The sequence below is a fragment of the Glycine soja genome, chromosome 3 (genome assembly GCF_004193775.1).
Source record: "Glycine soja cultivar W05 chromosome 3, ASM419377v2, whole genome shotgun sequence".
Taxonomy (NCBI): Eukaryota; Viridiplantae; Streptophyta; class Magnoliopsida; order Fabales; family Fabaceae; genus Glycine; species Glycine soja.
The window spans coordinates 7,781,430-7,925,608 of record NC_041004.1 but is presented as its reverse complement, the minus strand read 5'-3'; the positions used below and the strand labels follow the sequence as shown (position 1 = coordinate 7,925,608).

Genomic DNA, 144,179 nt, shown 5'->3' with positions numbered 1-144,179 from the left:
AAGATTCCTAAGCATGTTCTAGGAATCTTTCTTCTATGGCTTTCAGGAAATCCATACAAACTAGTAAATCTCCACTTTTTATTATTATCATCAACAACCATTACATTGATAATATTCATAGAATAATTCACAATTTGACAGTTGACCTTATTATTCCAAAACAAAGCAAGACCCCCACTCGTACCCTCTCTATCAATTGCTAAGCAATTATTAGACTCGACTGTCTTTTTTATTTCCTCCACTTTATTTGCATGAACCAATGTTTTTTTATAAGAACATAACATTTGGTTTATGGCTCCGAATGAGGTCCCTAATAACTAGAATAGCACGCAAAAATGATCATTAACCCTTGATAGTTCCAACTCAAAATGATCATTAACCCTTGATAGTTCCAACTCAAAATGATCATTAGTCCAGGAAGGACTGGCTACCAAGCTCTGCCATTAAAAAAATGCATGGGAACAACTTCATGATTTTGCACTCTTCATCTTATCCTTCAATGAACTCCTCATCTTCCTTCCACTCTCACATAACCCTCACAGATGTTTCGCTCACACAATTTCACTCAGTCTCAGCAGCCAAACTCTCAATGACGAAGAGAAAACACGACTCTTAACAAAAGAGAGAAAAAACTAAAAATGACAGAAAAAATAACACTCTTAACGGAGGAGAGAAAACCCTAAAAACCCTAATGTTGAATTGTTTTTCATAGCCCTTATTATTGTTCACATTATTGTTTTAAACTTAAAAACTGAAAAGGTTGCATAAATTTTATTTTTAAAGTGAAAAGGTTTAATTTTAGAATATAAAGAGTTTAATTTATATACTTCCCAGTTTAAAATATTCTTATGCAAATATCTAATAGGATTTCACTTTATTATTACATCACATTAACAAATAAGATAATAGAATAAAATAGTCAAATTTTATTGAATATTAATGAAGTGTATATAAATTAAACTAATCTAAAAATAATATATTTCTTACATTATTTTTTAAATACTTTCTTTATTTCTTGGGGGGAGGCAGGAGAGTGAGTGCTACATAGCTGGGAATGGTGGTGGGGTACTCGTGTAAGACAAACACAAAAGGGGTGGATTATTGTGTGTCGTTTTCATTATCCATACAATTGCAAAACATGCCAAAATGACTCCACAGTGCACACCACATGTTCATGGACGGATTTTTTCATTTTCATTAATCTAATATATCTAATAACAATACTAATATGCATGGGACCATTGTATACTCAGTACGAACGCTGATCGAATACGAGACACATCAAAAGACATCGATAAGATGATGACCTGCTAATGTTTGATGTATTCATGCATATTTTGGAGTGTCACTTTACATCTAACATTTAATACTCAATATACTACAAATACAGGACAACAACTCAACATCGTTCTTGCGTACCGTGTATTTTTTTATGCCATCGTGATTCATGAGGGGAATTTGGGTTAAGGAGTAATTCTCATAAATAGGTGTTATTAGATAGGGTTTGATTCCTAAAAAAAAGGATAGGGTTTGATTTCAACAACAAAAACAAAAAGAGAAGATAGGGTTTGAATTGCCTCAAACAAAATTGTTTTAATATGATATTTTAATCAAAATTGTTTTTTTGATCTATTAACAGATTTAATCAATGTAAATCGTGTCAGGTGATGATATAAAAAGGGGATAATATAAAAAAAATTATATATTTCCAATTTTTCATTCTAAAGTATTTTATTGGATGGTGTTTGATTTAAAAGAGAGATAAGAAGATAGGGTTTGATTTGCCTCAATCAAAATAGTTTTAATATCATATTTCAATCAAAATTGTTTTTGTGATCTATTAAAAGATTGAATCAATTTAAATCAATCAAGGAGGTCTAGTTTAATTGATCAAGTAACATGTGTAAATTATGTTAAATTTCCTGACATTATTTTTTATTACTATGGATAAAAAAAAACAATCTAAATCACGTCGGGTGATATATAGAAATTGTCATAAACTTATTTGTTACAAAGTGTTTTAATAATAAAATAAATAAATTTGTTTTTTATGTGTTTGTTTCAACTGTTTTTTTTTTCTAAAAAGTATTTTTTAAGAAGAGTATTCTGTGTCATTTATTTAAGGTTTCTTATTGAAAAAAAAAACTTATTATAATAAAACAAGCAATTTTATGTTTTTTAGTTTGGTTGTCTAAATTATCATATCTGTTCTTTTTTAAAGAACATCATAGATGTAACGTAAACAATAATTAAGAGCAAAACAAGTAATTTATATGAACTAAAAAAAATACAAGGATTAAAAAATTATAAGGAAGGAAAATAAAATAATGACATATTTGTAAAACGAAAAATATAAACTTAAATTAAGTATTAATATAAAATAATTACTTAAATATGTAATAACATATTTTTGTAACTATAAAAGTTTAATTTGGTCTATTTTCCTGCTGTAGGTTAATTTTTAAGGTTCGATTTATCTTGTTTAAAGGTCTAACTTATTCTAGAAGATCTTGTATGAACATGAACCATGATATGTTTTACATAACCACAATATTGATTCAATTTGATAGTAGAAATTGTTTTAAAGGTTTGACATATCCTAAAAGCCAACTTACATGTTCAGTTTGAAGGTTCTATGATGGTGATATCATGATTTGTTGTTTTTCTAAATTCTCATTGTAGAGTTATACATGGCGTAATTCTTAAAGCATCATCCCACAATCACTAATGACTATCACAAAAAAATCACAGCATCAAGACCATATTATCTTTCATCTAGCTGCACTTGATTTAAATAAGTTTGACTTGTTTAAAAAGTTTTTTAACAAAATTGTCTAGTATGTGTCATGGACCACTTTCTAGGGCTTGATTTGGTCATATTCAAAGTCTAGCTTAGTTTATCGGCCAGACTTGCTAAGGATCACAACTTCAAATAGGACAAGATGCATAAATAGTCTTTCAAACTAACTAGACCTTCAAATACATGAGACAAAGTCTTAACTTAAGACTTATATATTTTTTTTGTCTTCCTAAATATATTTTTTAGTCCATATAAATTATATTTTTTAATTTATAGTCCGTATGAATTATATACTTTTTTGTGTTTTTATCCTTTTAAGTTATTTAGTTTTTGTTTTTAGTTCCCATATATATATATATATATATATATATATATATATATATATATATATATATATATATATATATATATTTTGCTTCTAGCCCATGACAATTTTTTTGCTTACATGCCACTGGGTGATATTTTTGGGTGAATTTGTTTAAACCTTAAAAAAATAATTTTAAAATAAATGTTTTTAAATAAGAATTTTTTAATAGACAGATATAATTTTTTTAAAATAAAAAACTATTTTTTTAAAATAGAGACAGATTAGAGAAACACACCAAGAAAATAAAAAATATTTATTTAGTGTGTTTTTTTAAATTCTCATAGTAGAGTTATCCATGGTGTAATCCTTCAACCAATCTATGTACAAATAGTGTTTCTACAAACAGTGTTTCTAACGGTAATTTGTTGGCATTTTATGTAATGAAGCGTACATCTTAAATTGTCTGACAAGGAGATATAATTCAACATGATGCGTTGAATTATTATAACTTTTTATATTATCTTCTATTATTACAATTACCAAAAAAAATACATCTTAAATTGTCTGTCAACCTTAAACGACCTACAACATCATGATTAACAGCATATATTTCCGGTATGACAAGAATTGTTCTCGGTCACTACTCACTATATCCTTGTTGGTTTCTCGAGTTTGAAAGCAACTGAAAATATACTGTAAGATAATGATATTCTTTTATTTGAATTTTATTTTAACTTTTATTATACACTAATTAAAGATCAATTTCCATTTGAGAAAATGAAGAATTCATGTTTTCGGAGGTTTAACAGCAAAAGTTTTATCGGCATGTTCATATAGCAAATTCCACCTATTCTTTTGCCAAACGCATTTTGGTGCCTTTGAAGAATTAACAGTCAAAATTAGATTGGTAAAAAAAACAGTAAAAATTAGAGTATGTTAATAAAAAGCACTAAAAGACATGAGAGATTTCTGAATTAGCTATTAACTATTAAAGTATTAATTAAGAGTAAAAAAAAAGTAAATCGATTCAATAAAATATAAGATTTAGACTTTAACTTTTGGGTTTAAGGGGTGTATTGGATTAGGATTTCAAACCATTTTAAAAAACTTTTTTATAAATAAAAAATTATATGGTATTCAATCAAGATTTTTAAATAGTATAAATAAGTTTTGTGGTATTAAATTAAGAATTTTAAGATTTTTTAAAGAAGACAACAAAATATGATGGTATTCATCTATGATTTTTTTATAATTTATAAAAGATATTTTGGTATTCAAAAATATACAAATTTTAATGAATTATTTTTAAGAAGGATTTTGATAACATCTATCAAAGAATCTCATCCAAATCCTCGAGATTTTACTGAATTTTTTTCTTTATTTTTTCATTGATTATGTGAGTTCCTTTTCTCATATTAAATTAATATTTGTTTTATGTGCTAAAACTAAATAATGTTTTTCTCATATGGACCATATTGATCAACTGTTTACCTGATATTTTCATCCTAATATTTTCATGATTGTTACCTTTGATTTCGTTATGCAATCCTCCTATTAATTCCCCCTCCCCCCCCCCCCACTAATATCTTTTAGTATATGTTTATTATTGTATCCATTTTAATTTGTTATTAAATATCATGAAATAACTATAGTAATTAAAATAAATCAGAAAACTAACATGTAATTTTAAATATATTGTTCAAATCCAAAAGTAAAAATAAGAAGATAATATTACAAGAAAGGTTAATATAGAAAGGCATAAAGCTAAAATCAATATAATTATTAAAAAATTAAAAAAATTATATTGATTTTACTTTTTTTATCCAAACCTCATCATTTGTTACTTTTTTTTCACTAACTCTTATAATTTATTAATTTTGAATGCACTTTTAAAAATTCACATAATTCTTTCAAACTTTATTAATTTATAAATTTCTTTTAAATCCTTTAAATTCTTACCATATAAATTCATTAAAATTCAAACTATTATAAAAAATTTATAAAAAATTCTAATAAGTCATAATATTTCTACATAAAATCTTTAAAATTCAGAAAACTTTTTTATGCTAAAATAATCTATTAAAATGCTAATCCAATACATTCCCTAAAGTTGATTTTTTTTCCTTCCATCCAATATGTATATAGCTCAATTTGAGCTTAACCGATGAAACTTATAAAAACAGAGTTTAAACACCATTATTAAACTCTCGAGAGATTAGTTGTTTGTACCGGACAAGAAAACACTCAGTTAATTTCACAAAAAAAAATATGTTTTAATTTTATGATAAATTAATAAATTTTGTTTTAGATTTTTAATAAATTTTTACATTGAAACGACATCCTTCAACGAAAACACCCTAAGATACATGATTCTACAGAAATACCTTAATCGATAACCAGCACACACTAATGCATAGAATAAAAAAGTTTTTAATAAAACACAAAATATTTTTTGATCATGATTATTTAATTTTGTTTTAGTCCTTTTTAGTATATCTATTTCTTTATTTTATTTTTTATAATATTTTATTCATTTTGTATTATTTCCTTTAAAAAATTGATAGTGACTAATAACAAATTATCTATATATTTTAGGGGAAAAAATTAGAAAAACTAAAACAAATTTTTATTTTATTAGAAACTCAACACAAAAAAATTATTAAAAATTTAAAATAAAATTCACTAATTTATCTTAAAACCATATTAAAACTGACACAAAATTTACTAATAACGTCTACAATGTTTTTATTTTATAATAATTTCATTTGAATGTATATATTGAATGTGTATATATAAAAAAAAAACTATACTTTCATTTTTTTTTAAATTAACGTACCCAATTAATATTTAACCAGAGCATGTATAAATATCTTTGGTTCATAATTCAACTCCAACAAGATATGGCCAGCAAGTTGATTTGAAGTATCGAATCCAACTGGGCATGTTTTCGTTGGATTCCATTTCATGGTGGTGGGGTTTACAAGTTTATCATAGATATTTGACTAACTGATAATTTTATTTTTTTTAAACCATATACATGCGTCGAAGGATAATATATATATATATATATATGAAAATTAAAGAAGCACTATATTAATTTGTGTGAAAATTTGTGAAGGCATTTCATTTGAATTTTCAGAAACAATTGACGCCATATTATAAAATATAATTTTAACGCTATTTTACATTCTATCACACTGAAAAGTGAAGCTATGCCGCCGAAAATAAGTTATGGGTTAGCAAGTTAATTAGCAATATACATATTCTCTTGACATAATTTTTTTACATATATTTTTCAATTATTAACAAATTTTACATGAGGCTTATGAAATAAAGAGTGAGAATCTGATTTGAATTTTCAGTTTTTTGGTATCTGAGACACTCACTTTTTAGTTGTTTGTAGTCCTTTTTTTCCAAACTTTAACTGAGTTTCATAGGTTGTATGTAAGTGTATGGCATATTTTACATCTTCAATCGGTCAAAAAATATTTAAATTTGTGTTCTAAAATTAAATACGAACATTATTTCAAAAAACAAACATTAACTCAAATTTAAGAGATAAAGAATCGGAACATATCTTTTAAAAGATAATAAATCAAAATAAATTTAATAAAAATATAAGAAACAAAAATATATTTTATTTTATTCTATTTTCTCATTACTATTATTAATTCATCTTGTTGTAATTTTTAATATAGAACATGTTTGTTTTTTCAGTGAGTTGTTGCAACGGATGAATACAAAAGGAAGGAAAGAGATGCTTTGACAACCTCCATTTTGTGCTTCGTTAATGGGCTGTCAAGCATGCACATAATGCATTTGCTTATTAGCAATGATTTGCAAAACATCTATCTATCTATTGAAAGTTAACACCTTGGGACAGGTCACAGGTGTCAACCTATGACAAAAAAATTTCCCCCCAAGCTTTTCTCTTTCTTTATTTTCTTTTCACCCAATGTTTTCTTTCTTATCTTCAGTTCCTTTGGTATTTTTTTCTTTATGTTTTCTTTCTTTTCTATTTTTTTATTCTCTCTCTTATTATTTTCTTCTTCTTTTTCTTTCTTTCTTTTCTTTTTACATTTTTATGCTTCTTTTTTATTTATGATTTTTTTATTCTGTAAATTTAATTAGTTGATATATTTATTATAAAATAATATTTTGACTCTGTATTTAATAATTTCATAAATGAAAATTTTGTTGATTCATTTTACATAATAATTACATTAAAATTAATCTAGTAAATGGAGTTTTATTAAAAAAAACTATTTTTCACTAATTCTTACAAAATATCATAAATTACATATATTTTATTATGCATAATTAAGACCACAAGTATCATGTATGATAAATAATTCTACTAGAGTCAAGCATCACTATTATGAACGACAAATATATTTATCTAGCTATTCAACACAGCTAAGTTAAATATTATTTTAAAACATTTCATTAATAATATCATAAATTAAATATTTTTATAATAGAGACCACAAATATGAAGACAATCCTGTCTCAGTTAAGTAGGATTATTATGGATTACAAATTTATTACTCCGAGAATTCAACACAACTTCATTCCTATGACTAAAAAATTCTTTTAAATTACTTCATCAATAATAGAAAAAATTAATATCTTATATTATTTATGGTAGAGATCACAAGTAACATACATGAGAGATAATTATGTTCGAGTTAGATAACATCATTCTAAATGTCAAATTCATTTGTTTGAGTATTTAACACAATTGCATATTTAAGACTCAACAATTTTTATTTTTTTTACTTCTAAATCCTATGAATTTATTTTACTTAAAAATGATATAAGAAAATTTTATAAAAAAAATAATTATTATAATATTTATATTATGATGTTGAAATGTTTATACTGAGTATTGATTTAAATTTGATTAGTTAATATATTTATTAAAAAAATGTTGACTCTATGTTTAATAACTTCATTTCATATATGAAAAAATTGTTAATTAATATTTATATAATAATGTTATTTTTTACATAAGCATATACTACAAAATTTAAAATTAATTTACTAAATATATTTTAATTACAAAGTAATTTTTAATTACTTCATTAATAATATCATAAATTAAATTAATTTTATTTTTTAATGGTGGAGATCTCAAGTATCCATCATGAGAGATAATCCTATTCAAGTCAAGTTGGATCAGTGTGGACAACAAATTTACTTATCTGAGTATTTAGTATAATTTCATATTGAAGACTCAACATTCTTTTTTACTTTTAAATCCTACGAAATAATTTTTACTTAGAAATAATATAAAACAATTTTATAAATAAATATTTTATTAAATAATATTTATTTTATAAGGTTTTTTTATCAATAATTAATTCAAATCTAATTAGTTAATATATTTATTATTATTTTTTACTATATGCTTAATAACTTATGTAAAAATTTTGTATTTTAAGCATATATGCGTCAAAGTGAAAGTGACGGCAGGTAAATAACTAGTATATATAAAACCACCACAGAACTCTATTGAATAGTCTAATAACTTAGGTCTCCTTTGGAGTGATTTTCTGTTTTCAATTTTAAAATTATTAAAAATTAAATTTAGTTTCAATTTTGGGTGTTGAGTTTTAATTTTGAAATTTTAAAAGCGATTGTAAGTTAAAAATAGATAAAATAAGCTCAATGTTCTATTTTTTCATGTTCCATTATGAAATTATGCAATTTAAAAAATAATTAAATAAAATAAAAATAATTAAAAAGTATTAAAAAAATCATTGTACAATTTTTTGTCTTAAAACTAAAAAAAAAATAATGACACAAACATAATACTAATAATAGTGTGTTGGGTTACATAACGCTACTAAGCAACAAATTACAAGTATAAAACAAAAAAGGTGGATAGGATTTATATAAAAAATATGATAATAATAACAATTAAGTATAATACAATTATGGTATTATATTAGTTGCATCTCATAATCGTCGAGTTAGTTGATCTAAAAAATTTATCATTTGATGGGTCTTAGTTGTAGTCACACATGGTGGCTTCAGTCATATTATTTTCATCTAATTCTTCAACTTCTACTTTAATATTTTCTTTGGCATATTGTCTAAACAAAGGATCATCTTGCATTTTCATTTTAATAAAATTATGAAGAACACAACATGCAAGCAATATATATTTTTTGTCTTTTCAAGACATATGATAACATTGATTTTTGAATGAAAAATGTGCTTTTAAATTCCCAAAGCATCTTTTAATGAAGAGTGCATATAATTAAATAACTCTAGTGGACTTTGGGGTGTTTGTTGGCTTCTATAATCACGCAAGTGATAGCGTTCTCCATGATATGATAAAAGAAAGCTAATGGGAAAATGGTTATCTAGGTTCTAAATCATTTCTATAAAGATTATTGAGTCATTCATACCCTCCGAACCAACCATGACACATGTAAACTTCATGACAAATGAGCAACAACATAACACATTGATAGTTGGTTCAAGTTTGCTTCTACGGGATAGAATTTGCAAATCTTTTGGAATGCATGCTAAAATATGTGTACCATCAATAGCTCCTACACAATCCTTTAACATAATAAATGAAGGTAAGATATACAAATATAAAATAATAATCATAATTACTATATAAAAAAAGAATAATGACTACCTTGAAAAATGACTATATATTGGGTTCAATTGTATTTTAGAAGCAACTTCATCAAAAGAAATATAAACAATTAAATCATAGGAAAGATAGCAAATGACTTCTAAAACATGCTTAACATGCCTATGAATAATGTCTATCGAATGTTGAAAATGACTCGTTGCTGATCTAGTAGTTGTCGTTTGATAAATAATAACAAAAAATATGGCAACATGCTCTTGAACAGTTAAAAATCTAGTGTCTTTAATTTTTTTCCTTTCTTTCAACAACTTGCATACACTACTACAATAATAGTTTTTTAAGTCACGCGATTTACGACGGTTGTGAAGAACCGCCTTAGTATAAGGCGCGGTGGCAATTTTGTAATTAGGGAGAGAAATTCTGTTTTTTAAGTCGCACGTTCTAAGGCGGTTACGAATAACCGTCTTAGAATGATGTATTATTGTAAGGCAACGACGGTCATACGGTAAACCCGTCTTTGTTCCTCCCCTGGCCCGTACACTTTCGAATTAAACTCCTGAAGCAAACACTTTTGTAGTTCCACCATTGTTGTGCCCTAACCCCTCTCCCTCAAACCTCACTGTATTGCCTCAAACCTCGCTCTCCCTCAAACCTCACTGTATTGCCTCAAACCTCGCTCTCCCTCAAACCTCGGTCTCCCTTAATCGCTCTCCCTCAAACCTCCCTCAATTGCTCTCCCTCAAACACCACTCCCTGAAGGTCCCTCGAAACGTCACTCTCTGGCCAACATTTTTGTGCAGTGGAGCTTACAATCGCGCCGTCAGTACGCATAGTGAGGTCGCCCCTGCCGTGACCTGTCTGCCATCTCGAAGAAGTGTATCTGCTGTGCGCCGTAGGTCATTGTACCAGTAAGTTTACAAATCTCGTAGCCTGTAACATGCTATGATGGAATGTTAAGTGTTTCTTCGCTGAGTATGGTGGAAAGTTTTGTCTGTTTGGAAAGGAATTACACTTGCTGAACTTTCCTTAAAAGTGGCATGTTTCCTTGGAGGCTTCATTTTTTCTTCTAATTCTTTTATATATTGGATGAAGGGATTCTATTGTTTGATTGTCTGCTGTAGCAGGGTTTTTTGATGTATGCTTTTGTGTGGTCTGAAGGGATTCTATTGTTTGACTTGTTTATGTTGGTGGTGATTTGTGTGGTCTGCATCACTTGTTTTGTCTCGGTCTTCAATTCATTTTAAACCTAGTCTGTGGATTGTATTGTCACCTCTAAGCTCTTGGTCTGGTATCTTTTCTATTGCTTGAGAAGTTGCTTGCTTCACAGTTTCATGCTATCTATTCAAAATGAGGAAAATGAAATTGTATTTGTACTAATTCGATTCATGTATGCTGCAGAATTTGAAATTAATAGTTGAAGATTCATGGTTTGCCTGTTTAATCCAATTCTATTTTGTTTGTTTTCTTATTTTAGTAAAAAGCACTAATTGTTATTTTTATGTCAGAATCAATGTTAGAAACCAATTAAACCTAGGGAGAATCAAGGAGGAAACTTCTAAATGTTTGCCATCAAGTTAAATGGGAATGAAGTTAGTGATGTGGTGCTTATATAACACTAAGAAACAATTTATTTTCCTTATCATTTCCATTCTCTACTTTATAAGACTCAATCTTTCTTCTTATTTCTAAGAAATCAAAGTATAGGCCATTTTCTGTTAATAAAAATGGGAAGTGCTAGAATAAGTGGTGCTCCTGCAGTGCAGAAAGTAAATACCATGATTTTTTCTTCTGTTCTACGCCAAAGCAATTCATTAATGATAAATATGAATATGGACCTATAATGTTTATGGAAAATAATTTCGAATAAAGTTGATAACAAAATCATTTACTATCTAAACAAGTGGAGCTCTTTTATTCAGTCTCAAAAAAGTCAAGCTCTTTTATTTGAAATACCAAGCAATAATTTCACACTAATTATTGGTTCTCTTATTTGACATAGCAAACACAATAAATTCCCACACTAACTGTTGGGTTCTTTGGAAGCATGTGAACCAACCAGAAAAATGATAATAAAAATAGATTATTCAAATATTGCTTATAAGGTATTAAAAGGTAGGCTTCTATTTAAAAAAAAAAAAAGGTAGGCTTCTAATCCAGAAGCCAAGCAAAAATCCATCCAGAAAACCAACAGCCAAGGCCTATTTTATTGGCTTTATGGTTTCTCTGTTTTTCTTTGTTTTGAATGAAACAGAAAGTGAAAACGAAAATATGTTCCTTTTGTTTTTTTCTCCATATAATCTTACCATCTAATTTATCTCAGAATCATTAATTATGTTAATATTCAAATTAAGGATAATAATATATCATCTAAGAAAAGAGAGAGAGTTAAAAGCACTTGTTATGACTGATGTTAGACCTTGTGGCCTCAATAATCTTAAGAGGGATAGGCTTAGAATACAGAAGAAGCAACAACAATCAATTTAACAATGTTCTTTAAACATGCAAGATACAATTGATTGCAACAAAATAAATAAGATAAGGGAAGAGAGAATGCAAACACAATTTTATACTGGTTCGGCCACAATCCGTGCCTACGTCCAGTACTCAAACAACCCACTTGAGATTTCCACTATCTTTGTAAAATCCTTTACAAAGTCTGAACCACACAGGGACAACCCATCCCTTGTGTTCAGATGCTTTACAACAAGAGACTCACAGTCTCTTAACCAATCTCATTGAATAAGAAGAATGGAAGAAGAATTCTCTCTTCAAGAGAAGAATATTACAATGAAGATCATGTAAGAATCCTTATAGATTTTGCAAGTGTTTGGTCAAGGATTTCTTTTTTGAGAGCATTTGACAATGAAGTTCTTTTGAAATCTCTCTCATTGTCTTTTGAGAGGATAAGACATTTTTGCCAAGCAAAACTCTGTCTAAAATTCGTGCCCAAGTCACCTATTTATAGGCCTTTGATGACCATTCACAAATCTAATGAAAAGATGTGACTGTTGGCAGATTTTCTGAAAACTTTCCACTGGTAATCGATTACAATGTTTGTGTAATCGATTACACAGTTATAATTTGAAGGGTTATGACTTTTGAATTTGAATTTCCAAAGTTTCGTTGCTGGTAATCGATTACAGACATATGGTAATCGATTACATGTTGAAAATTCAAATTCAAAACCTTTTTCAACAACTATTTCTCAACCCTGTCTTCTGGTAATCGATTACACTTCCTGGTAATCGATTACCAGAGCCTTGCATGTCTTGAAAGCACTTTGTTTTAAGGCAAGGCTTGGTCTTTAGTGAATCTTGAAACATGGCTTTGCTTGTTGAAGCACTCTTGAATTATTCTTGAAGCAAATGCTTATCATTTGAAGCAGCCTTGTTTGATTCTTCTTTGGCATCATCAAAATCATGTATACATACATTCACATTCTCCCCCTTTTTGATGATGACAAACATGTGATTTCTTCTCGACACCATCAAAGCTTGCATGATTTACATCTCCCCCTTTCTCAAGCAAATTCTTCTTGATATCATCAAAATCTTCATGATTTACATTCTCCCCCTTTTTGATGATGACAACCACCTGTAGGTTAGGAGCAACAACAAAGAAAATATCTATTTGCATATAGTTTACTCGCCCTTAGTTTTACATTGATTGCTTATATGAGACAATTGAAGATTTCATATTTTTCATATATAAAAAGTTGTCTCATAAAACAATAGATAATTTTTCTTACTATTTTATCTTTTATCTTTCTCTCCCCCTTTGTCAACATCAAAAACAAATCATGAATAGAGAGGAGAAAGATGTTACCACTTGTTGCAATGTATGAGAATCAAGTGATACCAAAAGGCATTAAAACAATCATTCAATATTAATCAAGCAAAAACAAGTACAATAACACATCAATCAAACACAATCAATCATCAAATATTTCAAATCAAATTAATTAAATTAACAATCATCAAGGACAATCTAAACTCAAGTAGCAAACAAGCATCAAAAGTAATTAAACAAAGACAAGTGACCTGTTGGTATCATTTGATATCACTTGTTGGGCTTGTTGATCAAGTGGCCTTTGTTGTCTCCATAAATCATATATTCACTTTTCTTGAGATTCACTTTTCTTGGGGAGAAATGTGAATAAACTTTGATGCATGCCATGTGTTTGGAGAAATTGCTATCAATGTATCGACTTTGTTCTTCTCCATTTTCATAGTCTTTCATCATGATACCCAAACTTATGATTTTCTTCTCTGAATCACTTGAATAATTTATGACATTATCTTCCCAAGTGATATATCCTTTCTTTTCTTTCTTCTCTTTGAAATTCATCTTGTCGGATTTTTCCATTCTTCTTTTAAACACAGGACAATTGAATCTCATGTGCCCAAGTTGATCGCACTTAGCATTTTGGGGCTAAAGAGGAATCTTCTTCTTTCTTCTTTCATCATCATCTTCTTTCTTCTCTAGTTTTTTTTATATAGTTGCATTTCTCTCTACCATTGTAGGAATAAAGGAATCAAATTCAATGGCTTCCCATATCTTTAGATCTATGGCTTCTATAAAGATCTGCATTCGGGTTTTCCAATAATGATAACCCTCACCATTGAACATAAGATCCTATTGATAGAATTTCCCTTAGAAAATGGAAATTTGGATGAGGCCATATCTATTCTTGAAGTTTTAAAACTTTATACAAGAATCCTGCTCTGATACCACTTGTTATTCTGAAAATCTCTCTGCAATTTCGTGTTTAAGTCACATATATATAGACCATTGGTGGTCATGAATAAAGCCTTTGAAAAGTTGTGACTCTTGAAATTATTTTTCTGAAAATCCTGTCTGGTAATCGATTACAGTAATTGTGTAATCGATTACAACTTTTAAAATTTGAATTAAAACGTTTACTAACTGCTGGTAATCGATTACCAAAATTGTGTAATCGATTATACAGTCTAAAATTTCGAATTCTAATTTTTGTAGCTGTTATAAAACGTATTTGGCCACTGGTAATCGATTACATCCTCTGGTAATCGATTACCAGAGAGTAAAACCTTTGAGAATCACTTTTTTAATTTAAATCACTTGGCCAAACCTTTGCTAATTCAATTAGGAATTCCCTTCCTGATATTCTAGTGATCATCTTGATGTTGTGACTTGTAATCTTGAAGTATTGTCTTGAATTTAATCTTGAAAAGCCCATTTGCATCAATTGCAACACATCATCATGATCATCATCAAAACATCAAAGGCAATTGCATCTACAATCTCCCCCTTTTTGATGATGACAATACAATACCTGAAATCAAGATTCAAGCAAGCAACAAACAATTGTATATAGATAAAATGTGCATGCGTTTACTCCCCCTATATTTCGGAATTCATGATCACTTGATTTCTAAGTTTGTTAAGCTTTTCTTAAGCTTTTTCTACAACTTTTTCTCCCCCTTTGGCAACATCAAAAAGCCAAAGAACTCGGAAATCAACACAGATATAACAATGGAGTAGAAAGATATAAATATCAGAGTATAAAACACAATAAGCCAAACTCACAAAGAAGAAGTAATCAAACCAGAATCCAAATAACTTAAATTGTCAACAACCACAAAACATCCAAGATTGAAATTTAAAAACCACAAGATAAATAAGCAAAGTACTTAGCATAATAGTGTAAATTCTAAGAAACTAAAAGCCAAAATACACGGCTTATAAAAGACATATAATCAGAAACTAAAATCTAAGAAGACGGAGGTGGTGGTGGAAGATCGAAACTCTGACGAATGTATCCGACATCCTCTTCAAGCTGTGTAAGGCGAATGTCCATACCGGCAAAGCGTGAATCTAACGAGTCGAAGCGGTCATCAACATAAGAACGAAGACCCCGTAATTCGGAGAGGACTTCATTCATGAGTGCGGAATATTCACGTTGAGGGGGAGGTGAAGGAGTACGTTCATCTTGAGGAGGGAGTGCATCCTTCTTCAGCGATTGTCCATTCCGATCTTTACGATACCCAAAGGAGGTCACTGCACCAGCACCAATTGCAAAAGAACGCTTGACTTGAACAAAGGGTTCATCATCAAGCGGAATTTGAAAATGACGCAAAAACAGAGTAATCAATTGTGGATAAGGAAGAGGTGCATTGGCCCGTAATGCCTTATGCATTCGGTACCGAACCAAATGGGCCCAGTCGATCTGACGACCGGTAAGAAAAGCCCACATAAGAATCAAATCCTCCTCAGAGGCTTGTGCTAAATTTGAAGACCGAGGAAGCAAAATTCTAACAATGATATAATGCATGATGCGATTATCAAATGTTAATGACCCGGCCAGCAATCTACCGGTCATTTCAGCTTGATCATTGCAGACCATGCGACGAGCATCATGACTCGAATAATCGAATTTCCAGTCATCAACAATGGTGCCCTCAAAAGGTGCACCTTGACTGGGTAAATGAGTCAAAGAAAAGAATAGTGACTGATCAATGACCATAGAAGTACCATGCACCTCAGACATAATGATACCATCCTGAATTTTTAAATTGCAGTAGAAGACTTTTACAAGTTTAGGATAATATGGCAATTTTAATGACATGAAATCAACAAGACCAGAATTTTGAAACACCTGATAGCAATCAAACGTTTCATCATTAAAGAACTCTACGTCTAGGTACTTAGGGTCTAAGATTATTCTAGAAGAAAACTGAGAAAGGTACCGTCGACGCTGATCATCGGATGAAAACAATGTTGATGATCTTGGAGATGACAAAGAAGGAGGAATAGGTGTTGTGGGTGCTCCGGATGGGCCGTGGCGGCGATGGGCAGCGGCGGTAGCGGTGGAGGATGATCCCTTTCTCTTCTTTGATGGCTCTGCCATTTGATGAAGTTTTTATAGATTTTGATTGGTGGAAGTGAAAGAGGAGTGAAAAAGAGGAAGATTGGGCATTACGGGACGTGATTTGGTGAAGAATTGAGTGAGAATCGAAGGTTTGAAGTTCTAGGTATGGAGGAAAACGTGGAGGAGGCTTTGGCTGCGCAGCAGCTCTGATTTCGTGAGTATTTATAGAAGATGACGTATTGTAATCGATTACAGGTATTGGTAATCGATTACAGGCCCAATAAGCCTTCTGGTAATCGATTACAGGATGTTGTAATCGATTACAGGCTGCCTGTTCATGTGTAATCGATTACACTGGGTGGTAATCGATTACCAGAGCCTATCCTAGGCTATTTTCTTAAGAGAATATCTATGTTTATGCTAAAATATATCCTATATGATTAATTATCACTCCTAATATACTAAATTCAATCATTCAATTATTATATATACAAGAAATCATAAATTCTATCATAAAAACAAGAATTCAAACAAGATCAAACAAAATAATCTACAATCAAAAGGTAAGAGTAAATCAACCAATCAATCAACCAATCAATCCCTATTTTTCTAAATCTCTTACATCTACGAGACCTAATTCTCTTCTAATAGAGAAGAACACTTCCTTGGGGAGAGGTTTAGTGAAAATATCAGCAAGTTGATTCTTAGTATCAACAAATTCTAATACACAATCTCCCTTTAGGACATGATCTCTAAGAAAGTGGTGTATAATCTCTATATGTTTAGTTCTAGAGTGTTGAACTGAGTTTTTGGATAGATTTATGGCACTAGTATTATCACACTTAATAGGTATGCGGTCAAGAATGATGCCATAGTCAGATAATTGTTGCTTCATCCATAAAATCTGTGCATAACAACTACCGGCAGATATATACTCCGCTTCAGTAGTAGATAAAGCAACACTGTTTTGTTTCTTACTATGCCATGAGACAAGAGCCGATCCAATAAATTGACAAGTTCCACTTGTACTTTTTCTATCAGTTTTAGATCCGGCAAAATCAGAATTAGAATATCCTATTAAGTTACATGTTGAATTCTTAGGATACCATAATCCTAAATTGATTGTTCCTAATAGATATCTCATGATTCTCTTTACTGCACTTAAATGTGATTGTTTGGGGTTGGATTGAAACCTAGCACACATGCATACACTGAACATAATATCAGGTCTACTAGCAGATAAATAAAGAAGAGATTCGATCATACCTCGATATTGTTTTATGTCTATAGACTGACCAGATTCATCTTTATCTAAGTAACAATTAGTGCTCATCGGTGTAGACATGTGTTTTGCACTATCCATCCCAAATCTTTTGATCAATTCCTTGCAGTATTTGGATTGATTGATGAATATACCTTCTTGAGTTTGCTTGATTTGTAATCCCAGAAAGTACTTTAGTTCTCCCATCATTGACATTTCAAATTCACTTTGCATATCAAGGGAAAACTCCTTGCACAATGAATCATTAGTGGATCCAAAAATTATATCATCAACATATATTTGAACCAACAAAATATCATTATGCTTTCTCTTTATGAACAATGTGGTATCCACTTTACCTCTGGAGAAATCTTTTTCTAGAAGAAAATTGCTTAAGCGTTCATACCACGCCCTAGGGGCTTGTTTCAAACCATAAAGAGCCTTTTGTAATTTATAAACATGGTTTGGTTTATCAGGAATTTCAAAACCAGGGGGTTGTTCAACATATACCTCTTCTTGAATTAAACCATTTAGAAAGGCACTTTTAACATCCATTTGATAAAGTTTAAAGTCCTTTATGGATGCATATGCCAAAAGCATTCTAATGGCTTCTAATCTTGCAACAGGAGCATATGTTTCTTCATAGTCTATTCCCTCTTCTTGATTATACCCTTTTGCTACTAACCTGACTTTATTTCTAATAATTATACCATGTTCATCTAATTTATTTCTAAAAACCCATTTTGTTCCTATGATTGGATAATTTTTAGGTTTCTCTACAAGTTCCCACACATTGTTTCTTTCAAATTGGTTTAGTTCTTCTTGCATGGCAATGATCCAATTATCATCTACTATGGCTTCTTTTATATTTTTAGCTTCAATCATGGATACAAAAGCCATATTATTGCATAAATATTTAAGAGAATGTCTAGTTGTTACCCCTTTTGAGATATCACCAATAATGTTGTCGAGGGGATGATCTCTTGAAGCTTTCCATTCTCTTGGAAGTTCATCATTGGATTTGACTTCTTCTGGAGGATCTTCATTGTTTCCTTTATCATTTCCTTTGGAATTTTGTTCATGAATGTTCATATGTTCTAAAGAATCTGCAATGTCATCTAGCATATTCTTTCTTGACAATATAGCATTAGATTCATCAAAGGTAACATGAATGGATTCCTCGATATTCATAGTTCTTTTATTATATATCCTATATGCTTTGCTTTGCAATGAATATCCAAGAAAAATGCCTTCATCAGATTTTGCATCGAATTTTCCTAGATTATCTTTACCATTATTAAGTACAAAGCACTTGCAACCAAAAACATGTAGATGAGAGATATTAGGTTTTCTACCATTAAATAACTCATATGGGGTTTTCCTTTAAAATAGGTCTTATCAAGGCCCTATTCATGATGTAACATGCAGTATTGACAGCTTCAGCCCAAAAATACTTTGGAAGAGAAGTATCATTTAATAATGTTCTTGCAATTTCTTCCAATGACCTATTTTTCCTCTCAACAACTCCATTTTGTTGAGGGGTTCTTGGTGCAGAAAAATTATGTTCAATACCATGTTCATCACAAAATAATTCAAAATCTTTATTTTCAAATTCACCCCCATGATCACTTCTAATGGATGCAATCTTGAGATTTTTCTTGTTTTGTATGACTTTAGCAAGTTTCCTAAATGCTTGGAATGAATCACTTTTATGTGTAATAAATAATGTCCAAGTATATCTAGAGAAATCATCAACTATAACTAGAGCATAGTAATTTCCTCCAAAACTCATAGTTCTAGATGGACCAAATAGATCCATATGCAATAACTGTAAGGGTCGAGTGGTTGAAACAACATTTTTAGGTTTGAATGAGACTCTTGTTTGTTTGCCCTTTTGACATGCATCACATAGTTTATCTTTTTCAAATTTCAATTTAGGCAAACCAACTACTAAATCTTTTGAAATTAATTTATTTAAGTGATCCATGTTTATGTGAGCAATTCTTTTATGCCATAACCATGGATCATCATCTTTACTAAGAAAGCAATGATTGTTTTCTTGTTTTATGCTTAAGTCTATCATGTAAACATTATTGACTCTATGTTCCACATGCTTTATATTAATGTCATGCTTATGTTCTATAAGACATTTCTGAGAATCAAATGATACTAGATAGCCTTTGTCGCATAATTGACTAACACTAAGCAGGCTGTGCTTAAGGCCTTCAACAAGTAGAACATTTTCAATGGAGTTTGAAGAATTTGTACCTATTTTACCCACTCCAAGGATTCTACCTTTGTTGTTGTCACCATATGTTACATGCCCGCTTTTCTTTGGAGAGATATGTGTAAAATTTGATGCATCTCCAGTCATATGTTTTGAGCATCCGCTATCTATGTACCACTTCTTTCTCAAAGATACCTCTTCATCACTTTCATAACTTTTAGCCATAAGGCAGAGATTTATCTCTTCATTTTCAGAATCTTCAGAGGATTCCATATCATTTTCATCCCATGTGATGTATGCTTTCTTCAGTTTCTTTTCACTATGATTTTTCTTTTCAGATTTTTCCATCTTTTTCTTGAAGATGGGACAATCAACCCTCAGATGTCCAGGTTGATTGCATTCAAAGCATTTTAGAGTAGAGGATGAAGTTTCTGTCCTTTTCTTTGATTTAAAATTAGGTCGCCTCTGATTTCCTCTTACTTTAAGAAATTTGTTGAACCTTTTCACAAAAAGACTTAGATCATCATCATCATCTGGATCATTATCCTGATCACTTTCTTCTTGAATTGAGGATGACGCTTTAAGAGCAATTCCTTTCTTTTTCTTGTCATTTTCTTCATTTTGGTGCAATCTCAGTAGTTCCATCTCGTGTTCCTGCAACTTTCCAAATAAAGTGGCAAGAGACATGTTAGACAAATCTCTTGATTCAGAAATAGCCGTTACTTTGGGTTGCCATTCTCTACTTAAACATCTTAACACTTTGTTTATAAGATCCTCATTTTGAAATTCTTTGCCTAAGGCTGCTAGATGATTTACTATATGTGTAAATCTCTTTTGCATGCTTTGAATGTTTTCATTTGCATTCATTCTAAATAATTCATACTCTTGAGTTAGTGCATTTATCCTAGATCTTTTAACATCTGTAGTTCCTTCATGTGTTAATCGAAGAGTGTCCCACATTTCCTTAGCACTCTTACAATTTGATACCCTGAAATATTCATCCATTCCCAGGGCAGATGTTATTATGTTTTTGGCTTTTAAGTTGTATTGTACTCGTTTTCTATCTTCTTCAGACCATCTATCTCTAGGTTTTTCTATGGTTATGCTTTCACTTGATGAACTACCATCTATTGAAACTCTTTCTACTGTGGTGGGTATATAAGGCCCTATTTCTATGGCTTCCCAGATATTTAGATCTATTGCCTCAATAAAAATTTGCATTCGGGTTTTCCAGTAGTGGTAACCCTCTCCATTGAAGATTGGAGGTCTATTTATAGAATTCCCTTCTGGAAATAAGGAATTTGCTGAGGCCATCTTTTTCTTGAAGCTTCTAAACTTTATACAAGAATGAAGCTCTGATACCACTTGTTAGACAAGTGGCCTCAGATATCTTAAGAAGGGGGGGGTTGAATTAAGATATTCCAAACTGCTTCCCCAATTAAAAATCTATTTCACTTTTTATTCAAGTTATGAATTCCCTTAATGACAATCTTCGTAAATATTAATTCAAATAAAACAATTTGAATATGAATATAAATCAATAATAAATAAAGGAGATTAAGGGAAGAGAGAATGCAAACTCAGTTTTATACTGGTTCGGCCACACCCTTGTGCCTACGTCCAGTCCCCAAGCAACCCGCTTGAGAGTTCCACTATCTTGTAAATTCCTTTTACAAGTTCTAAACACACAAGGACAATCCTTCCTTTGTGTTTAGAAATCCTTTACAACAAGAGACTCACAGTCTCTTAATCCCTTAGAGAATGAGAAGAAGAAGAAGAAGAAATCTCTCTAAAAAGAGATGGATTTTACAGATTGAGCACTCAAATAATTCCTTAATGAATTGCAATTGAATTGGCCAAGGAATTCTTAAGAGGATAAAATGAATTTGCTCTTTGAGAGGATAAACACTTGTTGTTCTGAAAATCTCTCTACAATTTCGTGTTTAAGTCACATATATATAGACCATTGGTGGTCATGAATAAAGCCTTTGAAAAGTTGTGACTCTTGAAATTATTTTTTTGAAAATCCTGTCTGGTAATCGATTACAGTAATTGTGTAATCGATTACAGCTTTTAAAATTTGAATTAAAACATTTACTAACTGCTGGTAATCGATTACCAAAATTGTGTAATCGATTACACAGTCTAAAATTTCGAATTCAAATTTTTGTAGCTGTTATAAAACGTATTTGGCCACTGGTAATCGATTACATCCTCTGGTAATCGATTACCAGAGAGTAAAACCTTTGAGAAACACTTTTTTAATTTAAATCACTTGGCCAAACCTTTGCTAATTCAATTAGGAATTCCCTTCCTAATATTCTAGTGATCATCTTGATGTTGTGACTTGTAATCTTGAAGTATTGTCTTGAATTTAATCTTGAAAAGCCCATTTGCATCAATTGCAACACATCATCATGATCATCATCAAAACATCAAAGGCAATTGCATCTACAATCTCCCCCTTTTTTATGATGACAATACAATACCTGAAATCAAGATTCAAGCAAACAACAAGCAATTGTATATAGATAAAAAATGCATGCGTTTACTCCCCCTATATTTCGGAATTCACGATCACTTGATTTCTAAGTTTGTTAAGCTTTTCTTAAGCTTTTTCTACAACCTTTTCTCCCCCTTTGGCAACATCAAAAAGCCAAAGAACTCGGAAATCAACACAGATATAACAATGGAGTAGAAAGATATAAATATCAGAGTATAAAACACAATAAGCCAAACTCACAAAGAAGAAATAATCAAACCAGAATCCAAATAACTTAAAATGTCAACAACCACAAAACATCCAAGACTGAAATTTAAAAACCACAAGATAAATAAGCAAAGTACTTAGCATAATAATTTAAATTCTAAGAAACTAAAAGCCAAAATACACGGCGTATAAAAGACATAATCAGAAACTAAAATCTAAGAAGACGGAGGTGGTGGTGGAAGATCGAAACTTTGACGAATGTATCTGACATCATCTTCAAGTTGTGTAAGGCGAATGTCCATACCGGCAAAGCGTGAATCTAACGAGTCGAAGCGGTCACCAACATAAGAACGAAGACCCCGTAATTCGGAGAGGACTTCATTCATGAGTGCGAAATCTTCACGTTGAGGGGGAGGTGAAGGAGTACGTTCATCTTGAGGAGGGAGTGCATCCTTCTTCAGCCATTGTCCATTCCGATCTTTACGATACCCAAAGGAGGTCACTGCACCAGCACCAATTGCAAAAGAACGCTTGACTTGAACAAAGGGTTCATCATCAAGCGGAATTTGAAAATGACGCAAAAACAGAGTAATCAATTGTGGATAAGGAAGAGGTGCATTGGCCCGTAATGCCTTATGCATTCGGTACCGAACCAAATGGGCCCAGTCGATCTGACGACCGGTAAGAAAAGCCCACATAAGAATCAAATCCTCCTCAGAGGCTTGTGCTAAATTTGAAGACCGAGGAAGCAAAATTCTAACAATGATATAATGCATGATGCGATTATCAAATGTTAATGACTCAGCCAGCATTCTACCGGTCATTTAAGCCTGATCATTGCAGACCATACGGCGAGCATCATGACTTGAATAATCAAATTTCCAGTCATCAACAATGGTGCCCTCAAAAGGTGCACCTTGACTGGGTAAATGAGTCAAAGAAAAAAACAGTGACTGATCAATGACCATAGAAATACCATGCACCTCAGAAACAATAATGCCATCCTGAATTTTTAAATTGCAGTAGAAGACCTTTACAAGTTCAGGATAATATGGCAATTTTAATGACATGAAATCAACAAGACCAGAATTTTGAAACACTTGATAGCAATCAAACGTTTCATCATTAAAGAATTCTACGTCTAGGTACTTAGGGTCTAAGATTATTCTAGAAGAAAACTGAGAAAGGTACCGTAGACGTTGATCATCGGATGAAAACAATGTTGATGATCTTGGAGATGACAAAGAAGGAGGAATAGGTGTTGTGGGTGCTCCGGGTGGGCCGTGGCGACGATGGGCAGCAGCAGCAGCGGTGTCGTGAATATTTATAGATGAGGACGAATTGTAATCGATTACAGGTATTGGTAATCGATTACAGGCCCAATAAGCCTTCTGGTAATCGATTACAGGATGTTGTAATCGATTACAGGCTGCCTGTTCATGTGTAATCGATTACACTGGGTGGTAATCGATTACCAGAGCCTATCCTAGGCTAGTTTCTTAAGAGAATATCTATGTTTATGCTAAATACATCTAACACTTATCAATCATCATCACTAATATGTATTTAATTCATTCAAACAAGTATTAATCAAACAATTAACACACACCAATCAAATATAATCAAATACTTACAATTAAACACAATCTAACAAAAGCAATCATCAAATCATAATCAAAAACAATAATCAACATAACTATCAATCAAAAACATTAATGACAATCAAATACTTAAGGAGTAAACAAGCATCAAAAACTCAATCAAAAGTTAACAATCATAGACAAAAATCATCAAAGTAATCAATCAATGACAAGTGACCTGTTGGTATCATTTGATATTACTTGTTGGGCTTGTTGATCAAGTGGCCTTTGTTTGTTGTCTCCATAAATCACATATCCATTTGTCTTGGGGAGAAATATGAATAAACTTTGATGCATGCCATGTGTTTGGAGAAATTGCTATCAATGTATCGCCTTTGCTCTTCTCCGTTTTCTCAGTCTTTCATCATGATACCCAGATTTATGATTTTATTTTTCTGAATCACTTGAAGAAATTTTTTTTTCTTCCCAAGTGATCTATGCTTTCTTTTCTTTCTTTTCCTTGAGATTCCTCTTGTCGGATTTTTCAATTTTTCTTTCAAAGATAAGATAATCGAATCTCACGTGCCCAGGTTGATTACTATCATACCATGTTGGGGCTAAGGAGGAGTCTTCTTCTTTCTTCTTTGTATTGATGTTTGATTCCCTTTTATTTCTTTTGTTTCTCAGAAATTTATTGAACCTTTTCACAAAGAGTCTGAAATCGTCATCATCTTCTTCTGTTTCAGTCAAGTCTTCTTTGTCACTTTCTTCTTGAATAAAAGATGATGAGGCTCTGAGTGCTATTCCTTTTCTCTTTATATCATTCTCTTCATGTTGATGGAGTCTCATAAGTTCCATTTCATGTTCTTGAAGTTTTCCAAAGAGAGTGGCAAGAGACATATTAGTGAGATCTCTTGATTCTGCAATTGCTGTTACTTTTGGTTGCCATTGCCTGCTTAAACATCTCAACACTTTGTTAATAAGATCTTCATTAGGAAATATTTTTCCCAATGATGCAAGATGATTAACGATACGAGTAAATCTCTTCTGCATATCTTCTATGGTCTCATATTGAAGCATTTTGAACAGTTCATATTCATGTGTGAGAATGTTTATTCTAGATCTCTTGACATCAGTTGTGCCTTCATAGGTTACTTGCAATGTATCCCACATTTCTTTTGCATTTTTACAATTTGACACTCTAAAAAATTCATCCATGCCTAATGCAGAAGTGATTATATTTTTGGCCTTTAAATTGTATTGAACCTTTCTTCTTTCATCATCATTCCATTCTTCTCTTGGTTTTTCTATAGTTGCATTTCCCACTACCTTTGTAGGAATAAAAGGACCAACTTCAATGGCTTCCCATATATTTAAATCTATGGCTTCAATAAGGATCTGCATTCGGGTTTTCCAATAGTAATAACCCTCGCCATTGAACATAAGAGGCCTATTAATAGAATTTCCCTCAAGAAATGGAAAGTTGGATGAGGCCATTTCTATTCTTGAAGTTTTTAAACTTTATACAAGAATCCTGCTCTGATACCACTTGTTAGACAAATGGCCTCAGTTATCTTAAGAATGGGGGGTTGAATTAAGATAACAAGAACTATTCCCCAATTTAAAATTTCGCTCTCTCTTTTTAGATTAACAATGCACCCTTAACATGAATTACTCAAAAGATAATTCAGAATAAACTTCTTTAAAGGCAAGAGATAAATAGCAATAAATAAAAGAAGTTTAAGGGAAGAGAGAAATGCAAACTTGATTTATCTGAGGAAGCAGTTTGGAATATCTTAATTCAACCCCCCCTTCTTAAGATATCTGAGGCCACTTGTCTAACAACTGATGCGGTATCAAGAATTTTCCATTCTTCTCTCACTCACATATGTCTTGTTTTTTACCTTGGCATCATGTTCATGGTTGATATTTTGCATTTTGGATTGGATAAAATACAATGATTTGGTGGATTGAATTGGCGGGATACTTATTTTTAAAGGGAAAAGCTGTAACTGTTTGAATATCCAAATAATAGATTGTGAAGGCCATAAATTTTCTTTACTTTGTGTTTGGTTTTAATCAATGACATCCGCAGTTTTAAAGTTTTGTGTTATGTCATAATAAGGATTTTAGAAACAATTGGAAGGTTAAATTCTCACTTTTTTAGTTAGGCAGCATGTCATACTTATAACTTAGGGTGTAGTTCCCTTGGTTCATAAACATGCGTCAATACAAGTGCCAAAAATAATAAAAGAACAAAGTTATGACAAATCAAAGCACACGGAGAACTTTTTTCTCCAAATCTACAATACACGCCTTCTTGAAAGAAAAGGTAAAACAATTCACGATGTGATTTGGTGTAAAGTTTCAACAATGTTAAAGGACAAAATTGTTATCTGATATATAGCATGTTTGGATACCAGTACTACACAGTATTCTCTAGACCAGAAGTTCAGATTAGCGAGTCTAAAATACTAAAAAGCTATTCAGTTTGATTTATTGTACAAAGCTGAGTGCATTGTGCTCGAAGGGTCCTGCGATTGACTAGGGGGGGACAATTCATTGGAAAATACATGTTATTGCTCTCTATACAACATAATTGTAATTTCAGTTCTGCACCTCAGCACTTGCCTCAATTCGGGGGCCAAGAACCATGTATCTTGCATATATGTCTCTCTATATCTTTGAAGCAAAGTGGGGCCCTTTTCTCTAATTTCATATTTTCATTTAGTTGTGCACTACATGGCCTAAGTTACTTTGTATCATGCTAATTACTAAATGAATCTATCTTATAATTGAATTTTACTTGGCTAAGGCTTTCTTCCACTTGTCAATGGATTGTGTTTTCATGTTTTGTAAGATTGCCCAGCAATGATGATCACTAATAATCAATTGAGAGACATATGGACCAAGGGACATTGACAATACAATAAAATTAGAGTAGGGATAGTTGACACTAAATGAGAATTCAGAAAAAAAAAACATGTCTAGAAATGAGTTGAGTTTGCAGCTTGACTCTAATACAAACTTTTATTTTTGATTGGTATTCGACTCGAACCAAACTTATGAGTAGTTGTTAGCTCAGTTTGATTTAAAATTATAACTATTTTAGATATTTTTATTTATTCATTCATTTACTTTGTACATTAAAATTAATTATTTCAATTTAATAATCAAAACCTTGAACCAGACTCGCTACCCTTTCATTGCAGTCTCGCATCTTTAGTTCTCTGCTCGTCGTCACCTCCGTCATCCGCTACACCTCCGTCGCATTCCATTCCTCTCTCTTTCTTCGACCACTCACTATGTCTACGTAAGTAACCCTCACCCTTCTTTATTATTATTTCCACCAATTCGTTATCCCTTGCTACAATTCCTAATGCAGCAAATTGAATTTTGTTCCTTACTAAGGAAAATTACTTTATTCATGTAGATCTCTGCTAGGGTTCACATTTGTTTGGTATCTATCTCTGCAAGTGACTCTCTCATCCTCATTGCATTTCACATTCTCTGCCAGGTATCTATCTCTGCAATTTCAACTTTCAACATTATTACTCACTTGTTTCATTCAAATCATTGTTCCTAAGTTAGATTTTTATGTCCCTTTAGACTATACTGTAAGTAAAACAGTCACATATATAGATTTGTTACATATGGAGTTATGCTATTGGACCTCTCGATAGAGTAGAACATGAAATATGTGTGACCATGCATACCAATATGTGATATTTGACATATTTGTGTTTACTCTTTCACTCAAGTATAAAAGAATCAATGATCAGAACTTTATGAGAATAACACTCTTACTCTCGTGTTCAATTGAGAGACATATGGACCAAGGGACATTGACAATACAATAAAATATGATTACAAAGGTTAAAATCGGATAACCCAATATAGAATTATGGAGGCTAGCTTTTGAATTTGGGATTAAAAAAAAGTAAACAATTAGAGGAGGTATATTAATAATTGTTGATAAAAAATATACACCAAACCTAAAAATGCATAAATTTGTGCGTGCACACACATTGCTATAGTATATTTAAAACAATAAATTAAATCTACAAAAGTATAGAACATTAAATATTAAAACATAATAAATAAAATTAGGGTATGGATAGTTGACACTAAATGAGAATTCAGAAAAAAAAAATGTCTAGAAATGAGTTGAGTTCGCAACTTGACTCTAATACAAACTTTCATGTTCTACTCTATCCTAAGCACATGAAGCTTGCTGCATGCTACCATTTTTGTTAACTTTGTTCAATTCCAGATTCTTAAGCTTTTGTTTAGACACCAGTTTACTAGTTTTACATAGCAGACATTGGTTTCTGAAGAAATTTTTTATCTCATGTAGTCATATTCTAGTTTAGGATAGGAAATTAATTTGTTTATGTAAAATAGGATAAACTTAGGGATATTTGTGTGTAAACTGTCAGTCGGAGAACACAACAGATGCTCGTTTATATAGACTGATAGTAATGATCACACATAATTAGAGGAGTTAAGTTTCTCCTAAATGGGATATGTTTCCTACAAATGAGATCCTAATCAAATCTACACATTAAATGGGATATGTTTCCTACAAATCAGATCCTCATCATCTTCTTAGCATAACCCAATATCTCAGCTTTGGCTTCAATTTCTTCTTCTCTTCCCATCCATCAAAGGATGAATCATCATTTTAATCAGTATTGGGTGCAGCAAGTTTTTCAAAATTATCCCCTGCCTTGGATGGTTGAGGCTGAGGGTGAGTTACCACAGCTGGAGCTGTTGTTTTATTTTCTGTTACCTTTTTGGCAATGGATAGCTTCTCCTTAGGCTCATCTATATCCATTTCATCTTTACTCTAATCCTTCTTAAGTCTCCTTCCTTTGCAGCTTCAGCAAAGACATCCTCAGTAAACCACTTACTCATGATCTCCTCCTGGGTGAGGTCTGCCTAATCATTAAGTAGCACCAACAATGGATTTACGCCTTAATCACCCTAATCTTCATGTGAATCATACTTGGATTGAACAATATCATCATCCTCACCACCCTGAACAACCAAAAGGTGATAATATAAGTGTAACAAAATTATTTTGCACCCACTCAGCAAAAGAAAAAGAAAAATAAAACAATAATGGTGTTTCTTCCCTTCGAATGTTTAAATATTGAAATCTTTGCATTTTTCTATTCAAAGGTTTTGTAAGTTTCTTGCTATCTGTTATGCTGATCCTTTGAATTAGTCTAACAGGTGTTTGCATAGGTTTTGTATTTCATTTGTCATGACTTCCATTTTGTCTTCTGTTTTGCTTATTGGCAACTTCAATTCCTGATTCTTCTCCAAAACAAAATTTGTACCTCTTCTTGCAATGACATGAACTCCTTATGAACATAATCTGTTTGTGTCAAAATTGTTTCCGCCTTCTGCTGAATCAAGGGGCCAGTGTTATTGCCCAAAGTATCAGCTAAATCTCCAAGCACGGCAATTGTTGTCTTAGCAAACAACATCATCCCTCGAAGGACAAGAGGAACCAGTAAATTAAAATAAAAAATTCAAAAATTTGAAGATGAAAAATTCCCAAATAGGCAGAATTAGAATTAAAGACAATTACATACAGCCCCAAAGAACACTCAATATACAATTTTATTTGTAATTTTTTATAACTAAAAAAAAGAAGAAAAAACTACTTCAGCTCTACCTTCTACTGGAGGACACAACGTGTTTTAAATTAGCTTTTATATATACTTATTTTTCAAGCTCAATGCTTGTTAACTACGTTATATATGACTTTGCTTAGGAAAAAACTATGTTATGACTTTCAAATTATTACCAATTTTAATATGTAAAAGTATGTATTCTTTATAAGAGTAATTTGTTTGATTTTTTTTTTTGGGGGAGGGGGGGGCAGTGGAATAAAAGGAGTAGAAAGAATAATGCTGAATCACATGTTCGTCGTTACATGGATGATATTGGACTAATTTAAAATGATGTATTATTGTATTGTAATGGATATAATTATAAATATTGATTTTTTCCCACTTGTAGTAAAAAATCATTTTAAATATTGAAAATGATTATTATAGTTTTGGTTCCCATCAAATTCAATTTTTTTTAAAAAAAAGGCAAAAAAAAAAGTCAATGCAATACCGAAAAAAATTTAAAAAAAAGGAAAAAAAAAGCCAATACAATATCGAAAAATAATTAAAAAAAAAAGATTAAAAAAAAGGCAATACTACAACGGTTATTGTATAACCGTCTTAGTATATTGTACTTACTATGCCGATTATTACACAACCGGCATAAAAAAGTTTAAAAAATGGCAATATTGTATAACCGTCTTAGTATATTGCACTTATTACGTCAGTTATTTCACAACCGACGTAAAAAACCATTTTTGCATGTCACATACAACGACATATAATGACGATTTTTTACACCCGTCGTAGAAAGTGTCGACATACAAAGACGATTTATCGCCAACTGTCATAAAAAGTCTTATTTACAACGACGGTTCATAAGGCCGTCTGTAAAATATTTGTGCTTTCTACGACGGCGGCTATTACGACAGTTCAAAACCGTCGTTAAAAGCACTATTTAACCGACTTAAAAAGTCGTATTTGCAGTAGTGATAACTTATTAAATTGGGATGACGTTATTTGAAATGTTTCATAACAATTTCTTAGATGACCATATAATGTTTCAACCACTCATTCATGCCCCTTCAATATTGATTTCCTTTGTGGTTGAGGTTTTGGCTTCAAGAAACTAGTATATTCAAACATAATATAAAGCTGCGTAACATTCTCAATCTCTTCATCTAAATGGTCTGCTAAGCTTCTAATAATGCCTTCCATGATAATCGTCTTGCAAATTTACAATAATATACAAAAATATAAATATTTCACTTCACATTAAAAATTAACAAGACTAAAAACATTCATAAATCCAACAATCCATAACATAGGTTCGTAGAATGGAAAATAGAAAAAACCCAAGAATCCATAACATAGGGTCATGGAATCAAGCATACAAATGTTTTAATCAAATCATAAGCATATTAATAAATTCAAAGATTTAGGACTAGGTCTTTCTTCTGCATATTGCTAGAAACATATCTCTCTAAGTAGGGTAATCTTTCAATGCCTTGACTGCCTTTGTAAAAGGAGCAACACCAATTCCTTCAAGTTTTTCAAGGATGCTTAAACAAGTCTATAATTTGTTATTATCCTCATTGTTTTGTCCAACTACTTCCCCCACCGTAACATTAGAGGATGACCCTACATCCTAACTTGTGTTGATCTTTTCAAAAATATCAACTTTCCTTTTAGAAGTTTTACTCATAACTGTTAAAGCCTTAAAAAATGTCATTTGAAAGTTTTTTTTTCTTGATTTTCTTTTCTTCGTATCAGGACTAACAAATGCCTTCTTTTTTTCTGAGAGCTATGTTCATCTTGATCATCATCATGTTCTTCACCATCATCATCATCACTTATTGAAGGACTCTTTGTAGAAGGATGTTGATTTGCACTAGAAGCAATTGTGTCCCCAAATATGGTAGACAATTTATCATAATGAAGACAACCTTTCTTCTTAAATTGCTTTGTTGTTTTATATTTCTGCAATATCAAAATTTCAATTATTAGTATATTGGAAAAAAATAACATAATAATATATCATAAAGACATAAAATTGAATTAAAACATGCCTCAGACCACTTCATTCTCATCCGTCATACTAAAATAAAATTAACTTAATGCCAATAATTATACAAGTACTTCGGTACTAATAAACATGTGAATACAAAAAATGAAAGTCAAGCCTTTACAATCCTACATACGAAATACTAATCTAGTATGAACCTACCAATCTAGTCCAGCCACGTTAACATCCAATCTAGTATGACAAACCTTGACATTTAAATATTTTTAATCTCAAGAGTTTTGAATTTCCTCTTAAGACCATTGTCATATTATGTTAAAATCAAATGTACAATAATGTTGAAGCATTAATAACGGTATTGCCATTCACAAATTTATAGGATTAATTGATTTCAATGAAAAGAGAAATATTGAAAACTCACTATTTCGTGTAGATTTCCTATATATGTTACCAAAGTAACATACTAATTAGATGAATGTAGCAAGAAATATTCATACCATAAAAAACTCATCGAGTAGAATTAATTGTGAGAAAAGTCAAAAGTAAAATTTATTTTATTTTTTAGATAGTAAAATTAATTCTAGGAATGAATAATAATTTTTTTATAAAAAAATGCCTATATTTACACTTCAAAAATGATTCTACTTTAACATACAAACAAAATCAATTTCTTTAGACTCATTTTTAAAAATTCATTCTCAAATTTTTTTAATATCATTTTCCCATCTTTCCTACCTTTTGTGCTGAAATTCCAACACAACTTAAATCTTTTATTTCATATTTTATAAAACAATAATACTAAAAAATATTTCTTCTCTACATTCTCAATTTTCTTGGCTTAACAAGGTAGTCTCACTAGTCTTCATGTATTTCTATCCATTAACAATATAAGATTACTATAAGGAAAAATATACATAACTTATAAACAGCTAAATCACTTTTGTTCAACATGAGGTTTCCAAAGAAAGTTTGGGTAGATGTCATTACTTTGATGTGTCATTTAATTAATCACACATTCATATGTCCTCAATTATTTTGATGGATAAAATTTCTTGCTAGATTTTGTTTCCCTCTCTTCCACACTTCCCTTACTCCTCACATATTCAATTTTACATTTGCACTTGTTTTGTCGAGGATGTTCACCCTCAAACTTCTAAACTAGATCTACATCCTTTATGTGTACATATATTGGCCAATCTCACTCCCAAAAAATGGTATTGTTGCTTCTCTCTTAATCTCAAGCCATACTTGGTTTGTTGCAATTGCCTTCTTTGAGTCCACTTGCTTCACTATAGTTCCTTCTAAATCTCCAATCAAGACTAATGTTTCTAAACTTGATTCCTCAATAACCATTAATACCATCATTTTTAAATCAAAGACCTAGACAAACTTTTGATACTCTAAAGCCAATCATTGGCCTTTTTCACTCCAACTTGATAACCACATGCCACTCTAGCAGCATTTGTTGTTATCCACAAGTTTATTGAACAAAAGTAACATAAACACTAGTAACAAAAATAAAGCCACCTAAAATCTCATAAACTAGCAAGGATAACACCATAAAAAATGCATCAGCCAATATGCATAACATAACTACCACAAAATTTTCAGCACAAAACATGTACCCATCTATTGAATCAAATGATTCCAATGAAAGCCCACTATAGACATTCACCAAAAAAAAATGTAAACGAGAATAACGTTCGAACCTAGGGATAGATTGCGAGCGGCAACAACACAACGCAACAGAGGTAGGCATAGATCGACAACGACGATGGCGTGGCGCAACAGAGGTAGGTGCAACAGTGTGGCATGACACACAAATGAAAAGGAGAGCAATGGGAAGGGAGCAACGAGCAATGACGAGCAATATACGAACGAGAGAGACACAGAAACGAAAAGGAGAGGCACGATAGTCATTCATAGATTCATTTTAATGTTGTATGCACTTTCATTTATAAAATAAAATTGTTTATCACATATGTACAAAGATGAATACATATATGATCCTCGTAATATTGCCACAATATTCTTGAGAATCACTTTTTAGTGATTACTTTTAAGATTAATAAGGGAGAAAAAGGGTGGGGGAGATCGGACAAGGATGAGATAAATTATTCTATTTGTATTGTAGACTTTTATTTTATCATGTTACAATTACATTAATGAAGGCATGTAACTTCATACATTATGGACATTGTTTGAATGGCTTCTTATGTTACAAAGATTACAAAGAGTAGTAGAGCACCAAGCTCCATTTTTTTTGTCATGGGTCAAAATTCGTAGGTATCTTCCACTCTACTGGATTATAGACTAATCTCACTCGTGATGTTTGAATGTCGTTGACCTATGTAAGTTTTGCACACAGAGAAAATTAAACACGAATTTTCTCGCTAAATATATCAAACACGACAAAGCAAGCTCCATTTGATAATAAGGAAATAATTAAGTGAAAATAGGGTAGATGAAGATGGAAAAGATGAATACAAATAAGCAAGAAATAAAGTAAAAATTAAAAAAAATGATTTAAGAGAAATGGGAAAAAGATAAATAAGTGAATATAAAATGGTGAGAAATAAACTGAAATAACTAGATAATCCAACACCTTTTTCTGTCTCACGTTTTTCATTTTTTCTCTACAAAACACATTCACATTTTTATTTCCTAACTATTCATTCCCTCTCCCCCCTATTTCTCCTTCACCAAACAAAGGGATAATGAAATCAAATTTCCAAAATTCACATGAAAGAAATGTCTACTTGAGATTGAACAGTGGTTTGGCTCAAAAGCTAGGTGTACCCTTCATAGAGTACACCATTCTCTCTCCCATACCCTAAAGCTAGAGCAAATCCCTTTTTGGGAATAATATGATGGAAGAAGATATCCCTATAAGCATTTTGTTGGTTGCGTCGGCAAGTGTACCGATTCGCACAAGTAGTATATAAAACAATAAGACCGAGTTTCAAATCCATAGGGAATTTGTTTCACCTAGACTATGCATATTCAGTATGTAAAGACTTTTAAAGCTTGAAATAAAATAAATATTGAGTGTGAATTGAGTTTCTGCACTATTGAACTATTTGAACAAAAACAAAATATTCAAAGCTATAAATTGTGACAACTATCAAGTTAAAAGCGTTGAGGAGTTTTCTACTGAAATTTCTCTTATTGTATGAAATTTTTTTCTCTATTCAACGTTATCATAGTGTTCTTACACTGAGAAAATACTCAAACCATGATTCCTCACATGAATGAGCCTAATTCTCTTAGCCTTTGTTCTTGATTCCTCAACAAACTTGTTCTAAAAGAGTTGCACTAAGCCTACAGTGTAAAATATACTAGATCACTGCACTCCATTCCTAGACATACAAATTTCTAGCTTACTCTATCAAATTCTAAGGTTTTAAATCATTTTCCAATTCTAAAAAGCCTAACTACACATACAAATGGGTGATCAAGTCACAAGCATGTAAAATAAGCATAGATAGAAGCAAAGAACACAAGAAAATAACAACAAATAGATAGTAAGAGCATTACATTAAGAGTTTCTGTAGTTACTCCCAAACAAAGAGGCTCTAGCCTTTCATTACAAGCAAAACTTCAAAATGCAAGAAAGAAACTATTTTTGGTGAAAGAAAATGGAGGAAAATGATGGAGAATGTCTTCTCTAGCCTCTTAAACCTAAATTTATCTGTTTTTCACGAAGCTAAGCTCTCCTTGTTGCTCTTCACCGCTTGTCTCTTGAGTTCCGCCAACTTCAGTGTTTTAAAGGCTCTTGGACTTCTTAGCACACGAAGGCTCGCTCAGCGAGAGAGTAAGTGGAATTTCACTTAGAGAGTGAGTGCGAGTTGAGCGCGAGAAGAGACAACACCCTCGCTGGGTGGGCTGACTGTGCGCTGGGCATGCAAATCTTTGACTTATCTTCTTCTAGGGTTTCCCATATGCTAAACGAGCTGGATGCCTTGCTAAGCAGATAAGTCTTGCTGAGCCAATCTGCCTTGCTAAGCGAGTCTTCAACAAATTTTACCTTCTCTTCGTTGGCCTGCATATTGAGTTGGATTCAACATTAGGTCACAAAAATGGAGTTTCTACTCTATAAAATCATACAATAAAGAAAATATGTACAATTTCTACAAAAAGAACCATAAATTGGGGGCACATTGCTATTTCCTTGCAAATTTTCAATACCAAACTAACTCATGAATAACAACTAACACACTTGAACCTCTTTTAGCCCAAAGTGTCGTATAAGGGAGTAAACAACATTTTTCTCTACTAATCCTTCTTATTAATACTTAAGAAGACTACTTTTCATCAATGTCTTAATCCCTACCTCCTTGGTCCATCAACACTTGGGTTAAAGTTAAGTTTTGATTCCTTACCATCTACACCACTAGCAAAGCCCAATCAAATACATAGGCAAGTTAGATGTAAATGTTACAAGGGCAAGATGAGGCACTTTATGACTTAATAACAAGAATCACCTAGGAGGTGAAGTAAACAAATGACATCCTTCTTGGGGTCAAGATACATCTGATTAAGGATAGCTTGCTACCCAGAAACCTTTTCCATACATCTTTGGATAAATGAAAGAAAATAATAATGGTAGATATCATAAAGTGCTCATAGAAATATATCAACATGAAGAACAAAATGAAGATCATTTAGATTAAGAGGCATGTGGATCCTAACAACAAACATGAAGGCCATAAGCTAGAAAAAAACTCAAGTTCGAGTGGAAATTGATCCCCTATAAGACAATATAAGGAATAACCCCCCCTCTGAAAACTACCTCATCTTCAATTTTGGTCGAAGTCTTGAACATCGAGTTTTGTAAATCGATGTCAAGCATATAAATCCCATCAAGCAATGTTTGAAGTGTGAAAATACCGCTTATGGGGAAGCATACCCTATGTAGTAGTAATAATGGACATAAAGTATGTATATCATACCCTAGAGACTAGTGATAGTAGTCAAATAAATAAGTTTAACATAAGCTAAGGTATCGAATTTGAGTTTGGTTTTGACAAGTAATTGTAAATAGTAGACACGTTTGAACTAGCAAAAATTGATGAGCTTTAATAGATTAAGAGACATATTGTAGCACCCTAAAACTTTTTATGAATAAACATATGTTTTTAGTCTCCTTTATTAATTCATTTTAATAAATGTGTTTATTAATGTAATTACGGAAGCATTGTTATTTAAGAAATGTGATTAATTTCTTTTTCTTTTTAAACATTTAAGGTCATGACATAATTTAAATCACTCGGTAAACACAAATTGCGCTTTTGAAATATTTTTGAATGTGGAATGGAAATTGAAATATAAACCATACACTTTTAGAATACAAGTAAAGAGAAATGAGATAAGCTTTAGATTAGTGATTACATGAAAGAGTGCATAATATATAATAAGCATTGAGTTTGAAATGCGATAGATATCAAAGTGTGAATACATCCTAAAATACATATAATGGAAATTGATGATTGAATGTTCAAGCAAAATGTCTAAAAACTAGGCCTACCCATACATATACGAAAGAAAGAGAACACACTAGTCTCAAAGCAGTCACCACTAAACCCAAACCCATGGCAAGGAACTACACAAACGTGTTGAGATAAGAGCTCAACAATTAGAAGAGCCCCCATAATGGGACTCCTGGGAGGAAACATCACACATGACCTCATCAAGATCCTCTACAGGACCCTCATCATTGCTCTCCTTAATGAGCCATCTGTCTCTTCCCTAAGGAAACTCTCTACTAGATGTCGCCACTATTACCACGTCGTCCTCCATGACTTGGTCAAGAGGCTCCTGGTCCCCCTTAGTATGGACCTCCTCCATTGCCTTCGACTGGTCTTCCTCGAGCATCTAGGGATCCTTCTCAATATCCTTGTCCCCCAAGTAGGGTCCGGGAGCAAGAGAAGTAGTCAGAGTGTGCTAGGATTCCTCCCTATCATAAGGTGCTTGAGGTACATACTACGATGGGTTTGGCTTATCATACAGTGGTTAAGGCATGTACTCAAGTACCTCTTCCTTGTCATGCGATGGTTGTGGCACATACTCCGGTGTGTCTGATGAAGAAGACAAAGATGAAGAGATCTCCACAATCTCAACGAGAGTGACATGATGGTAGTGAGGCGGTGTGGCTTGAATCCACCACATGAAGTACTCCACATACTTTGATGCATTGTCAATGCCATCTAGGGACGTAGCAATAAAATCAAGGTACTCGATGAAGTGATCAATGCCTCTGATTGAGGATCCACTTTCCAAGGTAGCAATCTAGCTTAAGGAGAATATCCGGCTCCATTTGATCCTGAACAAAAATGTAAGGAAAGAGTCTTCCTACTTCGTCAACCAGACACAAAGACTTAAAACAAGTCTTACACACAAAACTAGCAACCACGATGTTGTGCTTATCTACCGAATCTCACACACATCCTAACCATTATTTTTCACTATCTTAAGATAAATATATGACATTGGTCAGATGCCACTAGAACTCTCAAATCTCAGTGGTCTTACAACATTTTAGTCGGATGATTGCTAGGGGTACACCCTCTGCCATGGTACTATGCCAAGGCTCTCATCATCCGACTATGTCTCGCATTTTTTTGGATTGCCTAGTCAACACTATGGAAACACGACCACAAGCTTAGTGCCATATGGCCAAGAAATAGCAAGTCAATAGGCGTACCCTCGATACCACACTGTAGGGCCATCCTAGACTTATAGGACTAACTCCTCAACACACTCCTCATCGAAGGTTTATTTTCTTGTCACCATGGGGTTCAACTGCACGGGTACTAAATGTTGACGAAAGGCAAACTAAGTCTAAGATCCAATCATGGCTTGAACAACATGAATATATGAGTGAGAACCCCATCCCCTCACACCTTGTGGTGTGAAAACTACCAATTGACCATCGTCTTGCAAGCTTTGACAAATTCCAGCATGATGTCTCCATGTGACTCTCTTCAACTTGCATCTCAGCGTTGCACCGTGTATTCGTGTTTGCATGTGCGTCTCTTAAGCGCCCTATTATTACTAGAATAAAATCTTAGTCACACTAGTACTCATATTTGTGTCCTTGTGAACTAACACACAATAATGCATGTCTTTCGAGACATACAGTGCCTATAAGAACATGGTTCTAGTCGATACCTTGACTTGTACCCAAGTCCATGTAACTACAAAACAACAACATCTAACTCATGTAATTACATATTACAGTTGAAAACAACAATATCACACATAATAATCACATGCATTTTAGTGTCTGAGGCCACACCTCTCAATTTCCAATTAAAATAATGCACACGACAATAATAATTTCCCGATTCACATTTCTTGGGTCTTCCAAACATATCACAATTACACATAAGAACAATTAAATCTAGCAATCCAACACTTAATCAAAAATAGGCAATTTAACACAACAATGTAAGAAGCATCAAAACCCTAACCTTTGAACAATAAAAAATGTTTTGAATAGTGAAAAAGTGTTATTTAAAAGATTTTAAGGACGAAAATCAAAACCAACACATTTTACAAGGACTAAAATGAAAATTAAAAATTTGTTGGGACAAAAATAAAAATAATACTAAATCACATGAATGAAAAAAATATTCGAACTTTTTTTATTTGTATTTGTAATACCCAAATAATTTTCAAAATTGACGGGATTTTATCCATTTAGTAAATATATTAATTATTAGTTAAAGTAACTTATAAGTATATTTAGTTATTTTAGAATCATCAATTTAAATATTTAATGCAATGAAAAATAAATATAATTGCTTATATGTTAATTTAAAAGTATTTTTAAACACTTGTATAAATGTTGGTGATATATATTCTTGTATGTTGCACGGTTGACTCACTAGTGACTTATATTGGAGGATGTTGTGGTAGAAAGGGAAGAATAATATGAACAGATGTTGTCGGAGGAGATGAAGAAAAATAAGGAGGGATAAAAAATCTTAATTAATCAAATTGGACAAACGGATAATGACTTGCTATTATAAATAAAAACTACTTGTTTGTCGATATCTCAGTTTTGAGATACTTCATCATAGTCAAAACCATAAAAAATTTAACATGAGTTTGTGTTGAATTTGATTAGTTCAATGAGTTGTTGTAAAAAAATGTGAAAAAGGTGTTACTTAATAGCAATACTTATTTTGTCTAAAAAGAAATAAAGTTACTTATAATATTCATATTTTACTTGGTCCCACAACGATACCAAATTTGATCATTGTTCGTATCTCATTCCACGATGTCTTTTATCAACGTGGGTGTACTTTTGACAAATAAAGTAAATTAAATAATTAATCCTTGGATGATATTTTGTTGAAAGTTTTAAGTTTTTTTTTTTTCATTTGCACTTATCAGAGTAGAAATTGAATATAAATTTTCGAAGATTTATAATAATTTACATGCATTTTTCAATCAATTAATTTAGATCTCCTTCGTTTAGACCTAGCAAATCCTAATAATTTTACTAAGAATATAAAATTTATATGTACTTACAATATAAAATTTATATTTTCATTTAATTACATATTATCATATATACTAAATTATTAATTTCATAATAATTATTTAAAACATTTAACGTAATATGATTTTTACGCGAAACAACAATTATATATTCAACACTAAAAATTGAAATAATTCTGAATTGATTAATCTACGCCCAATGGTTCAAGAAAATGAACTCTCGAATTATTACCTCTTATACAAAACGGTTGACGTACTCCCTAGATAGCCTACACCATCATAAAACTCACAAGTTTAATCAATTGCCAATTTTACTGGTCAAGATCAGCATGAGGGTGCACAGATATCTGAATCTTTTGTTCTGTCTAACACGACCAGCAACAAGAACAAGATATGCTGACCTTGTTTTGTACTTTTGTGAAACCCAGATAGGGTCCTATGCTATACGCAATTGTCGAAGGATGGAGTTCCATGCAAGCAAATAATTGAATGGAATTATTAAATGAAATAAAAACATTTTAAACTAATATTTTATCATATATCTTACACAATGTTAAAAATTTTCATGTGATTTTTAATTAAAAAAGAAAATTACATATAATTTATAACTAAATGCGCAATATGACTTATCAAATTTAATCTAATAATTATAACCAAATATTCATTTCTAATCAATAAGGTTAAAGTGTTGATGTATGATTTCATATGTGAAAAATTATCTATACAGAGAAAGAATTCACGTTCGATTGCCTCCATGTATAGAATTTTCTTGGATAAGCCACAATCACACACCACAGATGGAATTAATTTATAATTCAATATAGATTGAAAGACATATTTAACCCAAGAAAAAAATATATTTCCATTTTAAATTTCTTGATAATATCCACGGAATCTCAATTAATACATTCCTTGTCTATACAGTAATGGACCATTACGGAATTCCGCTCTACATGTGAGTTTTGGTAGTGATAGAGACATTATTTTGTATATAACAGACAGGTTTACCAACTACAACTAAATATAAACAAGTAGCTTTTGCTATAAAGGATTAAAGGTCCATCTTCATTATTATATACATGCATTCTTTTCAAAGAACTCTTCGCCATTGCATCGGTGTAGCTTTGTTTTCTAACTAGCTCTTGTAGACTTTAATTGAATTATTGTACGTAGTTCCTGTAGTTCATTAATAATTAATTAACCCAAAAGGGACCATGAAAAGGTGACAAAATTAAATTATATTTGTTCATGTGGGGTAGAAATAATGTTTTTTAGTAGGCATAGACAACCAAATTAAACGGATAAGCATCCCAAAAATTCTTCTGATTTGATGTTTTCATCCGCTCATGTCTTTGTGTTTGATGGAATTTGCATATCTCCAAAAATGGTACTAATTAAATAGCACATGTGATAAAACATTGACATAACCCCAACATGTTCAAATCATTTTTCTTACCAAAGAATTAAAATTGCAATTATTCTTTTAAAAAGGGACTTATTACCGAATATGTTCTAGTTGAGCGGTATTCTTTTTCACCAATTTCAGTGACCATTATTTCTGCCAAATTAAGAGCTTGAGGAAAGTTCTCATGGAAGTGCTAATTAATTTTGTGTGCACTGGCCTTAAAAGGTAGGGAAAAGAAAGAATAGGGCAGCATTGTTGGTAGTGGAGTGAGGAATCGCATTCTCTTCTAGCTAGGATATCAATACAAAAATTGGTATAATTTAAGAAAAAAAGTAAAAACAATCACTGGGTCAGAGTATTTTACAGGAACATTGGATCATTATTATTCATTTGGGGGACAACTGCTTTATATGTCAACTAGTCGGTAACTCGTGCGCACATGTCGTTCGCCAATTGATTTTCAATGAATGAATTGAAAGAAAGATATAGTAAAAAAAAGAGTAATATAGAGGATTACTGCATAGGCAAACTGATAAACAAATGGAACTTACCCAAAAACAAAGCAGTGAAAGAAAAAGAAAAACAAAAAGGAAGAAGGAAATACCTTAAGGTGAGTGTGTTGCGGTGGAGAAAGAGAAATGTGAATCCGAAAGAAGAAGAGGTAAATGTGGCGGTGGAGGCTGAGCTATATCCTAAAGGAACGGCGGCGAGAGAAACCATGACTACCTAACCCATCCTCAAACCCTAACCAAAATCGTAAAAAATAGAATGAAGATGAGAAGAGAGCCATATGAAGAACATAAAATGCAACACGCACAACACAATGCCCACCACAACATTTCTGGAACCCTCCTACAGAGATGAAGAGAGAGGAAAAATCTCACTCTGCCGCTGCCACATGTCAACAACTCTGCCACGCAGCAAATTACGCAAAGGCCAAAATGACCAAAAAACCAACAAATGTGCCACGTGTCAAACTACTAGGTATGGGCACAATAGGGTTTTCCAGGGGCTTTTTTTCCACCATTTTTTGTTGACTTTGCCATGTGTCACTATCTGATTGGCGGATTTCAATTCCCCATTTAATTTCACTTAGCAATCAGAGCTGCGCTCACCACGTGTCTCTTCCTGATTGGCGAATTTCAAATCCCAATTTAATTTCATTTGATAATCAAAACTGTCTTCTCTCTCCTGCATTTTCTTTGTTACTCTGTCTCTGCCTCAATCTTCTCTTTCTCCATCTTTTTCTTCCTCAATCTGATCCTATTTTCCTTTTATTCTTTCTATTTCTTCCTTCATGTAGGTTGCAGTAACAATGGCGGTGCTGAAGGTGACGACGCTTTGCCCATGCAAGGGTTGCAACAATAGAATTCACATGCCGGTGTTGAAGAATAAAGGTGTCATTTTCATCTATTTATTGATTTGACATTTATTTTTTGTTTGTGTTTTTTTATTGACATGTGTTGAAATGGTGTGGCGTAGGAGTTAATGACATGGGTATAGATAGAGGGAAGGGGATGGTGATAGTGAAGGGCACGATGGACGTTGCAGCTTTGGCAAAGAAGTTGTCGGAGAAGTTAAGAGGAAGATAGAGGTTCTTCTATTTTGATTTAATTAAAACAGTGTTTATGTGTATTTTTTGGTATGATTTTTTGTGGTTTGATTTTTGGGACAGGCTAGAGTAACAACGACGGTGCTGAAGGTGACGACGCTTTGTCCATGCAAGGGTTCCAACAATAGGATTTACAGTTAAAATAAAAAGAAGAAAAAAAGATGGTCAGAAATTTATGTAATATAAAGCATTACTGTATAGGCAAACTGGTAAACAAAGGGATTAGTGCATAGGCAAACTGGTACTTGCATGAATTTCACCCATGTAACTGCATGAAAGTTAATGCTTCCTACAAGGAAAATGGTTTTCTTTGTTATTACCACCTACACACACCAGGAATCTCAAAGAAAAATCTCAATGTTCACTCTCGACATTACAACATAAAAAAAAGCTTTCAACTAGAGAATAATAATAATAATAATAATAATAACAACAACAACAACAACAACAACAATGTAACCGAATGAAAGTTAATGCTTCCTAAAAGGAAAATAGTTTTCTTTGTTATTACCACCTACACACACCAGGAATCTCAAAGAAAAATCTCAATGTTCACTCCCAGCATTAGAACATAAAAAAGGACTTTCAGCTAGAGCATATATAATAATAATAATAATAATAATAATAATAATGATGATGATGATAATGATAATAATAATAATAATAATAATAATAATAATAATAATAATAATAATAATAATAACAACAACAACAACAACAACAACAACAACAACGATAATAATAAACATGGCAGAGAAACGGGGAGAGAGAGGACAGTTCCGATTATTAAGTGAAATTAAGTGGGGAGTTGAAATCCGCTAATTAGGGAGTGACATATCGAAACTTGATATGCAATGTGACTCTTGGCGGTGGCAACCAAACAAAACGGTGCAAAAAAAGAGGAGGGGTAAAATGACCAAAAAACCGAAAAAAGTCCCACGTGTCGCAGCCTTAGATTTTCCTCTCTCTTCATGTTGAGGGTTTCAAAACCCTGTGTAAGCTGCCGTGAAAGGAAAAGAAAAAGAAAAAGAAAGAAGGAAATACCTGAAGGTGAGTGTGTTGCTGTATAAACTCATACTCAGTTTGAATTATAGGCTGCAACTTGCCTGCATGAAGTCGGAATCGCTAGTAATCGCTTGCATGAAGGAAGAAATAGAAAGAATAAAAGGAAAAAAAGGAGAAGATTCAGGAAGAGAAAGATGGAGAAAGAGAAGATTGAGGGAGAGAGAGAGTAAAGGAGAAAACGCAGGAAAGATAAGACAGTTCAAAGTATTAAGTGGAATTAAATGGGGAGTTGAAATTCACCAATCAGAAGGTTCCAGAAGCTTGTATGTATGCACAGGTCGTTACATTGCCTAAAAAAAGTATATATGAGACCCTATATTATGTCATTTTTCTTATAGTATGTTCCTTAAAGAAAGGTTAATTTTTTCTTTCTTAAATGTACTTTCATATTAATATCACACATGTATTTATAATTACTTATCCAGTTATCCTCTTATGACACAAATCCAATGTTTTGTGTAAAATACTAAAGAACACAAAGGGAAGGTGATGAGTTGAGGCTCAGGTCCCCTCTCCAACTAAAGTGATGAGGTATTTTACCATAAAAAATCTCACTTGTCGATCACCAATCCTAATTCTTTTGATTATTTGGAAAAGTGGTAGGGGTCATGGGATTATTATTATTATTATTATTATTATTATTATTATTATTATTATTATTATTATTATTATTATTATTATTATTATTATTATTATTATTATTATTATTATTATTATTATGTAGGCTTTGTTCTTCTATAGTTTCTTCGTTTGTTTTCTAATTAGAAGCCGAGAAAATATTTCAAGATTCCACTTTGGTATTGTATGTTTGGTTTCTTTGGGTTCCTTAAAGATGCACTTTGGGACTTTATTCTTCAACACCGCCCTGTGAATCCTATTATTGCAACCCTTGCATAGGCAAAGTGTTGTCACCTTCAGCACCGCCGTTGTTACTACAGTCTGCCCCAAAAATCAAACCACAAAAAAGCAGACAAAAAAAGAAAAAGAACCATAATCAAAATCGTAAAAAATAGAATGAAGATGAGAAGAGAACCGTATCAAAAACAGAAAATGCAACACACATAGTACATCCCAATTTTTGAAGCAAACTCACTCCTTTGATATTGTGATTCTCTTGCTCTATTGCGCCCACCGAAGATGCAACACACTAACAACCGCGCCTATATATTTATAAAAACAGAATTACAATATCAAAGTAACGAAAATAGAAGATGGATGAAAGTTGGAGAAAGAAAAGATTAACAAAGAGAGAGAGTAATGAGGAAGAGAAAGAGATGAACAAAGGAAGAAAAGATTCAGGATTTGAGCCAGATTATTAAGCGAAATTAAATGAGAAGTTGAAATCCGCCAATTGGAGAATGACACACACCAGGAACCTCAAAGAAAAATCTCAATGTTCACTCCCGGCATTACAATATAAAAAAGGGTCTTCGACTAGAGCATAATAATAATAATAATAATAATAATAATAATAATAATAATAATAATAATGATGATGATGATAATAATAATAATAATAACAACAACAACAACAATAAAATTAAATAGAATCCTAATCCAGCTTCCTACAACAACAATAAACTTTATGATTTAAAATGTAAAATTGTAGTATGATATAAACAATATAAATAGCAACATATTTTTTACTCCAATAATTGTTAATAATAATAACAATAATAATAATAATAATAATAATAATAAAGCATTTCAGGTATGGGCACAACAGTGGTGAAATAACATTTCAGGTATGGTGAAAAGAACAAAATTAAATCTTACGATGTACACCAAATACTAAATTAGATGAGAATAAGATATAATATAAATTATTCTCAAATAACAAAATTACTCACAATATTACCAATTCCAAAAACTATAAATATTATAATTCTATAATTAAAATATAAAAATTATATCTTATTTATGCGATTAATTTTCTTAAAATGATATATAAATTGTATTTTTTATAAATTATAATAATAATTTAAATATTTTCTTTAAAATATTTAAATATTTTTAATATTTTAAATAATAATATAATTTAAATCACGTGTCAAAATTATTTTATACATAAAGTATAATATGTTGATTAAAAAATAATATATATTATATAAACCAATATATTATATAGTACGTGTAATGCATACACTAACATATATATATATATATATATATATATATATATATATATATATATATATATATATATATCATTTTAGAGTTAAAAAACAATACATGATGAGATATTATTAAAACTATGAGAGTTAGCGTAAAATTTTGAAGCCTTTTCACAAAATTCACCCTAGAGTTAGAAATAAATTGAAACTCCACTCTTCATCTATTCAAAATAAGATTGAATTCTGTAATTCCGTTAGAGCAGCTGTTGAATGAATCCACAACACTTATATAGTATGTTGGGATGATGGATCCAGCTAAAGTCCCTAAAGAGTGCCCAAACTTCAGCTTCCTTTGGGGATGACATACCTGAAACGTGGGAGGTTATTGCTTTCATGAAATTTGCTTTGCTGTCACGTAAACAAACACCAGCACTGAATGATTTGTTATCCGAGAAAGTAGCAGCACCAAGATTCCATTTGAAGTAATTTTGTTGGGGAGGAGATCACGTTGTGATGTTGCTACTATTGACTCCATCAGCTGATTGTCCAATGTACTTAGTAGATTCATGGTCGCAGGGGGCAAAAATTCAGTGTTTTCCTCGTCGTGGTTGACCATCATCTTAAGGCTATACCTGACAATGTATATAAGAGTGATAAATGAAAGGCACACCAATTGAGCAGGAGTGCAATAATTGCTGCCAAGGTTAACATCATTTTTTTCTAGCATTGAATGCAACCTGGATAACATGATGAATGGTTATCCATAACAATTCTATTAATGGTGCCGATAGTAAGACAAACTATTTTATGGCCAAAAACATAGGGATCCGATTTCGGGCCAACTGGTGGAGGAATTCAATAAACAACACTTTGATTAGAGTTAATAGAGTTTGGTTGCCACTACTTTGGATTGGACTTTCTATTGCACAAAACAAATAGGAAACATAAATAACAGGTTTAGCTCAGAAATGTAGTTAATCTCATAAATGATCTTGGACTCAACTCTTGAAAGAAATACATCCTTTGACAATAATTGACTTGAAAGAATTGCTAACTAATATAGGATTATTTTATGACTTAACAAAGTAGTAAAACACTTGCATGTCATCATCTTTTTCTCCTAAGCCAACATTTCCAAAACAACCTTTGTCATAGTGTAATTCAGATTCAAATTGATTAATACAATCTGTATAGGAGTTCACACAGATTGGAATTAGCTGGTCAAATAAAAGGGTAATAATAATTAAATCCAAATCTAGTAATTGTTCTTATAGGAATTAACATAGAAAGTTTGTATATAAAAAAACACCTATTTGAAAGGTAAGACCTGAAAATGAAGAGGAGCAAAAGATTTATTATAGAAGACATAGTAAGGCTAATACATACCACATTGTATAGAAGACATAATATATGTTCACTAAATATAGTGTAGGAGTAGAATGTCAACATATCCAAGGATATCAGAAGTACCTTGGAATATACCTGGAGTATTTGGGTATGCTAGCAACTTAAAAACTGAATGAGAAATCTGCTACTTTTAACTGAGGCAAAAAGTATAAGTTAGTCACATTTGTGTCCCAAATTTGCTATGGTACCTCTCTTGACCTGTTGTGTCCCAAATCTCAAACATTTTTCATGCATATCCCGAACCAAGAGAGGGTATTGTAGAGCTAGATAGCTAGAATGTAATTCATGGATCCTTTGTAATTTTCCATGTTGAGTTTCAACAATAATATCTCTTTTTGAATTTGCATCAAAATCGCCTGGTCTGAAGGAGTCACACACATATGTTGTTCCCCAACACAAATTTTAGAATTCACTGTCATATTGACGAGAAGCAAATAAGAAAATGATATCAGCTTTTCTAACACAACAAGTAATTTTATACCTTAGTTTTAGGGTACCACATTGAGACCCTTCATGAAGAAAGTAATTCAAAAATAAGAAATCATAAACTTTTTTTTTTGGTAATAAGCATATCTCGGTATAAACTTTTTTTGTCAATAAGAAATCCCTATGGATTACATGTTTTCCATGGCAATATATAAGGGTCGGGCCAATGATGCAACATACTGCCTCAATCACAAAAGAAATATTAATTTGTCAGTCACTATGGAATTTTGTAAGCCACAAACAACAACATATGGGCAGAGGAAAAGAAGGAATGTTGTTGTATGATATATACTTACAATAGTTACACACTTACATGCCTTTAAGATGAAATATTTGCATTTTTGCAATTCCTTGTAAACATCACCTTTGGGTGCATACTCTAAAATCAAATAAACTGGTTCCTGCAATAGATAATTCAGAAATCATAAATAGGGAGGTAGCCCAAAATCAGGACACACATGGACTTTCAAGATTAAAAATCAAAACTTCATTTAGGCGTCTCACCAAACACATAACTTACAACCCATTTCACCAACAATGTAACTGCATGACCGTTAATGCTTCCAAAAAGGAGAATAATTTTCTTTGTTATCACCACTTACACACACCAGGAACCTCAAAGAAAAATCTCAATGTTCACTCCCGGCATTACAACATACAAAAAGGCCTTCAGCTAGAGCATACATAATAATAATAATAACAACAACAACAACACCAACAAAAATCAATTTTTATACGTGGTAGCATGAGAAATAATCAGAATCCAAACACAACTATTTTCCATGTTTGCTATGGTGGCATGATCTGCCAAAGACAGTTCACTCATGCCTTCCCCTGCATTGGTAAACAATTATCCAGGTAAATTCTCTAATTTTAAAAGTAACTCAAAGGGTTCTATAACAAATTAGCATGTTAGTTTTACCTACACAAATTAAGAGAGAAAAGAAAGAAGACTTGTGTCATCAAAACATACAAAAGGGCCTTCAGCTAGCACCTACATAATAATAATAATAACAATAATTAAACAAAACAAAAAAATAACACAAAAATCACTGCACAACAAAATTAAAATGGAATATTGAATTAGGAAAAAAAATCACATGCCTTAAAAATCATTGTACAACAAAATTAAAATGAAATATTGAATTAAGCAAAAAAAAAAACCTGACTCTCTAAGACCACAGGTTCTACCAACCAGATTGCTCAGACCTGACATTACAATCAATAAATAGCTAGATTGAATTACTATGATAGCACGCTTTTATAAATTAAAAAGCAAGATCGGTGCCATTAATCATTGCATCAAAATAATCTTCAACACACCAAACGAAAGAAGATATCAGCAATGAGCATCCCATGTATTCCCACAATTAGTTTAAACTTTATCACAATTTAAAATGCAAAATTTAGATAAATTCAAAAGATCCTAGTAGCACAAAACATAATGTTTTCCTATCTTACAGGTTTTGGCTTAAAATTGATATAGTTCATAGTTACAATCTAGCAATCACACCGTCAAAAAGTTAGCACATGATGCCTATTATATAATCGACTGATCATGACAAAACCTTAACGAATAAAATAAGATGTGTTACTGTATCAGAGATTAAAGTATATAATACCTATTATATAATTATGTATACTATAAAATTTAATTTAACAATTGACTAAAAGATATGCAGACATCCTGGAGATATATATTATGTTGACCAATAATGGATAAAAAAATACCTCAATTTCAAAAACTCCATGTGTAGCATCCCTGACTCCATCTTGCTATGGTATATATCCACCAACATTATATTGAGAAGTCAAATCATTGCGTTTTTTCTTCCCTGACAGCCTCGTGAAGAAGTCCTGGATCTTTTTAAAAGCATCAATAACAACTAGATGTAATGGATTTAAGCTCAGGTTTGACATTCTAGACCAAAATACCTATAAAATGTTTTGCAACAACAATAACAATGTTTGTTGGCTTTATAAAATAATTCTAACATGGTGAGGTCTCTTCTTCTATTATACCTAACTAACTTTTTTACATGTGTATTACAAGTTCCTCTGTCTGCCTCATCCCTTTCTTCCACATAAGCTACAGTTCCAAACAACTATTACATTATTGCAAAGCGATTTGATTAAACTTTTTTTCCTGAATTTAAATAAAACACACCAACATTGACATCAAGTGGAGGCCTTTGGTTCATCCAAGGAGAAGGAGGTTGTTGTAGAAGATTATAAAGACAATTTAAACAGAAGAGTTTGGCCACTGTAGAATAGTTATAGATTCAGATTAAATCAATTGCATAAACCAATAATGGCATTTGAGAAACTTAAACATAGTTATCAATAGCACACTATAGAGCAATCATGGGCCACTACAAAGTGTATGACATGAGAACGTAGTAATGTCCTGGAACATAATACCTACAGTAGCAAAAAATAAAATTAAAAACATTAGCTACCAAGTTTCATTGAAAATGTTTATATCCTTCTTATTGTCATGCTAGGAAAAAACAACAGAAATGTTTTTGCCCTTGTACCGCTCAATGAACAAATTTGTTGTCTGTTGTGTCCTTAAATGCTTAGGATCAGGCAATAGAGTAGTAATGTCTTGGAACATAATACCTGTTGTAGCAAAAAAATAAAATAAAAAACATTAGATACCAAGCTGTAGTGTAAATGAAATAAAAAATGAAAACTCCATAATTTTTTTTAAAAGAAATTACTTAGCCACACTTTAGAGTAGTGATGTCTTGGAACATAATACCTGTTGTAGCAAAAAATAAAATAAAAAATATTAGATGATGCAATCCTATACCCCAAGGGCATTGGATAGAAGACTCCAAGAAGATTGGGCCAGAGATACAAGACAAGACCCTAAGGTTCTCATGAACCTTAAGGTAGATTTTGGGTCCATGGGCTAAGTATGAGCCCCCTTATCTTTGTACATATTAGAATAGGATTTCATTATTTTTGGGCCTTGTATTTAGGGCTCCATAATGTAGGTAGCGTACCCTAGAAATGTAGGATTTTTCAGCCCTTGTATTTTAGGGCTCTTAGACTAGTTTTTGTATTAGGGGTAGTTTTGTAATTTCACATGCATTAAGTGAATATTTGATGTATGTGTTGAGAAATAAATTTAATTGAATTGGGAGAAGCCCAATCCAATTAAATTTTAGAGGGGGAGGTGAGCATTTGCTTACTACACCCCATTGCCACATCATATAGTCACACTTTGTGCATGTCCTTCATACTTTACATGCCTCATGACATCTAAGCACACCTAGTGGAGAATATTGGACTTGATCTTGGATTAGTGGGCTAAACCATAGCTAAAATTCACTAATCATAATTAGTGAAATTTTGGCCCCACAAATTCAATTTCAAATTCAAGTGAAATTTGAATAGAAATTCAAATTTCCCTCCAATTTTGTGTGACACTTAGACTATAAATAGAGGTCATGTGTGTGCATTTTTTAAACTTTGATCATTTGAAAATTAAACTTCAGATTTCAGAGTTCTTTTAGAGCACAAAATTTCGTGCTCTTCTCTTCCTCTCCTTCTTCCTCCAAGCTCTTATCCATGGCCTCCTATGGTGGTGAGCTTCTTCTAGACTCATCTTCTCCTTGAAGTGGTGCCTCCTCTCTCTCTTCCTTCTCCATTCCGCTGCCATTCTCTTCCAAGAAACAAAGGAATTCATTGATGAAGAAGATCCTAGGCCTACAAGCTCCAATGAAGCGTACATCATGTGGTATCAGAGCATCTTCATCTAGGTGATGTTCTTTTGCTTCCTCTATCTTTTTGTTCAGTGAATTCTCTTTAATTCCTTGTTCTTCATCTTATTCTCCATGTATATCCTCCATTGTCTTGTGGTTTGGTGCTGCTTAGAGTAGATTAAAAAAAAATAAACCGATTCTATGGTTCAAATTTTGTAGATCTACTCTTGAATCATGTTTTTGTGTTGATTTTAGGTTCTATCATTTTTCATTCATAATATTCTTGTGCTGAACCTTTAGATCGAAATTTTCTTCCAAAATATTGATTAGAAAAAAAAAAACAAAAATCTAAGTGTAAATCACTTAATCCATGTTGTCTTAGAGTCATGTTTAGTCATAGTAATTGTCACATTATGTTCTAAGTTTGTGTTGAATTTTTATTTTGTTTAATTCTAGATACATTTGTTCATGTATTCTTGTCATTCTTAGCCTATCTTTTGAATTTTGAGTCTAATTCATGCATGTTATTTAGTTCATAACATGTTCTAAATCAATTCCTAGAAGTAGTCTTGTTGTTGAACTTTTTTTTTTTTTCTAAGTTTCCTACATGATGCCTATGATGAAGTTGAGTTGTGGTTGGATTTGTGAATCAAAATAAGTCTTAAGCTCTCTTGAATTGTGTTATTCAAGATAATTGAGCATAAGCAAACACAAATTGTAACTATCCAAGCCTTAAGCAACATAAACACTACTCTTGATTTTTAGGTTGAAATCGCTAGTGCTGGCAACTTGAACAACAAACTTGTATAAATTACTGGGAATTGGTCACTACGTGTTTTGAGCTGAAAGTTTTACTGAATTTTCTTGACATTTGGAAAAAAATTATGAAAAAAGAACCAAGCGATTTGGATTAAAGGAAAAAATAAGAAAAATCACACAAGTTGGCTGAAAAATCAGTGTCTAGGAAAAAAAAGTGAAAGGGAAGTGTGCTTGTTGTTTTGGCTCAAAATTTGTTCTATAATTGGTGCCTATTTTATACCAATCCTAGTTCTGAAATTTCAATTGAAAATTATTGTGAAAACAACTTTCAAAACTAGAGGTTTCTTGAGTCTTTCTTTTTTTAGTTTTTCTACTCTACTCTAGAGCCATTCTAGGTTTCTCTTTGAGTCCTAACTTGCTTTTGTGTGCTTTTCATTGCTTTAATTGTTGAATAATCCTTGAAAATTTGTCTTGTTAAAACTCTATTGGTTTAGCTTTCATTTCATTTTTTTTGGTCTTTGGTTATTGCTTGTCTCTTTGTTTCCTTGCTTGTGACTTGGCATATATGGAATTGGAAAGGAGGATTGATGCCATACCTTGAAGAATTTGAGTCAAGAAGTAAGGGGCCAACCACCTTAAGAGCTATTGGGCTAAGAAGTACTACAAATTGAGTGAAACACCAAAGAGAGAATAGCCACCACAATTGAGGACTTTTTTTTTGTAATTTTGTAATTGGCAATTTGCTTTGCATTCAAATTTTGTAACAAAAGGGCCTTTCATTGGAAGTAAGTTGGGAGCCTCCAATAGGTCACCTTACTTCCATTTGTGTGTAATAATTTTAGGCAATTTTTCCGTAGGATAGTGAGTGTTTCGCTGGCAACCTTAAATGAGGTCATCTAAACAGTCTTAGGATCCGCCTAGTTTATATTTCTTGCACTTTAATTTCTTTCTTACTTTCATAGCTTATTTCCTTTACCCTCCATTGTCAAACCACCTAGATAGCTTTCCTTTTACCAATTAGTTTTTACCTTATCTTTCACACCTCTTTTAGTGTTTATTTTGGCTAGTTTCAACCATAGTTTATTTTACCTTTTGTTTTCAAACCCCCAACAAGAAAGAACCATAACTTAGGAACCAACATGAGTCTTCATTCTTCATCTAGTGTTAATGGTGAGAGTTCTACTCCTAAGGACCCCTTGTATAAGATATTAGATGAGTTGAGATCCCTTAAGTTATGGAAAGAAAAACAAGAAAGAAAAGAAAAAGGTAAAAAAAGAGTGGAAGAAATAAGTCAAGATGAAAGAGAGAAAATAAGAGAGGAAGAAAGAAGAAAAATAATGAAAGAAATGAAAAGAGAAAAATATGCCTTCTATAGTAGTCATGACTCTTGCAAGAGTTTAAGTGAAGAACTTAGCGTCTATTATAGAGGGTGTCATAGTTCACATACTAAACATCACTCCCAAAGAAGAGAAAATGATAAAAGGCCTCAAGAGGTTAACATTAGCCTCCCATATTTCCATGGAAAAGATAATGTTGAGGCCTACTTAGATTGGGAAATGAAGGTTGAACAACTCTTTGTTTGCCTTCATATTAGCGAAGAGAGAAAAGTTCCATTGGCTACCCTTAGCTTTCAAGGGTATGCCCTCTATTGGTGGACTTCCCTTGTTAGGGAACGAAAGATTCATGGGGATCCTCCAGTAGAGTATTGGAATGATCTTAAGAGTGCCCTTAGGAAGAGGCACATTAACTCCTACTATGAAAGGGAGCTTATGGACAAGCTCCAAAGGCTTAGACAAGGGAGTATGAGTGTTGAAGAATATAGACAACAAATGGAACTACTCCTTTTAAGAGATGGACTTAGGGAGGAGGAAAGAACAAGCACAGCTTGGTTCCTTAGTGGGCTTAAGATGGAAGTGAGGGATAAGGTTGAACTCCTTCCATACAGGTACCTAGATGAGCTAGTCCAACTTTGTATAAGAGTAGAGCAACAACTTAAAAGAAAGTCTTCTTCAAAATCTTATGGCTTTCACTCTTATCCAAGGAAGGACCAAGCCCAAGGAATTTTGGGGGCTCCACCTTCAAAACCCAAGGAAGATAAGGGTAAGACCATAGAGAAATCCACCCTTAAGACTAGTTCCCAAGAAAGGACTAGCAACATTAAATGCTTCAAATGTCTTGGAAGAGGTCACATTGCCTCTCAATGCCCCACAAAGAAAACCATGATTATGAGGGGTCAAGGCATTTATAGTAGTCAAGAGGAGACTACTTCTTCCCCTTCCTCTAGTGGAAGTGAAGATGAAGTAAGGGGTGAATAGTCTAGTGAGGAAGTCTAACCCTATGAAGAAGGTGACCTCCTAATGATTAGAAGGCTCCTTGGTGGTCAATCTTGTGATCTATCTCAATCCCAAAGAGAGAACATCTTTCATACAAGATGCAAAATTTTAGATAAAACTTGTTCTCTCATTGTGGATAGTGGATCTTGTTGCAATTGTTGTAGCACAAGATTAGTTTCCAAGTTGAACTTCACTATCATTCCTCACTCAAAACCTTATAAGCTTCAATGGCTCAATGAACAAGGGGAAATGATAGTTAACCAACAAGTGAAGGTACCTTTCTCCATTGGGACATATAAGGATGAAGTTAATTGTGATATAGTTCCCATGGAGGCAGGGCATATTTTTTTAGGAAGGCCATGGCAATTTGATAGGAAGATCATTTACAATGGCCTAACTAATGAGATTACCCTCACCCATCTTGGCACTAAATTTGTGTTGCATCCTCAAACACCTTCACAGGTGGTCAAGGATCAACTAACTATGAAAGATAAAAGGGATGAGGAAAAAAAACTAGAAAACCAAAAGAAAAAGAAGGATAGTAAGGCCTTATCTTCAAAGGCCAAGGGGAAGGGAAAAGAGGAAAAGGATTCCTCCAAGAAGATTGTTAAGAAGGAAAATCATTTTGCAACAAAATGTGATATCAAAGGAGCACTCCTTCTTAAACAATCTTTCTACCTTCTCCTATCAAGGGAAACGTCCCTTAGCACCGCCATACCTCTTGAGCCTGAGGTTATTCCTCAAGTAAAAGAGTTGTTGGATGAGGATTTGGTTCGTAAGAGCTTAAATCCTTGTACTTTGTTGGTGCCCAAAATAAGTATTATAAGGCACCAAATCCCTATGATAGGTGGTATGATGAATGTGTTGAATGGTGCAACCCTTTTTTGTAAAATCACTCATGCACCCAACATCTTCATGATTTGTGTACATAGGGACTCATTAGGTAGGTTTGTTCTTATTTTTTGTTTCAATACAAACTTAGGTGCTCATATGGGACACCTTAGGTTTGTCATAATTTTTTGTAGGAATAATCAACATGAAAATAAAGAAAAAGGTATGCTTTATTCCATTACTTTCCTTAACTTTTTAAATAGTGATCAAGGGCTTCCCATGGACCCTAAAAGAATAAAGGTCATTCCTGAGTGGCCTACTCCACCATGTATAAGGGAAATTTGGGGCTTTAATGACTTAACAAACTTTTACAAAAGGTTTGTCCAATATTTTTCTATACTTGTAGCACCACTCATTGAGTTGGTGAAGAACTATGTTCTCTCATGGGAAGATGGTGAGGAAAGGGGTTTTCAGTCCTTACCCTACTCTAACATGCCCAACATCACTAATACATATGTTTTTATTCTTTTTACAGGTGTTGAGGAATGAATCCCTGAGTTTCAAGAACCTAGGATTTGAGGTCAAATCATTTTCAAGGGGAAGGGAATGATTCAATCCTATATTCCAAGGGCATTGGATAGAATACTCCAAGAAGATTGGGCCAGAGATGTAAGAGAAGACTCTAAGGTTCTTATGAGCCTTAGGGTAGATTTTGGACTCATGGGCTAAGTATGAGCCCTCTTATCTTTGTACATATTAGATTAGGATTTCATTATTTTTGGGTCTTGTATTTAGGGCTCCATAATGTAGGTAGCGTACCCTAGAAATGTAGGATTTTCCAGCCCTTGTATTTTAGGGCACCTAGACTAGTTTTTGTATTTGGGGTAGTTTTGTAATTTCACATGCATTAAGTGAATATTTGTTGTATGTGTTGAGAAATAAATTTAATTGAATTGGGAGAAGCCCAATCCAATTAAATTTTAGAGGGGGAGGTGAGCATTTGCTTACTACACCCCATTGCCACATCATATAGTCACACTTTGTGCATGTCCTTCATACTTTACATGCCTCATGACATCTAAGCACACCTAGTGGAGAATATTGGACTTGATCTTGGATTAGTGGGCTAAACCATAGCTAAAATTCACTAATCATAATTAGTGAAATTTTGGCCCCACAAATTCAATTTTAAATTCAAGTGAAATTTGAATAGAAATTCAAATTTCCCTCTAATTTTGTGTGACACTTAGGCTATAAATAGAGGTCATGTGTGTGCATTTTTTAAACTTTGATCATTTAAAAATTAAACTTCAGATTTCAGAGCTCTTTTAGAGCACAAAATTTTGTGCTCTTCTCTTCCTCTCCCTTCATTCATCTCCTTCTTCCTCCAAGATCTTATCCATGGCCTCCTATGGTGGTGAACTTCTTCTAGACTCATCTTCTCCTTGAAGTGGCGTGTCCTCTCTCTCTTCCTTCTCCATTCCGTTGTCATTCATCTTCCAAGAAGCAAAGGAATCCATTGATGAAGAATATCCTAGGCCTACAATCTCCAATGGAGCTTACATCATTAGATACCAAGCTGTAGTGTAAATGAAATAAAAAATGAAACCTCTGTAATTTTTTAAAAAGAAATTACTTAGCCACACTTTAGAGTTGTAATGTCTTGGAACATAATACTTGCCATAGCAAAAAAAAAAAATATTAGCTACCAAGCTATAGTGAAAATGTTCATATCCTTTTTATTGCTATGCTCGAAAAAAAAAATAACAATAGTAACGTTTTTTTTCTTCTTATTGTTTGTTTTTACCTGCAACAACAGAAAGCAATAGAGTAGTAATGTCTTGGAACATAATGTTTGTTGTAGCAAAAAATAAAATAAAAAACATTAGATACCAAGCTGCAGTGAAAATGAAATACAAAATGAAACCTCCGAAGACGACTTTCTGAAGAAAAAGAAAGTCACTTAATAGACAACATAAAACTATCATCAAATTTTATTTGCTCTATCAGATGTGTTTTATTAATAGAAAAGAAGATGTATAATGAGGAAACATAATTAAACAAAGCAAATCTTAGGACCTTCATAAATTGAATAAATCTTATCTAACAATCACATAGTGAGAGCATCACTTATATAACAAAATTGTAGTTAAGGGACATCCCATCAAAGATATTCAACTGGTTTGGAAATTTTGGAGATTGCATAATTTAGTTTCTAGTAGCCAAATCACCATGTCAAGAAGAGCTCCAAGGCGATCCCCAAAGCTAAGCTGCACAATTGTTGCTTCACAATCTGATTCTTGATCTATTAGAACTATTGGCATAGGAACACTATCAGGATTGTCACCAGATTACTGCACAATAAGAATTATCCAAACAAACATCACAAAAATATATGTACATAAAAGCAGGGCATATTTAATGAATAATTAACAAAAGCTTAGATTGATGCCAAATAAATTTGTAAATTATAGCAGTCACTATCTTAGACCAACATAACTATTGGCATAGGAACACTATCAGGATTGTCACCAGAATGTTGCACAGTAAGAATTATCCAATCAAACATCACAAAAATATATGAACATAAAAGCATGGCATACATAAAAGTAGGGCATACGTAATGAATAATTAACAAAAGCTTAGGTTGTTGGCAAATACATTTGTCAGTTATAGCAGTCACTATCTTAGACCAACATAAACACCACCACCAACAACAGGGGTGAAAATATCAGCCAAGAACAAGAAAAGAGAGATGTTATTGAAAAAGTAAAGCATGCATAGTTCCATTCTTAAATACCATATAAGGCAGTCAGGATCAATGTCACCACCGAAAAAAATAACTATTAGTTAAGAAGAAAACATGCATAACAACAAACAAAAATAAAACCTTGCAAATAGAGACAAATAGTAACGAAACAAACATGCTTAACAACAAAAGGGAAAAAAACTTGTGTATTGGATGCTTCTTCGTCGATAGCCTAGTAAGCGGGAAAATAAAAAAGGAACCAAAAACAAAGTGGAAAAATCAGTAAGAAAAAATAATTATTAGTTAAGAAGAAAACATGCATAACAATAAACAAAATTAAAACCTTGCGAATAGAGACAAATAGTAATGAAACAAACATGCACAACAGCAAAAAGGAAAAAAACTTGTCTGCTGGATGCTTCTTCGTTGATAGCGCCTGCTGGATGCTTCTTCGTCGATAGCTTGGTAAGCGGAAAAATAAAAAAGGAACCAAAAACAAAGTGGAAAAATCAGTAAGAAAAAATAACTATCAGTTAAGAAGAAAACATGCATAACAACAAAAACTCAACAGAAAACCAAAACAAAAATTGGAAGTGAAGATGGAAGAAACGGACCACAAAAATGAAGAAGAAAGAAAGCACGGAGGAAACCTTGTGTAGCAAACAAAAAATGGAAAACCTCAGCAAGTGAAAAACTCAACAGAGAACAAAAGCAAAAATTGGAAATGAAGCTAGAAGAAGAAAGAAAGCAAACGAAGGAAGCAGATTAAAGTTGGTGAGGAGATCACACAAACGGAGGTAGCAGGAGTTGTGAGGACATGACGAGTGAAGGTTGAAAAAGAAGAGACGTGAAGCAGCCAGCAAAGGTGAAAATGTGATGCAGAAATGACCAAAAAATCAACAAAAGTGTCACGTATCACGTGTCACGTGTCACTTTTCCAAGTACTTCTCTTTTATTAGTATATACATATATGTTTGACAATTGACATGATTAATTACGTACTATGCCTATCTTGAGGCAGAAATATATAACCGTTCACGGATTTTTGTTTTCTATTTAACAAAAAATATTAGATAAATAAGTTAGTTAAGAATTATCCAGTCGTATTATTCAAGTTAATTTTTTTTGTTAAACTTAATTGGAAGTGTACGATAAATTTAATTATTAAATTAGTTGATAAATATAAAATAATATAAAAAGATATATTCATATGATTTTATTTATAGAAATTTTATTTTTATTTCGTAGTTAAAAATATATTTTAATTGTATTTATAATTTGAATTTTTAGTAATTTTGAGTTTTTCTTATTTATGTTTAAATATTAAAAAATAAAATAAATAGTGTAAAATTAAAAATAACTCAAAAAATTAAATAATAAAAGTAATATAATAATTAAAATAAATATGTAGGATCCTTTTAATTATATACCATTATATTATTTTAATGAAATAAACAAAATACAGCTATAAGAAAGAGTAAAGGAGGAATTGTATTATTTTTTTTTTACTGAAAAGGAGGAATTGTATTAAAATTTGAGGATAAAAAAAGTATAAGTTTATACGCCACTTCAAGTAGGATCAGAAAAATATTATAAACTAATTAAATAAGATATAAACTAGCCAAAATAACTAACTAACATAATCCTGAAATTAAAATTTAGAATCAAGAGAGAGAAATATATCAGGAACTTCTAAATTCGATGAAATCTAAAAAGAATATTATATGTATAATGGTCAAATCAGTAATCTTAAATTAAAAAGCTAAATCCATTTAAAGGAATCCATTTAAGTGCTTGTTTAGTTCTGCTCAATTATTCTAAAGGAATAATATATAGTTTTTACCAACTTTTAGAATGAAATTTTAATTCTCTAATTTAAAAAAAAAAAAGAATCTTTAATAAAAATGATTATTCACTAAAAATAATTCAGACTAAACATTCTTGAAAAGGACGTGGCAGCAGAATAAAAGTAACTTTTCCAAGGTAACCTTGTTGGAAGGAAATGAAAAGGAATGATATTAGAAAATAAACCAAATTTACAGTATAAGGGATTGGAATTCAGATCGAACAATGGCAGGCTCAGCAGCTCAAATTTACGCTAATAACAAAACAGTAAAACGAGGGAGTTGCTCTAGATTGGACTAAGCTCCAATTTTAAAAGCTCAAAATTAACTCTAATAATAAGGTCTCGTTTTTGGTGATTGTGAATTTTTTATGTTAGAATATTTTTATTTTTTATTTTTTATATGGAAGTTAAAAATTCACATGTCTATCATTTAGGATAATTCATCAAAAGTTTTAGGATCTAGAACATGTTTAATTATTAAGGATTAAATAAAATACATGGATATGTAGTTTGTTCTTGATCTAAGCGTTTTTAACATTTGTTGTAAGATCTTTGCGGCTATCCATCATGATCACGACGATATTATGGTTCTCCCTCAACTAAAACCTCTTTATTCCTCAATATGACCTTCATAACTCTTCACATGGGAAGAAGAGAAACTATGTGTGACGGCTCGGTAGATGGGAGACTGTAACCTTCTTATAGCATGTTAACCTAATAGAATTCTCATTATCCCCTAATGAGCTAGCATTGACATCTGTTCACTTAAGTTCATATAATCTTATTTAGTTGTTTAAGAGACTCACTTAATTTGACAACATAAAATAAAACTCACTAATGATAAATAACTAATATAATTATCTTATAATATTAGTCCACATTAATTATTGGAATAGAAAATTCCAACAATCTCTCACTTGGACTACATATTGTAACAATTATATAAGAAATCTTTAGGCGTGCATCCGTACGCTATTTACCTATAGACTTCTACCTTAACAATCTGGTTCATCTCGTGTATCAATAATGGAATCACTGTGGCTTTCGTCACTACAACAAATGTGACTAGACCCCAATGACCACCACATCAATACACTCAATGACATAGGTCAATATGGATAAGTAACATGAAAATTACATGCAATGTGATCTTAGTTACGCATGTTTCCAATTGGTCCAATTTAAGTCTTTAGCGAGATCAATCTTAAGTCCTTAAGTACAATTTAAATATTACACTTAAACAAACAAGTTTCATAATAAACTTATAAACTGTAATCTTTATTTATGTAGAAAATCAATTACATGAAATTTGAATCCAAACATAGAACATAAAGACTCCCACTAAACCAAGGCAACAACTGAAACGACACCATACAAGCAACGTATATGCTCACGTTTTAAGTGTCAACCATTAATTAATGAATCAGCTAGCATATTGTCTTTACCTATATGTTCTACAAATATCTTTATTCTTCTTAATTCTTTCTTTAACAACCATAAACTTTGTGTCAATAACCTCTGACCTAGTTGAACCCTTGTTGTTGTTGGAGTATAACACTACTGAGTTATTATCACAATAAATACTTAATGGTCTCATAATGTTTGTAACAGCAGGCAAGCCAATGACAAAATTTGGCAATCATATCACATGATTTGATGCCTCAAAACAAGATATTAACTCAACCATCATGTTTGAAAATGTATCCTAATGTGGAGTTTCTTCTATTTGGGCATCCCACAAAATCAAAGTTAGAATACTTTATGATCTCTAAACTTCTAGACTTTCGATATGTAAGCATGTAGTTTCATGTTCTCTTCAAATAACGCATTATGCGCTTCTCTACTTTCTAGTGTCGCATACCATGATTACTCACATATATTCCTAGGACTTCCACTAAGAAAAAGCTATTTAAGATGGAAACAAACTTAAACATACATAACACTCCCCACAGCTAAAGCACGAAGAATCATTTGCATCTATTCTTTTTCAAGATTACTAATGGGGTATTGTTTGAGACTAACTTGCCTCCTTTACCAACATGTGTATCTTTTGGTTTATTATTTTTCATGTTGAACATATCCAAAACTATATTATGATGAAATTTGTAATACTATTGACGGGAAGCCTATTTAAAGTCATAGATGATTTCTTTTAGTTTGCACACCATAAACTTTGAATCACCTTAACAAACTTTTGTAGTTGCACCATATTGTTTCATCAATGTTATCATTTAGAAACATAGTCTTTGTATCCATCTAATGCAAACTCTAAATCAAAATGAATCATCAGTGTCATTATAAGTCTTAAGAGAATCTTACTAAAAACCCGGAGAAAAGACTCTCTATAATCATTGCCTTCATTTTAAGAAGTCTTTGGCAACAATACGAGTTTTATATATCTCAACATTACCTTTCGAATTCCTTTAAATTATAGATATATATTTACAACTTATGGGGTTCGAACCTTCAGGTAATTTGATGATATTTCAAAATTCATTGTCAACCATTGATTTTATCACATAATTAATAACAATAATCCACTTTTCAAGGGTTAGAACAACATATGACTTGACTAAAGTTGATTAGATCTTCCTCAATCAACCTAATGTCATATTCATGTTCTTAAAGAGATGAACCATAATAATCCAAAGTTGCATTTCTCCGTTTTCTAGTGGATGTTCTAAATGACACTTCTTGAGGCAATTGAGTTTGAACTATAGCCTTGAATGATGTCAAGAATAACATCATTATTAATTACTAGATATGTTTCTTGAACAATGGTAAGTACAAAGACTTATCCATTGTCAATAATAGGTTATTCTTTAAGGACAACACTCCTTATGTATCCTTCCCCTCCAAATCCAACTTCCTCAAGGAATTTTGCATTTTCATCTCAAAGAATGATCTTATAGTGGGATTGTAAAACTTACACTCACGAGAGCATTCAATCTAACGAACAAAGTAGTAACTATATCTTTAAGTCTAGTTTACCTTAATGTGGCCTATAAGGCCTTTTTCGGCTAGACATTCCCAAATGTGCATGTGCCTAATGATGAGCTTATTCCCAGTCTATAGCTCATTGGGGGGGGGGGGTTGACAACTACTTTAATGGGTACCTTGTTAAGGATATAAACTACAATCTTTTAATGTCTTTCCCCAAAGTGACTCTAGTAGAGAAAAATCATACTTTTTATCATATCATTAACAGTCTAATTTCGTCATTTTGCAACTTTGTTCATGCTAGGTTTTTCCAATATTGTATATTGTAGAACAATTTCACACTTATTAAAGAAAGAGAAAATAACATGAAGAGTTATAGACTTTGCTCACCTTATCTGTCATATCTATCGTAGTATTCACCATCACAGTCAGATTTGATAGCCTTGATTTTCTTTCCTAATTGAAGTTCAACTTCAACTTTGGAAGACTTGAAAACATCTAGAGACTAAGACTTCTTATCAATTAAAGAAAGAGTAATTGTCTATAAACATAATAAAATATATTTGTCCATTCCATGAATCCTTAGGAAAGAGACTACAAATATGTGTATGAATTATTTCTAAGATATCCTTGGCTCTTTTGACACCTAAATTCCTTTTGTTTGTTTGTTTTCCCTTAATACACTTAATACAAACTTAAAATTCTGACAAATCTAAGGGTCCAAGAATTTTCTCTAGTACAAGCATCTAAGTTCTCTGTATAGAGATGTGGCCTAAACGCCTATGTCATAAAGTGACGAAATTCTTATTTAATTTATGTTTTGTATCGTGCGAATCTTTCACAACATTTAATTATAGGAACACTCAATATCAATTAAATACCTATAACTAGCATCATTTGAATCACAAGAAAGATTAATTTTATTATTTCCAAATGAACAAGAATAACTGGATTTGTCCAAAATAGAAATAGAAATAGAATTTTGTGTAATAGACGGAGCAATATATGTTTCAACCAAATCCAAATAATAAGTCTTTAAAATAAACTTAAAAGTCCTTATAACTTCAACTACAATTTTATTTTCATTGCCCCATATAAATTATTATTTCAGCATCACTTGACTAATGACTTTGCAAGTAACCTTGCAAAAACATACTTATGTTAGTAATAACATCAAAATTTACCCACCAAATGTCATTGGGTATGAAAACTAAACTATCTTTAGAACAAACAAAATGAGAAGTTTACCCTTCTTCACACATCAAATAGTGTACTTGGGACACTTTTACTTCATATCTCTCAACTTTTTACAAAAGTAACAAGTAAAATCTTCATCTTGCTCTTGTGTTTCTACTCTAATAGAGAAAAACTTTATGCAATATCCTCAACTCTCTTCCTTTTCTTATTAAAAAAAGACCTTGCTTAATCTAGTATCATGATAAATAAAGCCCCATTATTATTTTTCGTAGTTAAAAAAAATCATCCAATTCCATGCAATTGAGAAAATTCTCAATTAACTCATGTTAAACTGTCAGTTTGGGATTTCAAATAAATATGAGTAGTAACAAAAGAGTTGTAGCAACAAATACTAATGAGAGAACAATAAACATACAATGCACAATTTATCTTTATGGTAAATTTAAAAACCTAAACAAGATACCTAACACACCATTAGTCCCTCACCTTTGGATTGAAAGGACTAACTACAAGTGGTACTCTCAACGTAATGATCAAACACCGGTGATAAGTCTTGTCAAACAATGATTGTCTTTGAACATTCCATTGTTCACATGGAAAACTAATATGGCGATAAATCTTGTCAAATAATGATTATCTTTGAACATTTTATAATTCACATGGAAAACCAATCCTTATAATCACCACAAGTTTATCATCGCAGGCATGTAATTATCTCGCCAAATTGTGTCTTCATTTGGATCGAACATAATTTGCAAGAATAATTTCACGCAACATCTACATAAATTCAATTAAATTAACTTATGCAACAAATGTTACTTTGGCAACATGTTGGTTCAATTAGTCCAACAAAAAATATCAGACAATTTAATTGAAATGGGAGGTCTTAAATTTACACATTTTACACATAAGCGTACAAACCCAAAAATTGTATGTGTACATTACTTTTTAATGATTATATATTCGTTAAATAATCATTAGGTGAAAAAAGAAGTATTTCCAAAATAATGTTCAATTTCACAAGGCTTTATATATTATATATAATCGTAAAAGATTAATTTCAAATTACCATTATAAAATTGCATCACAACTATATATAATCAACCCACCAGATTTGATACAATTTTTTTAAAAAAATATGTTGAATAATATCTCATTATCCAAAATCCAAATGACTTTAGTAGTTGATTAACAAAATAAAATAAAATATAATCATATTAATTTACAAACCACCTTCACCTATGGATATTGTGATGTATACTAATATTGTATCCAAATCAATATTTCGTACATTGACCTTGTATCAGTCATAAGCCATATATTTACTTAGTCAATAACAAAGAATCATTCCTAATTTATAGTGTTTACAAATAACAAGTAACCCATATAAAATATATATAACATGACATGTAAATATTTAAAATAATAAACCCATCACAAGATACTTTACACAACTTTAATCCTAGTCTTTGGACAATGAAATTAATGTGTAATATGTACTCTCAAGATCAAACATTAACAATTAGTTTTGTCAAATGATAGTTTTTCTTTGGATTGATCATTATTCGCATGAAAATACTTTATAATTGTCACATATTTATCATCACCGATATGTTATTATTTAGCCAAATTACGTCTTCATTTGGGCTGAACACAATTCACATAAATAATCACATACTGATATCTATGTAATTTTAATCAAATCAAATTTAACAATGGAAATTATTTTGGCAATATATTGTGTCAATCAATTTAATTAAAAAATTACCAAACATACAAAAAAATGGAGAGAATTCGTAACTACTGAATTTGCACCCAATCATGATAGCAATAAATATAAAAATATCAATCACAGAAAGTAAATATCGTATCCTTAAATTATATTTAATGTTATCAATGATTTATACTTAAATTATGAAAAATAAATATTGCATCTATAAATAATGTTATCACGCTATATCAAATTTATTATAACATCACCGATTCATGTATCAAGGAAGCGCACGACAGAAATTCATCCAAATTTTATTTTTTTTGTTTTTTTTGTCATGTACGTAACATCAAGACAATGACATCCAAGGATTTTCAATGACACATAATGTTTTATATAGAAAAACTTGAATCCTAACAATCAAACAATGAAGAACTGCTTTGATACCATTTGTTGGAATATCTTTAATCTTTATTCTTTATGTGAAAGCTACAAATTCACAGGTCTATAGTCTAGGACAATTCACCAAAAATTCTAGGATCTACATGTTTGATTATTAAGGATTAGATAAAATACATGGATCCGTAGTTGATTCTTGATCTAAGCTTTCTTTGACATTTGTTGTAAGATCTTTGTGGCTATCCATCACGATCACGCACAATGATATTATGGTTCTTTTTCATCTGGAACCTCTTTATTCCTCAATAGGACATTCATAACTCTTCAAATGGACAAAAGATAAACCATGTATGATGGCTCGATATATTAGGGATCATAATCTTTTTATAACATGTTAACCTAATAGGGTTTTCATTATCCCTGATGGGCCAACATTGACATCTATTTGTTTAAGTTCATATCATCTTATTTAGTTGTTTAACAAGCTTACTTAATAAGTGGTGTTTGGTTGTGTTAAAGTTGGGAAGAAAAGAGATGAAATTTTTTAAACTTTATGTGGATCTCACACTTTATTATATTATTTTAATTTTAATTTTTTTTTTCAATTTGTTCTCTTTTATTTCATTTCAGACAACCAAACTCACTCTAATGATATGTTTGGTAGGAAAAAAAAGAAAATAGAGAAAAAGAAAAACACAAATAACAATATGTTTTCTTTTATTTGGATTAAGAGAAAAAAAAAAGGAAAAAAAACTTGACTTATAGAAACAATTTTTTTTTTCCTTCCACTTTCCTTCTAGTTCAAATTTTAACATTTTTCTTTCCTCTCCACTTTCTTTTCCTCATTCCAAACATAGGGTAAGTTATTTATTTCAACACACATGATTGGTGGTTTGGTTTGCTATATATAGTTTGGACTCTATGATTATATAGGAATATTTTATTTTCAGTCATGAGGTTCCCAACTTTGAGAATGTGATATTCCTTTTTCCCATAATAATTATTGTTTAACAAAAAAAAATTGTAATAAAACAATTGTTATTTTATTTTTTTAATATAATATTAATTATTTTTCCACTTATATCTCTTACAATATTGATAATATGAGCTTAAAAAACAAAAAAAAAATAACAAGATTAATTTCATAAAATTATATGTTATTCTTTTTTATTTATTGATTGATTTTTCTTAATTTATCTAAAACAAACTAAAACCAGAATTATAATGGGAAGGAGAGAGCACAATAATTTTGATAGAATATATACTATATAGGTATTGAACATGACTATCTAATAGGATGTAGGGACTAGGGATTCTCTTTTTCAATGTAATGGATAATGAATCCATCAAAATGTTTGAAAGGGACGAGGGAATATAAATGGATGTCTCTAATGGGGTTAATCTTGGAAATTTACAGTGTGTCACTGTATTATGCAGCATGTGTTGTAATTGGGTTTGGATACCTCTTGTATCCCATTTTATATATTATTTCTATTTGGTTGAAAAAAAACATAATATAACAAATTTATGTTTATATTCACCGGAAAAAGGTATAACAGTTTCAAAGAAAATAAACAATGTAATAAAATGTTGATATATTTTTAGTACATGTAGTTTAGTGTTTTTTTTTTGTTTTTTCATATAATTTTTATCATTTTTAGTACTTGTAAATTATGCTTTTTTTCCTTAAAATGTTTGAAATAACATCTTTTTCATTTTCATGGCTCAAAGTATTATTTACAATTTAAGGACGGAAAACATAAAAACATAATTTAAAAGGATTAAAAACAAAAAAAAAATCATAAAGAAAAAAAACACTAAATTAAAAGAAGTAAAAAGACATTCAAGTTAGTTTTTTCTGAATTTAAATGTTGATAAAGTTAAATTTTAATCAGCGGTGTAAATTTATTCCTCAAATTTTTCATGCGCCAGCTCTTATGAGTCAAGAATTCTTATTCCTGTATGTAATCCACAATTTTACGCTTGACACCAAAACTCACTAATCTATCTAATTTATATCCAAGTCTTCAAACATATTAAAGCATGCCAATTCAATTATATTAATCTCTAAAAAAAATACAAAATTATATATTAGTTAATTATGCAACTAGAACGTCTCTTTAAATCAGTCAAAAAAATGTCTCTTTAAATGAGTTACTCATGACTAATTCGTTTATATAAACCATCTGAAGCTGGACATACAAAATTAGTAGTATAAACAACGTGCTCGTAAAGAATTTGATTAAATTTGATATAAACAAAGAAAACTTCAATTCTACTGTTTTCATTGTTCATACAAAAAGGACAATGGGCAGCTCAGAACCAGCTGGTGGTAAGACCCTGATCAGAATGAGACAGAATTAGGCAAACAAAGGATAAGGATACTGAATGACATCAAGTTATGAGTAAACTACTCTCCCTTGATATCCAAAATTACAAGCATTGATCACTCGTTCACTTTAGTTGTTATTTTAATTTTTCAAAATTTTTATTTTAATAGTTGATTTTGTAAAAAAAACCATTTATTATTATTTTTTTTTTCTTTTTTAGAGTATTTTAATTATTTTTTTTTCATTTATTAAAGTAAATATTAGGTCTCAGATCATGAGTGTCTCTTAATTTAATGAGTCAAAGATTAATTTCATTTGCAATGTGTGACTATAATTAGTTCAAGAAAATTTTACACATGATAAGAATCGAATATAGATTCTCACTCAACAAGAGATGATCTCACTCATGTAAACATAACATGATTTTGTACCACTACATCAATCATTTAGATTAAACTAAATTTTATTTAATTAGTCTCAAAGTGAATATTTTATAAAGTCAATGTTAAAGTGATAAATGCTTACAACTTTAAGAATTAAAATGGAAATTCTTTTTTACCACATTAAAATGACAGTTTTTTTAGGTTAAATGTTGGGATTTTTTTTGGTAAAAAATGTTGGGATTTATTGATGCAACAAAGAAGCATTAAAATGGAACTTTACTTCTATATAAATTATGAAATCGCTGAAACTGCACTCTATTTTTATTATTTAAACAATGATTCTTCATTTTTTGTCATGTACTTTGTAATTTTCACATCATAAAGTTGTCACTTGTGTCATGACACATTAATGGGCTCCAGGACCCGAAAAGAAAATGAAAATAATGAGTTTCTTAGAAAGATAAAACATAGATGCTTTAAATATTTTTTTCCAATCAAAATTAGAGTTTTATTTTAGTAATTTGTATTATAAAAATTTGTTAAAAAATAATATAGGTGCCTTTGGACTAGGTAACCTCACCCTAAATTTTTATCTGTCAATAAAAATTATAGTAATATAAGTCTCTAAGATAAAACTTTAATTCTAACTAGCATTGACCTCCGTGTAATGCACGGTTTTTAAGGAAAAAAACAATAAAAAATAACAATTAAGTGAATGAAAAATAAATTGAAAAACTGTCTTTTCATAGCCGAACAGTTTTAGTATAGCTATTGATTATAGAATAATATAAATAAAATAACTATATTTATTTTAAGAATTAATGGATAGTATGAAAATTATTTTCACGAATTTATTGCTATTGCCTGGATTTCATCAAGGAACAAAGATTCACTTTTTATTTATCCTTCAAGTCCCCCGTTGCACCAAGGAATAGGAATAGGCCGGGCCATAAAAGGTCTGAGTCTAGCCTACGATGAATCTTTGAGACCTGAGTCTGATCTATAGTCTATCAAAGACTTTTATTTTGATTTGGCCTGACCTTTTTAAAAGTCTGGTCTGGCCTGATAGCCTTTTTAACAACCTTCTTTACAATCAATATTTAATATTTTATGGAATAAGAAGGTAATAGAAAAGTTAAAGAAAAAGGAAAGTAAATCAAAATAATGAGGAATATAAAAGGACACATGACTCACACCTAAATTGTAATTAAAGTCCTTGATTATAGGAATATAAATTATGGAGCATTAATGAGTAATGTGTAATCAAAGTCTAATAGTTAAAAAAAAATTAATTGTATCCAAAAAATAATATTATATATTGGTACCCAAAAAATAATATAAGTATATATATATAGGTCGGTCTATCAGGCTTATAAGATTTTTTAATAAGTTTAAGTCTGATCTATTTAATTTAATAGGCTTTTAAAAAAGTCTGAGTCTAACCTTTTAATTAAATAAGTCAGTTCAGGTTAGGCTTTATATAAATCAGGTCATAAACTCCTGTACACCGACCTGACCTATTCCCACCCTAATTGCAGCAACAAAAATTGCTAGATGGTTTTAATAGCTAAGGTAGTCCCCTATTAGGATTAAATTATATATACCCCAATTTTTTTGTATTGCACTCGTAACAAGACTTATAAATTTTATGTGATTGGAAAACTATGAATAAGATGTGCAAACCTAGTAGAAAAATTGACTTTGGCTAGAGAGAGAACAAAAGTCAAAGCTCTATACGTTGGCACATAAACACAAAACACAAAGTATTACTGTTACATTTCCGCACAAAGCACTAATACCCAAAGCTTTTTATGGGCTACGACCCGTAGTGATAAAAGTGTTTTACATGTGTATTGCTGTTAGATTTCGGTTATTTCCATATATTGAATAGAATTATTATTAGTGACCTTGTGTCAATTAAATTTGAGTTGTGTTTATTTATTTTGATGTTTTGTTATTAATCAAAACATTTTCAAGATTGATAGTAGTATTTGATAATGAAGCTGTAGTGAAGTTGCGTAATTACATTATAAAATGAAGTTGCGTAACCATGTGTTTCAGTCTCACTTTGCACTTACGAGACCTCATATCATATACCTTTTCATACATGATTTGTGCAGTTAATACCATTGCTTTATGTAGTTAATCCAATTGCTATATGTGGAAACCGGATATCGAAGGAAAAAACGAGTGACAAGATGTAAACTGTGTTCAACTTTTGGTTGAACCGGTGTTGAAGAAGACGTGACACTCCAGTTGAGTTGGCAACATTTTATTAGGGATACGGAAAAAGAAACAATATATAATCATAAATGAATCATCAAATTATTTAACACAAAGTAGAAAAATAATTATATTCGACCAAAAAATTGTTCATCCAAGTAAAATTGGATTAGTCAGCCCATACTTTACACCAATACATAATGATTAAAAAAGGGGTTTCTTATGTGAGTCCAATTCATTTAATTTGAAATAGGAACTAATCCAAAGATTAGCTGACTCGGATCAAAAAGGAACTTATGTGAGTCCAATTCATTTAATTTGAAATAGTAAAAAAAGGTGTAATTTATTGAACCAACGAATTTGATTCCAAACATCTTTGAATCAAATTATTATTTTTAGGTAATTTGCTATATATTTCTACCAAAACAACATGTCAACGTAGTCTAATACGAAGAAGAACCCCATTTATAATTCAATAGCTCTAATAAAAATAAAAAAATAGACTAAATAATTTATTTGATCATTTATCTTTTTTTTTTTTTTAATTTGATTTTTTTATCTTTTAGAAAATTTATCATAATTTTCATTTCGTCATTCTAAAGTTAAATAAGTTTTTTTTTCTTCTTCATATTCCTCCTTCTCTTTCCTATTCTTTCTCTTTAATCCTTCCTTTGCTCCCTCTTTCTTATGTGGTGCGTCCCGTGACTATCATTCCCTTGCAACACCCAAGAAGTTCACCTTACTAGTGGTGATGGTGGCCCACTAGTGGTTTGAAGGTTGCAAATTTGGGCTATTATGGGTGGTCGGCATTTGAGTGGCTATGGTGGTCATTGGGTGTGTGCCGACATTTTGGTTGATGGTGGTGGTGTCTGGCTTGGTTGTACGAGTTAGAAGGCTATAGTGGTTAGGTGCCGTATGGATGTGGGCATTGGCGGTTCCATAAATTTTTTTAGTGGAGGCAATAAATAATTTTTAATATTTTTTATAAAAGTAAAATATCACAAGATACTATAAAATATATAATTTCATGATAAAAGAAATCTACATTAGTTAAGCTTCTACAAATTACTATTGTTCTCTACCTATTTTCATACTTTAAAAATGTTGTATGATTTTTTCATTGTGAATACTATCAAGTAATTTGAGTTCTTCGTTATCTTTACTTCAACAAAATTTTTTGGATTTCCTCTAAATCCTTGAGCAACCCACTAATATCAATAGAGTATTTTTATTTGTGTAATTATAGGAAAAGGAACTGTATTTTCTTATATAAGCATTGTAAATAATTTAAAATTCTATGTTTTGATATTTGTTTAATCAATCTTTCTTTATCTCTTATTTTTATTATCTTTATCCAATCTAATATGTTATTATATTAATATCTTTTCAAAAAAATATAACAATCTAATATATTAAAACACTTTAATTTGTCTTTTTCTTTACTAAAAGATATATTTAGATAATCTTTATTTAAATAACTATTGAATTGTTTTTGGGTTATTACATGAAACAGTGTGCTCTATGCACGGTGTGGTGTGTGTTTTTTTGTTGTTTTGTGTTATGGTAACAATAATGAGAATTGGGTTAAATGGTTTGGACTTGAGCATGCAATATATAATTTTTTATGGGGCAAATGTTTTTTTTATATACATTAACAAATAAAAAATGTTCCCTCCAGACATAACGTGCATTTGCCAATGGTTGTGGGTGGTGGTAAAGGGTGACGGTGGTGCAATGAGAGAACAAGAAGAAAAGGAAGAAGTATACACTTTGGGACAATTTTTAGCCATTAGTATTTTTTTACCTCATTAATGATGTGAACAATAGATAGATAGAACAACCATTTTGAACCAACTTAGAAAGATAAAGGAACAAATGGACTTTCTAAAGATAAAGGAGCAAACATAACAAAAAAAAGAAGATAAATAACCAAATAAATTATTTGGCATAAAAAAAAAAAAAGCGAGGATATAAGTGCTACTTGATTTCTATATGTAGTTGACTTTTTTTACACTAAATAATTAATCAAAGAACAAGGATGGATACTTCTAAAACATCCTATTAAAACTCTTAATTATGACATTGTATCATCTATCATATTTATATATATATATATATATATATATATATATATATATATATATATATATATTCTCTCTCTTTCTTTCTCTAGATATCATATAACATGTGTCCATTAACCAAGTGATTGAGTACAAGTGATTAATGCATTAAAGTTAAGGTTAAATTATTTAGGTACTACCCGAGTTTGATCCTTGGAGGAAACAATTCTTGATTAACTTTATGTATCTCCTGACGGAATTCTGAATTGGTCATGGTCCTTTTCCCCTAATAAACTAGAGGTTAAGACCAAAAAATATATCTATATCCATTTATTTATCTATTCTATTAATAGACACCCAAAGATTGATCTTGTCCTTTTTTTTTGTCTTTAGAGTTTAACCTATCTTAAAACCAAATTGTCACTCAATAATAATTGTGTTCCCTTTCCCTCAAAATTACTACTTCTCATAAACTAAATCTTGGAAAGTATTAAAATTTAACAATTTTTGAAACTAGTTTCCAAGAGTGATATGATGCTTTATGGAAACTACTTACTTAAAGTGTAACAATGCTTTCTAAAATTTACTTTTTGGAAGAAAAATAAGAGTTGTATAGGTCTCTCATACGAGACACAAAACATGATTTCCTAAATGCCATTGTCTTAGAGTCCACCATCTACATTTTCATAAAACACTTATCCTTAATGCCAATCCTCCCCTATGCACCTTTTTGTTGTTGCATGTGTTGCTTTGTCATAAATCACTTTTGCATCATTAACTTTGTTGCCAAGATCTAGATTTGCTTTTTTCTACTTTAGCACAATCAATTCCCCCCTCATAGGGTTGGCAAAATGGCTCGTTAGGCCAAATTGGACTAAGAAAATGTTGGACCAAATAGAACTGGACCTATATGAGTTGAACTTAAGAGATATAGGCCTGAATTCAACTGGACCTATCTTGGCCCGCTATTTTTTACTATTATTTTTTTCTTTTCAATTTGTTTAAACTTAGACAAAATGGTAAAACAAGCCAATATGGACTAACCCAATCAGTCACCGAGCTTGGTTGAGATACGACAACAACAACAACTAAACTTGGATTCCTTACGGTTTGAGATACAACACCTTTGTATCCACCATTTCACTCATGGTCTAGCTCAAGGATCTAAATTTCACCACCAACAATAATTCATCCCATATGCACTAAAAGGCTCACTAGTTCTCTTAGGAGGTGGTTCTCAATGTTGGAATTTTAACAAAACATATACAATACCAATTGAGCACCAAACACATTACATTAGATTATTGAGAGAAATGTTTAAGAAATACCTAGATCCATAGAGCTTGATCAAACAAACATAGTGGAACAAGAACGACCACAAATAGTTGTTTTATGACCTTCCTTAACCAAATCACCTTATTCCTTATGAGACCATCGTTTTCTTTTTAGATGGGGAGAGGAGAATTGTTTCCGAGTTAGTGTGTTGGGGACCATAACCATGCTTCAGGTTTTAACCTATTAGGATTTTCACTAGCTCCTAATGGGCCAATCGATTTTTGCTCATTAAACCCATATCAATTTTCTATTCGCAGTCTAATAGGATCACTTATATTAATCCCACCTAAATATAAATAACTAATATAAATGTTATAATATAATATGTAGCCCATATTAATTAATTAGGAATTATATAATTCCTAACACTCAACACCCTGAAACACCATTCAATGTCAAAATAGGGGGTGATACTAAAAAAGATACGCTACTAGGTGAGACCCTTGGGTCACTTTAGCGAGACGAAGTTCTGATGTGAAACTCATCCTCCAAAATATTCATTTTCAATAAAAAAAAAAAGCTTTCCAACGTGGCAATATACATATAACTAACTCCTTTTTGCACATAGGAACGGTTCCATCACCAAAATCTCATCACACACACCATCTTCTCATCAATAATATATTCACCTCATCAAAGAACATAATCGTCTAAACAACAACATGATAATTTAGCAACAATAAAATCATAGACCAACTCACGCATAAAAAATATGCATCATTTTACAATTTATAACAATTTTCCACTTATTGTTTATGGTTATCATATCACCTCTTAAACTTTGTGTTACTATCTCTTTATTTTCTATTATGTGTCTATGACCTTTGTGGTTTTATAAACATGATGACTAAAGCTACACTATTTCAATTAAGTTGATTCTTGTATTATTTGCAAGCTAAGAAGGATTATCTACAACTTTTATGTTTACCCCAAAACTTGGTTTAGAAGTATACTATGTTCAAAGTTACGATCTATATGAAAATTTTACTTATTATTAACAACTTGACCTTTGTTCACTAATTTAGGCATCACTAGAGTTTCCTACGTTGTTTTTGAGTGAGACCAAAGTCATTAGTTAGCTAAAGTTTAGGACTACAACTTTCATGAAGACACCACTTTTCTTAATTCTCACTCGAAGGTTGACTTTTTGTCCATTTAATTGATTATGTCTCAATATAATCGATTAAATCTAGCAAAATTGTACAATGGGGCTATTGTTAATTCAAATAATCAATTATCAAACCAAATAATCAATTATTTGTGAACCCAAATTAAAACATAACCCCTGAAGCTTAAAATAATTAATTAACAGGACACATAATTTATAATCTGTGCGAACTAAACCAAAATCTTACCCCCGAAGCTCATTTTAATCGATTATAGAACAATATAATTGACAAAAATGATTCAAAGAAGCTGAGAATACTAATTTTCTCACAATAGCTCTATTTTTCTCATATCTGATACCATTCCATACTATGCGAACCTTATTATAACAAATTCAATCGTACACAAGACATTTCCAATCATTAAATCTTGTTTATATTCATTCATATAATCAAACCAATACAATATCAAAATCACATATCTAAACATCAAAATACCAACACAATACATAATAACCATTCCAATACGTCACAAAACAAGAAAAAAGGTCAGCTTCCCTTACCTATTGAAATCCAAAAGATAACTTTGTGAAAGGGGAAAATAATGAGCTTTGGGTCCAAAGAGGGAGTTTTCCTTAACTCCAACAACAACCACACTACAAGGGCATCACCCAAACCCCAAAACCAACCCAAAGTCATAAACAAACCCCAAATCAAGCTTTTCCAGAAACTTCCATAGATGCTCAAGAGAAAAAAAAAAGGGCTTCAAGAGAGGAAAAATAGGTGATTACCTCACCAAGGAGTAACCCGTGACACCAAAAAGAGGAGGAAAAAGTTCTCTTTGAGCACAAACACCAAGCTCTAAGTCTCTAAGGTTTTTGGATTTCTTGAGAAGGAAGATGAAAGGAGAAAGAAAGCTTTTTGTGAGGAGAAATTTGAAATGTTAGGGTTTAGGGAAGAGTTTATGATCCCTTAGACTTTCCCTTTTAACATTGGGCTTTCTCTAGGCCTACCCACCCTCTAACATACACCAAGGACTCTAAGTTAAGGCCAAAACACACCAAAACTCACTAAACACACAAACATAAGAAAAATATCATCACATAAATAATTTATTTATTTCAAACACTTAAATTAAATTTAATTACCATTACAATTTATTAAAACTACTTAACGAGACATTATGAGAACACAGTGTTACACTAAGCCTTAAGAAAGGAAACTCCTATGGCATCAACAAACATAGGAGAACTCAGAAAAGTAGGACAAACTTCCCATGTGACAAACTCATCTATCAAAAAAAGAGTCAAAGCATTAACACACATGTTCCCCTGTATATAAAATATTATTATATAAAGTAGAGAAAGAGAGAGAAAGAAACAATAAAAAATTAAAAAATATTTAATTTAGGCTAAAATACACTTTTTTATGTTTTTCATTATATTCAATTTGATTTCTTAACTTTGAAAAGTTCAATTGTCATTTATATTTTTAAAGAAGGTCAAAATAGTCCTTAAAAAACAATGATCTATTCAACTTTGGGACACGATTTTGAACTCTTTTTGGACTAATTTGAGATGTGAAACTTGTCGCATTAAATTTACTCACACAAATTGATGTTTGAACTAAAAAGGGTCACAAATATGATAAAAATTGTGTAAAAAATGAGTCTCATGAACAATCAATTGGATCCACTTTTCATGAGATTTGATGTTCGAACAAAAAAAGGTCACAAACATGATGAAAATCGCGTGAAAAATAGGTCTTATGAGCAATCAATTGGATACACTTTTCATGAGATTTGATGTTCAAACCAAAAAGGATGGCAACATGGTTTTTATTTTTAATTGGGAAATGTTAGTTGTTAGTTTTTGTTAGCGAAAGGATTCAAACTCACAACTTCTCCTTTCACTATCAAACCAATCTTATATCACTGAGTGACAAACATGTTGAAAGATGTGAGAAAAATGAGTCTCGTAAACAATCAATTGGAGTCACTTTTCATGAGATTTTCATCATGTTTATGACTTTTTTTTTTGGTTTGAACATCAATGTCATATAGTTTTCATGCATATGAATTTATTGATAAAAAATTCACGTATCAAATTAGTTAAAAAATATTCAAAATCGTGTCTCAAAATGAAAAAAAGATCATTGTTTCATAAAAACACTTTTGACTCATTTTAAAAATAAAAATAACTGAATTGAATTTTTTAAAATATAAAAGACTAAACTAAATATAATTGAAAACATAAAATACTTTGGGATATCCATTTGGGGACTTCAAACATACCTTTGGAACCTAAACTTAATTTTGAATCATGTTTGAATCCTCCTAAAATAATTTATGTAATCTAGTTTGAGACAGACGTGAGGTTTGGATAAAAAAACAACAAATAAATTACTTTTAATGTAAAAGTACTTTTGATTTTAATATTTATAATAACAACATGAAACAAAAGTCTTTTGATAAATATTAGGTTCAACTAGTTTTTTGTTTTCTAATTTATTATTTAGCTTCAATTTAATCTTCTCATGTTTAAAACTCATTCAATTTGGTCCTCCCATTTAAATTAAATTGACAGCATTAGAGAATGTACACTTTGTGACAGTACTAAACCACTTAGTAATGATTCAAAATTACCACAAATTATAATTTTTTAACACCATTGATCCAATTTGAATGAAAGAACCAAATTAAATTGACTTTTAAAAAAATTAAGACTAAATTGAACCCTAAAAAACTTAGAAGATCAAATTAAATCTGAAAAATAAATTAAAGGACTAAAAAATTAATTTAATCTTAATATTACTCAAATAAATTTTATTTTATCAACAATTTTTTGAACAAAAAATATCAGAACATTTTAATAAACTCATTTTTATCAAAATTAACTTTATTATATACTTTTAATTTAAATTTATATTTACAAACATTAATCTAAGTATGACCATAAAATATTAAAAATGTATTTTAGCTTAAATTTATAATACTTCAATACCCAAAACCTATTCAAGAGGGAATCAAAAGGTTCATAATTATGTCGATTTTCATTATATGTAAAATTTACTCAGATTAACGACAATTAAATTACATACGAGTGAGAGAAGAATGATCTCTTACCTTAAAAAAAACTCCAAAAGAGAGAGAAACGTTATTATTAGGAACTAAAGCAAAAACCCTAACGCTAGTGCAACCAAAGCACAAATCCTATATAAGCCACCGCTTAACCTTGACCCTGTATGCGACTAACCCTAGTTCATTGCACTGCAACTTAGCCACTTGAACCCCCTTCGTAAGCCTCTTCACATCTTCACTTCTTCTTCCGCACTGTGAGTAGCAACTTTCTGCTCCTGAAGGCTTCATCTGTGGTCTTCGTTTCGTTTTTTTGATGTGGTTTTTGCTTACCCACTTGAATAAAGTTTTGATCTTTCGTTTTATTTTTCTTTTGGGTGTTTTTCAGAATACGAAACCAGAGGGAATTCACAAAAGAGGTTACCATGTCGGACGATGAGAGAGAGGAGAAGGAGTTGGATCTCACTTCTCCGGAAGTTGTCACCAAGTACAAGAGCGCCGCGGAGATTGTTAACAGTGTGTTACACTCTCATTTTTTGTTAAATTCTTAATGGGTTTTTGGTTTTTGGTACATTGGGTTCATTACTTTGATGGGTTATTGTTAATGGGTTATTTGCGTTTTTATTTTTCTTATGTTGATGAGTTATGTTTTGTTTTGTTTTAATTAAACAGGGGCTTTGCAGTTAGTTATTTCAGAATGTAAACCGAAGGCAAAGATTGTTGACCTTTGCGAGAAAGGGGATTCGTATATTAGAGAGTAAGTTTTGTGCTTAAGTTTTCCCCATTTGTATGTGTATGATTTTTCTTTTATTATTTGTGGTTTTAGCTTATGGGTGTGCTGTGTTGTTTTAATGAAGGCAAACTGGTAGCATGTACAAGAATGTGAAGAGGAAGATAGAGAGAGGTGTTGCCTTCCCTACATGTGTGTCTGTGAACAACACTGTCTGTCACTTCTCTCCTCTTGCCAGTGATGAAACAGTGTTGGAAGATGGTGATATAGTGAAAATGTAAGTCTTTTTTGGAGCATTTTTTTTGTGATAGATAGTGAAAAAATGGTAGATAATTTTGGTTGTTATTGGTGACTGGATGGTAATAGTGTGTTCGGTTGGTTACAGTGACATGGCTTGCCATATAGATGGGTTCATTGCTGCTGTGGCACACACTCATGTTCTTCAGGAGGGGCCAGTTACAGGACGGGCAGCCGATGCTCTTGCAGCAGCAAACACCGCTGCCGAAGTGGCCTTGCGGCTTGTAAGGCCTGGAAGGAAGGTAATTATATGTAAGAATTTTCCTCCTATGCCTGCTTTTGTATAGTTTGAGATGATGAGATGATTTTAATTCTTTGACTTGATTCTATTATTACATGGCTCTTATGTATTGTCTGTGATTGTTGTTAATGTGGTTGGATTACTTGCTGTGGTGGATTAGTTACGGCTCTAGGGAACAAAATGATTGGTTTGATTGCCTTGGTGTTTTCATGTTCTTGATGCATACCTGTAGCATTGATATGGGTAATGACTCCCATATTTACATGTTGTTTCTCGGTTCAGTGTTGCGGCTGTCCCAGCTGCTATCCCAGAGCAGTGGAGCTGGCGCGACATTGATTTTGTGCTGTAATCCCCAAAATAATACTATATTAATTACCCTTGTGATTTGTAATCTCTAGTGATGGTATTATGTAGATTTTAATTCACTATCAGCTTCGAAGCAAGAAAAACATGTCCACAATAATTCGCTTATTCTCTCCCCTAGGTCTCTCTTTTCTAGTGTTCCACCTTGTTTTCCGTTTACCCATTCTCATTTTCTTCTGCAACCCATGCTGTCTGTCTCCTTTTTTATTTTTTTTTATGCCCTGATCCCTGCCATTTTCTGCTCTGTATACTCTTTGTATTCTAGCATTTTTCTTACGTCCTCTGCCTTGTGAATTTTGATCTCTATATTATGAAAACTGTTATGAGCTAGAGATAAACTCCAATAGTCCAATGAAGCTTTATAGTCATAGTTACACTGATAGAGATCTTTTTTCCCCTTCCTGTTGCTGAAATATGTTTCACATCTTATTATGTTTTCTGTTTTTTATTTTTTGTTTGAATTTGGATTGGATATTTCACAACAAAGTGTTGTCTTGCTTTTTTAGTTTCCTGTAAGCTATATGCTGTTTGTAATTTTTCTTTGTTTCTTGTCATTTGTTTTTGTTTAGGAATCATGCTTTGTGAATGTTTTCAGTAAGAATCAGAATGTTGTTTGTCCAATTTTTTTACCCTATATGATGATCACTTTTCAAAAGCTATGGGCAATTGTCCAAGTGAAGCTTATGTCATAGTTACTCTGATAGGGATTTATTTTACAAAATACAATCTAAAGTTTAATTTAACTAAATTGTTGGTGCTTTTACAATAATTGCAAGAAATTGTCTTTTTGCTGTCACAAGCTCTCAGCTGTCCTATACTTGCCATTATATGAATCAAACCAATGTTATGATAGTTTTCCATTATTAACTCGTGTATTTAGTTAATATATAGAACTAAATTCAAATCAATACCTGCCTACTCTTGTGTGTATTCCAAAGTCTTAGAAATGGCAACTTTGTCAAGGCTATTGATACTATATTGATTTTCCTCCTTTCCCTGTTGCCTAAACTCGATAGGCTGAAAAAAAGTTAAATGCTGTACTGATTTTTAGTCAGTACCCTTGTACATTGGAGCCAGCATGGAACAAAATTTAAAAGTCAAAACAATGCTTGCCTATATGTGTATTTGGTGAAGTCGTAGAAATGGCAACTTTGCCGAGGTTTTCGATACTATGTTGATTTTCCTCCTTTCCCTGTTGCCTAAACTAAAATTGGCTGATAAAATAGTTAAATGCTGTGCTGATTTTATAGTTAGTACCCTTGTATATTTCAGCCAACATGGAACAAAATTCAGAAGTCAAAACAATGCTTGCCTATGTGTGTGTTTGGTGAAGAAGAAATGGCAACTTTGCCGAGGTTTTCAATACTATGTTGATTTCCCTCCTTTCCCTGTTTGCCGAAATTACAATTGGCTGGAAAAGTTAAATGCTGTACTGATTTTATAGTCAGTACCCTTGTATATTACAGCCAACATGGAACAAAATTCAGAAGTCAAAACAAAGCTTGCTTATATGTGTATTTGGTGAAGTCTTAGAAATGGCAACTTTGCCGAGGTTTTCAATACTATATTGATTTCCCTCCTTTCCCTGTTGCCAAAATTACAATTGGCTGAAAAAGTTAAATGCTGTACTGATTTTATAGTCAGTTTCTTTGTATATTGCAGCCAACATAGAACAAAATTCAAAAGTCAATACAATGCTTGCCTATATGTGTATTTGATGAAGTCTTAGAAATGGCAACTTTGCCGAGGTTTTCGATACCATATTGATTTCCCTCCTTTCCCTGTTGCCTAAACTACCATTGGCTGAAAAAAATTTAAATGCTGTACTGGTTTTATAGTCAGTACCCTTGTATATTGCAGCCAACATGGAACAAAATTCAAAAGTCAAAACAATGCTTGCCTATATGTGTATTTGGTGAAGTCTTAGAAATGGCAACTTTGCCGAGGTTTTCGATACTAAATTGATTTTCCTCCTTTCCCTGTTGCGTAAACTACAATTGGCTGATAAAATAGTTAAATGGTGTGCTGATTTTATAGTCAGTACCCTTGTCTATTGCTTGCCAACATGTATCAAAATTCAAATCAATTCCTATGTGTATTTGGAAAAGTTGTAGAAATAGAAACTTTTCCTCAGTAGTCACTGAAGGCTTATTGGCGTGTAATATTTTATTGTGTTGTGATCCTATGTTTAACTAAAATTCTGTGGCAACATTTTTAGATGAAATTAGTATTTTGTATGTTGAAAGGCTAGATTTGTAATTTATTGCTACAGTTATGTAACTACACAAGTGGCAGTGCATATTCTTATGCTTTTTTCTTCTTTTCCTGACAGAACAAGGATGTAACTGAAGCAATTCAGAAGATTGCCGCAGCGTATGATTGTAAAATTGTTGAGGGTGTTCTTAGCCACCAAATGAAACAGTTTGTGATTGATGGGAATAAGGTTGTGCTAAGTGTATCCAATCCAGATACAAGGGTTGATGATGCAGAGTTTGAGGAGAATGAAGTTTATGCAATTGATATCGTAGCAAGTACTGGAGATGGCAAGGTAATATAGTTTTATTAATATATTTACCGATATGATGCATCTTCCTATCCTTTGCTTAGTAAACTACCAATCTCTTGCAGCCTAAGCTTTTGGATGAAAAGCAGACAACTATTTATAAGAGAGCTGTTGACAAGAGCTATCACTTGAAGATGAAAGCATCTAGGTTCATTTTCAGTGAAATAAGCCAAAAGTTTCCCATCATGCCCTTCTCTGCAAGGTTAGCTTGATATGATAATCTAAATGTTTCAACACTTTGTTTAACCTGAAGGTTTTGAATTTGGGTTCTCTTTGTTGCACATTAAATCTTAGCTGTTTCATAATAGGGCTTTGGAAGAGAAAAGAGCTCGTTTGGGTTTAGTGGAATGTGTGAATCATGAGCTCCTGCAACCTTATCCTGTTCTGCATGAAAAGCCTGGTAATATATTTGCTTTGTGACTTTATTTAGATCCCCATTGTCATAGTTTTGAATTTGGGTTCTATTTGCTTTGTGTCTCACATTCTTGGTTATTTTTTAGGTGATTATGTTGCACATATCAAATTCACTGTCTTGCTAATGCCCAATGGATCAGATCGTGTTACGTCTCACTCACTCCAGGAGTTGCAGCCCACCAAAACAATAGATGATCCCGAAATCAAGGCGTGGCTAGCATTGGGCACAAAGACAAAGAAGAAAGGCGGTGGAAAGAAGAAGAAAGGTAGTCTGGAATCATGAATATATTGCATGTGTTATATCATATATTGCATCATTTACATGTTAACCTTGGTTATGTGGAACTGCATGTCGAATGGGGGGCCTCAAGAAATGCTTTTGGTTGTTTGCAGGTAAGAAGGGGGCAGAAGCTGAACCAATGGATGCAACAAATGATGCTACACCCCAAGAACAAGATTGAGAGACAAAAACCCTTTGATTTTGCTTTTGATCCCTTTCAATTTTGGTACATTTTTCACCAAGTTGTATCTGCTTGATTGTGAATTTAGTACAGCTTTCGGACATCCAATGTTAATAGGAATTTGATTTCCTTGGCTATTGTACTTGACCTGAATGCTGTACTCCTGATTAAGCATAAATATGCTTAATTGTTGGAGGGGTTTTAATTTATAAACAAAAGATATCAAATTTAAAACCCAATTACATGGTTGGAAATGTATGTTGTGAGGTTTTGAAATGGTTAACCTTGTTGGTTTGGGAACACAATTGTTTGGTATGCACGTAGCTGCTAGATTGTTGTGGGAAGAATGAGTTTTTACGTGAGATGAGCAAAAATCTTTAATAAAATTATCATCTTGAAGATGAACTATTTTGGGAAACTAGTATTTTAACCTGTATTTTAATTTTTTGATTTAAAATTTATAATTTAAATTGTACTATAGATTATTACTTTGATAATTTGTTATGTTGTTTTTCAATGCAAATTAAATAGTTTATGTATTTTTTGATTGGTAGGAACTCAAGACACTTCCAGTGGTTTATATATTCTATTTACATTCTCATTCTCATCTAATTATAAATTTTTGCTATATAGATAAAACTTTCTATAAAAATTCTCAGATATTTTTAATGTGTTTGGAATGGTGTTGAAACCCACCCATTACTTGATTTTCAAGTCCAATTCTTATTTGATGCAAAAACTAATACACGTTGCTTCCCAAAAATTCACATATTTGATCCAAAATTTTATGTGTTGCAGTAAAAAAAAAAACAAAATATTGTTAGTGTTATTCTTCAATAAAAAATAAGTTACCTATTTTACAAAAAAAAATGATTTTTTTACAATGAAGATAAAGCTTAGATACAATTCTTGGGTTCTGTTAGTGCTATTTTTCAAACAAAAAATAATTATACCATTAACAAGTGTCTATAGAGTTTGAACTCAATGCTTATCAAAATAAATAAAGTTCTAATTGTGAATTTGTCATCATCACTCAATTTTAATTTTGAAAAAAAAAAAGAAGAGGAAAAGCAGAAGATAAACTACACAGCAGATAATAGGGTTGCTAATGTACTCAACATTTAACATGAAAAGACAAAAATACCCTTATGTGTTTTTAAAAATATTTTTGTGCACCCAGCTCATTCAGGTTGATCCGCATAGGTTTTAGTTGATCCGCAGTTGATATAAATGATCCGCAAGCTTCTTATGGATCAAGTTGGTCCGCAAGTTAATTTTTTAGACTTACGGATCAAGTTGATTCGCAAGTTGATTTTTAAAACTTACGGATTAAGTTGATCTGTAAGTCTTTTACTGATCAACTTGATCCGTAAGTCTTTTACGGATCAACTTGATCCGCAAGCTTCTTACGAATCAAGTTGATCCATAAAGAGAGAAAGAAGACAGGTGTAATTTTATCATTTTTAAAGAAGGCTGGGTGCACCTAACAACACTCCACATAATAATGCAGCAACCAGCAATACAACAGTGCACTCTCACTCACTATAAGTCATGCACTCACTGCACTCCTCGCTGCCTCATTGCGTATCAACCAGCAGCATCAATGGCCACCACCGAGCCACCACAATGACGACGATGACCATGTGCCAGCGGAGGACGAGGACACGGGAGCGCAGGTCGCTCCGATCGTGAAGCTCGAAGAGGTCGCCGTCTCCACTGGTGAAGAGGAAGAGGATCCCATCCTTGATCTGTACGTAAACACACGCACACTGACTCTCACTGTTCTTGAATTGTTTGTTGTATTTTGAATTTGAATTGAGCTTGTTGTTGTTGTTGTTGTTATAGGAAAGCGAAGCTGTATCGGTTCGATAAGGAAGGGAATGAGTGGAAGGAGCGTGGTGGTGGAAACGTTAAGCTGCTGAAACATAAGGTCAGCGGGAAGGTGAGGCTCGTCATGCGCCAATCCAAGACGCTCTCAAGATCTGCGCCAATCATCTTGGTATTATGCATTGCTTTCTATCTTTTCAGTTTTTGACACCGATCACATGTATCTTCAACCGAAAATAACTACGCTAAACGAAAATGGACACTACAGCCAACGAAACTTTAAATTAAATATTTAAAGCAACATACAAACATACTCCTACTTAACTCAAAGACTACTTATTAAGTTGAAACAATATTAGGTTAATTGATTTAGATGTTTAGTGAAACAGTGATTGCATTTATTTTCTTTTAATCTGTGGAAATAAAAAACACTCGCCTATTTTGTTTAATTAACTGAATTTGATCTTTCCAGACATAATCTTTTTTTTTTTTTTTTTATTTAAAGCGCATATATATATATATATATATATATATATATATATATATATATATATATATATATATATATATATATATATACTTTTGGGCCTTTTGATTGGATGTTCTATGCTTTGTTAAATGTGAACCATTTTTTTTAAGAGATACCGCTTTTTATTTTTATTTTTATCGCGAACTAACAACTTTAGTTGGGTCCCTTAAATAAACATTTGGTTGTCCCTTAAATAAGAGAGATCGTAATAAAATAAGAGCCGTAATAATAGAGAGTGGCCACTGGCAAGCAAGGCAGCAACACTTACCTTTGATTCTTCTGTAATATTCCTTTTCCTTTTTATTTTATTGAATTATCAATTTATTTTAATGTTTAGAATTTTGGTCATGTTACCATCGAGTGCTTGGAACACAATTGTTTTAACTTAATTAATAGTTTTGAATTTGAGTTTTTGATATGTAACTATCTTAAAGGAGAAAGTTTTAACGTGTGTAGTGATCCTATTCAACTCAACCATCATTATTGTGGTCTCTATTAAAAAACGATAGTATTGGTCATGTTAGTATATAAAATATGAAGAATATGAAGCTGGTCCAAAATGTATTTTTATCCATTAAATTAGTCCCTTGTGATTCGGGAGCTAATTTGAATGGTCTGCACATTTGTTGGATTTATGTGGTGATCTTTATTTTTAATATTTAGGAACTAATATTAGTGATTAGTGATGCAATATATTTCAGGGATTAATATGGTTATTTATTTGTTTTGGATTTTTGATATTGAGTTTGTTATTTGTGAATTGATTAAAAGAAATGGTCGCTATTATTATTGTTATTCCTTTTCTGATTGATGTAGTGTGAATTTCCGTTCATCACAGTTTGACGGTACAGGAGCATTCTGGGAATGAGAAATCGTGTGTGTGGCATGCTTCTGATTTTGCAGATGGAGAATTGAAGGATGAGCTGTTCTGTATTAGGTTCCCCTCTGTTGAGAGTGAGTCTCTAGGCCTTGTTCTGTTGGAACTACCCTGTTGAATTTTGTTTTAGTTCACTTCTTCCATTTTTTGGATAATCGATATGCAAATTTTGATTTGTGATTGGCCTTCTGTTTTTGAAATGGATTGAATGCCATTTTATGATGTGTATGTTTTCTGTGTAGAGAATATCCATTGGTTATTAAAATGTCTGATTTCTGGTGGTGGTAGATAATTGCATTTGTTTTTTGACACTACAATCATGTGTTTATCTCAATCACTCTGCTTGAACATGTTGAACCAAAGGCTTCATTGTGTAAATTTTTTGGCTTGAGGACTGGAGTTTTTTTGTTTTGCAATGGTATGTTTCGATCTCTTATCCATAAAGAAGTCACAGGTAAATTAAGTCTTAAACCACGTCAGTCCGGAGAGGCGATGTAACAAGCATTACAATAATTCAAATATGATGATTTAACTCTTGAATTTACTTATGATAGTTTAATTTCAAGAGGTGAATTAGGTTAACTTTCAGCCCTGACATATACAGTTGATGATTGCAAGGAGGATTTACTCGTGATATTGTAAAGTGAAATAAGGATGAAAGAAATGCTGTCCACATTATTTGACCACTTTTACATTACATGTGGTTGAATGATGCGTTTACTTGTTTATTTATAATTAAGACAGAGATATCCAAAACAAAAAGTTCGATTGACTTCCAGTTATTTGAGTGGGAATCTAATCTAATTTTTTTACTTGCTAGAATGACATTATGAATTGTATTGCTATTGCATTATTTTACATTGCAACTTCTCCTTTTGGACTCCAGACTGCAAGGCCTTCATGACAACTATGCAAGAAGTGGCTGAATCACAAGGAGAGGAGGAGGAAAACAAAGATGCTTCAGCTGCTGCCGGTCTCCTCAAGAAACTAACTGTTGGCGACGGAGGACAAAGAGCCGCTGGAAAAGGCCACGGATACCAATGTGAAAGGTGAGCAGGATGTATAGAAGAGAAGCCAAGCCTGAGGATCATAAGATGAATCAGCTCCACCAGCATAAAATATGATGTGGCTGGTGAATGATTTATTCTCTCATAGGTTGCTGGCATGTTTATAAAAGATTGGTAACCTAGATTGGAACCTCAGGATATAGAATGGCTGGCATGAAGTGATATGAAGATGTGATGGTCTGTGTATCTCTTGAGTCCTGTTTTTGTACTGGTTTTTGCAAGTATGCTTGGATGGTTTTGTGATTGTGGGTTTTCATTTTTCTCATGTTTCCTTCAATTGAGTTGTTTTTGTTCTTTCAAAAAAAGTTTTTGTTTTTTAGGGCATTTATACATTTAGGATGGGTCTCACAGTAAACTTTTTTATAACTACAGGGAGAAAAAAAAAGAAATGAGTATTTGCATAAATTAAAATGAGTTTTTCATTAATTAATTATTATCTTTTTAAAGAAGTTATCTAAATTAGCTAATGATTAGTTAATTGAGATCTCATTTTAAATTTTGGAGGTCATTTTCTTTTTCTCTTCTTATTTTTTTCTTATATGTATTTTTAGAAAAATGTAATCAAATAATGTGATGGAGATTCGTTGTGTCTTTTCATATTATTTTGAAATGATCACACATGTCTTGTTCACTATTGAGTCATTGTTTTTTTTTATTGTAATTATGTCTCGTACACAAAAGTTTGATTTAGGCCATGTATGATAAAACTAACTGAAAAACTAACTAAAAGCTGAAAAGTTAGTTAATAGTTGGAAACTGAAAAATTAAATTATTTAATTATAATGCTAAGTGAAAATAATTATTGAAATAGTTGAAAAAGTGTACAATGATAGAAAAATAATAAAATCCTGATTTATTTTAAAAAGGTAATCAGGAAATTGAATAAATACATTGAGAATAAAGATGAAAGAAAATATAAAAAAGCTAGAAGACAAAAGCTAGCATGATAAAAAAATTTTGTTTCTGAAGCAACATTTAAAAAAATACTAGAACCTATTAAAAAAGTTAAAAATTAACTGAAATATCTAACCGAATATAATTTTAAATAATGCTACCTCCGTCTCCAAATATTATACTTTTTTCAATTTTATTTGTTCATTTTATAAGACTCTTTTTAAGTTATTTTTTGCATTAATTATTTTTTACCTAAATAACCTTAGTTACTTTACAATAAATATTATGTATTAAAAATACAAATGCATTATCTCTCTTGTAAGGATTGAAAAAAAAGATTAACATATATTAATTAAGTAGGTAGAAAAGTAATTAAGTAGAAAGAGAGAGATTGAGTCCCAATAATTTTAAGGGTAATTTTGACAAAATAAATATAAATTGTTAATAAATTTAATGTTAGTAACTATATTAAGTATAACTAACTTTCTTAAAGGATAATTTAAAGAGTCGTATATTTAAGGGGAAATAGTATTTTTTTTAGTAATGATAAAAAGTGTATATTTTGATTTTGGTACTTATAAAACTTTTTCTTTATTTTCATTCTTCAAAAATATGAAATGCTTGATTTTGATCCTTGCTATAATGTGATGTAACATTCATTAACTACTTATATATTTAACAAAAGTTCAAGTGACCATCTGAAGTGGTGCCCAATTATATTTGTGGTATTATACCAACATATGATTTTAATTTTCTTAAAAAATTTCCAAAATAAAAGTTATTGGCAAATGAAAATTAAGGAAGTGAAAGAGAATTTTTTTTATTAGAATACACAAAAATCACCATTCAAAGATTTTTAAAAGCACTTTCATGATTTTAAATAAAATTTTTCTCCTTTTATTTTCTTAAATAATACTCTAAGGATATTGGTTAACAAGATTTAATGTTATTTATTAACCTTAAAACAAATATTAGGATAAGAAATAGTGATTTCAGAGTTTATAAGAATGAAAATGAAAGAAAATTGGGATCAAGATTAAAACTAACTCATTTTTTATGTGACTAAAATCAATAATTTCAATTTTTATAGGAAAAAAACAAAGAAATATTTTATAAGGACATAAATTAAATTCACTCAATTCACAAGGACTAAAAACATACTTCTAAAAGATTTAACATAGAGACCAATTGATGGAATAGTCTTTACATTTTTTTATCGATAAATATTAATTGTTAGTTTTTTGTTAGTGGGGAGTTGAATCCGAGACCTCTCACCCCTCCATTCTCCCTTTACCACTAGACCAACCTTATAACTTTGGTCTTTATTTTTAATTGTTAAAGAATACCTTTAGGCATTATTAGTGGCAAATACCTTTATTAAAAATTGATAGGATAATATAATAGGACTTAAATGGAGAGCCAAGACCCAATAAGCCCACATACTCATGATCATAAATAGAAGAAGGAAGGGGAGAGTTAGAGACAAAAGAAAAGATATAAAGAAAGAAGGAGAAGCTAGAGACAATGAGGAGAAGAAGGAGGAAGAAGAAAAGAAGAAGAGGAAGAAAGAAAAAAGATATGAAGACTCAGAGTCTGGAGCTCATTTCTATGTGTCCCCAGAGGAGAATGCTTTCCCATCCCCTTAATTTCTATATGTCTATAAGATTTTTGGTCTTGACTATGGCAACACTTTTTCCCGTGTCCAAAATCACCTTTATTTGTTCAACTTTTTCTTGCTATGGCTACCATTTGACATTAGCCTCTTCACCGGTTGGACATCAAAAGTGCATTCCTGCTTGGTGAGTTGCAAGAAAAGGTATACATGGATCAACCACCGGGTTTTATAGATCAGTAAGCTTTGCCACTCACTTTATGGCTTGAAGCAATCTCCCCGTGTTTGGTTTGGTCATTTCAACTTTGCTATGTTTGAGTTTGGTATGACTCATTGAGAAGTTGATCACTTGATATTTTCCCTCTATTATATGTCTTGCCTGTGCATCTATCTTGTTGTATATGTTGATGACATTGTCATCACTGGTGATGACTCCAATAGATTTCTCTGCCCCAAGTCTCACCTCCACATTCACTTTCAAATCAAGCACTTGGGTCCACTCAGGTACTTCCTTGACATCGAAGTTGTCCAATTCTCATCAGACACACTTTTTATTATTGGTTAAAATTTATTGAAAATCATAAAAAATTATAGATTTCACATCTTATTTAATAATTCTCTCTTGAATTTATAGTTTTCAATAAATTCTAAGCAATTAAAGATAGTATTTTTGAAAGAGTTTGTTAAAAAGTACTCTTCCAGCACTTGTCATATTATAAATAAATAACTAATTTGTTTTACAAGAATAATTGTCAAATACATCTGATGTGAACCTTACGAGGCGGATCGCTTGATACAGGCTACAAAGGTTTGGATGATGCCACTTCCGGTGAAGGAAGATAAGTCAGGGTAGACGCCACTTCCGGTGAAGGAAGATAAGTCAGGGTAGACGCCACTTCCAGTGAAGGAAGATAAGTCAGGGTAGACGCCACTTCCGGTGAAGGAAGATAAGTCTGGGTAGACGCCACAAGGATTACCTTGATAAGTCTGATAATTGGTTCAACAAGGAACCCAGAGAGAAACTCTCACCCAATTTTATGAAAATGCCAAAAGTTTCCTTTTATTCAAAACAAAAACCAATACTTATAGTGTAGCTGAACAAAAAGATAAAAATAGACATGGGCCTTCTAAACAGTTTGGGCCAAAATTACAATAAAAATAAATTATAACTAAAAACTTATTTAACTTGGGCCTTCAAGTTAGTTTGGGCCTTCAGCAACAATTAGTAGTCTTGGTAGTGCCTCTGCCTCTGGGCCTTCATCTTTCTCCACTTGGTCCTTCAATCATCATCAATGGCAGCTATACAAATGACCACCCTTGTCTCTATGACGTGTTGGGCTTGTTTAAGTCTGCCTCTAGTCATGGGACCTTCAAGTGCTTCATGGTCCTTGCCCTTGGTTATGTCCTCATCACTCCCTCCTTCTTGAAAAGGATTTGTCCTCAAATCCAAGGCTCCTCCATCTGGGGATTGGTTGCCTATACTTGATGGTGATGTTGTTTATGGCTCTACAATCAGAACACATCCTCCATGAGCCGTCCTTCTTGGGTACTAGAATGACAGGTACAGCGCACGGACTCATACTATCTCTCACCCAACCTTTGCTCAGGAGTTCGGATACTTGCCTTTCGATCTCCTTAGTTTCTTGTGGGTTGCTCCTATAAGCTGGCCAATTGGGCAAGGACGCTCCTGGAATGAGATCAATGTGATGCTCAATTCCCCTCAATGGTGGCAAACCATCTAGTAGACTTGCTGGAAACACATCATCAAAATCCTGCAGAAGAGACTGAATACTAGAAGGCAATTTAAATTCATCAATTGGGTTAGCATGCAACATCTGACGTTGAGAAAAAAATAAATAGAGGGGTTGTCTCGCACAAAGCACCCTCCTCACCTCCCTTTTTGTTGCTAAATAAAGCTGTTTGCCCTCAAGTGTTTCACTCTTTTTGTTTTCTCTCTTTTCCCTCTCAAGTGTTTCACTCTTTTTCTTTCCTCTCTTTTCATTCTCAAGTGTCTCACTCTTTTTCCTCTCAAGTGTCTCACTCTTTTTCTTTTCTCTCATTTTTATCTGATCCTCACAAACCTCTTGAGGAGATAACGGTTTGAGAACAATCTTCTTGTCAACTTGCTTGAAAGAGATTTTGTTGGTGAAGCCATCATGCACTGCTTTGGTATCATACTGCCACGGTCTTCCTAACAGCACATGGGTCGCTTCCATTGGGACCACATCACACAGCACCTTGTCATTATATCTCCCAATGGTGAGACACACCTCAACCTGTTGAGTCACTTTTACCTCTTCATCTTCACTAAGCCACTGAAGTTTGTATGGTCTAGGATGAGGCTTAGTTTCCAAATTCAGTTTGGTCACTAATGTGGAACTTGCAACATTGGTACAACTTCCTCCATCAACAATTAAAGAGCATAGCTTACCATTAATTACACATCTGGTGTGGAAAATATTTTCTCTTTGATTGTCATCCAGTGGCTGCATTTGATTTCCCAACAGCCTTTTCACCATCAACATATCACCCTGCATAGCTTCCTCCTCATACTCTTCTTCTTCCACTTCTTCTTCACTGGTTTCAGACTCACTAGTGATTTCTCCATCAGCCTTCATGATCATGGTCCTCCTGGTTGGACATTCAGAAGCAATATGTCCTCTGCCTAAGCACTTGAAACATTTTATGTTTCTGGTTCCAGTATTGGATGAGGAAGTGGAGGTGTTATGTTTGCTTCCACCTACACTGGGCGTTGTTGACTTTCCATGCGGGGATGTGGCTGCAGGTCGGAACGAATTACCTCCCTCCTTCTTGGATCTGTTGGCCCAGTTTTGGTTGTAAGTATTGGGTGAGTTCCTCCTTGTTGCACTTTTTCTTTTAATTTGCTGTTCAACCCGGAGCGCCCTATGTAACAAGTCATCCAACACCACATACTCCTGTAATTCAACAACATCTCTGATTTCAGGGTTTAGACCATTCAGGAAACGAGCCATTGTGTCTTTGGAGTCCTCTTCGATGTTGGCCCTCACTAACGCCATTTCCATCTCTTTATAATATTCTTCCACGGTTAAATTCCCTTGGGACAACCCTTGGAGTTTCTGTCGCATGGTTCTGTTATAGCTAGTGGGCACATACCTTTTTCTCATCACCCTTTTCATCTCAGTCCATGTATCTACCTCTCGCCGTTCCTCTCTCAACATTTCTCTTTGGTATTTATGCCACCAAACAAGGGCATAGTCGGAGAATTCAGCTGCTGCTAGCTTGACTTTCTGCGAATCAGTGTAGTCATTGCAGGCAAATACGTGCTCAGTCTTCATTTCCCAGTCCAGGTAGGCATCTGGATCACTTCTACCTTTGAAGGGAGGAACATTGAGCTTTACTCCCTCAACCCGGTTCTGCCTCGGTCCGTCATTACCGCCATTGTTACCTCTATTCCCATCTATATTTTGTCTAGCATTCTGATTGGCTTGGTTTTCCAAAGCTTCTAGTCGTCCATAGACCTCCTCATTGGTACGGTCCAACAAACGTTGCATCTGTGCATTCATCACATCCAGTAACAGACGTTGAGCTCCGTCCAACTGATGATACTCGTCACCACCACCTGCTCCAGCCATAATTCAACAGGAAAAAAAAATGTGCAATAAAAATTATTAAGGTTTCAGGACCTCACAACACTCTACTCACGTGTTTTACTCTTAGATGGTAGTACACTCGTGTTTAATGCTCTCAATAGGCTTTTGTGTAATGTATTCCCTCTTGCCTTTTACCACTCGTGTTTCCTCTTAAGTTCCTGGATGGACCAAATTAGACACACAAGGTAATATAAAATAAAAGGAAAGACAATATAATGATCACAAACAGATTTGATTTGGGATAACAACTTGGACTTGATTTGGATAATAATATATTAGATTGGATTTGGATAACAGATGAGCTTTAATTTGGGTAACAGATATGATAACAAATAAGATATTATAGATAGGATAACAGATAAGATATTAGGTAGGATAACAGATAAGATATTAGGTAGGATAACAGATAAGATATTAGATAGGACAACAGATAGGACAAGTAAACTTCAAATGCTCATAACTTTGCTACAGTTGTCCGTTTGAGGCCCACTATATATCAAAACGCTCAGAATTCAGAGGAGAATCTAGATAAGGGGATTTGTTCCATGATTTTCTTTCAAAAAAACACCTCTAAATGCCTCAATTTCGTGTTCAAAGATCAAACACCCACTTTTTTTTTTTCAAAATTTTTGCAACTTTTTTTTTTTTGCAACTGTTTCCTTTTTTTTTCTTTCTTTCTTTCTCTCTTTCTTTCTTTTTTTTTCGTTTCTTTTTTTTCTCTATTTTTTTTTCAGACGTCCAGCTATTAGAATTCGTTCAATAGGCAATCATCATTAGGCAAATTTGACAATTTAGCAATTCGGCAATTAGGCAATTTTTACCCGAAACAGAATTCGAATAGGCTGAAACAAAAGTTATGAACAAAAGACAAAATACAATATGATAGGCACAAGAACAGGAAACAAGAACTCAAACAAATTTTTTTTTTGACACAAAGTTTGAAAGACACAAGAAACAAGAACAAGAACGTGACAAGAACAAGAACAAGAACGCAAATAACAGAACAAGGACAAAAACACGAACCTAGACAAATTACGAAGAAAAAAAAAAGGATAGGATAGGATAGGATAGAGCCTGTATCAAGAGCCGAAGCTCTGATACCAAATGATGCGAACCTTACGAGGCGGATCGCTTGATACAGGCTACAAAGGTTTGGATGACGCCACTTCCGGTGAAGGAAGATAAGTCAAGGTAGACTCCACTTCCGGTGAAGGAAGATAAGTCAGGGTAGATGCCACTTTCGGTGAAGGAAGATAAGTCTGGGTAGACGCCACAAGGATTACCTTGATAAGTCTGATAATTGGTTCAACAAGGAACCCAGAGAGAAACTCTCACCCAATTTTATGAAAATGCCAAAAGTTTCCTTTTATTCAAAACAAAAACCAATACTTATAGTGTAGCTAAACAAAAAGACAAAAATAGACATGGGCCTTCTAAACAGTTTGGGCCAAAATTACAATAAAAATAAATTATAACTAAAAACTTATTTAACTTGGGCCTTCAAGTTAGTTTGGGCCTTCAGCAACAATTAGTAGTCTTGGTAGTGCCTCTGCCTCTGGGCCTTCATCTTTCTCCACTTGGGCCTTCAATCATCATCAATGGCAACTATACAAATGACCACCCTTGTCTCTATGACGTGTTGGGCTTGTTTAAGTCTGCCTCTAGTCATGGGACCTTCAAGTGCTTCATGGTCCTTGCCCTTGGTTATGTCCTCATCAACACCACAAACTATTCATTTAATCATATCAATTAATAGCTATTCTTTAGGAAGATACAAAATTACTTTGTCATAGTACTCACTAAAATTAACAATATATTTCAAGATTTCAATACATATGCTTTGCAGACTTATTTTTGGACATCAAGACTTAAAATCCAAACAACTATCATATTTGAAAAGGGATCATTTGGAAAGAAGATTGTTTTATGACTTCACTTACTTGCATACTCGATATTAATAACTAATGTCTCCACCTTAAGGCTTCATATGTTTGTCCTTTTAGGGTTACATATTCAAGATACACATGAGGGAAGATCCAACAAAGACTTTTGTGCACAAGTTGCCAATACAATACCCTCCATTGTTTCCAAATCAAGATTGGACCAAAAACAATTTCATGGCAAAAAACCAATCCCAATTCAATACTATTAAAATTCCAATCAATTGTACAAGCTAATCTTCCACATTCTTGTTGTGGCAGTACCTCTTACTTTTTATCATCTGAATTTTTAGTCAATGGAGGACCGTCTAACCCATCAGTGCCTTCAAAAGAAGAAGCTGAAAATGTTTGAATCTGGGTACCTATTGGGATCTTCCCCACCAAATGGTTGAAGGAGAGGTGTTAACTGTTTGACTCTTGAAACAGATTTTTTAAATTGTTGCTAGTTTTTTTAGGATATGCTGTTATGTTGCAGATATGTTGTTAGGCTGTTATGCTGTTTTTAAATTTATCTTCTATTTTTTAGGCAACAACCCATAGGATTTTTATCTATATATTGTGGCATCTCTTTGTAAAAGGCACTCTGCTTTCTAGATCAATAAAACAACCTTCTTCTGCAGTAATATCTTGAGTTTCTTTATCTTTTAATCCTTCGTATCTTTCTAAAAACAACAAATTGGTATCCTGAGCCTTATTCTGAGGGATCTAAGAGATTGAGAGAACCCATACACATTCAAAACACAAACACACATAACCGGGTCAGAATGAATCCAGAAGGTTCATCCATTCCACTTACACTTCCGCTGTTTGATGGTAAGAGTTATCATCTCTGGGCTTTTAGAATAGAAGCCTATCTCGAAGCAGGTGATTTGTGGGAAGCTGTTGAAGATGTGTACGAAGTCGAACCCTTGCCGGACAATCCAACGATTGCTCAAATAAAAAATCACAAAGAAAGGAAGCAGAGAAAGTCCAAAGCAAAAACAACTTTGCTTGCAGCAGTTTCATCCACCATTCTAGCCAGAATAATGACACTTAAAACAACCAATCAAATTTGGGACTTTTTGAAACAAGAGTATGAAGGAAATGAAAAGGTTAAAGGCATGCAGGTGCTGAATTTTATCCGAGAATTTGAGATGCAGAGAATGAAGGAATCAGAAATGATTAAGGAATACTCTGATAGGCTTCTTGGCATAGTCAATAATGTAAGGCTCCTAGGTACTGAATTTTCAGACGCTAGAATTGTTCAAAAAATTCTAGTCACAATACCTGAAAAGTTTGAAGCCACAATTGCATCTCTGGAGAATTCAAGGAATTTGTCAAGCATTACATTGGCAGAATTGTTGAATGCACTACAAGCACAAGAACAAAGGAGGCTTATGAGGCAAGAATGGTCTGTTGAGGGTGCTTTTCAGGCCAGATCACAAAATTACAAAGGAGGCAAAAATAACAAGAAGAAGCAGAGCAAAAACAAAAATGGCCAAAGCAGCAAGACACGTGTCTTTTCACCTTGTCCTTATTGCAAAAAAAAATAATCACCCACACAACAAGTGTTGGTGGAGACCAGACATAAAATGCCACAAGTGTGGTCAATTAGGACATGTGGAAAGAATATGCAAGACTCAACAACAACAACAACAAGGAGAAGCCAAGGCTGTTGAAGATCAGCCTATGGAGGAGCAACTGTTTGTAGCATCATGCTTTGCAACCAACACCACTACAGAGAGCTGGCTTATAGACAGTGGTTGCACAAACCACATGACTTATGATCATGAACTTTTCAAAGAATTGGACGAGACAACTATTTCCAAAGTCAGAATTGGAAATGGAGCACTCATTGCAGTAAAAGGCAAGGGAACGGTTGCAATTGAAGGCCACTCAGGTTTGAAATTAATTTCTGATGTATTATATGTCCCTGAAATTAATCAAAACCTTTTAAGTGTTACTCAACTGCAAGAGAAATGATATAAGGTGTTGTTTGAGGACAAAAATTGTGTGACTAAAGATGCAAACAACATAGAAATGATCAAAGTTCAAATGAAAGGCAAGAATTTTGTCATGGACTTGATGAATGAGGAGTAGCAAGCAGCTGTACACAAAGAGGATGATAATACAATGCTTTGGCACAAGAGATTGGGGCACTTTCATCATGTTGCACTACTTTTCGTGAAAAAGAACAACATAGTGAAAGATATGCCAGAATTAGACGATTTACCTCCAAAATGTGTTGCTTGCCAATATGGAAAGCAAACCAGACTTCCTTTTCAACAAAACAAGACTTGGAGGGCTTCACAAAAGCTGCAGTTAGTACACACAGATGTGGGAGGACCCATGAAAACACCATCATTGAATGGCAGTAAGTATTATATTGCATTCATTGATGATTATTCAAGAATGTGTTGGATTTATTCTATGAAGTTTAAATCTGATGTTGCTGACATCTTTGTGAAGTTTAAAGCTTGGGTTGAAACTCAAAGTGGATGCAAGATGCAGGTGATCAGGTCCGATAATGGAATTGAATATACCTCTGAAAAATTTAACAAGTTTTGTGTAGATGCAGGCATTGAACATCAATTGACAACACCATACACCCCGCAACAGAATGGTGTTTTTGAGAGGAAAAATCGAACAATTATGGAGATGACAAGGTGCTTACTTCATGACAAAGGGCTACCAAAGGAATTTAGGGCAGAGGCTGCACACACAACAGTTTTTTTGCTGAATAGGTTACCAACAAAAGCTTTGTAGAAAAAGACTCCATTTGAAGCATGGCACGACTACAAACTAAAGCTAACAAATCTGAAGACATTTGGCTGCCTATGTTTCTCTTACATACCTCAAGTAAAGAGAGACAAGCTTGACAAGAAAGCAGAAACTTGAATTTTTGTAGGTTATAGCTCAACTTCAAAGGCCTACAGAATCTACCTACCACAGAGCAACAAAGTAATCGTCAGCAAGGATGTCAAATTTCTGGAGTCAGATAGTTGGGACTGGAAAAATGATAAGAGGTATGAGTTTCAGGAGGAGAATGATGATGTTGATGAAGAACCCATCAAAGGAACCATATCACTTTCAGACATCTACCAAAGGTGTAATGTTGCTGTGATGGAGCCTGAGGGATATAAAGAAGCTACAACTGATCAGAAATGGAGAAATGCAATGAAAGAGGAGCTGATAATGATTGAAAAAAAATAAAACATGGGAGCTGGTGGACAGACCTAACCCACAAGAAAGCGATTGGTGTCAAGTGGGTTTATAGAACCAAGCTCAATTCAGATGGTTCTGTAAACAAATACAAGGCAAGACTTGTTGTTAAAGGATATGCTCAAGTGTTTGGTGTTGATTTTTCAGAGACTTTTGCCCAAGTTGCAAGACTAGAAACCATAAGAATGTTGATGTCTCTTGCTGCACAAAAAGGTTGGATTATACATCAAATGGATGTGAAATCAGCCTTCTTAAATGGATACTTGGAGGAAGAAATTTTTGTTGAGCAACCTGAAGGGTTCGTTGTTCAAGGACAGGAGGAGAAAGTATATCGATTAAGGAAAGCTTTGTATGGTTTAAAGCAGGCACCATGGTCATGGTATAGCAGAATTGATGCACACTTGGTGAACTTAGGCTTCAAAAAAAGTTTAAGTGAATCTACTTTATATGTGAAGAAGACTGATGGTGAAATGCTTGTAGTATCTCTATATGTTGATGATCTACTGGTTTCGGGAAGCAGCGGGGAGCATATTGACAAGTTCAAGGAAGAAATGAAAGATGTTTTGAAATGACAAACCTTGGAAGGATGACATTCTTTCTCGGTATGCAGGTGTATCAAAAACAGAATGAAATATTTCTTTGCCAGGAAAAATATGCAAATGAAATTCTCAAGAAGTTCAACATGGAAGGGTGCAAAACAACTGTAACTCCAATGAATCAAAAGGAGAAGTTTTGCAAAGAAGATGGAGCTGAAAAAGTGGATGAAAAGCTGTATAGGAGCCTTATAGGCTGCCTAATGTATTTATGTGCATCAAGACCTGACATCTTGCATGCAGTAAGCTTGTTATCAAGGTACATGAACTGTGCTAGTAGAATTCATTTTCAGGCAGCAAAAAGAGTTCTTAAATATGTTAAAGGCACAATTGATTTTGGAATAAGATACCATTATGTTAAAAACTTCAGACTTCATGGTTATTCTAATAGTGATTGGGCTGGATGTGCTGATGATATGAGAAGTACTTCATGTTATCTTTTTAGCTTTGGTTCTGGAATTTTCTCATGGTATTCAAAGAAACAGGAAGTAATAGCTCAATCCACAGTAGAAGCAGAATATGTTGCTGCAACTGTTGCTATAAATCAAGCTCTTTGGATCAGAAAGCTTATGACAAATTTACATATGGAACAACAGGATAGTACGCAGATATTTGTGGATAATCAAGCTGCAATTTCAATTTCAAATAATCCAGTGTTTCATGGGAAAACAAAACACTTCAAGATAAAGCTCTATTTTCTCAGGGAGACACAAAAGGAAGGAGAAGTGAAATTGATTTACTGCACAACAAAGGAACAAAGTGCTGATATCCTAACAAAGGCGCTTCCTAAAGCTAGATATGAATTCTTGAGGCAGAGGCTTGGCGAATGCTATTCCAGAGTCAAGGAGGAGTGTTAACTGTTTGACTCTTGAAACAAATTTTTTAAATTGTTGCTAGTTTTTTTAGAATATGCTATTATGCTGCAGATATGTTGTTAGACTGTTATGCTGTTATGCTGTTTTTAAATTTATCTTCTATTTGTTAGGCAACAACCCATAGGAGTTTTATCTATATATTTCAGCATCTCTTTGTAAAAGGCACTCTGCTTTCCAAATCAATAAAACAACCTTCTTCTGCAGTAATATCCTGAGTTTCTTTATCTTTTAATCCTTCGTATCTTTCTAAAAACAACAATTTAAATATGAAAGGAATGACAAACTTGCAAGCTGCACTAGAACTTCTCCACTCAAAGAGTTTTGTAAATTCAGGACAAAGAGTTCTTTCCATTCCATTAACTCCTTTGGTATAGGTCCTTCAAAATGGTTGGAGGAGAAATCAATGGATGTAAAAATTGTCAAAATTATAACCAACTCCATCGATTGACTTTTACTGGTAACTGTCATATTATCTTAATAATATAAACCACCACCGATTCCAAGCCATTTCTCTATGAACTTTGACCCAGTTTCATCTTTGTTACCCGTTATATTTCTTTTCCAGGCAGTGAAATATTTTCCAAGCAGTTTGCCACTAAAATTGTTAAAAGAAATGTCCACAATTTGAAGCATCTCCTAAGGCTTATTGGCTTTCAAACATTTTAGGGAACCTTGAAATTTGTTCCTAAAAAACCAAGACACGAAACATGGATATTTCTTTTAAGAAGCATGGAAAGCCATCTGTGATTTGATTTGATCCAAGGTTCAATACCTCTAACTTTGAGCAATAAGCAAGAGACTTTGGAATTGGCCCATCTAATTGATTTCCATTAAGATTTAAAGTCCACAAACCACAGGAAACTGGAACTGTATCAGGAATAGGACCCGAGAGATTGTTGTTCTTCAAATTTAATACCTCAATAGTGCCATTCATCATCATTAAGCATGAGGGAATTGTTCCAGAAATGTTATTGATGGAAAGATCAAGCACTCGGAGAGATGAAGCATTGCAGAGGGAATAAGGGACATCGCCACACAAATTTTTGTTTGAGAGAGAGAGGTAAGATGTGAAAGACAGGCCAGCACCAATGTTGATGGAAGCTTGCTTGTGGAGCTTCTATGGAGGCTGGATCTTTGAGCTTCAATGAGGTCCTTTAATGGTGATTTTCCACCATGGAGATGCAGTGGAAGACAAAGGAGAAGAGGTAAGAGGCGGCGCCATCCACTAGGGAATAAGCCATGGAAGAAGAAGCTTCACCACCAAGATGAGCCTTGGATAAGAAGCTTGGAGAGGATGCTTCAATGGAGGAAAAGAAAGAGGGAGAGAAAGAGAGAGGGGGGAGCACGAAATTGAAGGAAGAAAAAGGGAGAGAAGTTGAACTTTGAGTTGTGTCTCACAAGACTCTCATTCATCAAAGTTACAACAAGTGTTACACATGCTTCTATTTATAGACTAGGTAGCTTCCTTGAGAAGCTTTCTTGAGAAAACTTTCTTGAGAAGCTTCTTTGAGAAAAATTCCTTGAGAAGCTAGAGCTTAGCTACACACACCCCTCTCATAACTAAGCTCACCTCCTTGAGAAGCTTCCTTAAGAAGATTCCTAAAGAAGCTAGAGCTTAGCTACACATACCTCTCTAATAGCTAAGCTCACCTCCTTGAGATGAGAAGCTAGAACTTAGCTACACACCCCCTATAATAGCTAAGCTCACCCCCATGACAAAAAAACATGAAAATACAAAAAAAGTCCTTACTACAAAGACTACTCAAAATGCCCTGAAATACAAGGCTAAAACCCTATACTACTAGAATGGCCAAAATACAAGGCCCAAACGAAGGAAAAACCTATTCAAATATTTACAAAGATAAGTGGGCTCATACTTAGCCCATGAGCTCGAAATCTACCCTAAGGCTCATGAGAACCCTAGGGCCTTCCGTTGGATCTCTAGCCCAATCTTCTTGGAGTCTTCTACCCAATGCCCTTGCGGGATAGGATTGCATCATTCCCTCCACCTTGGAAAGGATTTGACCTCAAATCCCGAGGTTTTTCATACTCTGGGCTCCTTCCCTCAACACCTGTAAAAAGAAAAAAAACATATGTATTAGTGGTGTTTGGTATGTTGAAGTAAGGTAAGGTCTAAAAACCCATTTCCTGGGCAACTTCCCATGAATGAACATGGTTTCTCACCAACTCAATGAGTTGTGCTACAAGTATAGAAAAATATGGGACAAACCTTTTGTAAAAGTTTTTTAAGTCATGGAAGCCCCAAATTTTTCTTATACTTGGTGGAGTGGGCCACTTAGGAATGACCTTTATTCTCTTAGGGTTCATGGGAACCCCTTGATCACTATTTGAAAAATTAAGAAAAGTAACGCAATAAAACATACATTTTTCTGTATTTTCATATTGATTATTCCTACCAAACAGTATGACAAACCTAAGGTGTCCCATATGAGTACCTAAGTTTGTATTGAAACTAAAAATAAGAACAAACCTACCTAATGGGTCCCTATGTACACACACCATGAAGATGTTAGGTGTACAAGCGATTTTACAAAAGAGGGTTGCACCACTCAAAACATTCATCATACCACCTATTTTAGGGATTTGGTACCTAATAATACCTATTTTGGGCACCAACAAAGCACAAGGATTTAAGCTCTTGCGAACCAAACCCTCATCCAACAACTTCTTTACTTGAGGAATAAACTCAAGCCAAAGAGGTGTGGCAATGCTAGCAAGTGCCTTTTTACAAAAGAGAAAATGTGGAGGTTGTCTAAGAGGGAAAGTTTCTTTAATGTTTGTCTTTATTGTAAAATGAGTTTCCTTCTTAGCTAAACTCTTGGAGGAGACACTTACCTCCTTACACTTCTCTTTAACCACTAATGATTGTCCTTCTTCTTGGGGGTAGATTTCTTCACTAGATTCTTCCCCTTTTGCTTTTTCACTTTCACTAGAGGAAGGTGAAGTAGTAGCATCATCTTGGCTACTATAAATGTCTTGGCCCCTCATAATCATGGTTTTTGTGGTGGGGCATTGAGAAGTAATGTGTCCTCTTCCAAGACATTTAAAACACTTTATAGAGCTAGTTTTCTCTTGCATACTAGCCTTAGGGGCTTGCTTTTCTATTGTCTTCTCCTTATCATCTTTGGGCTTAGAAGGTGTCACCCCTAAGATGCCTTGACCTTGGTCTTTCTTTGGATAAGAGTGAGAGCCATAAGATTTTGAAGTAGATTTCTTTTTAAGTTGTTGCTCTACCCTTATTTCACAATCTAAGTTAGCCTCTACATTGTCCTTCCCATGGAAGTATGAAAGTTTAATGTTAGCCTCTTGAGGCTTTCTTTCCTTTTCTCTTCTATGGGAGTGAGGTCTAAGATGTGACCTATGCCTTCCTTCGTAATAGTCACGAAGTTCTTCACTTAGGCTTTTGCAAGAGTTATGACTACTATAGGAGGCATGTTTTACTCTTTTAATTTCTTTCATTATTTTTCTTCTTTCTTCCTCTCCTATTTTCTTTCTTTCATCTTGACTTATTTCTTCCACTCTTTTTTTTCCTTTTCTTTTCTCTCTTGTTTTTCTTTCCATAACTTGAGGGAACTCAACTCATCTAAGATTCTAGATAAAGGATCTTTATGACTAGTACCCTTGCCATTAACACTAGATGAATGATGACTCATGTTGATTCCTAAGTTGTGGTTCTTTCTTGTTGGAGGTTTGAAAACAAAAGGTAAAAGAAACTATGGTTGAAACTAGCCAAATAAACACTAAAAGAGGTGTGAAAGATAAGGTAAAAAAAAAAACTAATTGGTAAAAGGAAAGCTATCTAGGCGGTTTGACAATGGAAGGTAAAGGAAATAAGCTATGAAAGTAAGCAAGAAATGTAAACTAGGCGAATCCTAAGAGTGTTTGGATGACCACATTCAAGGTTCCCAACAAAACACTCACTATCCTAAGGAAAAATTGCCTAAAATTATTACACACAAATGGAAGTTTGGTAACCTATTGGAGGCTCCCAACACACTTCCAATGAAAGACCTTTTTGTTACAAAACTTGAAAGCAATGAAGGTAAGTAAATTGCAAATTACAAAATTACAAAACGGTCCTCAATTTTGGTGGTTGTTCTCTCTTTGGTGATTCACTCAATTTGGAGTGCTTCTTAGTCCAATAGCTCTTAAGGTGGTTGGCCCCTTGCTTCTTGACTCAAATTCTTCAAGGGATGGCACCAATCCTCCTTCCAATTCCCTATATGGCAACCCATAAACAAGGAAACAAAGAGACAAGCAATAACCAAAGACCAAAAAAATGAAATGAAAGCTAAACCAATGGAGTTTTAACAAGAAATTTTTTCAAGGATTATTCAACAATTAAAGCAATGAAAAGGACATAGAAGCAAGCTAGGACTCAAAGAGAAACTTAGAATGGCTCTAGAGTAGAGTAAAAAAACTGAAAAAAAAACTCAAAAAACCTCTAGCTTTGGCACTTGTCTTCACACTAATTTTCAATTGAAATTTTGCAACTAAGATTGCTATAACATAGGCACCAATTATAGAATAAATTTTGAGCCAAAACAACAAGCACACTTCCCTTTCATTTTTTTTTCCTGGATATTGATTTTCCTGCCAACTTGTGTGATTTTTCGTATTTTTTCCTTTTACCCAAATCACTTTTTTCTTTTTTTCTAACTTTTTTCCAGATGTCTAGAAAATTCAGTAAAACTTTCAGCTCAAAATTCGAAGTAACCAACTCTCATTAATTTTTACAAGTTTGTATGTCCAAGCTGCCAGCACCAGCGATTTTGTTTTTTAAGCATGGTATATTGATTGCCTTGTGCTTACTTTCAACCTTCCTATGTATGTTGAACTCACTAGGATTGTTTACCACAGTTTTAGGAGTTCAATATTCACTTAGGATCAACATTTCAGCCAGCAATTCAATCACCAAAACTCAAATTCACAATAGAGACAATCATAAGGAAACCTAAAAGTTCAAGAAAAGGTTCACAATCAAAGACTCTCTAAGAATTTTGCATGAACATGTTAAGGACTAATTAACATGAAAGATTTGACTCAAATAAAATAATAGGCTAAAAGAATTTCATACACTCATGAACAAATGAGTTAGACAAAGAAACAAGAAAATAAAATTCAGCACAACATAAGAAATCTTATATGACAAGTTTCATGACTAGACATGACTTCTATGACAAAACTACAATAGGTGAACAAGTCACTCTAGATTTTTGAGGTTTTCTTCTACTTTATTTTGTAAGAATTTTATGGTTTAGGGTTCAGCCACAAGAAATAGCAAGACAAAACTCAAAGGAACCTAAACTCAACACAACTCATGGTTCAAGAACATGAACAAGAAATTTGAACCATAGAAAATGAAATCTAGCTTCTATAGCAAGATCAATCGGTGGAAATTCTAAAGAATCATGTTAAAAACATTTAGCACAAGACATGTGAGGAGATACAATGGAGAAAAATGAAGAAACAACAATGGAAGAGAAGGTAAAGCAAAAAAAAATTAATGGAGGTTTAAGGAGCACCTACTTGAAGTTGTTGTGCTCTGATTACCACTTGATGGAAGCTTGCTTGTGGAGCTTCTATGGAGGCTAGATCTTTGAGCTTCAATGAGGTCCTTTAATGGTGATTTTCCACCATGGAGATGCAGTGGAAGACAAAGGAGAAGAGGTAAGAGGTGGCGCCATCCACTAGGGAATAAGCCATGGAAGAAGAAGCTTCACCACCAAGATGAGCCTTGGATAAGAAGCTTGGAGAGGATGCTTCAATGGAGGAAAAGAAAGAGGGAGAGAAAGAGAGAGGGGGGAGCACGAAATTGAAGGAAGAAAAAGGGAGAGAAGTTGAACTTTGAGTTGTGTCTCACAAGACTCTCATTCATCAAAGTTACAACAAGTGTTACACATGCTTCTATTTATAGACTAGGTAGCTTTCTTGAGAAGCTTTCTTGAGAAAACTTCCTTGAGAAGCTTCTTTGAGAAAACTTCCTTGAGAAGCTAGAGCTTAGCTACACACACCCCTCTCATAACTAAGCTCACCTCCTTGAGAAACTTCCTTAAGAAGATTCCTAAAGAAGCTAGAGCTTAGCTACACACACCTCTCTAATAGCTAAGCTCACCCCCATGACAAAAAAACATGAAAATACAAAAAAAAAGTCCTTACTACAAAGACTACTCAAAATGCCCTAGAATACAAGGCTAAAACCCTATACTACTAGAATGGCCAAAATACAAGGCCCAGACGAAGGAAAAACCTATTCTAATATTTACAAAGATAAGCGGGCTCATACTTAGCCCATGGGCTCGAAATCTACCCTAAGGCTCATGAGAACCCTAGGGCCTTCCCTTGGATCTCTAGCCCAATCTACTTGGAGTCTTCTACCCAATGCCCTTGCGGGATAAGATTGCATCAAATGTCTTGTGGGATAGAGCTAAATTTGTTGCTTGAGAAATCCAAAAGACGAACATTTATAGGTAAAACAGGGATTGGCCCTTAAAGTTTATTGTAATGAAGGTCAATTACATTCATTCTTCCAGTAAGATTGTTAAAAGGTCCTTCCAAACCAATCAACAAATTGTGAGAAATATTGAGGTTCCAAAGAATGTTTGGTTTCCAAATCCAGTGGGGAACTATTCCTTGAATCTGATTATCTGAAAGGTCTAATGAGGATAATGTAGAATAATTTTTCAAGAAGCCAGGAATTGTTTTCAAGTTGCAGGATGCCAAACCTAGGTATAGGATATTGGGAAAAGGTAACATGTCAGCATTTGTCACATTCACTAAATGTATTTTTGGCAGCACTGACCAATCGAACTTGTTTGAGGAAATGGAGAGATGCATTAGTAAATTCAGTTGAAAGAAAGACACTGGAAATGGCCATGATAGATTATTGTTACTTATATCGAGGAACTCTAATGTTGAGGATTTCACATTTATGAATTCGTCCAGATGACTAAACTTGTTGTGTGAAAGTTGAATCCGTTCCAGTGATGGAAGTGTAAAAAGGGATGAAGGAATGCTCCCAGTGAAAGAATTATAACTCAAGTCAATTTGGACAAGATTGTGCATACCTTCAAAATGAGATGATGGAATTATACCACTTAATTCATTATGTGAAAGGCCTAATCGAGTAAGTTTTTTGGGCACACTAAATAATGTCGTTGGACGTGTGAAGGAGTTCGATGACAAAGCCAGGTCTGAGTTTCGTTAGATTTGACAATGAATTAGGAATTGTTCCCTTAAATCCACAATTAGAAAGATCCAATTCAGGTAAGTTCCTCATGTTACCAATAGAGAGTGGAATTGCTCCAGAGAAGTTTGTGTGACTTACACTTAAGCTGTAGAGAGATCCGCTAGATGGAAATTCAGGTAAGAAACCATGGAGATTGTTGTTCCAAGATATGTCAATAACCGACAATGTTCCAATGTAGAAGATCTTATGTGGAAATGTTCCAGTCAACCCGCAATTATTAAGACTTAGGATGGTGAAATTTTTGAAATGGGAAAATGTTTCTGGCATTGGGGATGATAAATTGTTGTTATCAAGAACAATGACTGATAGATTCTCAAGTCTTGCCAGGGAAGGATCCAGGGGTCCTGAGAGATTGCACCCTGGCATGCTCAGTTCTTGCAAGTCATGCAGCGACGACAAAGCATTGCTCCATTCATGTCCTGGAGCAGTTCTATCTACACCATCCAGATACAGTTGCCTAATACTGGTGATATTTTGGACAAGCTTTTGTAGATTTGGGTTCTCAAGTAGCAGCTTTGGCCCTCTTGCATAAGAAATAGAAGAGAGATCAAGAGTAACCAACCTTGTCAACTGAGAAATCTCTATTGGAATCTGCCCCATAAAGGAAGATTCTGACAGATTCAGGTAAGTTAAATTCTCTAACTTGTTGAATCCAGATGGAATCTTGGACAAGAAGCAATTTGCAGCTAAATTTAGACTCTGTAGATGTTGAAGACTGAAAAGAGTACTCTTGAATTGTCAAATCCACCAGAGATGAATTCTCCACTGAGATCAAGACCAATAACATGTCCATCCTTGTCACAGGTTACTCCCATCCACCTGCAATAATCATCACTTGCTTTCCATAAATTCAGCCATGTTTGTGAATGTGAGGTTGTTCTTAAATTGGAGCAGCAATGACCTCTGATCATCAAGACAAAGGCCAGAAACCACAAAGACGTGGTTACAAAGGAACAGCCAATAGAATGATATCACCAGAAGAAGTGATGAGATAAGCTCCATTTTCATTGTAGATAATGAGTGTGTGTGATAACTGCGATTACAAGTAGTAGTCTAAATTGTAGGAAAACTGAAACAAAAATTGCAACTCTCAGAAAAATGGGATTAAAAACTTGCAGCTTCTTAGGATGGAAGTGACGAGACAACTCCATTTTCACTGTATAGATAATTAGTATTGTGATAACTGCAATTACAATTACTTCAATGTTGGCTTTCATCACTCAGCGTAAGCAGAAACGTAGAAGTTTCACTTTTATGCTTTCTTAGTTATTTGGTGTAATTATATTGTACTACTATTAACTTTTCATTTCTATCATCTGTTTTATTCTTGTAAACAAATTCGTGTGCTTAACATCATTTAAATTTTATGCAGAGAAAAAAAAATGCATGTTCTGATTGCAGATACTTTTGCCAATGAATTAAATATCATTTTCCGTCTTGAGTTTAGCTTTTTTTGCTCTCTAGTTTTTGTCTTTAATTTGGCTGTCATTGTTCTTTTTTAAGGGTGTTTTTTCTTTTTTTTTTTTCGAGTTACCATAGTTAGAATTGTTTCAGAATAATGTATTAGATGGAATTGGTTTAATTAAAGGATTTAAAAGTCAGTAAAACATAACAGTGCACAATTATAATACCAAGGTGGTTAGTCTTTGCACTTTTAACAGAGGCTGTAAAGGTAGCTCAGGAAAAGATTCATATGTTTTTTTTTCCCATGAAACCGTTTGCTATAAAATTCCATTTTATTGAGCAGTTGCTATGAATAGACGGCCAGAGAGGACAGCTGGGGAGTGAAGACTAATGGAAAAGTTAGTTATAGTGGAAACTAAAGCTAAAGGAGAATGCATTATTTTACTTTTTCTAATGAATGAAATTCTTTCCTTTTGTTTTCTAATGGTCTTGCAATGGGAATAGGAATGAAAAGAACTCATTTTATTTTCTTTTGGCCGAAGAATATAAAAGCCTCCTTATAACTAGCAAGTGGGGGTGGAAGAACTAAAAAGTTGTTAGGAACTTAGGAAGAAATGTCCGTTGATTTTGGCAATGCATGTAAAAATGCCGTGTACTGTAGTTTTGTTTAAGTTATCATATTATTATTATTATTATTATCTGCATCAAATGATTACTCCACCAATGTTTAGGATATGTATTGTGGTTTCATTGTGCCTTTTCATATTATTTTTAAAATGATAGGATGCATTGTTCACTTTTGAGTTACTGTTTAATATTTTAATTATGTCTTCTATACAAAAGTTTGGTTTAAAATAGTACTCTTTTTTTTTATAAGATTTTTTTCAACATGTTTTTTTTAATTATATATTAACCTAAATACTCTTAGTTATTTTATAATAAATGTTATGTGTTAAAATTATAAATGTATTATCTCTTTTATAAGAATTGGATAAAAAAATTAACACATATTAATTAATCAAATAAGAAAATAATTAAGAGAGAGAGAAAAATTATTACGAGTCACACTAACTTTAAAGATCATTTTGATAAAATAATATAAATAATTAACAAATTTAATGTTACCAACTATATTAATATTAATTATTTTTCTTAAAGAATGTAATTATGTAAAAAGATTCTAATATTTTAGAGAGAAATATAATTTATTTTTAGTCATTATAAAAGGTGTGAATTTGGTACTTACACATTTTTTTCTTTAGTTTCATTCTTAAAAAAATATAAAATCATTGATGACATCATATCAACACATAATTTTAGATTTTCTAAAAAAATTTTAAAAATTAAAAAATATTTTTATCCTTATAAATATATCAAAATATTCAAAATTCATGCTAACAAAATTTTAATATTTTACTTTTTGGACTAGGTTCAAATATGTATGAACCTATGTCGGTGGTTGTACAATTAAGGGAATGTTTGATTTAATTGTTTCCTGTTTTTATTTTCATTGAAAATAAAAAATGATAATGGAAAATGTTTCAATGGATTTTTTAAAAATATTTGTAATAAAAATATTTTTTTAAATAAACCAAAAAATAAAAATAATAAAATTTTATTTTTAGTTTTTTTAGTTAAAAACAGGAACCTCATTTTGAGTAGAATGAAAATGTGATAATTTTAAGCAAATCTAAAAATATATTTCTTTAAAAGAGAAAACAAGAAGTTAAAGTAATCATATTTTTAGAATTCTAATTTTTTAAAAATAAAAACAATTTTCAAAAAATAAAAATAAAAATACAAACCAAACACATACTAAATTTATTTATTTTCCAATTAGAGGGTGACATGTGTTCAAACTCTAACCTGACACCGTCGAGAAAGCCAAAAGGAATCACCTCTGTCTGTTAGCGAAGGTGAAGGCATCAACGGGGAAGGTGAAGGCATCCCGTTCTTCCCGGCGTTTGCATCACCTCTGTCTGTTAGCGAAGGTGAAGGCATCAACGGGGATCGTGGGGCTAAAGGTGATTCAGAACGAGGTAGGTGCTGATTGGGCTATACGCTGAAGAAGATCCAGAAGGGTCCCAAAGACCAAGGGTACTGCATATGAAAGCATCTCGTTTCTGCCAATGCGAAGCTGCAAAAGGAATATGAAGATTGAATAAAGTGTGAATTGAATTAAATAAAGCGATAAAAGGGAAAAGTGAGTGAAGATTGGGAAAAAAAATTCACTACTATTCTTAAAACCTTCCAGCTTCACCTTTGTTAGGGGAGCAAAAATATTTGTAAAGCATTTACAAAACATTTGCATTATATCTTCTTCAGAAAACAAAAAAAAAAAAAAAGATTTTTGGACACCAAGTGCTATTTAACACTTAAGATAAACGAGAGAAAAATATAAGTGTAAAAAGTGATATGCTTGATAGTCTAGCTTGAGGAAGATTCAAAATAGGTTTTTATGGTACCGTTGGTGAGGCCTCTGCACTTGTTGGAGTGATGGACATAGAAAGATTATATCCTACTTCTGATTCACTACATGATGTTCAGTATGGCAATCATATTGCGTTGATCCAGAAACTTGTTCACAGAAATTTGGATTACACTTATCATGTTCTTATATTTTTTAAAATCATTTCTTTCATTTCACTTATAATTTTGTTAAGAACAATTTTACATAGTTGATCAAACCAAGTGAAATTAAATCCATCAATAATGGTTTGTTCAAGTGGTTGAGGATTTGATTCCTTAAATATTTGGTCAAGAGTTTAAAAATCTTGGTGATCAATCGATCCACATACATATTCTTTTGCAATCATATGTTCAACGAAAAAAATTGAAATTAAATCCTAACAATATTTTCCTATCTTTAAATACAACTTAAACCATCACTATTGTAAAAGTAAATATACTACTAATGCTGATATGTCAATGTAGTTCAAATTTTCTCAGATAAATTTGTATCACAAAACCATTTCCATTCTTTCATTTTTCACATCAAATTTAGCAATACTGAATGAGTACAAAATATAAAACAAACAAACTACATAGTTCAAACATTGAAACCCCAAGAGTTACTACTCCACGTATGATCTTGAACAAATTACGACAATGTTACCGACCAGAAACTGTTGCCACCAGCACATATCTTATTTGTGCACAAGTTGCCAATACCATAGCCTCCATTGCTTCCAAATTAAGAGTGGACCAAAAATAACTCCGTGGCCAAAAATCAAATCCCATTTCAACACTAATAAAATTCCAATCAATAGTACACGCTAACCTTCCACATTTTTGTTGTGCCAGCACCTCTTGCTCTTTATGATCTGGATTTTTAGTCAATGGAGGACCGTATAACCCATCATTGTCTTCAAAAGAAGAAGCTCAAAATGATTGAAGTTGGGTACTTGTTGGGATCTTCCCCACCAAATGATTGAAGGAGAGGTTTAAATATGAAAGGAATGACAAACTTGCAAGTTGTGCGGGAATTTATCCACTCAGAGAGTTTTGTGAAAGGTCCAAGGACTCTAGTTGTCTCATGTTACCTATGGATGGTGGGATTTTACCAGAAAAAGCATTGTTTGACAAATTAAGGACATAGAGTTCTTTCCAATCCATTAAATCCTGTGGTATAGGTCCATCAAAATGGTTAGAAGAGAAATCAATGGACGTGAAAATCGTCAAAATTTTAACCAATTCCATTTGTTGACATTTATTGCTAACTGTGATACTATCTCTATAATATAAACCATTACCGGATGAAATTTGTTTCTCTATGAACTTTGACCCTGCTTCCTCTTTGTTACCCGTTATATTTCTTTTCCAGGTTGTGAAATATTTTCTTGGCAGTTTGCCACTAAAATTGTTAAAAGCAATGTCCACTATTTGAAGCATTTCCCAAGTCTTATTGGCTTTCAAACATTTTAGGGAACCTTGAAATTTGTTGTTCCTCAAAATCAAGACACGAAGCGTGGATATTTCTTTTAAGAAGCATGGAAAGCCACCTGTGATTTGATTTGATCCAAGGTCCAATACCTCTAACTTTGAGCAATAAGCAAGAGACTTTGGAATTGGCCCATCTAATTGATTTCCACGAAGATAAAGTCCACAAACCACAAGAAACGGGAACTGTATTAGGAATAGGGCCTGAGAGATTGTTGTTCTTCAGATTTAATGCCTCAAGAGTGCCATTCATCATCATCATTAAGCATGAGGGAATTGTTCCAGAAATGCTATTAATGGAAAGATCAAGCACTTGAAGATATGAAGCATTGCAGAGGGAATAAGAGATGTTGTCATGCAAAGTATTGTTTGAAAGAGACATAATATGTGAAAGGCATGTGATTGCCAATGTCCTGCGGAATAGAGCTAAATTTGTTGCTTGAGAAATCCAAAATGTCAGCAGATTTAGGTAAAACAGGCATTGGACCTTGAAGTTTATTGTGATGAAGGTCAATAACACATTTCGCCAGTGAGATTCTTAAAAGGTCCTTCCAAACCAGTCAAAAAATTGTGAGAAATATTTAGCTCCACAAGATTATCTAGTTTCCAAATCCAGTTGGGAACTATTCCTTGAATCTGATTATCTGAAAGGTCTAATAAGACTAATGAAGAACAGTTCTTTAAGAAACCAGGAATTGTTTTCAAGTTGCAAGATGCCATCTCAAGGACTTCCATATAGGGAAAAGAAAACATGTCAGCATTTGTCACACTCACAGAATGTATTTTTGGCAGCACTGACTATTCAAACTTGTTTGAGGAAAGGGAGAGATCCGTTAGTGAATTGATTTGAAAGATAAACGCTGGAAAAGACCCTGATAGATTATTGTTACTTATATCGAGGATCTCTAATGTAGAGGATGTCACATTTATGAATCCATCTAATTCACTAAACTTGTGTGAAAGTTTAATCTGATGCAATGATTGGAGTGCAAAAAGGGATGAAGGAATGCTCCCAGTAAAAGAATTATAACTCAAGTCAATTTCAAAAAGATTGTGCATACCTTCAAAATGAGATGATGGAATTAGACCACTTAAATCATTATTAGAAAGGCCTAAATGAGAAAGCTTTTTGGGCACACTAAATAATGTCATTGGACCTGTGAAGGAGTTCAATGACAAATCCAGGTAACTGAGTTTTGTTAGGTTTGATAATGAATTGGGAATTATTCCGTTAAATCCACAAATAGAAAGATCCAATTCAGATAAGTTCCTCATGTTACCAATAGAGAATGGAATTGGTCCAGAGAAGTTTGTGTGACTTACACTTAAGCTGTAGAGAGATCCGCTGGATGGAAATTCAGGCAAGAAACCATGGAGATTGTTGTTCCAAGATATGTCAAGATATGATAATGTTCTAATGTTGAAGATCTTTTGTGGAAATGTTCCAGTCAACTCACATTCATATAGGCGTAGGATTTTCAGATTTTTGAAATGGGAAAATGTTTCTGGCACTGGGGATGATAAATTGTTGTTATCAAGAACAATGACTGATAGATTCTCAAGTCTTGCCAAGGAAGGATCCAGGGGACCTGAGAGATTGCACCTTAACATGCTCAATTCTTGCAGGTCATGCATTGACATATGCACTACACCATTCATGTCCTCGAGCGGTTATAGTTACACCATCCAGATACAATTTCCTAATATTGGTGAGATTATGGACAAGCTTTTGTAGACTTGGGATTACAAGTAATGGCTTGTTGATCAAAGACAGAGAGGAGAGATCAAGAGTAACCAATTAGAAAAAAACCTAAGTCTCACATTGACTAAAGATAATGTCAAGATAAAACATATAAGGTGAGAGCAACCCTCACCCTATGAACTAACTTTTAGGATTGAGTTAGGCCCAGATTTCTTCTTGGTATCAGAGCCTATCCTAGATCCATTCAAAAGGACCACGCATCAAACCCAAAAGAGTGCTGGGCGTGAGCCAAAGAGTGATCCAAGTCCCACATTGACTAGAGATAATGTCAAGATAGAGTATATAAGGTGAGGGTTGCCCTCACCTTACGAACTAGCCAGATTTCTTCTTAGCCAACCTTGTCATATGAGAAATCTCTATTGGAATCTGCCCCACAAAGCCAGCTTCAAACAAATTCAGGTATGCTAAATCCTTCAACTTGTTGAATCCAGATGGAATGACACAGTTGATGTTGGAGATCACTTGCATTCCACGAGTTCAGCTTGATGCCACTTTCTGAGAACGTGAAGTTGTTCTTGAGTTGGAGCAGCAATGATTTCTGATCATCAAGACAAAGGCCAGAAACCACAAAGACGTGGTTACAATGGCACAACCAACACAGGGACATCACCAGAAGTGATGAGACAACACTCAATTTATAAGAAGTCCTACTTCAGTGTTGGCTTGCACCACTCAGCATCAGCAGGAACGTAGAAGTTTCACTTCTTAATTTCATATTGGGTTTTCTTAGTTATTTGGTGTAATTATATTTTAATCACTATCATTTTTTATATTCTTGTAAACAAATTTGTGTGCTTAACTACATTTCAATTTATGCAGAGAAAAAACAATGCTACGTTCGATCTGAAGACAGATACTTTTGCCAATGAATTAAATATTTTTTCCTTGACGTTGTTTTCCGTCTAGACTTTAGCCTTTTCCACCCTTTGGAGCCTTTGTCTTTAATTTGCTAGCATTGTTCTTTTTTTTTTTTTTTAAGTGCGTTTTTCTTTTTCGAATTACATTCATAATCATGTATTAGATCCATGGAATATAGGTTTTATTAAAAGATAGAAGTTAGCAATACATAACAGTGCGCAATTATAATACAAAGGTTGTTAGACTTTGCACTGGCTCAGGAAACTGTATGCATATGTTTTTCCATGAAACCATTTCAGATGTTGTTCATAATTACAAAATTTATTATTTTTCAAGACCATTTCACACCACCAAAACTACTCACTCAATTACGTTATTTGAGCAGCAGGGTACTCATAATTTGAGTATTTACATATTATAATCATACCTAATAAATAATTAAATTATAAATGAGTATTATAATTATAATTATAATTAATTTTTAAAATATGAGTATAATTTGATATAACTAGTTATTACTTTTAAAATATGAATATATATCTAGTTATGATCAATTATATATATAACAAGTTATATCTAAAATCAATTATATAGTTAATTATGGATAAGCTAAGTTAAGTTATTTAAAATACTTATTTCTACAAAAATTAGTTATAATTTTATAATTGTAACTAATTTCTAAATAAAAATAAGCTATTTAAAATATTTATAACTATAAAATTGATCATAATTTCATACTTACTTTTATAAAACTAGTTATAGTTATTATTTTAAAACAGTTTTTTAGTATCCCTACTGAGTAGTTGCTATGAATAGACTGCTAGAGAGGACATTGGTAGGGGTGACTAATGGAAAAGTTATGGTGGAAATTAAATTAAGGTAAGGAGTAATAAGCATTATTTTATATTTTTTTTAATGTATGAATGGAAAGCTTTTCTTATATCAGGCGGATTATTCTAAGGGTCTGTTTGGATACAAGTCATAAGTACTTTTGATATCTTTTTTATTAGAAATATAGATCATTTTTCGATAGATAAACTCTTAAAAACACTTTTACTCTTAGATCCAAACATGTTTTAAATAGACTACTAGAGAGGACAACGTGAAATTGGTAGTGATGACTAATGGAAAAGTTATGGTGGAAACTAAAGTAAGGTAAGGAGCAATAAGCATTATTTTATATTTTTTCTAATATATGAATGGAATGCTTTTCTTTTATCAGGCGGACTTCTAATTTCTAAAGGTCTTGTAATGGGAATAGGTTATAGAAAAGAACTCGGTCAAAGTAGTGGTAGTGGGTAACTGGGGAGAAAATGGAGATTTTTATTGCTGTGCCATCCCTTTGAGTAATTATACTCCCAAATAACTTTTTTTCTAAATTATCTATTCAAATATCTCCTTTTTTTAAGGTGTGAATTCGGTTGGGGGACTTGAATTCACACTAGGATTTTTTGAACTGCTTTAAAAAAAGTTTAAGAATTTAGTTTGTCAAAAACCCAATTTTTAATGTGTTTTTTAAACATGAAAAAAAAACTAGTTAGAAAAATATTTTTTTCTTATTTTTTTACTATTTTTTTGTCATATATATTTGAAAACATTCATTTTAGTTTTTTAATTGTAAAATTTGACTTAGTAAAATAAATTTAAAATATTAGTTTAAATGTTGTTCGTGGGGTAATTTTTGCGCTTCTTTTTTTAATGTTGATGATGTTTTATGATTCAAAAAATAGTTAAGTTCGACAATTTTAATATAAATGAATCTAATGGTATAAGTTTCATATCTTGATCCGGTTTAAAAAACTTTAAAAAGTTCCTTAAATAAAATAAAAAACATGTTTTGTACTCTAATAAGTTCCTCATGATATTTTGTTGCATATTTTTTCATATCAATATGAGGTTATTTTGTATGGACAATGCATCATTTGTATTATTTTCATGTTGATGAATGCAATGGTATAACTTTGTTGACTTGAGTCGGTTCAGAAAGGCTTTAAAATTGTGTCCAAAAATTGTAAAAATTAATGTTTATACTTAGTAAACTCCTTTTATAATATAATTAGTTAATTATGAGTTAATATATTATATTAAATAATCAACCTTAATGTAAACTGAAATTACTATTATTAATAAAAAGACATTGCGATTGAACTTAAATTATAATCCATAAAATAAAAGAGAGGAGAAAACTTACAATACAACAATAAAAGCATAAAATACAACAACACAAGAGAATTTATTGTGGTTGGCTTTAATTAAGCTTCTCCTTGTATGTTAGGACACTTGTTTTTAGAATGGCCAACGGTTCAACATATACTACATCTTTATGGGAGACCCCCCGTATCCATCTCGGTGTGTATGCAGCTTATTTATGGACGACCATGGGGATTTCTTCGGTTGTCTGGATGATGACAACATTCATCTTTGGGATTTTCTGGCCATAATGATTCATTAGGAAGTATCCTAATGAATGGTTGTACACATTGAAAACATTTTGTAACTTGTATATGGGAGACACGTATAACATATGATCTATGCGAACATGTGCAAAAATAGCAATGACATGATGACAAGGCATGTGAAATGCTTGAAACTTTCTACAATCACACTTTTGTGTTTCTAAGTAGACCCTAAATCTCCTTAGAGATCAGCCAAACTCGCGTGGGTTTATTGTTTTAGTCACAGTGAAAATTTTATTTTGGTGATCGTAGGATTGAACATGATGAGTGGCAAATTTTCACCACGGTGTCATCGAGACACTTGTAAACAAGTTCCCCAAATTCTTGGCCAAATGTTATCATTGCATGTGCTTCCATCCTCCTTTTTGTGAAAAATATAGCAACTTTCCTACATGTTTCTTTGACGATCGTGATTATTGGTAAATAATGTGTACCCTTCAACACTGAATTGATAAACTCAATAAGGTTGGTTGTCATGTGTCCCCAGTGTCAACCTTTATCAAATGCTTGAGCCCATTTTTTCTTCAGGATGCATTTAAGCCAATTTGCAACCTCCACATTAGTTGACTTGAGATCATTATAATGACAATTGAACATTATCTCCGTAAATGAGCATGCTGAGGATAGTGTAAGAATTGTTAGTATTGTTACATATATGATATAGATAAATGTAATTGACATGAATGTGTTACTTACCCATTTTGACAACTTGTTTGCACATTTCAACATTCTCATACTTTCACATGAAATTTTGCCCAATGAGTCGAATGCCACAATGATTAATAGAGTCCCAATGTATTTTTTGTACAACTAGGTTCCATCAACTTGTTCAATTGGCTTACAATATGAAAACAATCTCACACATGGTTCGAAATCCTAAAAAACTCTTTGGAATGTTTTCTTACTTGGAACCAAATGACCTCTTTCACTAGTTGGTCAATCTGAAAATCTATGATTGTTCCAGGAAGAGAATCATTCATGACTAGGAGACACCTGGGTAATTGTTTGTGTGATTCCTCCCAGACTCCATACACTTTCTTGATTGACCTTTGTTTTGCCATCCATGCTTTTCTGTAGGTGGTTGTGTAGGTGCAAACTTTTTTTTCTTCAATCAACACTAGTAGTGAAATTGTTGGATCTTTTTTTTATCAATGACAAGATTTGTTTTGCAATCTTCTTGTAGTCTAGCTTGGAATGATCTTGAGAAATCATGTGTGTCACACATTGGAGAAAGCCTGTACCCGTTACCCGTCCATTACTGGTTGAGTATCCATTTGAAAAATACCCACAGATTTTTTTTATACCCATGGATACTTCAAATTTTAAAAAATAAATAGTTTTTTAATAAAGGTGATTTTAACCATCAAGTAAAAGTAATGAATTAAAAACCAAGAGCAAAAACATTGATACAACAAAGTTAAACATGATATAAGTATCTCTTAAGCATAAATAAACATAAAACCAAAGTACAAATAAAATTACAATATCTCAAGGCCTAAGTTCAAAGAAAAACATAAGTATTAATAAATTGAAAATACATAATATATATAAAGATGTTTTTATAATTTTATAAGTAGAGGGTATCCACGGGTACGAGTACTATGATACCTATACCCTACTCATTGATGAGATGGTAAAAAAATATTTGTATTTGTGGGTTATGGATACCTATTTAAAGTACCCACCATTTATCCATAGGCAGATTTTATCTGCGAATATCCACAGATATGGATTTTTTTACCATCCCTAATTGGCATATCATAAATAAAGACTTGGATAGGAAGGAAAGACTAGTTGACAAACATAAATCCCTAATGAAGTAATGCTATTTTTGTAATATTTAATAAGCATAAATAAATAAGAAAAATATAGTAATTATATCTTTTAGGGACGGGGACATGGCAGGTACCTATCCTCGCTTTAAAAAGTTGAGTAATATCTATACCTATACCCAGTTAAAGCAAATATTTCCCATCAAAATTGAAACGTGTTCGAGTTGGGTATGTACCCTTGAGTATAAAGTTTCTTGCCTCACTATCAGGAAGGTATAAGAATTCACTTAAAAAATAGCCTATAAAACAATAATAATAATAACAACAATAAAATATTAAACAAATTACACTCATTTTGCTTGAGTTTAAGACTTATTATACTCGCACCCCCTTCATGTTTAACCTTGGACAAACCCCTCTGACTTGCACTTTCGCATCCCTTGCATCCTTATTTACACCGTTAATTCAATTAACTGAAATGTCTCGCATGCAACACGAGACTGTCATCACAAAACCAACACGAGACTTTTCAATATGTTTTGTCCTCAATCACATGCTTTCTAGAGGCTACCAAAAAGTGGATGTATCTTGTTGATATAGGTAGTATTAATTAATTCATTTAAGTCATCATCAATTGTACAGTCTCATACCTGTACAACCTCTAGATCCCTCTCTTTCCATTGTGATTCATCCGAAGTGTTACATCATCACTGATGAGGGAGAGAGGAGTGAAGGGTATGAGAAAGAGGGAGTGGCAAGCCTGAAAAAGAAACCAACCTCTTCACTTAATTTCTTCCTCTTTCACCTCTCCAATTTTTCCTTTAAATTTGTCTAAAGAAAGGTTGAATCTAGTTTGCTTGGTAAGAGTAGTGTTTGATGGTGATGTGTTGATGTTGGTGGTGCTTTTGTTGGGTTTGGGTCATGAAGCATCAAGGTTTGCTAGTGATGGTGTTGCGTGATTGGTGACGCCGATTGGGTAATGGCGTAAAGACAAAGAAGAAAGGGTAGGTGTCAAGTGTTTGGAACAAAGAACTTTTTTTTTACTTGCACCATCTTTACTATTGTCATTGATTTTAAGAAGGGTTATTTGGACCTTTCCCAAAAAATAAACATTTCCAACTAACAGAGACCCGCTAAAGGGTGCAAAAAAATGCATTTTAGGAGAGTGGATGCAAGTGTAATAGGTCCTAAACTAATGAGAAATGAGTGTAGCTTACTATAAAATATTGGTATAAGTAATTTAAGTAATGAATGCATTTTTAAGTAAATGTTAAGATAAATAATTTTATGTTGAGAAATTGATTTTGAATTTAAAGTCACTTTTAAATTGAAGTGATTTAAAGTAGTTTATACATAATTAGATCCTGCTTGGGGTGGTTATTTTATTTAGCATTGAAATTTTAATAATAAAAATCAGTTTTGATTTTTTGGTGTTATTTTTTTTGTTTTTAGTTTTTAAGAAGTTGTTGCAAATTGAAGATGAATAAAATGATGGTGGAATAACGGTGGTGGCGGTCAAGGTTATCAAACTCGTGAGAATTTACTTAAACTCGTGAGAGTTTTATAAACTCGACTTGTAGACTCAACTCGTAGACTCGTAATAGTCCACTTCATATAAAAATAATAACAATCTACAAATAACATATCAATTAAACATTTCAACAATATAATAAAGCAAAATAACAAATTATAAATTTTATAATACTTAAATAACCAAGTCTATAATGCATCACTAATAGATAATAACTTGCAGGTGTTACAGTAGTGGTAGATCATTCTCATCGAGAGAGAGTTTGATGTTATTAAAGAACAAGAGTTTGATGTTATTAAATGTGAGAATTTTTTTATTCGGGAACAACACACTAAATGAAGGTATGTTAAACAGTAAACAAATAGAAAACAATCCAAAATGACTTATATTTTAGTCTATTTTTTTAACTTTCTGACTCATTGACTTGATAGTAAACTCGAGAGTCTATCAAGTTTACTCAGAGTTTATAGAGTATACCCAAAGTCTACTAAAAGGAAAGTTTACACACAAGTCAACTCGTAGAGGGTAAGTGGACCCGTAAACTCGTAAGAGTTAGCGAGTTAACTTGAGAGTTTGATAACTATGGTGGCGGTGGCAGAATGACAACAATAATGACGATGAAATAGTGGTGGTGACAATGACAATGACAATGATAATGACGACTGTCGTTGAATTGTGATGGTGGTGAAAGTGGTGGTGGTGTGACAAAAGCCATGATGACAATGTCAGTGGTGATGATGTTGACAACAATGACAGTAACGATAATGACGACGACGATGATGACAGTGACGACAATAGTGGTAGAACAAAGACAATATGATAATGGTGACGATGACGATAGTAGAATGATAGTGATGGTAAAGATCCTGACGGTGGTGGTTGTGAGAATTTGTTTTTTAAAACTAAAATCAAATTGAAAAATATTTTTTATTGATTTTAAAAATGAGTTAAAAAAATCATTTGAACTCATTTTTTATCTAACACATCTTATTTTAAGAATTACATTTAAAAAAAATGGAAAACTAGCAACCACCCGGGGTTAGAAGTGTGGGGACACAATGGGAATTCTACACAAGTGAAACTTGAAATCTCTAGCTCACTGAGTAACGGCAGTGTGAACATCTTCCATAGAGAAAACGGACGGGGTGGTTATAGTTACTCATCATTCTCCATTGCTCCATTCTCCGCATACACTCACAACCCGCTTTTCTCTCTCAAACATCGTCGCCGCCCTTCCCTCCGATTCATCTCCGTCGGCCTCGCCGACACGAAACCGTAGACGAATAACTCCAACAATTCTCAGGTAACCGCTCGATCCTTCACCGATTCGCATTTGACTTTTTGCCACCTCGAATTCCTTCCACGTCTATTGTAGTTTCCGTGAATAGATATGTTTGCCACCTTCAGGTTTGAGGCAATGCCATCGCCGGCATTGTAATTGCGTGTTCGGTAGATCCGTCGCCGGCATTGTAATTGCGTGTGCGGTAGATCCTTCGCCGGCATTGTAATTGCGTGTGCGGTAGATCCTTCGCCGGCATTGTAATCGAATTTCAAAATTTCTCATGTCTGAAATTTTCCTGAATTTGATTTTGTTTCGAATCCTTCTGGAAATAGGGATTGCATTTGAAATATCTTTTAAATTGTGATTCACTTTGTGGTTCTAATGATTTTCAGATCTATGGACTGGTGTGAGTGATGATGTTAGTTGAGTTTGTTTTAGAAATTGTCCTAATTTTGTCTCGTGTTATGTTAGTGTATTTTCCTTTGCTCTTTTCAGTTCTTTCTTTAATATTTTGAGAGGAGCACCAGGAATCGTTTGGCACTAAAGAGAAAGTGAGAGAGGGAGATGAAATAAGTTCGTACTGAAGATGGCGTCGAGGCAAATGGAAGAGATTCGGAAGAAATTGGCTGACCTTAATTACCCGAGAGCGAATGCCCCTGCACAGTCCCTCCTATTTGCTGGCATGGAGCGCTATGCCCTTCTAGAGTGGCTCTTCTTTCGGTATCTTGTTTTTCTTTGTCTCTTGAAGTCCATTTATCTGTTTGGAATTTGAGGAAGTTTTTCTGCCGGAAAACAAGATAATGGAAACTGGAATTGCTAGGTCTTAGACTCGAGTAATTGGCTTTTGTGCAACCATTGTGGCGTGATGTGGGATTACTTACTGTGCTTGTGGTTGTGGGTTGATGCTCATTTTTTAAACAAATTTTGGGAAATCGTATGCTGTTTATTTGAATTCATTCATTCAGAGGTGAAAACAGGATGGTGAGAGAAGGGGTGGTAGAAAATTTGGAATCAAAATAGGAGGGCGAGCCCTGGTGCAAGTGCAACAGTAAAGTTGTGTCTTGTTGGTTATTGGTTCAAATCTAGAAATAGTCTCTTTGCATATGTAAGATTCTGTACAGTGACCCTTCTTCATACCTTTGCAATGTGAGGAGCCTTTGGCACTGGGGTACATGAGTTTTCTTGGTGCTATAATATTCGAAGGACTTAAAATGAAAAGAAACACAATAACTCCTTCTATTGCCTGCCTTTCCACATTTCCATAGTACTATTTCTCTTTTGTATCCTCTGTTTATCATGCATAACCCTAGCAATGCCCTCTTTCGCAGTATCTGACATTGTCTTGTTTTAGCCTATGTGCAGCACTACTACTTACACTTTTTTGATGTTTTCCTGTCCATGTTAAGAAGAAATGATCTTTGGTACTTGTACTTACAACAGGCTTTTAGGTGATAAGTCACCCTTTTCTCAACAAAACATACAAGGGGATGGCCTTGATCGTGATGAGGAGACAGGTCGAATTCAGTGTAAGTGTTCTCATTTTTGTTATGTTGAAAATTCCAATTTGGTTAGTTCAATACCTGTTATGCAAGCTATTTTTTTGACTAAGTTTGTGCCTTTTGCACACTTCTGCATTTGTATATAATAGTAGAGAAAAATGAGTTGTGTGATCAAGGTTGTGCTGTTTGGTTTCTTATAGCATGCCACTCAAAGGCAACCATCCTTGAATGCTGTAATTTTCTAGTTTTATTCTGTGTATATCCTGCAAAAAGATCCGCTTTATATATTTTTTTTATGCTGATAGATATTTGTTATTCCACATTTAGTAACATATTGCCAATTTCTTCTTTTATGCCTTTTTTTTTTAAAAAAAAAAAGCTCTGGTGAAACAATCTTTTGCAAGTTGCTCTCTGTCAATTTCCCTTTTGTCATTCATCTTCATCACACACTATGTATCTCTTTTTAGTGGGTGATTATTTTTAAACAAATCTCTCTTGCACCTTTTGATTGTGTCTTCTTGTAGTAACTTTTCTTTTCATGATTTATAATTTGCAGATTTGGCTGAGATTGCTAAGTTTCTGGGTATTACAACAACTGTAGATACAGATGCCATTCAGGTTAGTCACAATTGATTGTGTCTTGCTCTTACTGTGGATAACAATGTACTTATTGCTCTTTTCTTTGCTATTCTGATCTCAGCTATATCCTTCTGTGTCAATTGTGCATACCTTCTGAATTGTTTTGGAGATGTCCCATTTTTGGGTTATTTTGTTTTAGTTCTTTGTTTGACATGCCATGTCTGATCACAATGTGGTAAGGATTATTAGTATATTTGAGCCTGACATATTGTTGGGAAAAAATTGCTTATGATTATGTTTCTGAATTATATGTACTGTTTTTAGTGATACCTGTAGACAACTGTTTTCAAGAGCTGTCTAGATTAGTACATGTTGCATCAGTGTGAACATTAATGATTGTGGTTACCTGGATGAAATAACTAGCAGATTTTAGTTATCTTCATGAACCCTTGTCTTGGTTTTTAAAGAAACATAGTTGTTATTAGTTAAGGGCTTAAAGCAGAAAGGGTTACAGGCAATTAGCTTATCTGGGAAATACCATTTAATGTGCTGAAGCACATGAATTGATTGGTCTGGTTCTGTCTAATTTTGTGTCTAACTAGCATGTACTATTAGTCATTAGATAACCCATTGAAAAGTTCCCTAAAATTCTGATCTAATCTTTATTGTTTAATAAAAGAGAAAAAATTCTTGTGTGTTAATAAAGAAAGGAGGTTATTGATAGGCTTGGTACTAGATTTGATATTTTTCTCTTGGATCCAGTGTCCTTGCTTGTTTTGATGGAAAAGAGTGAAGATTTAAAGTTTTATGTCCTGATGTGATATGCATTATAGTAATATTCATACACATTCTGGATTTCTGGTTATGATTTACCTTCAAAGCTAGTAAATATTAGTCAAATATGACAGGGGCATGGAAGCTATGAAGACCGTACTGCAATGCTTCGTCTTATTGTAGATCTAGTGGACGCAACAATATGCGCAGATAATCCAGAATGGAGGTTGTCCACTGTCATATATATTTCTGAGTGATATTTTTTTTTCTATAATTTTTGTTTTGCAGAGATGGAATTGACATAAATTTTGTTTGTATTTTGATTCCTGTAGTGTTGACGAGCAGGTAGCCAAGGACATCCAATTAATAGACTCCATTGCAGAAAAACAAGCTCAAATATTTTCTGAAGAATGTAAATTGTTTCCTGCAGATGTTCAGATTCAGTCCATATATCCATTGTAAAAATTTCTTCATTTTCTTATGAATATTTACCTTCCCATTCTACATGACTATTTGAGTAAATATCTTTATTTTATAATGCTGGGCTTGCATTTGTATCTTAACTTACCAAATTATTTAACATTTGATATAGTGTTACCATATGCAACACACTAGGGCATATTTTTGAACAGCATTGGCATGGTTTATGATGCACATCAATTGTTGCTTTAAGTTCAGGGAGAAATATTCCTAGTACAAAATAACGAAATTGCAGACCATGGTTATGTACTGGAAACTGCTATTTAATAATTTGTTCTCTGCAAATATTACATTGTAAGAATGTAAACTGATGAATACCATTGAAAATTTCAGTCTGGTATACATAGAGGTAACCTTTTGTTCAATGGAAACTAAACTTGATAGATACTGATAGTTGTTTGCTTTCTTTAGTTAAGTAACAGGTAGCGAAGCTACATATGCACTCACAGACTTACACATTAAACACAAAATTTAAATGATGCCATCATTTGAGAGTTTTTTATGGTGTTAAGATTATTGTGTTTCCCTAAGTAGCAAGCACATATAAATCCTGCTCACACTTTGGATTCAGCAGTTGAATTTTATTCATTCAATTTATATATAAATATATAAAATATGTACTATTGATAATTCATTTGATGGAAATTATTTATCTTTTGCTAGTAAAAGAAATTCTATTTCATGAGATGTATTAACATTCTGGCCTTTTTAAACTATTTTCAGGCCAGATGTTTCTGAGCTGGAGTTGAAGTTTTCTGAACAATCAAAAATATTGTTGAATCTTCAACAAAAAGTTGATGACTTGGCATCCAAGGTTTACTGCAATTCTCAACCCACTTCTCTTTGATAGTTATATGATATGACTGTAGCTGGAAATAGATCAGAAGCTTGAATTTTTGTTTCTCTTTTTCTTTACAGCCATATTGTTTCACCTTGTTGATGTACTGTATGTTTGATGATTTTCTTTTGAACCTTGATAGCACTAATTTTTCTGTTTCTTGGTAAATGTACCAATCCTCTTTATTAACCTTCTTGTTCTAGCTTTTTTAATTCTTTCCAATGATTTACTAAATGAGGACATGAACTAAATTTCGCATTGACACTGCATTATATTTTGGTTTCCTCTGCTGATCCTCTACAAGTTGAGCTTTTGTTCAATTGTCAGGCATTTGTTGTTGACAACTACTATTTTGTAAATATTTTTGTAACTATATGTGAAATAGGAAATTGAAACAGTTTTCTCAAACCAAGCAGGCCTTTAAATTTCCATTTCTTGTTTTCTTGAATCTCAACTCTCAATTCTGTATCTTGCCATGTTTCTCGACATTGTGTGATATTTTTCAAATTGTGTCATTTAATATCTTATTTTCTAATTCTTGATTATTATTTTTAAATGATGAGACTATGATGTCAACACATTTCTGAGTAATATTATTGTACTTATTTTGATACTGTTGCTATCATATCCTGTTTGTAGCATGCTTACAATCCTGATGAGGAGTATACTGAGGTGGAATCCCAATTGCGGGCACATTTGGAATCTTTTCTAGAAACAGCTAGAACATTCAATTTGATTTACACCAAGGTTTGGCCAGGCTTTGCTCTAATTTGTTTTACAAACCCTCTTATCCAATTTGTTCAAATCCTGTCAAATAAATATTTAGTGTATTATAAGTGAAGAAACAGTCCTGGCAATGAATGGAACTATCATTGTTTTTAGTTTCAACTAGTCAGGGTTGTATACTTCTAAATCCCCTAATTTGAGCATCTAGACCAGAATAGCTGCTTCATCTAGACCAATGGTGATCTGATCACTGGACTGCTACCACTGAAACTTTAATTGTAGTTGACCCTTATGAAAAACTGGATAGCTCTGATTGTAATTGGTACACAATTTTCTGGTGCCATCAGAGTCTGGGCTGGTTTTAGTGTCTGACTGGATATGGCTGAGAAATAATGAAAGGACATAGACAAAGAATGCTCATAACTATATCACTAAAATCATGCTATCTTGCTTATAATGTACTGGTGTACTTCTTTAATGTATAAATTTTGTTTTGGTTTTATTTTTGGTAAAAGACTATTAGTCTTGTTAACATTGCATTTGATGAATTGGAAGTTTCAATTTGAGATACTTAATTTATCTAATGATTTTATTATACTAATTATAATGGTGGCATACTCATAATATCTGGGGAAGCTTATAAAAAATTGCTTGTGTAGGAAATTCGTCCATGGACACACATGATGGAGGTTCCGCAACTTCATGGATTTGGACCAGCTGCCAATCGTTTATTGGAGGCCTATAAAATGCTTTTGAAGGTATCCTGCTTATGCTTGGCATAAATGCTTTTTTTTTTTAAAAAAAAAAAACTATTATTATGTTCAAATTGTTAGAAATTTAAAATCAAGTGATGCTAGACATAATTCGAAATTAATCTATTAGCAGTTACTGGTTAGTTACAGAGATACCTATTCACAAATATAGAACTCCTTTTATTGGTTCTGGCTGATCACCCTTATTTCAACATGTTAGCTGGTCATGCTTGAATTTAATTCTTATTGTCTGCCTCTCTTCAATCCCTCCAATTTTGCTACTCAGGTTGAATTTGCTGAATTTTTTTCCTTTTTCTTATCCCCTCTTAGTCCTCCTTTTTAGTAAAATGTGTATTAGAATGTGTTAGCCTGTTAGAGAGTGTATTGCTAACACTCCTTTAAATTTTAAGGAAATAGGGCTAATATCTTAAGATTCAATAAACAAGGAGTCTGACCCACAAAAATTTGTAATTTCCAATAAATATTAAACAACGGGAAAGAATATATTCAAAAGAGTGTGTTGCTAACATTTTTCCTTAGAAGTTATCCGTTAGTATTTGATAATTGATACACTTGGTTTCCATTAAACATTGCTTAATTTCTTTTGCCAGTATGGCAAGTCAAGTGAGAGGAATTGAGCAATTAAAGGAAGCTATGTTTTGAATAATATTCTTGTTGACTTTATTGACGATATATGTATGTGCTTATTTGCAACAGTTTTTGGGCAACCTACGGAATCTTAGGGACTCACATGCAGCACTTGCCTTCGGTTCTTCTGAGACATCCGACGGGCCTTCATCTGTCACACGAATAATCTCTGAATGTGAATCTGCATTGACAGTCTTAAATCGTGATCTTGGAATTCTCTCTGCTTCCATTGCTCGTGAACAGGTAGAGAAGATGAACATTTGACGAAACATGAGAAACAAGTTATTAATCCTTATTCTTTTGGATTTTGTGAACTTGTGCATAATGTTCATATTGTTGACATGATGTGTGCTGATGTGAAGTCAGCACGGTTGTCAGACTGGGTCTATGTAAACTTGTGGAGGGTCTGAAGTGTGACACATAGACTTCACTTGTAAACTGAGAAGAGTATAGCTAATACAAAAATATTATTAAAAAACCTAACCAATATCCAAATGATATATAAAACTATTAAATCATGTAAATTATGATTTATGAATACATAAAATAAATAAAGGTTTAAATATTAAAGTACTCCCCCATTTCTGAACCCCGTTTTTCTTCTCCTCCCTCCCCTAAAAGAAGCTCTACCCTTTTTGTTTGGTTCGAAGTGTGGCAGGCTATGGTCCATATTCTAGCTGCCTAGTGGCCAAAATTGTTGAATACATGTTCTTGAAGTGAGATTGACTTGATTCTTAACTCCACAAATATGAACTTCATAAGCTCCAATGAGATATTTGCAAAGACACTTTGATGCTTGAGGTTTATATAGTTTATGAGAATGAGATGGATTGCCATTCAAGGTTGTCCATGCACTAGGGGTAGGAGTTATATGTTATTCTTGCAGTACTGAGAAGACTTTAATCTTGGGTCCCTTTGCCCATGGCTACATGTCCACCGACTTGAGTTTGGCCTTAGGTCTAATTTGTAACATTTTCCTTTTCAATCAATTTGTTAAGAAAAACTCCACTCCTCTTGGCTTTTAGGAAGATAACCCTTGCTAGCTTGTGTCTGACCATGCAACCAATCACCTAATTCCATCTAAAAATAGAACAAATCTCCAATGAAAAATCTAGGGTGCTTTCTCCTTGTCACGGCTATTGTCTCACTTATCCTCCACCGATGTTAAGATGCCCAATGAGTTATACACCTTTCGTGTTCTCATCCTCTTCCCCTTCTAGGTTCGATAGGTAGCAGTATCCTATGCATATCGCTCAACATTGTGTCTTTGAAAGTGTGCCCTTAGGTCTCAATATTGGCTACAATGGGTGATCGGGTTATGGTGGGGATTGTTGTGGTGTGTGATGTGAATGGTGGCCTCTGTTACCAAAGCATGGTCCGATGAGATGCAATTTGGTCTTGAGACTATGATTTTGTGGATGCTAGATATAGGTGATGGTGCCAGTATTGTTAAATATAATTCCTTCTTAGACCAATTTAATTCTATGAGTATTATTGAAAAAAAACTATATTATCAACTAAAACTATTTTATTTAATTATTTTTGTTGATCTTGATGAATTAAGTATTTGTTTCTTACATATAGAATAAGTAATATATTTTTTATACACATACCAAATAATTTAAAGTGAATGAGTGTGTGTTTAGTTTGCAGGTGTCAACTTTTAAAACACTCCAACAAAGTAAGTATCTGTCTTGACATATTGACTCAAATTGATGTTTAAGATTTTCGACATCTAAACAAACACTGATTCTCATGTTGGTCCAAGTCTTAAAGGTCTTGGATTCAAATTTTATCATGAGTACTTTTTATGATTTTTAAACAATGCATTGTCTTGTGACATTAGTGCCATATTTACCAATTATGTTAGCATCAGAATTCAGACAACTACATACATCAGCACCTCACATATCAACCACTTTAACATTAGATGACCCTGTCAGTACCAACAAGCCACATGAACAACAAAAATTAAGTTAGAAATTGGACATTAAAGTGACGAAGGGATCAATTAACTAAAATCAATTAGCACAATTAAAATTTAGGAGATAAAAATGGCAAACTTAAAGGCAATTAAGCCTTTTTTAAGTTTTTATATTGTTTCCTTTTTTTCTACTACCATTAAAAGATTTTGTTTTTAAACATTTCTTGTGATACTGAATTGATATAAACTTTTCGAGAAGGAAAAAATTTACACGGTTTTATAGGTGTTGTGCAATTTGAATTAGAGTTTCATATTGGTAACATGCATGAGGACATCGTTATTGGCCCAACACCATTGTTATTGGTTCCTACCAAGTGGTTGAAAAAAAAAATTCTTTAAAAAATGTTTGTCTAAGGAATCACATTTTTGTTGTGTATTTATTTTAATTTAAAAAAAAACACAACAAAAATGTAATTTTGTATACAAAATTTAAAATAGAATCATGATTTCGATTGTGTATACAGAACAGTGTTATCAAATGGCGGCGCTATGGCGGTTTTGCGTGGTGGAAATTTGAAAAAATGCCACCGAATACCGGTGGCGTGGCGGGTTTACAATGGCGGCCGCCATAGCCATGGCGGTCATGGCGGTATTGCGAAAATAGCGGGTTTTTTTGTTTTTTTCTGCGCGGTAGGAGTTGGGCTGACCCGACCCAACCCTACCCGTTATGATATTCAAAAGCGTAGCAGGGAAACGCAGCACAAAACGCAGCACACGACCAGGAGCGACACCCTGCACCCAACAGCGACGCCGCACGCAGCAGCCACCATGCACCAGCAATGACGACCCCGCGGCCCGCACGCACGACCCAGTAGCGACGAGCACCGGCATAGGACCTCGCGACGGCGACGAGCATTGACAGACGACCCCGCGAAGGCGACACCGCACCGACCCCGTACCCTCACAAAGGCGAACGTCGCGGAACAACTTCAGTGTGATGTGCTTTTATTTTTTTTTTGTTTATCTTTTTTTGCTGTTTGACATCGTTTTTGATGTCTACAACTTTTTTTTTTCATTTTTTATTTGACACCCTCTTTTTATTTTTGACAGTCCCATTTTTATTTATTTTTTCTATTTGACACCACGTTTTTTTTTTTCTGTTCAGTCCTCTTTTAAATGGCTGAACCATCCACCATGACATCCGCCATCCGCCATTTATATTGTGTATTTGTTTTGACTTAAACAAATAGAGAAGGTGATGTGGGTTTAAATTCTTTTATTGGATTTTCAAAGTTGGAATGGATCAATAGTAATTCTTGTAAGGGCCAATAGCAACTCCCCATCCACAACTCTTTAATGCAAACCTTTTTTTCACTTATTAGGGTGCCTGAGTCAATGGAATAATTAATCAATCTTTAGAGTTTAGGTGATATTTTAGGAGCTCACATCTCAACTTTTATTTATTATAACAGATAATAGGTAGATAATGGACTTTGCATGGATGTAAAACTGTTAAAAAAATTATGAAATCTTGCAAGAAAAGGTTTCATGGTTTCCCGTATATTTGGTCATTGATCTAATTTGTTCAATAGCTTACTTTGCATTCTTGTTACTAGATTTTGAGCTACCTATAACATTTTGTATCATGAGTGCCAGCCTTTTCTTTTATTAGGCCTTAATTACTCGAGTTTTCAAATATTTGGCTTTAATTAGATTGTTTATCTAACCTTTTCTAATCTATAATAGTGGTATTTTAAGATATATTATTGAAATTTGTCGATAAAATTATATATCACAATAATTATAGGAATTTTTATTTTGTAAAAATATTTATTTATTTATTATTGCATTTTTCTAAGTTTCATTCATGTATTATAAATTGAAATATACAACTAGTTTCACTTTCTAAACTAGATATTTTCAATATTAATTTTCTCCTAACTTTTGGATATGTGTTTCACACACTATTCTCATAAAATTTCTCTCAGTAATTTTAAAATATCATCCTCTTTTTTTCATCTAGATTATAATCATTTGTCTACTTCATTCTATCCTATTTTATCTGTATTTCTAAATTAAATTTTAATAATTTTAATTTTTTATCAATAATTAAAAACTAATCTCATATCACAATTAAAATTGATAATTATAAATTTAAAATAGAATTTATATATTTAAATAATTTTTTTATTATAATATAATTTAAACATTAAAATTTATTTATCATGAATTTCAATTAGATTAAATTATTCTTTTTATTTTTTTTATTAATTTGTTTAATTTAATCCATTAATTTTTAAAATCGAGTCAATATTATCTTCTTTTTTTTTTTGTCTAATTGATGCTAACGACGTGTAACTCTCAAGGACATGTGCCAATTTTCATATTTTCTGTGGTCAGATAAACATTGTCATGGTCAGACAAAAAAAATGATAACATTGATTCAATTTTAAAAATTAAGAAACCAAATTAAATTTTATAATTATAAAGAGACAATCTGCAATAATTTTAACATTTTCGTTATGAAAATTAAATAAAAGAAGAGTTAAAAAAATAAGGAATGTAAATATAAAGAATTTAAAGATAATACACTGAGAGCTGATAGTGAATACTTTAAAATTAAAAAAAGTTATATAAATCCTAAAAATATTAAATAAGTATACAACTAAATATTTTATATTTTTAAAATTTTTTCATTTAGAACTTAAGAGCCATGAACTACAAATAACTATGGCTACAAGTGATAATAACTTAAGTCTTTTAATAAGTATAAAAATATTTGCATCTGCGCTCTTGAAGTCCTTGTTGAAAATTAATCTGTAAATTTGATAGGAGTATGTTATGTCTCTTTTTCCATATTGTGATGTGTGCGTCTGTCACATGAATTGTCCTTGAGACATGTCAAATTCGGTCACTTACACCAAACAGTTTCGTCAGCAGCGGCAGCAATCATGCCATAGCCTTTTCTTTGTTTTTCTTGGAAACTTCTCTCTTTGATGAAGTTTAAGTTTTGCACAACTCAATATTAATGCGTTGCACCTTCATGCATGAACATGATGCAGCACGCCTCACTCACCACTCACATGCCTAGCTTCAATTCTAACAAACGTCCCCATTGATAAAAAAAAAAAACTTGCCAAGTTTACGTAGTTTCATTATTAATAATTAATTAATTCAATTACCACCAACTTTGTTCCCGGTTTCATCTACCTGTCAAAACCAATGGATTTCATTTAATCATTTTTCTTTATTTTTATAGCTTTTTGGATTAGCTAGCTATGCCCAAGTCACAAGAAAAGCCTCCCTTTAATTTCCCTATTCATTTGATTTTGCTATGTATGTTTTGATCCCCATTTTTGTTTTGTTTCAATTCGCCCCTGGATTTCAACTTCCAACGCCTTGCGAGTGCAACAACACTGAAACAACATATGACACTTTATTTGACCAATTGCGTCACTTTTTCTTGCAGCCACGAAATGGGTCCATAATTAATAACGTAGCAAATTTTCTTTGATTCTGCCTCCCAATTTTTGGTTTGTGTAAGAGACTAACAAGTTGGCATCAAACCGCGGTACAGCCGTACGGAACCATGTAAGGTATTAGGGCTTTTTTATTTTTTATTTTACAATAATCATACTAAGATTTTAACTATCTCATGTATATTACTCCAAAATTTCCATCATTAAACCTACCCTAATTAGGGCTTTTTTTATTTTTTATTTTACAATAATCACACTAAGATTTTAACTATCTCATGTATATTACTCCAAAATTTCCATCATTAAACCTACCCTAATGGTGAGCGTGTTAACACGTTAGGTATTAGCCTACTAGGTAATAGATATTTTGTATGATATAATGTTTACCGTTAAGCTATTCTACCAAGTTAATACCATGTTGGGACATGATTGATATAGAAATAATTTTATTTCTTAAATATGATTAAGTATTTTGATTTGTGATTCATATAAATGAAAAAATATAGGCAAAAAGAGATTAATTCATTAAATAGATTTTAGTACTTACAGAGATTAATATCTAACTCTTGTCAAAAGTAATGTACTCATGTTTGAATTAAAATATACTTTCTTAAAAAAATTAATTTGCAATTGGGAATTTTAATGAATAAAATGAAGAATAGAGAGTTTGTCATTTTCTTGCTATATGTATTTTTTAGCCCTTTTAAATAAAATCTAAACACTAATTTTTATTATGAAAAGTTTATTTTTTAAACGGTCAACTAATTAGAAATTATGGTAAACATAATTGTCATTAAATGTTAATACTAACATATACTTTTATTAATAAAAATAGAATTGAAGTTTATACAAAAATATCACACAAATGTATCTATTTTTAATTTATATTTTTCAGCTACTTCAACAAATACTTTTATTAAATACTTATGATTCAATAATTTAGTTTAACAATTTTTAACAACTAAATAATTTTTAACTAACTTTTCAACTAATTTTCTCAAACATAACATTTCCATTTTATATATATTATTTTAAGTTTTGCTAAGTTTCTCAAACATAACATTTCCATTTTATATATATTATTTTAAGTTTTGCTAAGCAATGCCCTAAGTTAAGAAAATAAAAAAGGATTTTTTTTATTAAGATTCACTTGTGGTCGCATTTTAAAATCATAGCTAAAAACAAAACGCAATTTTCTACATTCCAACAAAAAAAAAAATCTCACTTTATTTCGTTAACCGGCCAGGGTCTTAACTTGTTCGCATTTGCCATATATATTAAAAAAAAAAAGCTATATAGTCTAAAGGAATTTTCAGAAATACTTTTCCAACATGAGTATGATAGCATTAAGTCGATGCACATTAATTCTAAGCACAAAAGCACAGCTTGGGAACAGGTTCACGAATCTCATTATTTGTGGAAACCAGTTATAATTGACATACGAATAATAGTACAATACCCCCTTTTCTAAGGGAAAGATACGGATAATAGTTAAACATAGTTTTCTTTCCTAAATGGTTTTGATAATGTTCTTCAATTAAAATTATAATCATGAGATGAAGTTCTAAGTTTTTTTTAGAAATCAGGATAAAAGTAGATATTGTCGTTTTTGTTTGTACTTTCTATTTTTTTGAAATTAACTTTTTTTATATGTAGTCAAGGTCATATTTTTTTATTAGTGTATAATGAGAAGTTGAAATAAAATAACAAGTGGTTTACATTATAATAATAATTAAAAAATAAAAAAGTATTAAAAACAATGAAAATGGTCAACAAGAATATTCTTTTTTATTATTATGATAACGATTATGAGCTATTTTTTATAATAAAAATATCCTTAAAGTGATTATTTAGCAGCTATTCATGTTGAATTGTTAAGAACTGATATTTTTCCTATTCATGACTGTAGATATGAAAAAGAGGGATTAAAAACCTAAAAGCTAAAGAAAATAGCAAAAAGAATGAAAAAGGTCCAGTCCAGTATGCACTCAGATCGCATGGTGCGGTTAGCGCGAAAACAAACACTGACGCTAAGAGAGGGAGAGGCGCACTAAGTGTGAATACAAGCACCCTCGTTAAGCGAACAGTACGCACTAAGCGCGAATACAAGCACCCGTACTAAGCGAGCAAAACTCGCTAAGCGCGAGTATGCATGTCCAAGTCTACTCTAGCAATTATAAAAAGAGAATCAAGTCAAGGAAAAAAGACACACCGAGTCCCAGAGTATTCTAATACACACCTAAAGTTTGATAATTCTTCTTTATGGAATTCTTTCTTCTCTCCCATCATTTTCTATTTCCCTTTTTCCATCCCTTCCTTTCCATCAGTTCTTATGTTTTTTTTCTAGTGTAAGGCTCCTTATGGCTGAGAGGCTAAATCCTTAGTTAGAGTCTAACAGGCCTAAAAAGTCAAAAGATGTATTGTATACTTCATATTTATTGATACAACATGTGTTTGCTTTCCTATTATCATTTCTTACTTTTAATTTCATGCATCATTCATTCTTACATTATTTCGGAGGTTAGGTGCTCGATAAAAAATGATCCTAAGGACTACAAGGAAGGTTTTGCATATATGCATCAGTTTTAAGGATTAGTCATTTGATAAAGAGTAATTTCTAATAAAACTAAAAGGAATAGATATCTTAATAAAATCATTGCTAAACATAGAGTGATTGCATTATGTCCATGTATCAAAGCAAGCATCTAAAATTAAAATTTCATACATTTTATCTATTGAATCTTTGCAAAAACATTTGGGAGATAGATAGGTAAAATAGACTTGTCTTCATGAGATATCAAAAACAAGTAATTTAATAGATGTGGATATAATAAATTCACCTGATTGATAAAGAAAAATAAAAAATAATACATCTTAAATAAATAAGACATGTTAAGTCCTAATATTCTTATCTCATTGAATTTTCTACTATTTCTTTTGTTTTCTATTAATAGTTATTATTTTATATCGTGTTCTTTTAAATTTATCTTTTATATATTTCATCTTATCTTTTCTTTTTATAAATTGAAAATTATACAACACACGTACAAAACAAAGTCCTTATGAAAATCGACATTCCTCAGTTTTTATTAACTAAGCATTTGATATATTTGTCAAACAATTAACATTCTACCTCTTTTTTTATATGTTTAAATGTTTAATGTTTTTTTTTAATGTACATAGATTAAGAAATACTAATAAAAGTAAAATATTATTACAATTAAATTAAAATATCCTTATTTAACATATCAATTCTTATGTCTACACTACTAGTAATAAAAATTATTTTGGGATTAAAAATTAAAACTGAAGGTTAATTTAGGCAGCAAGCTAGCCAGTGCACTCCTTGGCAATTGCTATATATGCTACATCTAAAACAACTATAAATTGTTTAACAATATTTGTTTCAGAACTAATTAATTGTAACATGCTCCAGCGTGAAATTGATGCATGGATAATAGTGTTGAAAAACCAATCTACGTACGGTTAGTAATGAATACTTGAATACGGTTTATGAATTGATAAGCTAGGGTGGTATTGGTAATGCTACTTGCATAGGTACTAGGGATTATGGAATGTGCACTTTTTAATAGCCTCTTAAGACTGAGTTGGGTTTGATTGATGGAAACAAAAATAGAAGAATGAAAATAATACTTGAGTGTTTGGTGGAGACTAAAGGAGAAATAAGTTTTAAAATAATGGAATTCACTTATATTATTTTTTATTTATTTTTTATCTCTTTTTTTCATTTATTCTTTATTTTTTTTAATTTAACATGTCATTTATTTTACCTCTTTTAACTCTTTTTTTAATTATTTTTACCTACATTATTTCTCTCTTTTATATTAAATATATTTTAAAAATTATTAAACACCTAGATCAACTCCCATCAGATTATTTTAATTTAATAAAAAATTTTAAATTCATATATATCTATGTTAAATATTTTTAAACAAAACTTTATTATTCATAATAATTTTATTTGACTCGAACATAATTATATCTAATAAAAAAATACATATCGTTTAGAAAAGAAATAAAAAACATAGCCTAAGTGGTCGACTTAGGACGTAATGTGATTCCCTTGTATCAAGATTTTTAGCAGTTCTATCTTTAACTCCATAAATATCAACCATTGATATTTTTTCATTTAAATAAAATACTACTCTACGGTTACTCTTTTCAACTGTAGGTACCCGTATTTGATTTCCATGCAGCTGATCAGCATCTTGTCTTGGAACATCAGAACCACATATTTCAGGCAAGGAATTCCCATATTTTCTGTTTTTTTTTTAAAATAAAATAAAATAAAATAAAATCTACTTCTGAAAATCACACGACAATAATGTACGGGCAACTTACTGTACTTTAATAACATTTTAGGTGGGGGTGGATTTCCTGCAGTGAGAAAAAAAATCATCTGTTAAATTTGATGATCCTATAATAATTGATTCTGTAAATCTTCCATTTTATAATAAAAATTATTATATAAATGAAATTTAATGAAAGGTTGGGATTTTTTCAGTGATAATGAAATTTAATATTCATAAAAGTTAATAAAATATTTATTTTATAAGTTTGTGTGTATCATACGATATTAATTATTAACAATAAAATCTTTGTTCTTACTTTGAAAATATTTTCCTTATACAATTATAAATGAATTTTGTTTAAATTATTCTAGTTACAGTTGTTGCTCAAGTCCTTTAATAATAATTATTTTTGTTTTTGAGTGAAAGTTATTCAATCATTTGGAATAAAGACTAATTCCACATTCATAGTGTATATATAGTTATCTGTTGATTAAAGAAAATTTTACATAAAAAAATTAAATACTTATCTAATAAATCATTTTTTACATGCAGATACGTGAAACTTTACAATTTACGCACTGTGCCAATCCTTAGGTTGCTTTTATAATATCTTTGTATACGTCTTAATTTCAACAATAAAATAATTAAATAGAGTTATACGGCGATGGTATATACTAGGATCTAAATTTGAATATGACTCTAAGATTGACGTTGACACACACTGCATGTGCTATGAATGGAAAGAACGTTTGAAGTGTGTCAAAGTATTGCGAAAATGAAAGAATACTTCAAAAGGTAAAATGTTTGGTGTAATTAATATCCCATGTAGAAGTGAATTTTCAGTGGACTTTGAATAAAAATTATATATTGTTATTTGAAAAAAAAGAAGTTAATTGTCAAATTATTTTGCATAAAGCTTGTATTATTTAAATGACTAAATAATTGACCTTCACTAAATATATTTTTATTGAAAAAAGTTTTACCTTAACATCATATTATTATATTTAAAAAATAATGATGACAATGTAATAAAATAAAATGATGGTAGCCTAAAATGATGACCGGCAATTAATATTAAATATTTTCAAGAACTATTTCTTTAAGTAATCAAATATTATCATATATCTTTTGCACATTGTACCAAACATTTTTTATAACTTAAAAGAAAAGAAATACATTTATGATCTATTTACTTAGGGGTGGGAATAGACCAAGTCGACTTACAGGGGCCTACGATCTGACCTACATAAAGTCTGACCTGAACTGGTCTATTTAATTAAAAAGTTAGGTTCATATTTTTTTAAAAGCCTATTAAATTAAATAGATCAGACTTAGGCTTATTAAAAAATCTTATAAGCCTGATAGGCCGACCTATATATATATATATATATATATATATATATATATATATACTTATATTATTTTTTGGGTACCAATATATAATATTAATTTTTGGATACAATTCATTTTTTGTTTGAAACTATCAGACTTTGATTACACATCACTGCTCCATAACTACTGTTCCTATAATCAAGGACTTTAATTACAGTGTCCTTTTATATTTCTCATTATTTTGATTGACTTTTCTTTTTCTCTAACTTTCCTATTACATTTCTACTCCATAAAATATTAAATATTCATTATTTTGAAGACTTTTAAAAAGGCTATCATATCAGACTTTTAAAAAGGTCAAATCGAGCAAAAATAAAAGTCTTTAATAGACTATAGGACAAGTTCAAGACTCCAAGATTCAACGTAGGCTAGACTTAGGCCTTTTAAAGTTTTACCTACCCTGACCTATTCCCACCCTTATATGTACTTAAGTTTCTTCACAAGCACTTGTATAGAAAAGGAAATTTTATTCTTCCATAAGTCAAAATTAGTTCATTCTTAAGCTAATTTATGAAAACTTACTCAATTAATTTCTTTAACTTATGCATAAGTTAATTTTAATTTATAAAAATACTCATTTTATTCTATTTTTCTTATTTTTTTCTCCTAATGCATATGAAAATATTTATTCAAACATACTCTTAAACACAATGTCAAATTTGTCAGTAGTTGTATACGAAAAAGTATCATTAGGAAGTACATCTATTTTAGTGTAGGCACTAGGCAGCATTTCAAATAGTAGTCTCTTGTCTAAAAGTGAAAGAATGTGCTTAAAAAGGAAAAAAAAGACTGCCACATTAATTAAACAATATTAAGTCGATGTGAATATTTTGTTTTCTTGACATTATGTGTTTTTTAGCCTTAAAGTATGTCTAACCTGAGAAGCCCCCGACACTCAAGTTATCTCAATTTATATGTAAAAAAAGAGTTATAAGTAAAACAACAGTTTAACTTTAAATAAAATAAAATAAAATGTATAACGATAAAAACAAATGGGAATCACATTCAGATTTCAGGCAAAGTTTAGGTTCAGCTTTGGTTTTGCCGTTTTTTTGGGGAAAAGCCATGATTTACTCAACACACAGTTCCTTTCCAATTGCTAGTCACAGTCCTCACAAAAAAAAAAAAAAAAAATATAATAATGTTGGGTATTCAAATCAATGAAAAAATATAATCAAAATAAATGACACTATTTAATTATCTTATAAGCTTGATTTTTGTTGTTTATATATAGTAGGCTAGCTTGGATTGTTTAATTATCGAATAAGATGAATATCATCAAATATATTATATTATATCATTCTATTAGAGATATATATAGTATTCTAAAAATTATTGTAATATTGTTTTTCTTACATTATTAGTAATTTTTTAATTCTATTTTATTAGATATAAATCAATCAAAGATATTAAATTATTCAAATAAGAATAACATATAAAAATAAATTATTCTAATATACGCATCAAATTTTTTGTTAATATTAAAACTTTATCAAATTAAAATTAAAATATAATATTAATGAATATTATAATCATAATATTTTATGAATAATAATACTAAAGCTTAGGGACTCTCAAAATGGAAATATATACATTTAATTCATATACTGTATTACAATTCAAAATTTAAATTTGAAACAAGAAATTAATATTAAATTAAAATTAAAATTGAGTAAATTTTTTTAAGAGAAAAAAATGTTTAAATAAAAATATTAAGCACTCAACACGTACAATAATGGTTACTTTAAACATAAACTGACTTTCCTTTTAAAAAAATCAACTCACTTTAAATAGATAGATTTATATAATTTCTCTCTTCTAAATTGAAAATAAAACAAACTCATTATTTACTTGTATTCCCTTAACATTTTGTTTGTTTTTTAAATAATGAAAAAATAACTTTAATTTCTCATTCTACGAAAATTCTCTGATTATATATTTATCCTGTTTAATTTAATTTAACATCGGAATAAAATTTTAAAAAACAACTCATTTACGATAAGAGATAAGTTTCATAATTCTATTTCTTGCTTTTCTCAACACTTAGTCATTGACCCTCCCTTAAAATAAACAACAATAATAATTAAAATACACAAATATTATATCATACCAAAAACTATTCATGTACAATAAAATTATTCACTTTTATAATACCTTAAAAATAATATATATATATATATATATATATATATATATATATATATATATATACTTTTTTTATTAATTAAATAAAAACTTTACACTGAACAGTAAACACACACCGGAAAATCAAAATAAAAATGAAAATCCCACCGAATCTTAACAACCCAAAAAGCCCCCATAATTATGTGTTTGAATTGAATCTTATTTTGTCACCTCTCACATGCTGTAAAGGGAACATAGGAGAATAACACAACATCCCCGATCGAGACCATTGCCCATTCCAAATGGCTCTAACATGCAAAACCCGTAAACCGCCCCTTGTAATGCCATCCACCATCTTCTCTCCCCCTTGTCTAGCTTGTTCGTGCCACTATTCCACTCCACACAAATAAAACCTATAAATTCTCACTCTCCCTCACACCAACAAAACCAAACTCTCTCAAAACAAAACATCATCATCATCAAACTCATTCACATTTTTCACTGTTATCTCGTTTTCTACTATTTCCTCATGAACACTAACATCCTCGGCGACTGCAAGTCCGGAAACAGTGACGTCGGGTGTCCCCCAAATGGCACCGTCTCGGTGATCAAGAACTCCGTCCCTGCCACCGCAATCACCTCCTCGGATGCCACGCTAGGGCGTCACCTGGCTCGAAG

The 144,179-nt window shown here is 32.3% G+C and overlaps 4 protein-coding genes, 1 long non-coding RNA gene and 2 pseudogenes across 11 annotated transcripts in view; 5 read left to right on the top strand and 2 right to left on the bottom strand.

Annotated features, from left to right (window-relative positions):
* Positions 1–79,671: 79,671 nt before the first annotated feature.
* LOC114406113 (ERBB-3 BINDING PROTEIN 1-like) lies at positions 79,672–84,952 on the top strand. 2 transcript variants are annotated; one of them, XM_028368696.1, is made up of 10 exons: positions 79,672–79,803; positions 79,972–80,099; positions 80,256–80,340; positions 80,441–80,590; positions 80,699–80,852; positions 83,547–83,762; positions 83,843–83,979; positions 84,086–84,177; positions 84,278–84,457; positions 84,585–84,952. In XM_028368696.1, exons 2-10 carry the CDS (start codon positions 80,009–80,011, stop codon positions 84,650–84,652), a joined length of 1,173 nt encoding a protein of 390 aa, XP_028224497.1. In that variant the 5' UTR covers positions 79,672–79,803; positions 79,972–80,008; the 3' UTR covers positions 84,653–84,952. The 2 variants fall into 2 exon arrangements, with proteins under 2 accessions (XP_028224497.1, XP_028224495.1); XM_028368694.1 differs by having other exon boundaries at positions 79,685–79,840.
* A 583-nt stretch (positions 84,953–85,535) lies between these two features.
* LOC114404904 (ran-binding protein 1 homolog c-like) lies at positions 85,536–86,687 on the top strand. Its single transcript, XM_028367631.1, has 3 exons — positions 85,536–85,570; positions 86,163–86,402; positions 86,498–86,687. The coding sequence occupies exons 1-3, from the start codon at positions 85,536–85,538 to the stop codon at positions 86,685–86,687; spliced, it is 465 nt and encodes a 154-aa protein (XP_028223432.1).
* Positions 86,688–87,496: 809 nt separating this feature from the next.
* Positions 87,497–89,257, top strand: LOC114406114. The gene is made up of 2 exons (XR_003665379.1): positions 87,497–87,962; positions 88,772–89,257. It is a non-coding gene; the product is annotated as an uncharacterized LOC114406114 (long non-coding RNA).
* An 18,832-nt stretch (positions 89,258–108,089) lies between these two features.
* LOC114406112 lies at positions 108,090–110,229 on the bottom strand (annotated as a pseudogene).
* A 3,221-nt stretch (positions 110,230–113,450) lies between these two features.
* LOC114404903 lies at positions 113,451–116,542 on the bottom strand (annotated as a pseudogene).
* A 7,241-nt stretch (positions 116,543–123,783) lies between these two features.
* Positions 123,784–130,752, top strand: LOC114406110 (AUGMIN subunit 7-like). 6 transcript variants are annotated; one of them, XM_028368691.1, is made up of 11 exons: positions 123,784–123,994; positions 124,099–124,205; positions 124,469–124,693; positions 125,414–125,499; positions 126,029–126,090; positions 126,960–127,051; positions 127,158–127,283; positions 128,029–128,119; positions 128,783–128,890; positions 129,529–129,627; positions 130,339–130,734. In XM_028368691.1, the coding sequence occupies exons 3-11, from the start codon at positions 124,560–124,562 to the stop codon at positions 130,531–130,533; spliced, it is 993 nt and encodes a 330-aa protein (XP_028224492.1). In that variant the 5' UTR covers positions 123,784–123,994; positions 124,099–124,205; positions 124,469–124,559; the 3' UTR covers positions 130,534–130,734. The 6 variants fall into 6 exon arrangements, with proteins under 6 accessions (XP_028224492.1, XP_028224491.1, XP_028224490.1 ...); XM_028368690.1 differs by having other exon boundaries at positions 124,099–124,210; XM_028368689.1 differs by having other exon boundaries at positions 124,099–124,230.
* A 13,029-nt stretch (positions 130,753–143,781) lies between these two features.
* Positions 143,782–144,179, top strand: part of LOC114406109 (pyruvate decarboxylase 2-like) — a 4,539-nt gene continuing 4,141 nt past the window's right edge. Inside the window, exon 1 of the mRNA XM_028368687.1 lies at positions 143,782–144,179. This exon is cut by the window's right edge and continues 10 nt beyond it. Within this exon, the coding sequence (XP_028224488.1) occupies positions 144,031–144,179 (149 nt within the window). The 5' untranslated portion in view covers positions 143,782–144,030.

Bases quoted from the DNA above. Each gene is read 5' to 3' on its own strand.
- LOC114406113 (XM_028368696.1), top strand. From the start codon at position 80,009: ATGTCGGACGATGAGAGAGAGGAGAAGGAGTTGGATCTCACTTCTCCG. The intron at 80,100-80,255 runs GTGTGTTACACT...TTAATTAAACAG, and splicing joins CGCCGCGGAGATTGTTAACA to GGGCTTTGCAGTTAGTTATT. The intron at 80,853-83,546 runs GTAATTATATGT...TTTTCCTGACAG, and splicing joins TTGTAAGGCCTGGAAGGAAG to AACAAGGATGTAACTGAAGC.
- LOC114404904 (XM_028367631.1), top strand. From the start codon at position 85,536: ATGAAGATAAAGCTTAGATACAATTCTTGGGTTCT. The intron at 85,571-86,162 runs GTTAGTGCTATT...ATAATAATGCAG, and splicing joins AGATACAATTCTTGGGTTCT to CAACCAGCAATACAACAGTG. The intron at 86,403-86,497 runs GTACGTAAACAC...TTGTTGTTATAG, and splicing joins GAGGATCCCATCCTTGATCT to GAAAGCGAAGCTGTATCGGT.
- LOC114406110 (XM_028368688.1), top strand. From the start codon at position 124,560: ATGGCGTCGAGGCAAATGGAAGAGATTCGGAAGAAATTGGCTGACCTT. The intron at 125,500-126,028 runs GTAAGTGTTCTC...TATAATTTGCAG, and splicing joins GGAGACAGGTCGAATTCAGT to ATTTGGCTGAGATTGCTAAG. The intron at 127,284-128,028 runs GTAAAAATTTCT...AACTATTTTCAG, and splicing joins ATTCAGTCCATATATCCATT to GCCAGATGTTTCTGAGCTGG.